Source organism: Chenopodium album, chromosome 6, assembly GCF_948465745.1.
Source record: "Chenopodium album chromosome 6, dcCheAlbu1.1, whole genome shotgun sequence".
NCBI lineage: Eukaryota > Viridiplantae > Streptophyta > Magnoliopsida > Caryophyllales > Amaranthaceae > Chenopodium > Chenopodium album.
Window position 1 is genome coordinate 7670647 of NC_137839.1, and position 127856 is coordinate 7798502.

The window sequence follows — 127856 nt, forward strand, 5'->3', positions numbered from 1 at the left end:
ATGAATTATAAACCTAGGGTTTCAATTTATTGAAAATCATGATTTTAGGTTTTTTATGAACAATTGATTTAGGGCTTTTATATTAATGATGTTTTGAAATTTTGGTGATTATAACTAATGATTAGTTTAACATAATTCCGGATTATTTTGAACACATAGATTCGTGTTTTAATTTTTAGATTTTCGTTCGTTAATATTAATCCCGTTTTAATCCCGATCAGATTCTGAACTCATCCGATTTTGATGAAAAAGTAGTGTTTTCCATGTGGAAACAATGTTTTAAGAAAGACTCACTACTTATTGTAGTGAGCACCACCCTCTCGTGGCCAAATTCAGCCTCTAAATATGATTTTCGGGCAGTTTTTGATTTTAACGAAGTTTTTTTTATACTTAAAATATTATCCTTGAGTTTGATTAATAAAATTAATCATATTTAAAGTTAATTAAGCATAAATATATGTTTTTATTGAAGTTTTAAGTGTTGGAAATAGTTTCTAAGTACTACTTTTGATGTTTTATAAAGAGGGTTTAATCACCCATTAAAAAGGGAGATTATTAGGGGTTTTTATATAATTTTCAGATTTTTATTAGACTTTGAACTTGCTGTAATTTCATGTATAAGAGTGTATTTTAAGGTTTTTATGAAGAAAATTTAAAGAACTATATATAAGCCTTTAATTTTAACTAAAGGGAAGGTTTTAAAGTGTTGTTTGATTTGGATTTTGAAGGTTTTAAAGTAAGTTGGTATTGCTGTAAATTTGATTGATTGGGTATTGATTGAGATGTTATTATTTGGCTTAGGAGTGGAGTTTATTGAAGGTGATTTCTAGTTAGTAAAGTGGCATACCAATTCGTTTGCTCAAGGTATGTACAAGTTACGAAACCTTTCTTTTAGGTGCATGTTTAAGGATGACAGATCGAGAACTTAGTATCATGTATAGGGATGACTGAGTTAAATTGTTTGGTTATACATTGTGAATTTCGTATGACGTGCACTATTTTATATTGCAAGTATTATTTGTGCTCTAATTGTGCTCTAATTGTGCAAGGTGCGTGACAGAGTAAAGTCGTATCCCCTAATCAAAAATAATTCCTAAGTCCTCTAACTAAAGTAGATAGGGAAGTAGGGTCGATCTCCACAGGGAAACAAGTCTTTTCTCCTAATTAATTATTATAATCTAAATTATCTAAGTAACTAATATTTATAATTGAGTATGAAACTAAACTACAAAGAATAGGAATAGGGAGAAAACAATATATAAAAGGATCTAGGGCATAGGTTCACCAATAAATAATACTCCAGGGTAAAACATAGTAATCAATCATTGACATTGCATAAATAACATAATTAACAGGCTCTCGCAATTTATTAATCAACATAGATCTAACAGGCTCTCGCAATTTACTAGATCTAAGCTCTTATTGAAAATAGCCTTTAATATCAAATTAACATCTGCTCGATTCATCAATTTAATATTGCTATACTTTTACAAGCCGCAATTGTAAAACATTAAAACAATCCAATAAGAAATTATCATGCAATACCATCAATCAATAATAGTCAATCATCAATGCATCAATTAACCAGATTGTAAAGGGCTCTCGCTACTTATTACAATCACACAATTAATTTATCGGTATTAAATCTCATCTCTCGAATCTTGACTTAACCATTTATAAATTAACTTGCCTATTGAAACTAGACCTAAACATTAATTCTCATCTCTCGATTCTTGAATCAATATTGTCAAACTCATGCATAAAAGATAGGCCTAATCTAGTCACTGAGCATTAAATTAATCAATAGGAAATTAATCTAGCATTGATAATCAACAACAATAATTTACCCCTTCATATTATTTATTAGATCCCCATAAACCCTAGAAATTAGACTACTCACACATAATTAAATATAAACTAAACAAAGCAAATAAATAAATCATGATCAAAGGAATAAAATAAATAACTAAGATTAAGGGAAGAGAAATCGTTACCGAAATAAATCTGGAATTAATGAAAGAATTAAGAACAAAAGTTTAGAAAGAGATTAAGAGAGAGAAAACTAAGTAGAGAGAGAAAGTCTAAGAGAAAAGGATTAAGAGAAGAAGAAGAAGAAGATCCTCCAAATTCATCGTCCTAAAAACGTACTTAAACTAAAACAAAAACAACTCCTAATTAGAAACTAATTGCTCGACAAAAGTGCTTCTCCAGAAACACGCGCCCGATCGGTGGATCCTTATCCTTGACTTGGAATGGGGAATCTTCAATGCTACGCACTAAAAACCCTTCTTCGATCGAATGTTGCTTCAAATTGTCATTGCGTTCAACACTTGCAACTCGATCTGGCGGAATACTTACCGTAGGCTCGATTCGCACAACTTGCTCGATCGGTTCCACTTGTTCATCCTCGAAACCAAGGCCAACATTGTAGAGTGCTCTTTCTATTGCATCGACTTCCTTCTGCCATTTGTCTATCTCATCTGAAAAGGATGCAACACAAGATACCGCCTCCAAGGGATCTTTTTCAAGAGCTTGGGGCTTGTTAGAATAATTTACAACCACATTGACACTGAAACATTTCTCCTCAGTCATGGAGCTTTTGGGGGCATTATTCAGATTAAAAACAACTTTATCGTCCCCTACTGATAGTGTTAACTTACCACTTCTAACATCTATGACTGCTCCTGCAATGTTAAGGAATGGTCTCCCCAAAATAATTGGGGTGTGCATATCCTCAGCCATATCAAGAACAACAAAATCTACAGGTATATAAAATTTACCTACTCTGACGGGAACATCCTCTAAAACACCTAGGGGGTATTTGAAAGAACGGTCGGCCATTTGCGGAGTTATATTTGTAGCTTTTAATTTACCCATATTCAACTTAGAACACACAGATAATGGCATGACGCTAACACTAGCACCCAAATCACATAATGCATTATCGATCAAGAGATTACCAATATGACAAGGGATAGAAAAACTACCCGGATCTTTTAACTTAGGTGGAGACTTATTTTGAAGTACGGCACTACACTCTGCAGTGAAAGCTACTGTCTCTACCGCACTAATAGACCTTTTCCTCGTCAATATTTCCTTCATAAATTTTGCATATGAGGAGATTTGTGTGATCAATTCAGTAAAAGGAACTGTTACCTTCAAATCTTTTACCACCTCCAGCTTATCCAAGTTTGTCTTCAATTGACGATTGGGGAAAGGAAGTTTGATAATTGGCTTTTGAGCATTCTTATCTTTGTCTGGAGTAGCCACCTTCTCTGGAGTTTTACCCTGCAATGTAGAATTAGATGTGTTAGTATTATCCTCTAGCCCTGCAGGGCTAGCAACTACATTGTTTGGTTTAATGGAATCAAGATTAGCATTATTTAATAAAATAGGTTCATCAACTCTGGGCATAGAGGGCCCTTCATAGTTTGAACCACTCCTTAGAGTAATTGCAAATGCTTGATCCGTAGGCCTAGTCGGCTGTGCCGGCAGGGCTCCCTGTTGGCGTGCTTGTAGAGTAGCGGAGAGTTGCGCAATTTGATTATCTACAATTTTATTATGCGCTAAAATTTGATCAATTGTCGCATCTCTGCTCTCCATGTGCTTTTGCATATTGATCAACATTGCTCTAATTTCCCCCAAAGAAGTGTCGGAAGAAGAGGGGGGTTGTTGTGGTTGATTCTTCTGGCTAGCATTTGGGTGATAATACTTCTGTTGTTGTTGCTGTGGCACCTGTGGTTCTTGTGGTGGTGGATTCTGAACATTAGTGCTCCGGTAGGAAAGGTATGGATGATTCCGATACCCAGGATTGTAAGTGTTGGAGTATGGGTTATTCTGCCTATAAGCTTGGAAGGCATTAACTTGCTCCACGGAACTCCTGCAATCCTGCTCCCAATGACCTACAATACCACAATTTTCACAGAAAGCCTCATTAGAATTATTATTAATTGCAGAAACATTAGCTACATTAGCAGTGCTCAGATTATCTAATTTTTGGCAAATAGAGGTCAGTTGAGCTTGCAAAAAGGATACAGAGTCGACACTATGTTTCCCCTTGTTAGCAAATCCTCTGGGATTCCCATATTGGGAATTGTGTATCGTCATATCTTCAATAACCTGACCTGCATCATCAACATTAAGATTCATAAATCTCCCACTAGCTGCAGAGTCTAAAATTATTCTGGAAGAATTTCCAATGCCGTTATAAAAGGCTTGGATTAACTGCCATTGTGCTAAATCGTGGTGGGGGCATTCTCTTTGTAGGTCCTTGAACCTCTCTCAAGCCTCATATAAAGACTCGTCGGCTTCTTGGGCAAAGTTCTGAATTGCACTTCGTAGTACTGCTGTTCTCTCTGCAGGATAATACTTGTCATAGAAATTCAAAACAAGAGTTTCCCAGTCAGTTATACCAAGTGTAGTTCTATTTAAGCCATTAAACCACAATTTAGCTTTTCCAGTTAAAGAAAAGGGAAAGAGAATCTCCCTGATTTGGTCTTGAGTGACCCCGGCTTGCCTGATGGTGTTGCAATATTGACAATAGTCGGCAATGTGAAGATTCGGGTCTTCACCCTTGGCTCCACTGAATTGCTTCCTCTCTATCATCGTTATAAATTGAGGTTTGATTTCAAATTGAACCCCATCAAGAGCCGGAGTAGGGGTGAGATGTGGAAAGTCCGTAAGCTTTGGTTGTGAATAATCACTAAGCTTCTTTGGAGCCTCCATCTCTGATTCTGTGTCTGATGATGTCTCTGAATTGCTAGAATCAGTCGGAGGATCGCGGTGATTATTGTTAGTATCACCAGAATCCGCCAGAATTTGCTTGTAGAAGTTTTTGTCTATGGAAGGAACGTTCGATCTCAGGATCGAATGGGATATAACCTGATCTGGAACACCTGGGCATAAACAAAAACTAGAAGCAAATATGAGATTTGTCTCAGAGAACTAACGCTCTCTGAGACAAAAGAGAAATAATCTAGACTACAAAAACAATCAGAAATAAAAATAAAACCGTTTCCCCGGCAACGGTGCCAAATTTTGACAGGGTAAAGTCGTATCCCCTAATCAAAAATAATTCCTAAGTCCTCTAACTAAAGTAGATAGGGAAGTAGGGTCGATCTCCACAGGGAAACAAGTCTTTTTACTCCTAATTAATTATTATAATCTAATCAATATTGTCAAACTCATGCATAAAAGATAGGCCTAATCTAGTCACTGAGCATTAAATCAATCAATAGGAAATTAATCTAGCATTGATAATCAACAACAATAATTTACCCCTTCATATTATTTATTAGATCCCCATAAACCCTAGAAATTAGACTACTCACACATAATTAAATATAAACTAAACAAAGCAAATAAATAAATCATGATCAAAGGAATAAAATAAATAACTAAGATTAAGGGAAGAGAAATCGTTACCGAAATAAATCTGGAATTAATGAAAGAATTAAGAACAAAAGTTTAGAAAGAGATTAAGAGAGAGAAAACTAAGTAGAGAGAGAAAGTCTAAGAGAAAAGGATTAAGAGAAGAAGAAGAAGAAGATCCTCCAAATTCATCGTCCTAAAAACGTACTTAAACTAAAACAAAAACAACTCCTAATTAGAAACTAATTGCTCGAAAAAAGTGTTTCTCCAGAAACACGCGCCCGATCGGGCGCGCCTTTTTGCTAACACATTCTCCTTAGCAGCACCGCCCGATCGTGCTAACCCTCTGACAGGGTAAAGTCGTATCCCCTAATCAAAAATAAATACCTAAATCACTAACTAAGGTAGATAGGGAAGTAGGGTCGATCTCCACAGGGAAACAAGTCTTTTTACTTCCAATTAATTATTATAATCTAAATTATTTAAGTAACCAATATTTATAATTAAGTATGAGACTAAACTACAAAGAATAAGAGTAGGGAGAAAACAATATATAAAGGGATCTAGGGTATAGGTTCACCAATAAATAATACTCCAAGGTAAAATAGGGTAATCAATCATTGACATGGCATAGATAACATGATTAACAGGCTCTCGCAATTTATTAATCAACATAGATCTAACAGGCTCTCGCAATTTACTAAATCTAAGCTCTTATTGAAAATAGCCTTTAATATCAAATTAACATCTGCTCGATTCATCAATTTAATATTGCTATACTTTTACAAGCCGCAATTGTAAAACATTAAAACAATCCAATAAGAAATTATCATGCAATACCAATAATCAATAATAGTCAATCATCAATGCATCAATTAACCAGATTGTAAAGGGCTCTCGCTACTTATTACAATCACACAATTAATTTACCGGCATTAAATCTCATCTCTCGAATCTTGACTTAACCATTTATAAATTAACTTGCCTATTGAAACTAGACCTAAACATCAATTCTCATCTCTCGATTCTTGAATCAATATTGTCAAACTCATGCATAAAAGATAGGCCTAATCTAGTCACAGAGCATTTAATCAATCAATAGGAAATTAATCTAGCATTGATAATCAACAACAATAATTTACCCCTTCATATTATTTATTAGATCCCCATAAACCCTAGAAATTAGACTACTCACACATAATAAAAACTAAACTGATCAAAATAATAAAATAAATCATGATGAAAGAAATAAAATAAATAACTAAGATTAAGGGAAGAGAAATCGTCACTGAAATAAATCTGGAATTAATGGAAGAATTAAGAACAAAAGTTTAGAGAGAGATTAAAAGAGAGAAAACTAAGTAGAGAGAGAAAGTCTAAGAGAGAGGAGATAAGAGAAGAAGAAGAAGAAGAAGATTAAGAGAAGAAGAAGAGGTAGAGAATACTAATTAATCCGTACAAAAACGAATTTAAACAAAACTAGAAAACAACTCCTAATTAGAAACTAATTGCTCGTCAAAAACACTTCTCCAGAAACACGCGCCCGATCGGGCTAGAGGCCGCTCGATCGGGCGCGCCTTTTTTTGTCGCACAGGTCTTCTTAGATGCCGCGCCCGATCGAGCTAGCAGCTCACCCGATCGGGTGCGCCTTCCCTTGATGGCACTCCCACGCGCATCCGCCCGATCGGGCGATTACTTGCCCGATCGGGCCCGGTCTTTATCTTCAAGGCTTTGGACTTCGATTGGGCTAGATTTCTCGGCCCAATCCATATTTCCTCTCGGGTCTCGAATACATGGTCCAATTGCCTCGTGATCCAAATAACCGAGCCCTTAATCACCGGCTCGATGGCTCTAACCGGCCTTGGGCTCCAAAAGTGGTCGCGTTCTTCCAATGCTCGTAGTTGCTTCATAAAAAATCCCGGGAAAATGCTCCAAAGGTGCAATTCCCTGCAAAACTCAACCAAAACTACGAAAACACTAAAAAACACATATTAGTAATAAAAGTGGCCCGAAAGAGCCAAAAACACTACTAATTATGACCAAGGGACGGGGGTAAAACACTATATAAAATAGACATATCACCCTCGCACGATCGGGCGCGCCTTGGGCCACTCGACCTTGGCTTGCTGCGCTTCTTGCCCGATCGGGCCCTTGTGGCTCCTCGAGGCTTTGGACTTCCGATTGGGCTCGACTCCTCGGCCCAATCTGGATCTCCTCTTCGGGTCTTGAATACTCGGTCCAAACCTCGGTATTCCAAATACCGAGCCCTTAATCACCGGCTCGATGGCTCTAGCCGGCCTTGGGCTCCAAAAATGGTCGTGTTCCTCCAATGCTCGTAGTCGCTTCATAAAAATCCCGGGAAAATGCTCCAAAGGTGCAATTCCCTGCAAAACTTAACCAAAACTACGAAAACACTATAAAACACATATTAGTAATAAAGGTGGCTCGAAAGAGCCAAAAACACTACTAATAATGACCACGGGACGGGGGTAAAACACTATATAAAATAGACATATCAGTGCGCTTAGAGGCAAAGGTATATAATTGGTGTAATGATTAATTTATTACTCATTCATGATTATGCAAGCAGGATGAGTAAAGGAAGAATTTAAGTTTTCTAAGACGAGGTTAAGGTTTTGGGGTGCCTTATGCACTCAAGGTGTTTATACACCGAGGTAGTAAAGGAATAAATAATAAATGTTGCTTGCCACTAATAAATCAAGAATTGAAATTGAAAAGTTGTTTTACTTGATTGAATTGATATTGGATTGATTGTATTGTTATGCATATGAGTCATCACCAAGTCTAAACCTGTAAATCACGTAAAGTGCAAGATAGATGAGCAATAAAACTCTGGATTGGTGCACTTCTGGAGTAATGACAATTAGGGGTTGGGGTACATGGGGTATTAGCCGTGTACTTTTCTCGAGGCCGTCTGATCTACGAGTCTCTTATTTCAAATATTTTTCAAAACTAGGAGTTAGGTGAGATCTCATACTAACTACGGTCACGGAGTCGCGCCCGTGGTCTGTAATCCCCCATATTTTTTTAGAATAAAATTATTATATTTCTTTATATTTAAATAAATATTTTACTTTGTTTTCATTAAATAAAATTATTATATGCAAAATTTATTTTAACTATATTAGATTATTAAGCACCAATATAATTGAAATCCTTATTATAAGTGGTGTTGTAGCCCAAATTTGAATAAAGAGAGCCTAAACTTTTATTCAAGCCCAAATACAATTCCCACTCCTACTTGATTTTGAAGATCAAGCCCACAAAATATATAAAACCCAAAACCCTTATTTCCCCTCACTTTCTTTCCTCCTCTTCACGTCTTCACAAGAGAAAAAAAAAAAAAAAAAAAAAAACAAAACTTGAAGCTGCTTACTGCTGCACCTCCGGCCACCCTGCTCACCGCCGCCTGCACCTCCGGCCACCCTGCTGACCGCCGCAACACCGCCGCCCAGCCACCTTGCTGCCGTTTGCCCTCTTCTTCCTTTATTTCTTTTTATTGTTTTATTATCTTATTTAATTGTTTAAAAGTTTTAAGCTTTAATTAAAATTCTTGTTCTAAATTATATTATTATGGTTTGATAGTATGTTTAGATTATAAAAGATTATAAATTTATGGATTTTGTATATCTAGATTATTAAATAAAATTTCAGATTATGTATTTTGTATATTTTAGGGCTTAAAACATTGATTTTTCATGTTTTAGGGCTTGAAAACGTGTTAAGCAAGTTAATTAGAAATACTATGATTTCATAATTGTAAAACCCACAATTTTACAATTAAAATTAATTTTCAGATTATATATCTTGTGAAATTGGACTTTTAGGTTGTTTATTTGAAGGATTTTAAGGTTTTAATGTGAAATATACTATTATAGTTATTGATTTATGTATGTAGATCTTTAAAAGCTTGAATCTTGCAATTTAATTTATTTTTCAGATTTTATATAATCTGATTTTTATTAGTTTTGAGTCAAAAATAAAGGTCTAGTATGCTTCCTTATGTTTTAAACAACTATTTATGAAATATGATGAGTATAGATTATTTGAATTGCAAAAACTACTAATAAAGTAAATTTTCAGCATATTCTGGTGAATTGAACTTGCTGGAATTTTATATTATACACTATATTTTCATAATTTTGACATATAAACTTATAGTTGGAATGTTATATTACTACTAATGGCTATTGGGGACAATTTAAAGGCTTTGTTTTGACGATTTAAGAGGTTTTAAAGTAATTTAGTATTGCTGTAAATTTATTTGCTTGGGTATTGATTTATTCCTTATTATTTGGTTTAGGAGAGGACTTTGTAGAAGGTGATTTCTAGTCTTTAAAGTGGCCAATCGAATTGTTTACTCAAGGTACGTACAAGTTACAAAACCTTGCTTTTAGGTGCATGTATAAGGATGGATCGAGAACTTAGTATCATGTCTAGGGATGACTGGGTTAAATTGTTTGGTTATACATTGTGAATTTCCTTTGACGTGCACTATTCCTTATTGTAATTATTGGTTATGTTCTAATTATGCAAAGTGTGCTTAGAGGCAAAGGTATGTGATTGGTGAAATGATTTAATTATTACTCATTCATGATTTAATGAAATAGGATGAGTAAATGAATGGTTCATGTCTTATAAGACAAGGTTAAGAGTTTGGGGTGCCTTATGCACTCAAGGTGTTTATACACCGAGGTAGTAAAGGAATAAATAATAAATGTTGCTTGCCACTAATAAATCAAGAATTGAAATTGAAAAGTTGTTTTACTTGATTGAATTGATATTGGAATGATTGAATTGTTATGCATATGAGTCATCACCAAGTCTAAACCTGTAAATCACGTAAAGTGCAAGATGGATGAGCAATAAAACTCTGGATTGGTGCACTTCTGGAGTAATGACAATCAGGGGTTGGGGTACATGGGGTATTAGCCGTGTACTTTTCTCGAGGCCGTCTGATCTACGAGTCTCTTATTTCAAATACTTTTTCAAAACTAGGAGTTAGGTGAGATCTCATACTAACTACGGTCACGGAGTCGCGCCCGTGGTCGTTGGATGTTTATTGATGTTTCCGAAAGGAGGCATGGGGTTTTTCTTTATTGATGTTCCAAATGGGACATGGGTTGGACAACCTTGTCTATTGCTAAATCCAATGAATAAATTGAAATGAGTTAGCTACTATTAGCTAGTGGAGTCTTAATAAATTAAATAATCGAGTCGTATGTTGAGTTTGTGATTTAATGATGCGTATGATTGATTATTAGTAGCATGTTAAGTACTTCCTTATTTTACTTTGCAGCTTGTATGTACTCAGCTTTGCTGATTGCGTGCTTTTGTGTGTGTGTCCTTCTTTGGTCATGGCCTTCGCCTTCAAATGACCCTGTGACGATCCAATTTTTACACTTGTAATATTGGGGAGCAGAATAACCACAGGTTCTCTCACATGCAGCATTCATCAGGGTTGTGGAATCTTGAGTAGAGAGTTGGTTGCTTATTTTCGCATTTCTTGCAAGTTTGATTTTATTTAACTCGTTTCCACTTGACACCATTTCTTTTGGTTTAAGTTTGTTTTAACACTGAATTTTAATTACTTACTTATGCTTTTGGGTTTTGAATAAGGGCCTTAAAGGTTCCAACTTGTAATACTTTGCTTGAGGTTTATTTAAACTGTTTTGGTTTTCCGCTGCTAACTTCTGTAATAGCCTTAACGTTTGAACACGTGGCGGTAGCACTCCAGTAATTCTCTTGGATTTGTTCAGGTTATTTACAGGTTTCTCACAGGTTTAAAGAGAGAATTATTGGGGTGTTACAAAGTGGTATCTGGGAGCTTAGGTTTAGATTTAATTACCACTAAAGCTAATTAGCTTAACATGTCTTAGGCGCCTAACTAATTAACATTGAGGATTTAAGTTCAAAGGCTAAAGTGATTTTTCGAAACTTGGTATGTTTGAAACGTTTTATCTAAAATGATTTTGAAGTTTATTTCGTCTACTTGGTGAGCTTTGGGTAGACTTAAGAAGGGAATGCATGCATATTCCATACATATCTTTACATTTTATTGTCATTTGGAGTGTCATTTTCCTTATTTATCTAACATTTAGTAATTAATGCCTTAATTGATGTTTTTTTTTGTGATGTGCTTGTGTTATGCTTTTGTATGTTGGTTGCGTTGGGATGACGTAGAAAGGAGATGAGTGATTCAGTAAGCACGTCTGGAAGCACGAATAATGCTACTAGGAACAACCCTATTGTTATGTCTGAGGATGAGAATGATGTGCGAAGTGAAGATACCTTAGAGAGGTACGAAAGGACTATGACGCTAGATAATCCTGATGAGGAAGACTACCAATATTTACATGAGTTTAAAACTGCGAAGAATAAGAAGCATAAGATTAACACTTATGACAGAATGTTCAAGGACTATACCCTTATTGACTTTCCAGATGAGGATGACCTTGAATGGCTACAACCACCACTGGAAGATCCAAATGCGGGAAAAAGAGCTACTAGGAATCCTAATCCGCTTCACAAGTACATAACTATTGAAGATTCAGATGATGAAAAGGATCCCGATTTTGATGTCAATAACTATGATGAAAAGAAAGATAGGAACAGCAATGTGATACCTTGAGATATTTTTTTTTTAGAGTAGAGTTAGCATGAATAAGGCAACTTGCCATTAATAATAGTTATTAGAACTTTATTATAGTATGCTTTAGATGATTAATTTAAATAAGTAGCTAAAGCTATAGAGTTATTGTTCTTTGGGATTCATACTTTTATTTAAGTTATAATAAAGTCATTATTATATTAGAAGTTTCATTTTACTAATATTTGTGAGCCAAAGAAAGTTAAAGTTAGTGAAATAAAGATTTTAAGATATTTCCTTTGGTTATTATCAAGCTAGTAAGAGTGACGTGGTATGGGGATTATTTTTCTTAACTTTACTTGAATTTGGGTGTGAATTGTGTTTATATTTGTATGATTCTACTTGGGACAAAGGGGTGCAAAGCAAGGTGCCCTTTTGAACCAATATACGTGATATTTATTATGATGATTCTGTGAGTATATGCGTATGGTATTTGAACTAGAGTATGATGTCCCTATATTTACAGGCGTAAAACTACAATGGCCAATAACGCCGCCCTTGCTGAAGCCATCCGAATGTTGGCAGAGAATCTGAACCAAAACCGAGGGGATCAACTTGACCCCCAGGCAGAAATGTTCAAGAAGCTAGCACAAGTGAGACCCCCAGTGTTCAAGGGAGGTGCTGACCCCACCTTCTTAGAGAACTGGATACGTGAGTTTGATAAATTGTTTGTGGCACTGAACTGCCCTGATAATTTGAAGGTGGATCAAGCAGCCATGTATCTTAAGGATGAAGCTGACATTTGGTGGAGAGATAACTGTGAGCTAGTGAAAGCCAAACCTAACTTTGGGTGGGAGGTATTCAAAACCGCTTTGAGAGACAAATTCTACCCTCCTTTCCTAAAGAAACAAAAAGCCCAAGAGTTCATAAACCTGGAAATGGGGCAGATGACAATCTCTGAGTATTATAACAAGTTTATAGCACTTGCTAGGTTTGCCCCTGAAGTAGTACCCACTGAGGAGCTGAAGGCTCAGAGATTTGAGCAAGGGTTAACTAACCAACTGCAAAAAGACCTAGCGGGGAAGGTATTTAAAACCCTAGACAAGGTATATGAAAGAGCTGCCCACATGTACCACCTAAATTCTAAGAGTGTGGGAGAGACTGCCAAGGCCGGGGAGAAGAGGAAGGACTTTGGGAGACCAGAGCACCAAAGTAGCTATAAGAGGCCTAGGAATGGGAACTCATTTGATAGAGGTGACCAAACTGCTAGCAACTCTTCTACTGTTAGCAATGGAGAGAGAACCTACCATTGTAAGAGGTGTAGGAGAAACCACCCTGGGAGAGATTGTGATGGGAATTTAGTGACTTGTCGGTTCTGTAACAAGAAGGGGCACAGGGAATATGAGTGTTACACCAAACAGAAACAACAGGGAAATGGTGGGAATGGTGGGAACACTCAACAGAGGCCTAACAACTTCAACAACCAGGGGAACAGGGGAAACGGTCAGAATGGGAAGTTTGGAAATGGTCAGAATGGGAAGTTCGGCAATGGAGGCAACAACAACAACAGATCTGGCAACAACAGCAACAACTCAGGCAACAACAACAATGGTTACCAGACAAGAAACAACACTCCCGGACGCTTGACTGTGATGAGCAAGGGAGAAGCTGAGAGGTCCTCAGATGTAGTTACTGGTACTTTTTCTATTCAATCTGCCTCTGTCAACACTTTGTTTGACTCTGGAGCAGCTTACTCTTTCATTTCTACTTCTGTTGTGCGCAAATTAAACTTAACTGAGTCCAGTCATGTTGATGTGTCGGTTAGTCTGCCTACTGGCAAACTTGTCCATTGTAATAGAGTATTCAAAGGCTTGCCTTTGAAAATAGGAGAAGCTATCTTCCCTTCGAACCTTATTGAGTTTAATCTAGGGGATTTGGATGTAATTCTGGGGATGGATTGGCTGAGCTCGTACAAGGCCAAGATAGACTGTGAGATGCAGAGGGTGCAGTTGAGAGATCCTTTGGGTAAGACGGTGTCATATAGACGTTTAGGGAAGCCTAAGGGTTTTGGGATCATTTCTGCTTTGAAGGTCAAGAAGCTAGTGAGTAAGGGATGTCCATTGTACTTTTGCTGTGTCCAAGATTTGAGTATGAGTGAGAGTAGGCGGATGGAGGATGTACCCATTGTGAATGAGTTTTTAGATGTTTTTCCAGAAGAGATTTCAGGAATGCCACCTAAGAGGGAACTTGAGTTTACCATTGATTTAGTCCCAGGAGCTGCACCTATCTCAAAAGCACCTTATAGGATGGCACCAGCTGAGATGAGTGAGCTAAAGGCTCAATTACAGGAGTTGTTAGACAAGGGGGTTCATTAGGCCTAGTGCATCACCTTGGGGAGCACCTGTGTTATTTGTGAAAAAGAAGGATGGAAGCTTGAGGCTATGTATTGATTACAGAGAGCTGAATAATGTGACTGTGAAAAATAAGTACCCTTTACCTAGGATAGATGACTTGTTTGACCAGCTGAAGGGGGCAAGTGTGTTTTCGAAGATTGATTTGAGGTCGGGGTATCATCAGTTGAAGGTTGCAGATAAAGACATTCCAAAGACAGCCTTTAGAACTCGATATGGGCATTATGAGTTTACTGTCATGCCTTTTGGGTTAACCAATGCACCGGCCATATTCATGGACTTGATGAACCGAGTGTTTCATGAGTATTTGGGTAAGTTTGTGGTTGTATTCATTGATGACATTTTGGTGTATTCGAAGAATGAGGAAGAACATACTGAGCACTTGAGAACTACCCTTGAAACACTTAGAAAGAACAAGTTGTATGCTAAGTTTTCTAAGTGTGATTTTTGGTTGGAGAAAGTTGCATTTTTGGGGCATTACATTTCGAAAGAGGGTGTATCTGTGGATCCTGCGAAGATTAAGGCAGTAAGTGAGTGGCCAACACCTAAGAATGTGACTGATGTTCGTAGTTTCTTGGGATTAGCTGGGTATTACAGAAGGATTGTTAAGGATTTTTCGAAGATAGCTAGACCCATGACTACCCTTATGAAGAAGCAGAGCAAGTTTGAGTGGAATGAGAGTTGTGAGTCAGATTTTCAAACCCTCAAAGAGCGATTGACCACTGCACCAGTGCTAGTATTACCTCATGGGAGAGAAGGATTCGAAGTGTATAGTGATGCTTCGAAGCATGGTTTGGGATGTGTATTACAGCAGAATGGAAAGGTGATCGCATATGCATCGAGGCAACTGAAGAAACATGAGGTAAATTACCCTACCCATGACTTGGAGCTTGCAGCTGTTGTGTTTGCCTTGAAGATTTGGAGGCACTACCTTTATGGTGTTTCTTGTAAGATCTTCACAGACCATAAGAGCCTAAAGTACGTCTTCACCCAAGATCATTTGAATATGCGGCAACGTAGATGGCTAGAGTACCTCACAGACTACCATGTCCACATTCAGTATCATGAGGGAAAGGCAAATGTAGTTGCTGATGCCCTTAGCAGAAAGTCGAGTCATAATGTCAATGCTTTAATTGTGGCCAATGAGTTGTGTGAAGATATGAGGAGATTGAACCTTGAGGTTATCAATCAAGGAGAGTTAGAGGGATTACTGAGTGCTTTAACCATCCAACCTACCATATTTGAGGAGATTAGAGAAAGACAACTGGAGGAAGAGTCGTTTCAAAAGATTAGGGATCGGGTGACTAGTGGTGCGGAGACTGAATTCAAGATTCATGAAGATGGGAGTCTGAGATATAAAGAGAGATGGTGTATACCACAGAAGTGCGAGGAGATTAAAAGAAAAAGCATGGAGGAGTGCCATAATACACCTTATTCAGTTCACCCCGGGGGAGATAAGTTGTATAAGGACTTGAAAGAGTTCTATTGGTGGCCGAATATGAAGAGAGAGGTAGCTGAGTTTGTATCCAAGTGTCTGACGTGCCAGAAGGTGAAGATAGATCACAAGAGACCCATGGGAAAAGTACAACCCTTGGAGATACCGGAATGGAAGTGGGATTCTATATCCATGGACTTTGTGACAGGCCTACCCAAGACTCGTTCTGGGAATGACACGATTTGGGTGATTGTGGACAGACTTACTAAGTCAGCGATGTTCATTCCTATCAAAGAGACCTGGAAAAAGAAGCAGCTAGCAAGTGTCTATGTGAAGAATGTAGTTCGGTTGCATGGAGTTCCTAAGGACATAGTGTCAGATAGAGATTCGAGGTTTCTATCAAAGTTTTGGCAAAAAGTGCAGGAGAACCTTGGGACAACATTGAAGATGAGTACTGCTTTTCACCCTGCAACGGATGGTTAGACTGAGAGAACAAACCAAACTATGGAGGATATGTTACGAGCTTGTGCTTTAGATTTCCAAGGAAATTGGGAGGATCACCTACCTTTGATAGAATTCTCCTACAATAACAGTTACCATGCAAGCATCAAGATGGCACCTTTTGAAGCACTATATGGAAGGAAGTGCAGAAGTCCAGTTTGCTGGAATGACTACAGTGAACGGGTTACTTTGGGTACAGATTTCATTGAGGATATGGTGGGCAAGGTGAGACTAATCCAGTCGCGTATCAAGGCAGCACAAGATAGACAGAAAAGTTATGCTGACTTAAAGAGAAGAGATGATGAGTTTAATGTTGGGGACAAGGTCTTTCTGAAAGTTTCTCCAACAAAAGGTGTGATGCGATTTGGCAAGAAAGGGAAACTTAGTGCTAAGTATGTGGGGCCATATGAAATCCTACAACGTGTGGGAAACGTGGCTTACAGATTGGCTTTGCCAATGGAGTTTGAGAAAATGCATGATGTGTTCCACATTTCCCAGCTAAAGAAGTATGTGCCTAGTGAAACTCATGTTTTACAACCAGAGACTATTCAATTAGATGAGTCTCTAACTTATGAGGAAAGACCAGTAAGGATACTAGATCACAAAGTGCGCAGTACTAGAAACAAAGATGTGAAGATAGTGAAGGTCCTTTGGTCTAATCAGGAATATGAAGAAGCCACTTGGGAGGCCGAGGAAGAAATGAGGAAGAAGTATCCCGAGTTATTTGACGAGGTGAGTTACGAGGGCGTAACTCTTTTCTTTTGAGGGGGGAAGAATGCGATGTAATTTCGCGCTTTTACCTTAATTATACCATTTATTGCTTGATTTTGCACGTTTTTGCATGTTTTTGGTTATCATTATGCATTATTATTGCGTTTACATACAATAAAAAGTATGTACACTTAAGCCAAATATGAGTTCATTGAGTACAAAGTCCGATTTGTTAAGTGTGTTTGTTAAGAAGCAAGCAATTTACAGCAATACAAAACACATAAAGTTTGAACGGTTTTGGAGAAATTATGGTTTTTGGGTTAAGTTTCGAGGGCGAAACTTCTTTTAAGAGGGGTAGATTGTAATCCCCCATATTTTTTTAGAATAAAATTATTATATTTCTTTATATTTAAATAAATATTTTACTTTGTTTTCATTAAATAAAATTATTATATGCAAAATTTATTTTAACTATATTAGATTATTAAGCACCAATATAATTGAAATCCTTATTATAAGTGGTGTTGTAGCCCAAATTTGAATAAAGAGAGCCTAAACTTTTATTCAAGCCCAAATACAATTCCCACTCCTACTTGATTTTGAAGATCAAGCCCACAAAATATATAAAACCCAAAACCCTTATTTCCCCTCACTTTCTTTCCTCCTCTTCACGTCTTCACAAGAGAAAAAAAAAAAAAAAAAAAAAAAAACAAAACTTGAAGCTGCTTACTGCTGCACCTCCGGCCACCCTGCTCACCGCCGCCTGCACCTCCGGCCACCCTGCTGACCGCCGCAACACCGCCGCCCAGCCACCTTGCTGCCGTTTGCCCTCTTCTTCCTTTATTTCTTTTTATTGTTTTATTATCTTATTTAATTGTTTAAAAGTTTTAAGCTTTAATTAAAATTCTTGTTCTAAATTATATTATTATGGTTTGATAGTATGTTTAGATTATAAAAGATTATAAATTTATGGATTTTGTATATCTAGATTATTAAATAAAATTTCAGATTATGTATTTTGTATATTTTAGGGCTTAAAACATTGATTTTTCATGTTTTAGGGCTTGAAAACGTGTTAAGCAAGTTAATTAGAAATACTATGATTTCATAATTGTAAAACCCACAATTTTACAATTAAAATTAATTTTCAGATTATATATCTTGTGAAATTGGACTTTTAGGTTGTTTATTTGAAGGATTTTAAGGTTTTAATGTGAAATATACTATTATAGTTATTGATTTATGTATGTAGATCTTTAAAAGCTTGAATCTTGCAATTTAATTTATTTTTCAGATTTTATATAATCTGATTTTTATTAGTTTTGAGTCAAAAATAAAGGTCTAGTATGCTTCCTTATGTTTTAAACAACTATTTATGAAATATGATGAGTATAGATTATTTGAATTGCAAAAACTACTAATAAAGTAAATTTTCAGCATATTCTGGTGAATTGAACTTGCTGGAATTTTATATTATACACTATATTTTCATAATTTTGACATATAAACTTATAGTTGGAATGTTATATTACTACTAATGGCTATTGGGGACAATTTAAAGGCTTTGTTTTGACGATTTAAGAGGTTTTAAAGTAATTTAGTATTGCTGTAAATTTATTTGCTTGGGTATTGATTTATTCCTTATTATTTGGTTTAGGAGAGGACTTTGTAGAAGGTGATTTCTAGTCTTTAAAGTGGCCAATCGAATTGTTTACTCAAGGTACGTACAAGTTACAAAACCTTGCTTTTAGGTGCATGTATAAGGATGGATCGAGAACTTAGTATCATGTCTAGGGATGACTGGGTTAAATTGTTTGGTTATACATTGTGAATTTCCTTTGACGTGCACTATTCCTTATTGTAATTATTGGTTATGTTCTAATTATGCAAAGTGTGCTTAGAGGCAAAGGTATGTGATTGGTGAAATGATTTAATTATTACTCATTCATGATTTAATGAAATAGGATGAGTAAATGAATGGTTCATGTCTTATAAGACAAGGTTAAGAGTTTGGGGTGCCTTATGCACTCAAGGTGTTTATACACCGAGGTAGTAAAGGAATAAATAATAAATGTTGCTTGCCACTAATAAATCAAGAATTGAAATTGAAAAGTTGTTTTACTTGATTGAATTGATATTGGAATGATTGAATTGTTATGCATATGAGTCATCACCAAGTCTAAACCTGTAAATCACGTAAAGTGCAAGATGGATGAGCAATAAAACTCTGGATTGGTGCACTTCTGGAGTAATGACAATCAGGGGTTGGGGTACATGGGGTATTAGCCGTGTACTTTTCTCGAGGCCGTCTGATCTACGAGTCTCTTATTTCAAATACTTTTTCAAAACTAGGAGTTAGGTGAGATCTCATACTAACTACGGTCACGGAGTCGCGCCCGTGGTCGTTGGATGTTTATTGATGTTTCCGAAAGGAGGCATGGGGTTTTTCTTTATTGATGTTCCAAATGGGACATGGGTTGGACAACCTTGTCTATTGCTAAATCCAATGAATAAATTGAAATGAGTTAGCTACTATTAGCTAGTGGAGTCTTAATAAATTAAATAATCGAGTCGTATGTTGAGTTTGTGATTTAATGATGCGTATGATTGATTATTAGTAGCATGTTAAGTACTTCCTTATTTTACTTTGCAGCTTGTATGTACTCAGCTTTGCTGATTGCGTGCTTTTGTGTGTGTGTCCTTCTTTGGTCATGGCCTTCGCCTTCAAATGACCCTGTGACGATCCAATTTTTACACTTGTAATATTGGGGAGCAGAATAACCACAGGTTCTCTCACATGCAGCATTCATCAGGGTTGTGGAATCTTGAGTAGAGAGTTGGTTGCTTATTTTCGCATTTCTTGCAAGTTTGATTTTATTTAACTCGTTTCCACTTGACACCATTTCTTTTGGTTTAAGTTTGTTTTAACACTGAATTTTAATTACTTACTTATGCTTTTGGGTTTTGAATAAGGGCCTTAAAGGTTCCAACTTGTAATACTTTGCTTGAGGTTTATTTAAACTGTTTTGGTTTTCCGCTGCTAACTTCTGTAATAGCCTTAACGTTTGAACACGTGGCGGTAGCACTCCAGTAATTCTCTTGGATTTGTTCAGGTTATTTACAGGTTTCTCACAGGTTTAAAGAGAGAATTATTGGGGTGTTACATGGTCGTTGGATGTTTATTGATGTTTCTGAAAGGAGGCATGGGGTTTTTCTTTTATTGATGTTCCAAATGGAGCATGGGTTGGACAACCTTGTCTATTGCGTAATCCAATGAATAAAAATAATGATTTACCTATTATTAATTAATGGAGTCTTAGTAATATAAATAGTTGAGTCGTGTGTTGAGTCTATAATTTAATGATGCATGATGATTGATTATTAGTAGCATGTTATGGATTTCTTAATTTATTTTGCAGCTTGTATGTACACAGTTTTGCTGATTGCGTGCTTTGTGTGTCTTTCTTTGGTCATGGTCTTCGCCTTTCAATGACCCTGTGACGATCCAATTTTTACACTTGTAATGTTGGGGAGCAGAATTACCACAGGTTCTTACACATGCAGCATTCATCAGGGTTGTGCAGTGGGATCTTGAGTAGAGAGTTCGTTGTTTGCATTTTATTTCTTTTGCAAGTTTGAATTTATTTTAATTCGATTTTATTCGACACTATTTCTTTTGGGTTTGAATTTATTTGAACACTGAATTTAATCACTTACTACTTTTATTGGGTTTTGAATAAGGGCCTTAATGGTTCCAAGTTGTATGACTTAATTTAGTTTCATTCGTTGGTTTTGAAACTTATTTATAACTGATTTAGTTTTTTCGCTGCTATTTTCTGATAAAGCCTTAACGTTTGAACACGTGGCGGTAGCACGCCAGTAATTCTCTTGAATATTGTTCAGGGTCCTCACAGGTTTAAAGAGAGAATTATTGGGGTGTTACAATATTTACATAAATTAGTTTGACCACTGTTTGTGATTTTATATATAAAATTAATATACATTCTTCTTGTTAGGTAAAAGCTAACGAACGCCCCGGGGGCGTTGGGGCATTGGATAAGCTTTCTAAAAGAAAAAAGATTAAATTAAAATTAAAAATAGGTAAAAGCTAACGAACGCCCCGGGGGCGTTAGGGCGTTGGATAAACTTTCTATATATAAAAAAAGAGATTAAATTAAAATTAACATTAATTATATATACCGATCGACACGTGATTTTGTCTTGCTTTCCCAAATTAATATCATTTTAAGTAATATTTTAAATGCTTATTCAACGCCGCGGGGCGTTCATTAGCAAAATCCTTAAAAATATTATTGGTTAAAGTTTTTGTTAGCAAATGTTTTAGTCAAACTAGGGCATTTATATTGAAATAAAAGTGTATGTAAGTTTTAATACGGTTTAATAAAAAATACAAGGGTTCAATTTACAACTTAAATAACTTGTTTTTATAAGATATATTAAGTTCAATGGTTGTTCACTATAGTCTTGATAAGATATACTTCGTATTAAGTTCAATGGTTGTTTACTATTCCAATTGACTATCGACTATATTTTTTAGAAAATACAAGTTTCTCAACTCGAGAAACATTATATGCTTCACAAAGGGGCAAATTCATAAATTTCAATTAATAAGTTGGATTAATGTTGTAATTTTGTCTAAATTTTCTCTATTTTCAATTAAAAAAAACACAAGTATTCAATGGAGAGCCAAAGAAGGTTAATGAGAAACTAAGAAACTTCTATGGGAAAATCGAACATGGTGAAGGTCTTTAGTAGAGAAGGATCCAACCTTTCCCTTAATCATACCCTTCTTTCCTCCCATAATTGTTAGGGTTTTAGTTATTAAAAAAAGAAAAGAACAGAAAAGAAAAAAAAAATACATTATTAAAAAATTCATACAATTTCTCTCATTTACAAAAATGTCATCTTGTCAAGTTGAGAAATTGGTGTGTTTGGATAGATTAGGGGGGAGGAAAAGAAGGGGTGGTATTGTGGTAAGGGAAGGGGAAAGAAAGGAAGAATGAAAAGTTTTCCTTCCAAATCTCTCAATTGTTGAAGAGATCAATTTCTTGCAATTTGATCCTCCATTTCTTTCCCCTCCAATTTTCTTCCTTCATCGTTTATTATCCAAATGAAAGACTATGTATCCCTCAATCTCGCTTCCCATCCTTTCCCTCTTAAAAAAAAATAAAAAATTGTTACTTGGTTTGATAGATTGCTTTTGCTATTGGTTTGTAAATATTTTTTATTCTTAGTAATATCGATAGTCATACAATATTCTATTTTTTTTATTTTTTTTTAAGTACACCCCACCTGATTTACCAAAGTTTAACTCCAACTAAATCTAGTTCCATCTAAAGTTGCACGCTTAGCTTCTTAAAGTAGAGGAATCTCCCAACAAGATGTCTTACCATCTTAATATTTAACTAAAATATACATTCGTTTCTATTTTAAATTTCCGCACCATTCAATTACTCCGTATTACCTTTGTTTCTATAATACAAGTAATTGACATGATCAAATTTGACAAACATGCCCGTTAAAGACAGACTAAGTAGCAATATACAGAACCAGCTCGTAAATTTGGTCATGAATGGGGATTTGAGATAGTGGAAACTGGAACATCTCGCCCAGAAACTCACTGAAAGAGTAGTTACAGATAATCAAAGAAACATTGGATAGTTAGTTAGTTACGCATCATGTTTCTAAATACCCTAAATCTAAACAATTTAATTACAAAATTCCTTTGGAAAGAAGCTCATTGAAAGCACTGGTAGCAAGTCCACATCTGCAATGTCCAAAAGAAACAAGGGTTAAGGAATGACAAACATTATCATTAGTTTAAAATGAATTATCGATCAAACACAGCTTTTTTTAACAACTTGAAGATATGGAGCAAACATATGCATGATCTTCGGTATTAAATTTTGAAAATCACACATATGACCTGTTTCTAGAATCCCCTCAAGAACAGATTGAATAATGAATAATGATAAGACTCCGTGAATCTAGAAAATCACAGCTTCTTCTCACTTTTAGATTAGCCCTACTATCTGAACTCCCCATAACCTCCATCTTTCTCCCTTTACCCCCTCCCTTCGCCCACTACTTTTCACCTTCACCTCTCTCTTGCTCACGCCCTCACTGCCACCTCCCTATGCTATCCTCAATTTTTGCAGTCTTTCCCCTTCATTTCAACGACTGTCACCACTACAACAAAAATTCAACGACTGTCACCACTACAACAAAAATTCAACGACTGTCACCACTACAACAAAAATTCCTATGCTATCCTCAATGTTTGCTGCCTTTCTCCTTCCTTTCCACGACTGCCACCACAACAAACAATAACAATAACAATAACAATAACAATAACAATAACAATAATAATAATAATAATAGAGAAAACAAAAAACTAATCCAGTTGTTACCCAAATTCTATACTAACATTTATCATACTTCTGAAACCATATAAGTAATTTCATACTTTTATCATTCTCCCTTCTACGAGCTATGTGTATTTTAAAAACTGCAATTCTTATCAGTGTTTATTTGATTGTGAACAGTGAAGCTGCAATTATAAGCATTTACATAAAAACTGAAAGCTGGACAAATACGTACAACTCTTACCAGTGTTGTTAGCACTTAGCAGAATGGTGAAGGGGATGTATTTTGCAAGCAAGTGGACATGAGAAAAAAAGATTAACTAGATGACAAATTGTAGAGCTCACAAAGGAGTCTAATGTAGCATCAACTTCAAATAAGTTGGACAAGGCAGCCAAATATTACACTTTAAATTAAACTCAAAAATCAGCCTGGTGGGGTTGGGTGGGTTATTTGGGGGGGGGGGGGGGGGGGTGTTTATGAAAATAAGGATCAGCAACAAACCTGTTCCTCTACAATCAACAATCCCGAAGACTACCGCCCACAGTTTTTACAGTTATGGTACGTATGGTCAGTGTTAATGTTACCACACCTGTAACAAAAGGCAACTCCACACCTGTGTTCAAATGGAGGGGAAAATGGAGTAAGAGTAATGATGCAGATAGCAAAGAGCCATGACAAGGAATGATATAAAACAATGACGCGGAATTGCAGATAGAAAAGAGCTAAGATGAGAATGACTGACAATGTTGATTCACAAAGCGGTTCTTTTCTACTAATAATAAAACAATATAGCCAGAACCTGAATGAAAGAAAATCATATAATATCCATGTTTAAGTATGGTATGGCAGCTCCTTAATTTAGGATAAAACTCCAAATACTTCAATCAAGTTTTCTTATCCAATATGTGTCAACTATTCAGCATCAAAACTTCTAACAACTAATCAATTATCACGACTCAAGATATGTCTATAGGGAGGAGGTATATACAATACAAACATCAGTTGTCTTGCCACCATGTAGCCAACAAAATATAGCTACAAGGCTGATAGTTTGAAATAGGATTTCATCTCTAAGAGTTTAAAACATTCAATCATTGAGTGATAAGACTAACATAGATTTCTATAGCCTAAAGCTCAATGAACTTGATTTTGATAACAATTGGGCTGGACAGCAAGAAATATAGTTTTGGGTCTTCAGAAAGAATCAACCAGTCAATGTTTACAACCGCAGATTGGTAAAATTCAGCAACTCTATGCACATCCAATATCAAGCCAGAATAAAAGAGTAGCATGGCTCATAAAGATACATCCGAAGAATTTCTTTCTGAAGATTGTTATCACAAATTAATGAAGAGGAAACAATAATAAGGACATCTTTCCTTCGGACCCCATTTGACTAACAAAAGCACAAACAAACAATTCATATGCACTATAGGTGTAGAGGTTAAGTATTATTGGATCAATTGTTCCAAAAGAATTTAGTATTGGTTCTACAATGCCATGGAAATTGGTAATACTCCAATTTCGAACGAGTTGCTGCCTAGAAGAAAATTTATCATCTCTCATGAAACAGCAAGGATAGATCAAAACAATGGGGCAATAAATGGGAGTTTAGAAGGGCAAATTACCTGCATTTCATATAGAGGCAACCCTCTGACTTCTCCACATAGTACTTGCACTTGGGACACCTTTGCCAGTTCTTAATCTTAGCAAGTTTCCTCAACATGATATCCTCCTTCTCCCTCTCATCCTTATTCAGAGATTGATACTCAGCACATTCAATGTCTGCATGCCATCCAACCTTACACTGCGCGCAAAACAATCTAAAGCAACTTGGGCACTCAGACATTGTCACCTTCTCAAACCCGTCATCAACCAACAATGCCGAGCAATCCTTAAACGGGCAATAGAACTTTTGCGTGGCCAGTATCACAGACTCACACAAAAGATTGCCCCACCGAGCAAAAACCTCAAATGGGAGTATATCCCTACAATACTCTGGCTCTAATACTCCAGAGCAACTAGGAACCGGGCAATTAATTATAGAAACACCGTCTTGAAGCTTCGAAGCAACATATGTTTTCATACAATCGGAGCAATACGAATGAGAGCAACCCTTTATCTTAAAAGCCTCCTTTTGGGGCTTAGAGTCAGCACAAATTTCACACAGAAACATAATTTCAATAGGTTCAATTTCAGCCACCATTTCATCATCTACCTCAAATTTCGACCCAGACGATTCACCTACTTCAGTAATCGACGGACCACTAAAGGGTTTTCTCTTCTTCCTCAAAGAAGCTGACGACAACAACGGCCTACTAGAAGGCCTCACATTGATAATCCTAATTTCATCTTCATCATCATCATAATCATCAACACATTGTACTGAATCATAATCATCAACAACAATCGAATTCTTTTTACCCAATTTAGGTTTAATGTCCTTCAATTCCTCAACACAAATTGGGTCTTTCTTATGATTACCTTTAGGCGTCAAATTAATCTCTCTTTTCACAAAAACACAATCATCATCATCATCATTATCATCAACAACAACACCATTATCGCCATAATCGTCATCATTCAACTCAATTACATTATTTCCAGAAACAGAGGTACTAGCTTTGTCCTTAGAATTACCATTCTTACGATCATCAATTTCGAAAATTAAAACATCATTACTTACAATTTTTTGATGATGATGATTTGCCCTTCTGTTGTTGAGTGAAGAAGAGGGATGAAACGATGGATTATCTAAATCAATTGGTGCGAAATTGGGCGGAATTGAGGTTGATTCGGAATTTAGGGTTTTGAAAAATTGGGGAAGATTCTTCTGGACGATACATGGAGTTTGGGTTTCCATCTCACCGCTCAAACTTGAACTGGCTACTCGTTTCAAATTCTGAGAATTAGGTTTTGAATATTTACCCTCAATTTATTATTTACTCCACATGTGATTTAACCACGTTGTAATTCTTGTAAAGCTTCCCTAATAAGATGTGGAGCATCTAGAAGTTTTACTACTTCTTCTACTATTGTCTTTGAGTCGTCTATCCATGGTACAATAAATCTTGTACTCTTGTATCAGGCGGATATACATTAATTTTATTGTACAATTTGAGGGTAACTTTAATAAAAAACTTTTGTATACAACCGGTTTACACTAATATTAGTGTACATCGAGCAGTATAAGGGTAACTTTTAGCTAATTTTAGGGTAACTTTTTGCCTTTTTTGGGTAACTTTAAACATAATACAATTTTTATATAATTAGACAACAAGAAAAGTTTTATAAAGGTAATTTAATTACATTCAATCACTAATAATTGATTATTAGTCATTTAAAATGTGATTCTTTACTAATAAAGCATAAATAATTTTTATTTGAATTAGGTTACTTTTACGCATATTGGGGTAACTTTTATTCATTTCAGGGGTAACTTTTAATCACTTTACGCTATCTTTATAATGGATGTACAATAATTATTGTACACCGGATTGAATTTTATTTTAATAAGTAATTTCTTATGGATTCATGATTACTTACTATTATTAGAAAAATAATAACTTATCTAGTGTAAAGGTAACTTTAAACACTTTTATGATAACTTTAACCCGTCTTACAATTAATTAACGTACACCCGCCTTTTTGGATAAATTGTGGTTCATCGTATATTCGGATGTGTTTAAAAGACGATGATCTTGGGTCTTGAAAGTGAGTTAAATTTTGAGTGATACCTAATGTGCTTGCGTAACAAATTAACAATTGTCGTCTAGGGTAGATGTGTTCAAGTAGTTACAAAGTAAGTAATTCACTCAATTATCTAAATAATCGGTAGAATATGATCAACGAGAACTGATCTAGTATTCGAGTTACAAAATAAAAATGTTCGATCTCCAGACCGGTTCAATCCAAATTCCATTAAAAATCGCTTCTTGGAATGATTCATATTTAGCTTAAAAATCATATACGAAGTATAAAACATTAAAACTATTTGGAACAATTACTTTTCTACTAAATATGTTGAGAAAGTTTTAATGTCACATTAGCCTGTATCACCAACTTGTTTACTAAATATTTAGTTTGGTGTTCACCAATTGTCAAACATGAAACTGCAAAGCAAAAAAATTGTTATTTGTGTTTTGGTTCAACCTTATTTTATTTTAACTCTAATATAAGGTAAATCTAATTTCATTTGAGTTAACCACTAATGCTCATATTCTAAGCTGTTTAGAGAACACATATATAAATAACACACGTGTAATTTGTTCCCGAGTTCTTAGCTACGGAGTAGTTTGTTTATACGACTTAACCAAACATATTAATCAACATCCATAATTAATACTATTAGTACGATCTTACTATAAACACGCTCACTAGTCGCTAACCCACGTCCTAATGTCCTATGACCTGTGTTGGTTTGGTTTAGCGGTTTAGCCTCACCACTTAAGAAGTTAAGACCGTCATAACAATCAGAATCAGTGTTCTTCTTTTCCACCGTAAAATCCTGTTAAATCAAATCAAATTCAAAAAAACCAAAACCCTAATTACAGAAATTCTTCTAAAGGTTAGGATTTTTGCTTTACCAGCTTCCGAATTTGTGTTCTTCCAATAAATTTTCTCCCGCAGTTTCCCAATCAAAATTATAATTCTCTGATTCTCAATTTGTGATTATCGTAGTAATTTGTTGAAGCAAGCTTCAATGGCGGCAGAAGAAGATTCAATTGAACAAGCAGCAGCAGAGAGGAGAGAGAGACTGAGAGCTCTAAGAGCAGCTCAAGAGCTTTTCGAAACCCCAGATGAAGATTCGTCTCAACCCAAAAACAATTCTGAGGATGGAGATGCTGATAACAATGAAGACAGGTTTTGATTCTTATTCTGCTATCAAATATTGCTTTTACATTGATTATAATGCTTTTTTTTGAGCTAATGATATATTTTTGTGATTGTGTAATTTGTGCCCTAATTGTTTAGCTTATTTGATTGATATATAATATTGAATTCGATTTCGAGCTTTAGGGAGAAGTTTGTGGAAGGGTTAGATGATTTTGTTGAGAAGAAGAAAAGCATAGTTAGAGGATTGAAGTGGCATCTAGTTAGATGATTCCGGTGTATATTATTGAAATTGATTTCAAGCTTTAGGGAGAAGTTTGTGAAAGGGTTAGATGATTTTGTTGAGTAGAAGAAAAGTATAGTTAGAGGATTGAAGTGACATATAGTTAGATGATTCCGGTGTATATTATTGAATTTGATTTCGAGCTTTAGGGAAAAGTTTGTGGAAGGGTGAGATGATTTTGTTGAGAAGAAGAAAAGTATAGTTAGAGGATTGAAGTGGAATCTAGGGCAAACAATTACGGTAATTTTAGCAAAATGAACTGGAAGTTTTGTGTCATGGTAGAATGCAAAGCTTTCGAGCAAATTGGTGCTTCAATATTGAGAGAAGTGACATTCGTGGTGAATCTGGTGATGGTTGTGGTGGTATTAAAGATTAATGTGGGGATGGTGGGGGGCTGGGGGCAATAAAGTGAGTTACTATAGAACATGAACTCTGTATGAGAATGATTAGAGTGTTAGCCCGGGTAGGCTATGCTCCATTTCCTTTTCGCATTTTCTATTCCCCGCGCTTAATGCCTATCATAATATGCCTTTCATCTTCAATTTTGCCTTTTACAAAATTGAAGAGTTGCAAGGAAATTTTGGTTAAGAAGTCTCAAGTACTTATGCACTGGTACTATGTTTCCTTTCGTCTCTGCAAACTGTAAAAGGTTACCATTTAATTTGAGTAGCCGATCCCTCTTCTTAAACAAAAAATAGCTTATCAAGATTCTGCCTCTTGTACTTGGCCCTTAAAACAACAAACTTGAACTGGTTGGCCTTTGAGTTAGACAATAGGAGTAGTCATCTGCAGTAACCTTGTATGTGAGCCATAGCCTAACACTCTTTTCTGCTATTGCCATTGTAGTCATCTGTAGGTTAGTCATAGCTTGACATTCTTTCCTGCTATTGCCATTTGCCATGATCTGTTAGTATGGTACAGTCTACAGGCCAGGAACCTGAATGATTGGTTGTTAATTCTAAAATTTTAGTCATTCAACTTTTTTTTTTTTTTTGGTTCCTTTTACGAGAGTTCTTTGTGATGGTTTGAATGAAATGGCTGCTTTAAGGTTGGTAGAATTAGTTTCAGCTTGTAGCTCAGGTTATTAAGTGTTATCACTACTCTCAATAGGTTTTTGCTCTATCACCGTGCTTTTGTTGCAGGCCTTTTGAGGACAAATTGTTAATAATGTGAAATAATCCTGTTCCTTAATCCAGATTTCATGTTTTTCTGTATCCTACGGTCCTACCTGATGTGCTTTTAGAACCTCAATTAGCTAAAAATCTGACAAAGTGGTTAAGGAACCCATTTCCTTGGATTAAGATGACTGGTTACCTGTTATTCGTTGTGTCCTGCTTGATGCTCTCAGAACTTTTAAGATACTGAAGTGTAGAAACTTACTTTTTGCAGTGTTCTTAGCTTGAAATTTCGAAATTACCTTCCTCATGACAAACATCTACAAGAGGGTAAACTTGCTGCACCAGAACTGCCAAAATTTGAGGATCCTGTTGCTGCAGCTCCTCCGCCAGAAGAAAAAGAGGTTAGCTTCTGTGAACATCTGCCATATATCATTCTCATGATTAGGAATAGTTTTTATGGTACATTGACTTTCTTATGGAAGCGTGCTAACATTGCAAGCGCATGCAGGATCCTTTTCTGAACATTGCACCGAAAAAACCCAATTGGGACCTCCGGAGGGATGTGCAGAAGAAGCTAGATAAACTAGAAAAGCGGACACAAAAGGCATTGCATAAGCTGATGTGTAGGTTTCTTATTTGCTTCTAACATGTCATCTTCTAAATATTTTAATGGATTAAAAAATGTCTAGTAGTTGTGCTCAGTTGCTCACACTATAGAGCATTATTATAGAGCAATTTGTTTTAGTGCCTCAACTGTGATTAAACTCGAATGGGTTTTCTATCTCTATACTTCCAAGTTTATACTATGATACGAGGTTAATGACCCCTTTTATGTCTGTAAAATCCTTCATCCTACCTATGAGGAAAAAAAAAGAAAGAAAAGATTATTAGGTATTTTTAGATGTATAATTTAGGAGTTATTTTTGTAGGGTAGTGAGGATTGCTTCCATTACTGGGTCATAGGTATTTGTGCAAGGAGGTCAATCATACATATCTAACCTTTGGGGCTGTAGTTACAGTGAGTCCATTCAAGTGCCTGGTGTGTCTTAGGATCCTCTTGTCATAATCCAATTCATATCCGATTTGTGTACTTTGCCCTTAATTATTTAGCTATTTTACACATGGACATGCTTGTCAATTTGTCATTTAGCTTTTCAATTGATGTTGCAAACTTCCTGAATTTTTTTCTTCAGAATGTGGGTATATGGACTTGTGTCAAGTTCCCTACCGAATATTGCTTTTAATTAGAGTAAATGTGATAATTATTAGTAGCTTATCTGTTTCCCATAAATACAAAATAATTATATGCTAGTTAGGAGTCAGGAATGAGAAATTATTTAGTTCAAACAAGAAGCCTTCATAGCATGAATGCATGATTGCTTAACCATCTGCTCTTTTTTCAGTGGAACATGAGAAGCAGAGGCAATTGGAGGAGGGAAATGTAGCTGCTGAAGAATGAAGTCGCTGATCGACATATGATCTTTTGACCTTTTGGTGAGGAGACTAGCCGAGATGCTATTACTGTTAAAACTGAGTCCAGCTGAAATCCTTTCTATATAAATGGTACATTGCAGATGAGACTTGCTGAGCTGTTGCCATAAATCTTTCTACTCTAGGTCTGTAGTATATCAAAGAAAGGTTGGCATCTTTAGACCCTTCTGAAGCATCAAGTTGTACTGTTGAGGAGATTATGCTTAGTATAATTATATGTTAATCTGATGCTATAAGAATTTTTGTCGTAGGAAACACGCCTCTTTGGCTTTTTTTAAGAGTAAAAATTTTGCTGTAAAGATCATCTTATTCATGTGACAGTGTGACACTTAAAAATGTCGTGATTACGTAGGAACGTCATTTGGGTATAGGGAACCTCAAAGGCAATCAGGCAACTCAAGCCGCCCCCCTGCTCCCTCGTTGATAATGTATAACTGAGACGCAGACAAAATAGCAGTCTCTTAATCATACAACGATCATTGATGAGAGGCAAATGCAATCAATATAACATCGATACCAGTAATTTTAGTTTAAGAATCTGATATTCAAAATGAAGATTGTTTCATATAAGTGTTGGCGAAACAACTAAAATTCTTAGTTACAAGGTTCAATCATTCTGCACCTATCATCCTTGAGACTTCAATCTCTAATATGCTTGTCTTTTAAGTTTCAATGCTTCCCAAATTAGTCGTTTGCTCTTCTTTGAAACTACCAGTAAATAAAAATTCTCTTGCTTGTTTGGTTTGTCTTTAAATCCACCCTTTAATTTAAACACTTTTCTTGATCTCCAAGGCAAGTGTGCAAAGGTATAGATAGACTTTTGTAAGAAGTACAATTTTTGTATGATAATATAATTATTACGAAGTTTATTTACCTTTTTGTTGTTCAAGTCAATGTTTTAATTCTTCAGGTTACCTTTTTCTATTAAAAGTTCAATTTAATTCCCCTTCAAAAAAAAAAAAAAAAAGTTCAATTTAATAATATATACTAATTAATTAATATTATGCTAATAAAAAACAATCCATTCCAAATACTAACAAATCTATAAATCCGTGCATGGTAAACTTATTGTAAACCCGGTCTACATAAAAGATGCAGTTGACAAGCCCAAACCTAATTGATCTTGTGGAGATCATATAAAACTAAAAAAATGATATTTTTGTAAAGTTATTAGATTTAGGAATCAAATAATTAACTTTATTTATCTTTAGTAGTTTTCACTCAACACAAAGTCTTCCAAAGTAGGGTTTATAGTTTTGCTCACCCAATTTTCATAGTATTAAAACTCCAAGACCTTGCATTATTATTAATCATGGCTGGTGATTTATCTTCACGTTGGAAAAACCTTAATATATCCCCTGAAGAAAAAGAGTACGTAGACCTTAGAGTAGAAGGTGCAAAGATGGATGTTCGTTTATCTTTATGTTTACTAGGACAACTTGTAACAAACAAGAAATTTAACAAAGAAGCCATGAAAAGAACACTTAAGAGTGTATGGAATCTTTCGAACGGGGTTGTAATCCGAAATCTAGACTATGATATCTTCATGTTTCAATTCTTTCATTGGAAAGACATGAAGAAGGTACAAGATGGCGCGCCATGGTGCTTTGATAACCAATTGTTGGTGCTTAAAGAAGTCGAAAGTGGCAAGCAACCTTGGCAAGTGGAATTTACACATTGTTTGTTTTGGTTAAGGATTTATGACTTGCCCTTTGATAGTAACACGGTTGAGGATGCTAAGGCTGTTGCAAGTAGGGTAGGGGAGGTTGTAGAGGTGGATGAGATTGATGAGGTAGGGTGGGAGACATCGTTTAGAGTACGAGTTTTGATGGATATTAGGAAGCCTATAAGGAGATGGCAGAAGATAAAGAATAAGGCAGGACAGGATGCTTGGGTTGTGTTTAAGTATGAGAGACTTCCTATGATTTGTTTCGAGTGTGGGTTGATTGGTCATACTGATAAGGATTGTCTGTATGGAGGTATTAGTGCAATTAATGGGGAGGCAACACCGTATGGAATGTGGTTAAAAGCTTCGCCTTTGAAGGATAGGACCAAAGCGAGGGAGGAAGTTTTAGATCTGAAGGCTCGAGGTCCATTGGAGTTCATCCCATTACCGGAGGCTATGATGAAGGACAGAGAGGACATGGATAGCTATATTGAAGGTACAGAGAATATGCTGCAGACCAATATCAGCACGACTGGTGCAGGCACGAAAAATATGCTGCAGATTAATATCCACGCAACTGGTGCAGGTACAGAGAATATGATGCAGACCAATATCAGCACAACTGGTGCAGATGATTTCGAGTTTCAATTGATGAAATGGCAGGGGAACGACTTATACTCTTAGAGAGTGATAGATATCACAGAAGTTACACTAGAAGGAGATAGTTTGAACACAATAAACCTTGTTTGCAGCAAGACAATAATGAATGAATTGAACTGGTTGGCTCATTCATCTATTTTCTTTGTTTGTTCTTTTGGCTAATTTATATCAAGTCTAAATCTTTTACCTAGCTTTTTATGTTTTGCACTTGTGTCATCTTTTATTAGTTCATGTTCATCTTATGTTAAATAAACTAATAGAAGTGGGAACATTTTTTCATTAAACTTTGGTTCTGTTTAAGGTGATGGGTATTGGTCGTTAGATTTAAGTATAAACTCTTTTTAAAATAGCATCGGAATGGTCATATATCGATTGTCCGATCACAAAATCAATGTATCAAATAATTGTCAGGTAATGCAATTTATAAATATGAGCTCGTCATATAGTTTGATGTAGTTTGTGATGTAGTTTGATACAATCTGAAGTTGCATATATGTACAAAGTATTGTTTTTACACAAGTACAAATTACAATACCATTCCAATTTCCAGTATATCAGTATATGCTGAAAGACTACATCAGACAGTAAGATTTTATGCACCAGATAACACAAACCCGGTCCAAAAAAAAATCGTAATGACCCGTATTGATGGTCATACGAGAGTTATGTAATCACATAGCATATTAAGTCAGCAACTTAGCAAGCTCATCTATTTTTAGACTTCCCTGGGGAACTAGATCTAGAAACTCCTGTTCAAAATCTCTTTCCTTGTGAGTTGTAGAGCTCTTCTTTTCCTTGTGAGTAGAGCTCTTCTTTTCCTTTGACTTCTTTTCCTTTGATTTATTTACAGGACCTGCTACTGGTACTGATTCTTCAGCTTCTGAATCCCCAGATTTTTGGTTTTCACTTTCTTTAATGGCTACTTTCCGAGGATAGTATGTAAAAACAGGTCCAGGTGGAGCTTCAAGGGAAAAGGAGACTGATCTTTCATAAACCACGTCTGCATCTAAGGAACTGGTATCAAGTATCAAAGCTCTTCCACTTTCTACAGCTTGTCTTAAAAGAAACTGAACACCTTCAGTGCATGGAGAAGATAACGCGGAATGAGGGTTCGCTGATGAGGTCTCTAACATTCCTTGTGTCCCCCCATTAACTTCCGAATCATCAGAAGAGTTCCCCGACGACACTACCAAGTCAGCAGTACCATCTACATCTAATTCAGAACCAGAAGGACTTAATGAAGTAGGCTCCCTGTCATGAGAAATATTGTCAACTATCCTAGTTTCCTTGTCTAATGAACCAACACCGGAAGCAATGATGTCACCAGAAGAATTATCGGAATTTGATATGACTTTATTTCCTAGGTCACTTATCTGTGATGGATCAACTTCATTGACCTCCAATGATGCATCATCTTTCACAGAGAATTTATCATCCACTTTCGTAACACCCACATCTAGATCATCAGCCAAACCATTGCTTCGATTGGACATTTCAGCATTTAATCCCTGATTTGGAGTATTCGAGGAACATTGGGAACCTTCTTCATCCTCAGAATCCAAAGAGTGGCCATAAGATGCAGCACTGTCAGCTTCAGAACTTTCTTCACCCTTTGCACCATCTTCAGGTAGCAGGAGAGATGACTTCCAGTCTTTTCCTCTCCACATAAGTATGTGTTCGTTTTCAAATGAAATCAATACACATGGGACAATATCCTAAAGGCACAGAAGAAGGAAACGATTCCATAAACACATAGAAGAATAGCATATGTCAATACTACTCAAAGTGAATAAAACGAGATAAAAGTAGACCTTGAGTTTTGCACCAATTTTACGGCAGTCGCTGGGGTTCAATCCTTGACAATTAACTCTAACCAACTCACATGCTTCAAATGCTTCCTTAACGTTTTTCGCTAAGCCGGCATATACACCATTTTTCCCTGTTATGCAAGATAGCAAACAAATATTATTTCCATCAGTAATGTAGATAATGAACCTTATCCATCACGCACACACAACCCCCCCCCCCCCCCCCTCCCCGGCTCTCGAAAAAAAAAAAAAAAAAAAACAGTGCAGAAGCACGCGCATACCAAGCTTGCATATTGGTGTTAATTCGCGTCCCCTTTTCCGCATATCAGTTGCCTCTTCCAACGTTAACCCTTCTGGAACACGTGCGACTAATCTGGGGTACACAGGTGTAACAGGTTTCCACAGCATAAGAGGAAAGCGAGGTCGAGTTTTGTAATTGTAGTTTCTACCACGGAAAAGGAATATAACACCTCCATGACGGTGTATAATTTTGCCTCCAGTCCTTTCCTGCAACATATAAAAACTTAAGTTGACAACGTCCTTTAGGTAAAAATCATGCAGTATAAATGTATAATGAATAATTTTGTAATTACTTTTTGCAATGATTTATCTTCAGTATATTGGAGAAAAGTTTCTGAGTGATGACTATTGACTACTTGTACTATACAAGCACCCACCCAGAAGCACATAATTATTTACATTAACAGGAAACATACGTTAATAATCAAACAAAAACCTTTGGATTTAGAGAAAGATAATCAATTTTTAAACACAGTATGCAGATTTCATGAAGCAAGCTCACATGAGTCAAATGTGTCTATTTCACTCAGGTCAGTTTGCTGCTACCAAATCTAATAAACTTGCCAACCATTGTCGTAATTTGTAAATTCTCGCTAAGAGGTCTAAACACTGTGCTTTGTAGTTACAAGCTTTTATAAAATTTTGCTTATTAAGACTTTTAAGAACTCCGAACAGGGCAAACATCAGGCCAAAACAACTAGGAAAGTAGGCAGTTTGAAAACAAAAACATCCCAGAAACTTGGGAGGAAAAAGAAATAAATAATATAAACTTAGCGTGATCATCAGCACACCAACCTCTAGTTGTTGGCACACATTATCCATGTCCACAGTACAAACCCCTTTGCATTTTATCTTACAAACCCTCCGCCGTTTCCAATGAGCATGGATGTTATCCAACATGTTGTGTGTCAAACCATCTCTACCTACAAAAAACAGGCTGAATTTAATTCAGAAAGGAAAAGCCAAACATTACTTATTTCAATGTCAATTGTCAAATGCAATAATAATTCTAATTCTAAACCACTAATTCACTCCAAATCCTTACTGGAGGATATTACCTAGTTTTACAAAAGAGGTTCTGCATTCAATCAATTAATTATAGTTAGACTCCTAATCAGAGAGTAGTATTTGATTCAATTAAACCCCACCAATACACTACATTGAAGTCACAATCTTAATAGCATAAAAGCAGTCACACAAGAGCACAATGCTAGACATTTACATTTCCGAATAAATTTCCCATTTTTTGATCCCTTCAAAACACCACCACCCATATTCAGAGGGAATCAGGATAGTCACTAGTGGAATTGTAAAATACAAATTATACAACCCTGATTCATTCCAAGCTTAATATAATAGAGGTTTCCTACAAGTGGAAAATTGAAATGACCGATCCTAATGATAACAGCTAAAGTCTCCTTACTTGGTTCGTTCAATCACCACTTGCTTACCAAAACCACCAAATAAACACCAATCATAAAATGAAGATTAAAATTTCCATTTCCCAACCCCCCCCCCCCCCCCCCCCCCCAGGCTCACACAAAAACATCATCACATTTATAATCTGTACAAGCTTCACAGCATTTACACTTCTTATGCTAAGAATCAGCCTCAGAGTCAATCTTAACATAGTAACAAACATTTAATTTGCTCAATCATCAGTTTGAAATTTACCACAGACGACTAATTCACTTCATAACTAACAACCAACAATCCAATTCAACCCAGCTATTGGCAAACTTGGCATCGTGGCTAAAAGTTCCTTCTTTTTTTCCTATCCCTTCCCTTTTTCAGTTTGATTTTGCCCTAGCCTAATATAACACTGTCACAAAAAACCTAAAATACAGTCAACCTAGAACCTCAACACCTCTTGGCACAAATCGAACCAATCAACCTTTCCACTTCTCTTGATTCTCAATACATTCATACTTATAAGATATTTATGCAATAAAAACACAAATCAAGCTAATAGTTTCTCCAACATCAAAACAAAATAAACAAATAATAACAAACTCAATCCTTACCCATATTAAGCTGCCTTTTAGTCTTCCTACACCCTTCAACCAGCTCCTTAACCTCTTCCGGCGTCAACGGCTCCCCAATCACCTCCTCTCTAGACACCACATACTTCGGACCCGAACCCGGAAGATAAGGCCCCGGCTTCTGTACAGGCTTCACCCCTTTCTTCCCCGGCTCCGGTACACGAAACGAATCAAACTCCGGCAACTCCTTCTTACTTCCAGGCAACGGCTTCCGACCAGTCCATGGACGGCCCATTGTCCCCGGCCCAAACGGCGTAACCGCGGGCTCCCTTAGCCCAATGGGCTTCACATTCTTAGGCGTCTCAGTATAACTATACATATACTCAAACGGAGCACCTGGCACCACATACGTCACCCCATTTTCCCCAACCCTTATATCCGTTTCACCCCCAACACCCGTTTCGGGCAATTTCACCCGTTTCACAACCCTCCGAAACGCCGGGTGAGTAAAATTACCATTTTCAGAATTAGGGTTTTTCTGGGGTTTTGAGTATTTCGATTTTTTCCCAGGAATTGACGAAATTGAAGGCTTCGAAGGGGTCCCAATTGATTTGAAATTAGGGTTTCTTGGTGTTGCGACGCCGGAATCAGCGTCGTAACTAGCTGAAATGTTGAGTGCAGATTCAAAGCGCCGGAAACGACGGATATCATCTTCAATTTGCTGCTGGGTACGCCGATTTCGCTCGAATTTCTCGGCGTTGGCGTTGTTCCAACGAGCAAATCGAACTTCGGTAGTTGAAGTGGTGGTTGTTGAGGTGGTAGTTGGAATTGGCGCGAAAATTGGGAATGGGATAACGGTTTTTAGCGCCATTTTCTGGGATTGGAGTTTCCCGACGAAGTTGCCGGCGAATTGTACGACGTCGTATTGAGGAGAGAGATTGAGGGAGAAAGATTGGATTTTTATGGTGGAGGGAAGAAGATAAAGAAATGTTTTTTAAAAAAAAAAAAGGAAAATGAAATAAGGATAATCTTTGGTCCTCACTCCTCTTGCAAACAGGTCTAAGGCCCTGTTCTTTTGAGCTTCTGGGCAGAGCAGAGCAGATTTCAGCCGAGCCGAGCAGAGCAGAGCAGATTTTATTATTATTATTATTATTATTATATCATCATCATCATCACTACTACTACTACTACTACTACTATTATTACTACTACTATTATTATTATTATTAAATATTAATTATTATTATTATTAAATATTAATAATAATAATTATTATTATTATTATTATTATTATTATTACTACTACTACTAATATTATCGCATTATTATTATAATCATTAAATTTTTAAAGTTAAATATTAATTATTATTATATTAATTATAATTATTATTAAATATTATTTAATTATTATTATTAAAAATTAATAATTAGTATTATCTTTAAATATTAGTCATTATCTTAATATTAATTGCTATTATAAAAATCAATTATTGTTATTATAATTAATATTATTAGTTACAAATATTATTATTACTGTTAGTATAATTACTATTATTATTACTATTATTATTATTATTAAATATTAATTATTATTGTTATTATTATTATTATTATTATTTTTAGTAATAATTATTAATAATTTATTATTATTATTATTAAATATTAATAATTATTTTTTATTATTATTTTTTATTAAATATCAATAACTAATTATTGTTATTATTATTATTAAGTATTAATTATTATTATAATTAAATATTATTTATTTATTATTTATTATTATTAAATATTATTTATTTATTATTATTATTATTATTATAAAATATTAATTATTATTATTATTAAATATTAATTATTATTATAATAATTTAATATTAAGTATTAATTTTAAGTAGAGCAGAGCAGGGCAGAGCAGAGTAGAGCAGTGTTATTATTATTATTATTATTATTATTATTATTTTTAGTAATAATTATTAATAATTTATTATTATTATTATTAAATATTAATAATTATTTATTATTATTTTTTTTTATTAAATATCAATAACTAATTATTGTTATTATTATTATTAAGTATTAATTATTATTATAATTAAATATTAATTATTTATTATTATTAAATATTATTTATTTATTATTATTATTATTATTATAAAATATTAATTATTATTATTATTAAATATTAAATATTAATTATTTATTATTATTAAATATTAATTATTATTATAATAATTTAATATTAAGTATTAATTTTAAGTAGAGCAGAGCAGGGCAGAGCAGAGCAGAGCAGAGCAGAGCAGATTTCAGCAGAGCAGAGCAAAGCAGATTTCAGCAGAGCAAAGCAGCTCTAAAGAACGGGGCCTAACTAAAGCTGGATGAGAAATAATGTAAGCAATATTACGGCATGTTGTGATTTACTGAGCTGAACTAAAGTGAAATTAACGGTATAGAACGGGCCTTTAAAGTTTAGTGAAATTTGATAAAGTTTTTTTTTTTTTTGATAAGAGAAATTTGATAAAGTTGTAAATAACTGTTATGCATAATAACATTACATAAAAAAAAAATTAAAAAAAAATAATAAAATAAAAAAAAAAACTTTTTCACCTGTCCCTAATTCTACTAACAGGTGTTCAGTATTATTGAGAACGTGAAAAGTGCTACTCAAAAATTATTTAGTAGTACTATTTTACATTTTAGTAGTACTTTTAATTTGTTATTATTTACGAAATTGCCACTGATATGTATTTGGTTGAGCATTTATGCCTTTAAACTCCCTCGTGAAATTTTGTTATTTTAAAAACGAACATTACTGTGTGATCGGGCTATCGAGTTGCTAATTTTTACTTGTTTAATTTGATAATTATGTTTGATTGTATATTTTTTTATTGTTTTGATAATCATCTTGAAAATTGAGCAATTTTCATGAAAATTGCTACAGAATAAGAGAAATCAGAATTCCTCGAATTTTTTTTATCTAAAATACTTACATACCGTCCATGTCATATGCTCTTCGAAGATGATTTTTTTTTTTTTTTTTTTTTTGGACTTTAAAACAAAACCGCTAATGAAGTAAAGTAGCGGTTTTATATAAGGTAAATTAACGGTTTGCCGGTTTATCTAAAGTAACAAAATTACAACATCACTTTATAAAAAATTATGGATTTATATAATAATCAAAAAAAAAATTTAAGGATGACGTTAGCGATAAGTTGGTTTTTATATGTAAAGTAGCTTAATTGTAGAATTTTGAATTTCAGTAATTTTCATAGAAATCACTCTTGAAGATTTTATGTTTTGCTCTTTTACTCTTACAATCTTAAATAGTTAGTAATCCCATAATTGCCTAATTGGATCCTTTGTTTACTTTTTTTTACCACCACCTCCAACACCATTAAGATCACCCATGGTTGTATTTGGTGGTGGAGGGAAGACGAGGGTATGTTGGTTTTCGTTACTAGTGGAGGGGAGTAAAAATTAGCAAAAAAAATCATGACATGGCCTCCTCTTTTTTTTTTCTTTTTTTTTTTCCTTTTTTTTAAAAAATAAGAAGAGAGTTAAAGAAGTAATGGTCTATTGATTTACTTACATAACAACTGAATTTAAAAATATTTAGACATTTTCTAATGAATTTGATTTAGATTGTTTTCAAAGTCAATACGTTCAACCTCATGATTATTTCCATTTTACAATCTAGAAATCTATACTTTATATATTAGTTTTATTATCTCATATAACATGTGTTGTCACCATTGCCAAATAAACTTGAGATTTCTCTTTCTTCACTGTCAAATTTCTCTCTTATATGCTTCTATTGTGAGTGTGACACTGTGACTAAAGATGTTAGTTAGACAGGTAAGGTTGTACATCGGTCCAAAACTGGATCAGACCTAACCCGGACCTGAATGGACCAGGACCTAATAATCAACAGGTCCGGTTCTGGTCGAGACTTGAAAAATCAGGTCTGGTCTGGGTTTGGACCTGAATAGACCTAATTATTGATTTTTTTTTCGTTTTTTTTAAATAATATAAAATTGTTGACCTGTTTAGACCTGTTTGGACCTATTTAGACCTGTTCATGGACCTGTTTAGACATATCAAATAAAAAAAGTAGCTTTACCGGTTTCAGGTCCGGACCTAAAAATTCCGGATTTTACTCGGACCGGACCTGAAACCCGGAATCCTTGAATTTCAAGGACCGGTACCGGACCTGAATCTACAGGTCTGGATCAGGTCCGGTCCCAACAGTTCCAGTTTAGGCCGGTTTTCGGGTCCAGACCAAATTTTGTACACCCCTATAGATAGGTATCGAGAAAGGTTTGACAAGTGATAGGGCGGGGATGGGGATAAATATTGTACCTACCATAAGTGATGGGCTGTAGACACCCATTTGTGTCTCCCCAAAACCAAACCCAGTGATGAGTACCTTTCACGTCGAATCATAATCGAATGAAACGAAAGTGTGGAAAGTCTAGTGTTGCGGAAAGTTTTAATTTCTTTTCTATTCTCTCTGTTTTTGAAAACTTTATTTTAAGAAAACAGCCAATCCAGTTTGGTTGGTCCATGATATGGGTCCAATAGTAGTGTAGTTGGATGGGGCTTGCAAATACCTTTCCAACGATATATTATAAGCCCAATTCCGATGAATATTGAGGAAATTATGACCAATTTACCAAACTGGGCTCGGTTTGAGCTTTATGTACGGCCCAATGATCTAGGGGAGGGCCTAATATGATTAATCATTCCTAATGCAATTAGGAATGATTTTAGTCTTCTAGATTCTTCTAGAAGGTTCTTTTCATTCCTAATTCAATTAGCATTGATAAGTTGACTTTGTTGACTTTTCAGAGTTTTAATCAAAATCAAATAGCATTTTCGAAGAAATTATATTATTTTATCCTCCGGTACGGTAAACTTATCGGATTTTCGAAAACGCGTTAAAATCAAGCTTGGCGTCCAACCCCAGGCCTTGGCGCCTGGCGCTAAGGCTGGTGCCTGGCGCCAGCTAGCCAGGGTTGGCGCCAGCTCTGTTTCCTGAGCGTCAGACTCTGTTTTGTTAATTTATCTTTTTTGGCTGATTTTCTCTATAAATATCGTATTGAAAACTCCGTTTTCATTCACCAATTTTCACCATTCATTCACCAATTCTCCTCATTCGCAAGTTATTCACCTTCAATCAGTTTTCATTCATCTCCCTCATTCATCTTTCCTAAACTTGGTTTTCTCATACAAAATTCCGCATTCACAAGATTTAGATACACCTAGCCATATTCGAAGTTGCCTTCGCCCTAGACGTGAAAGGTTTTAATTTCTGAGGGTTTGGTTCCAAATCTCTCTTTCAATTATTTAATTTAATTGTTTGTTTATTATTTTCCTTGAAGTTACTAACGTGTGTATTTTGTTATTAGAAAGAGGTACGAAGCATCAAAGCAAGTACTTTATTGATTAATTGATATTATAATGTAGATATCATGTTTATATTGTTATTATGATATTCCTAGTATCATGTCTAGGGTAATTTTAATATTTAATATGATTGCTATGATGTTTCCTATTTTCTTTCTAATATTTATGATTGTTAGTATTATGTTAGGATTAAAGATTTGATTTTTATTGCCTAGTGACATGCTAGGGTTTGTTATTAATCTTGTTAGTATCATGCCATTTTTATTATGCTTTAATATTAACATGAGCATGATTATGATTATAATTGTTATGATTTATGATGATTATGAATATTATTATTATTTTGATCATGATTATTTTATTTATATTATTATTATTTTGATTATTTTATTATGATGATTATGATTATTAATTATTATTCATGATATTGATTATTTATTATGTTGCTTGATATTATTGTTATTGCTTGATCACACCTTTTATTGCATGTTTAAAGGGAGTTTGTACTTGTAATCATGCTTAATAAGATAATTAATAATCTTGTTTAGGATTAATGTGATTATAATTCAAGTGATCGCCAGTAATAGTTTATTTGTGCATTAATATCCAACCAACATAGATAAACAGGTTTAGGGTTAATCCTATTGATTGCATGTTAATCAGAAAGCGCACATGAATACGATCAGAATAAAGTAGAGGCCTATTATTAGGGCAGGTTCAATCTCTTTTAGGTTGGATTTGTACCATCATCCCCGAACTCTTATTTGGTTCTAGACCTTATGGAGTTGACGATCTCTTGGATCATTAAGGGGTGTAACCTTCACCTCGTGAACGGTTTACAAGTTCCTAAAAAAACTTGTTGGCGACTCTTTTGCTCTATCTTCTTCCCTTTTGGACGCCACCGTACTTTAGTGTATGATTACAGTGGGGTTCAAGCTAGTGGGATTTTAAAGGCTTGAAATTATTCCCTACATGGGCCGAGTATGGATTTTAGACTAGACCTCCCTACCCACTCGCCCCACTGCATTCTTGCACACCCCACTTTTCTTCCACCCAAAATAATTTATGTAAATCTAAATTAATCATCATATTTAAGGAAATTACGCTCGTATTTATGAATGTATGGTAGTGGCACATATGTTCATATATTGATGTTAGGCACGTTAGTAGTATGTGGTATTATATATATATATATATATATATATATATATATATATATTTGGTTGAAAAGTGTAGAAATTAGTAGATTTAGAGGGAATATGGATTGCAAAGTCAATGGATTTTAGCTTGCTCGTTGAGGCGAGGATGGATGAAAGTATTGTACCTACCATGGGTGGTGGGGTAAGGATGGGTATGAGATTTTTAGGTGATGATGGGTGTGAAGGTATCATCTATGCCTTCAACCCGCCACCTCATCGCATTGCTGTGTGATGGCTTTACTTCACTTTTTTTGTATTTTTGTTTTCACTTATCTTAAAAGGCTGACCTTATTTCTTTATTTAATGATCACATAAAAATAAGTAGGATTAATTGCAATCCCATTAATTAAAGACCAAAGGCAAAAATAAAATTATCTTCTATTATCATTCTTTATAATTGACACAAAGTAAACAAACAAATACTACTTATAAAAAGACCTAACATGTGGACTAGTTAGAAGATGACATGTGGTAGCCAATTCATCGTTAAGGGTCAATTAGAGTTTGACACGTGTTCCCCTAAAAAAAAAGAGTTTAACACGTGTTATTCCCTTAGCCGGTCTAAGAAAAATGTTCAATAATCCCGAATAGCAAACTAACTTAAAAATATCGATCTTTAATTAAACATGTGTCACTTGTGTATTGGCCAACCAATCAATTAAATCACTGAAACTTATGTGGCAAAACCTAAAAGCACACTCCCTAGTCCCTAGAGCAATATGAGTATATAACTACCTCCAACATATATTAATCAGGTTCAATATTACATATACTAAGGTGTTGCCCAAATATTTTGCCCAAAACTAAGCAAACAATGGTTGTACTAGGGGCCACCGTGACGCTTTGATTATTAGTTCAATCAACCCAACCGCCATCAACAAGGAAATAAACATCACTATTGCTCTATGCAAATCAAGTGACAAAACTTGTAATTAAATTTTAAAAATTAGGATATTTTGACTTCAACCACCACAAAAAACACAAAATTGTTTTTTACCACCAAAACTTCTAAAAAGTTTTATTTTATCACAAAAAAATTTCTAAATTTTGTTTTCACCACCTGCCGGCTGCTGTCAACTCGTCAAGAGAATTGTTAAATCTAATGGTTTTTAAAAGATTTCTTTGATTATCACAAATGCCTCATTTAGCATGTGTCACGCAAACCGAGGTTTTTAAGTAGGTAAAATGAGACATTTGCGATAATTTTTTTGTCAATTCTGACCTAAAATCGGAACGAAAGGAACAAGATAACCCCAATACCATTTAAGAGCATGTTTTTGGGACGAAAATTGAAAAATTTATTAGTTAGAATTTGATCACATTGGGTAAAAGACAATTTTTATATTTTTATTTGGTGGTAAAATAAAATTTTAGAAGAAAAAAATAAATAAATAAACTTATAGAAATTTTGGTAGTAAAAATCAATTTTGTGTGTGTGTGTGTGTTTTTTTTTTGGGTATTGGTAAAAGTCAAAATTTCATAAAACTTATTTTGTCAAATTGACAATTTTGTAATAAATTTTATCAACATATATGAAATCCACATCTAATTTAAAATAAAAAATTAGTGATTTTGTTACTATTCCCTCACGAAGTTAATTAAGTGAACAAAAATGTTATACTACCTCCGTTACACATTATGTGCAACGATTAAACATTTTTACTCTCTACTTTATGTCAAATCGTTGCAAATAATATATAACGGAGGTAGTAATTTGACCAAGAATCACATTAATCGTATAAAATAAATAATAAAAAAAAAAAAAGAAAAAGAAAAGTATCACATTAATCGCGCAGCAATGTGATGTACTTTTGATGGTGGCTTGAAGTAAAAAGCATTGTCGTCAACTTGTCACAAATACTCCATAACTTCATTTACACGTGGTATTATAAATGCAACAGAATATGATTTTTTTTTAAAAATTTTATTTTATACATCGACCGTCATCATACCTTGATTTTTTTTTTTTTTTTTTTAATAATTATTTAAAAATAAAATTCAACTCCTAGCTTTGCCAATAATTGCACCCAACCAAACAGAAAGAGTTCACAGCTCACAAGAAACCTGCCTTCTGTTGAATTTCCCTTTTTATTTTAATTTTTGGTAAAAAAATTATACTAGTATGATTATACTTCAGATGATTTATATCATCCCGTCAAAAAATATTTTAATGTCTTTATTAAATGCAATTTTAATTGTATACAAGTAGTTTTGAAATCGAATTTTTTAAAATAAGTATGTCAACCGGTCTTGCTATAAAATAATGTTATTGATTTAGATGGCTTAGACTATCATTTTAACTCATTTCATAAATATGATATGTTGGTATTTGACTTCTTAAAAATTACCGCTCAATGTAATTTAGTCTAATTCATCTCGATACATATCTTAGTCTTTATATTTAGCGCAAATAACAGATAAGATTATTCGAATGAAGTTGAAATACTTTATTTGTAGTGGTTAAACATGTGTATTAGAGGCCGTAAAAACACGAGTAATCCATATGAACGTTTTTAATGAAATGGAGGTAGAATCTTATATTGCCATATAAAAATAACAATAATAGAACAAAGTTAATATTTTAACCCAAGAAAAAAAAAAAAAAAAAAAGGAAAATTCGGTGGGGATTTTGGCATATGCTAATTTGCCAAGTTGTGGTCTTGGTTTTGCCTCTTCCGATCTCAACTTCCTCTCCTTTCTTTCTCTCTCATAATCTCTCAAAAAATTTCAACCAATTTCCCGAAAATTAGATTACCAATTTTAATTTTTTAATTTCATAGTTTTATTGTTAATTAGATTAACAAGATTACCAGGATATATCTGAATTTGATCCGTCAATTTCTTGTAAATTGAGGTTTAATTTGAGGTGGGTACGAATAATTCAGCTGAATTAGGAGGAGAATTGTATGATTTTGGGTGAAAAAAGGTGAAATTTTTTGTGGGTGTGACAAAAATTTGTGGGGTATTGGTAAATGAATGTGGGTAATTGAAAAAAAATCGAACTTGGGAAAAATTTGTGAAGGAAATGCTGTATTTGAAGCAGCCAATGGTTCAAGAATTGGGTGATGGTGAATTTGTTAATTTGAAGTGAGGAATTTGAATGCGAGTCTGAGAAATTCCCGAGCCCGGAGGCTCGGGGATCTACAAGAGAGCGCGAAAAATAAGGAAAATGGGTTCTCAAGAAGAGGAACCTCAACCTTTTCACCCTAGTCTCTCTCCTCCTGAGACGTGTATGCACAAGTTCAGGCTCTATGAGACTCGATCGGTATCGCTCCCTTTTGATTGTTCTTGTTGTGATTGTTGTTTGTTGTTTTGAATTTTTTATTGCTTGTTTGTGTTTATGTTTATTGTATGTAATAGACGGGATTTGATTTCAGGTCTTGGGTATTACCCGCGGGACTTTACTAACTAAGATTGCTGACATCCACTTTGGGATTTCAATTGTGGATGTTGGTTGACTGGTTTACATTTTTGTGGTTTTGAGATCTCTATGGAATGTTTTATAGTTTAATGTTAGTTGTAGATTTAAGTGTGGTAAGTTGATTAGGATTCTTGATACTTGTGAATTTTTTTTATTCAAGTTGAGTTTTAAGTTTAATTATGTCAATATTTTGCTATGTTTCATTTGGGTAGTTTTGTGATTTCCTAAAGCAAATTTGAGCACAAATAAGGAGAATTAAAAACACTGCAAAATGTGGTTTTAGTGGAGGGTAGTTCAGTGTGTAAGCTGTACTAGAGCACCTTGTAGGAAATGTAATTAAGTATAGTTAAATGGTTACCGCTTAGTGCTGATGAATTCCCAGCTTCACATTATGAGTATGTGTTAACTAGAATAGAGAATTTGTAGTCTGTACACCTTGTAGGAAATGTGACATGGTATAGTTAAAATGGTTATCGGTTAGTGCTGATGTGTTCCAAATATGATTATGTGTAAACTAGACAATGGAATCTGTAGTCTGTATACCATGTTAGAAATGTGATTAGGTATAGTTTCACGGTTACTGCTTAGTGCTTATGTGTTCCCATGATGATTGACTTTATTCATATTGAATAACAGACTTATGTTTTTCCCAAATCGCTGTTCAATGGCACATTACATTGCTCATCGTAGAGAAGTTTGTTATGCTTCAAATAAAATTATAAATATGACTTTGGGTATGTTCTGCTTGAGGATATGGCAATCTGATCAGTTTATATAACTGTGGAGAGCATTTAAGTAATTCACATATACATTTTTTTAAGGTGTATAGAATCAATAAACTATGAGAGCAGCACCTTCTGCAATTTAAATAGTTCCTCTCTCAAGTTGTAGGAAACTGATTTAAAAGACAGTCTCCAGTATCAGAGATGGTAAAAACCGCTGTTGCTTGAATTGAATTGGAAAAAAATTTGTATTGAAGAGAGGATTAAAGAGGTGAAAATTATTGGTGAAAGAAAGGGGAAGAGGGAGTATCCAAAATCCGTAGGTTAATTTATTAGAATTAGACATTGCATTTATTGTTTATGAGAATAGCATTAGAGAAGAAAATAGCAATTTGATTATCCATAAGCTCCATAAGATGGCTGTAGTTTTATTGGAGATCTGATTTTTATTGTGATTATTGGACTGAAGAGGAACTAGAGAAAGCATATTTCTTACTTGTAAATGTATTGATGAATTATGCCAAGGATGTATCTAAAGTGAATAAATTAGATATCATTGGTAATTTTTGCCGTAAAGTTTTGGACGTGATTATTAGTGGCTAATAGGTATAGGATTTTGGGTTTCATTTCTTTGGTCTAAGTTTCAAGGTTCTTGGATTTTGAGGAGACTATTGTGACTGGTTTGAGGCTTTGAAATTTTTTTAGATCAATGGTGTACTATGCTACAATGGTTGCTCCGTTGCTGTTTAAGTATTATGGGGTGTTTGGGGCATTCTTTTTACCTTTAAAAATTAAGTTTCACGGCTGGTCTAATCAGGTGTAAACAATCTAAACATAAGGTAAAACCGGGGCTGATTAGGACCAACTAGGTCTAATGAGCAATATAGATAATTTTGGCTGAGAAGACTGCACCCTTAGTTGTTTTTGATTTCTATTGCCAAAGAAAAAATAAAAAGAAAAAATAAAAATAAAAAGAGTTGTATTAGTTATCGTTGATACAGCCCAATGGCATGGTATGGAACTTGAAAGTCCCAGGTTGTTTATACGAGGAGGGAGGTTTACTGGGGCTCGCCCTCCCTTTTGACAGCTTTTTGGGTGGGTTCTCAAATCTATATTAGTTGGAAAGGTCTTTCTTTTATTAAAGTTTTAAAGGTGGAAATGAGGCTTAATGTTAGTAGAGGCTGTATGGACTGTATATATGTGTGGATTTTAAATCTATTTGAAGTAATGAGGATGGTATGCATGATGCGTGTACTCATATAGTCATATGATACCAAGTGCATATCATCTGTGGGCAAAAGGATGATTGAAGCAAAACCATCATGCTCTAGGCGCGCCTCGCTCCCACGCTCAGGGAAATGGGCTTTAGCTAGGCGAGGCTCAGTCACCTACGGAAGGCGCGCGCCTCAAAGCGCCTTTGTGTCTCACGGAAAATAACTACAATTTAAGTTATGAATTGTTATAAATTGAAGAATGATGGACATTTTTTCAAATTCAGACTACCTTAGCTTTACATATATCATTATTTAATTTATTACGAATCTTTTTAATGGTATTAAATACAATTAAAGTAACAAAAATAATTTGAAATAAATATGTAAATACATGCGCCTTGGATACGAAAGACGCGCGCCTTAGCCTTGCGCCTAGGCTGCAAGGACCATTTGCGCCTTGGTGCGCCTTGCGCCTTTTAAAACTAAGCTCAAGCATATGCGCGTGTGTGTAATTTTCCTTAATATATCTTTGCTCAAGAATTTAAGATAGGGAAATTGCTGGTTAAAAAGAGCACAAAGAAATTGACTTTTGATTAAAAATTCCGTGATTATCTTGTAAAATGAATTTGCTGATGTTTGGGAGTTGGGACAGTTTGTTAAAAGCTTTTTACTTATTAACGCAGCATGTTAGTTGTAAGAATACCAATGATTAGTTTGTCGTCCTTGTGTATTCAAGAACCATAAAATAATTTAAGATGGTTGACAGTTTCTCCTTAAAGTCCTTACACTGAGGAGGCATTGATTTTAAAATTGTTTGTTAGGACCTTGTATAAATATTTATCTCATGAAGATATTGTCCTGATTGGAACAATCTATTTCACATGCATGTCTAGTCTAGCAAGCATTTAACATCATGGAAAATTTTTAAGTTTTTAATATGAAGGTATGTATATATTTTGCCTAATTGCTTTGGAATTATCTTCTGGGTTGATCAAACGTGAGAAATTTTGTATCTTCTTTTGACTTGTTGGCTAGAAATAGCTTGTGGCTTGATATAAATGCCTTCTATCTGAAATGTTTATGCTGTTATTCTGATTGGCTGTTTTTTTTATAATTCAGAAATTTTACATGATAGGAAGGGACAAGAGTAGAACATATTGGCGTGTGTTAACCATAGATAGGTCAGAACCATGTGAACTTAACATTCACGAAGATCCTACTACATATACTGAAAGTGAATGCAACGAAATTTTGAAACGGATACATGAAGGAAATAAGTCCATTGGTGGACTTAAATTTGTCACTACTTGCTATGGAATTGTTGGTATGTTATTTTATATGATCCTATAACTTAGTCTCTATTGTTAAATGGTTAGTAAGTTGACCTTAACTTCTCTTCTCATTTTTTAGGATTTGTTAAATTTCTGGGGCCTTATTATATGCTGCTAATCACTCAAAGGAGGAAAATTGGCTCAATATGTGGCCACATGATATATGCTATCTCAAAGAGTGAGATAATTGCTCTTCCAGATTCTGCAGAGCAAAGCCATATGACGAACTCAAGGAATGAATACAGGTATACTAATCACGGACTTCTGGATACTTTTCCTTGAATATATACAGGAATTTATACTGATGCGGTTCTCTCTTATCTTCTCTAGCACCACAGTAGACCTAAATAATTTGGTACAATAAATTATCACTTGACCCAGTGACTTGACTGACTTCTCTAAGTACTGTTGTTTTCTTCCATTGATCAATATAATGGCTAAAAAATTATCTTCTTGCATCGCGTACACTACTACGCTCTGGAACTTTTATCTCTTGACTTTATGGAAATGAACTCTTTCTAGCTACCAACATGAATAAGTTGAGTCGGGTCTGTGTAAACATCTTCTTTGTCATTCTCTCTCTTGCCTTTATTTATATATGTATATTTTTTAATTTTTTTATTAAAATTTTTTTGTTAGATTGTGGCTTGAACGAAGTGAATAGGATTGAATTCATCTCTACTCTACCTACTGTCTTTGACGGGACACGATGTTTCTCTCTAACTATTTTCTCTTCTACTGTCTCTGCGTATAGTTTGTTGTAAATCTTAGCTTACTTCTCTTCCCTGTCTGTCATAGGAGTAGGAGAAATTCAGATGCATATTTAACAAATACATCATAAAAAAAATTTAGTGTGCAGTATAAACTTGCATGGTTATCCAAAATGGAGCCTTAGACTTTTAGGGGTGACTTAAAGGAGAGCCCCCTGGGGACAAGGGAATGGGAAGATTTCTTCTCTCAGCTTCCTTCCCTAATCTGCATGCATCTGTCATTATTGAGAGTGATCAGTTATGTAAACCAGTGCGTAGTTTTATTGAAGTGTGGTATCTTTTTTTCTCTGTCAAAAGCACAGATCCCCACTTTGCTGGAACTTGGGAGGATATGGTTCCATCCTTCTGTTTGTTTGTTTGTTGACGGTAACATACTTCTGTATTGCAATGTTGATTGGAAAACTGTTGATATTGAGCTAGATGGAGAGCAACTGATCAACCTTCAGTTACTGCTAAAACTGCTGTTATTCTTCATGATGGATCATAGTCCCTTCTAAAATATCACCTGCCCACTCTGAGTTAGTATAAGACAATGAGCAAGTAGTGGCCATATCTTTAGGCATTAACAGTATTCTCAATAGGTTAAAGAGGAGAACAATGGGTGGAAACATAATCTAAGAAACAGACAGTGGAGTCAAAAGCTTATGACGTAAGGCTAATGCTGAGCTAAGCTTGCTGACATTAGAGACCAATTGATTGTAGCAAGGAAGCAACAATAGAAGCTTACGTCACTGTTGCTATTGTTGTACCTGCTGTTGTAACAACTATTGTGATAGGAAAGGAGTGTGAGGGTGTTAGATGCCTCTCATTATTTCAAGGAGGGGACAATAGAAATTAAGTGACTTGTGATAAATTTGTTTATTTTTCACCCTTTTTAGAGGTGTGGAATGATGTGGAATGCAAGAAAAGGCAGTAATTTGAAGTTCAAGATTAGGGAACACATCCTTGTTCTAGGAAATTTAAAAATTAAAATGTTGTTGTAAACTCAATTTTCTTATATTTTAAAAATATCTTTTAGGGGTATTTTTGTTAGATCGGTAAATCTTATAATATCAGTTTATCATGATTAGAAAATTGATATATGAGTTGCATTTAGATATTAGTTCTTTTATTAATCTGGAAAGTAGTGTTTCCCGGGTATAGATTCCCTAATTATGCATTGTTACTTGTCAGGAAATTGGATGTTGTCTGTAGAATTTTGATTGGAAACAATGACCATCATGTAGTATCTAGCCAGTTTCAGGTGTTTCCTTCTTTCTTTTGTTGTTTTTTTTTTTCCCTTTTAGGTTGAATTTATATCTTGCTTTTGGCTTACTATATCGTCTAATAGGATCAATCCATGAAATCAGATGTATTAAGAAGTTTATGTGTGTGTGGGTGGGTCGATGGATGTGGGTGTCTGGAGTCTGATGTCTTGGAGTTGGCCATCTGAACCAAACCAAAGGACTATAGTTTATCTTACTAAGGGTCGTTTGGTTGGAGCTTTTGGAATGGAGTTAAATTCCATTCCATCCATTTTATTGTTTGGTAAGGATTTAACCTTTTAGGTATGGAATCTCATACCAAGGGGGTTCTACTTCCACCACATCCCCCTAGACCCATACCCACCTTCCCCCTAAGATGCACAATCCATTTCTTTAATGACATGTAAAAACCATTGCAAAGAATAAACCAAACAAGTTTAGACAAGTATGAGGCCCATACCTCACTAGTATGATATCCGAGATCAATTTATTTCAATTTAACGAACCAAATGACCCCTAAGTAGGGTTTACTAAGCTGGTTGGGTACTTGAACTTGCTGCAATCTTAGTAATCTGGATGGTGGTGTATGCTCAACTTAGGAAAGTTAAGATAGCTGGATTTCTCTTGTTATTAGTTGGCATTTTGTATGCCTTTCCGCTCTTTCTCCTTTTTAAATAGAAAAGGGTCAACCACACTCCCAAAAGATGTTTCTATGTTGAGCTGCTGTACTTTTGTCTTTATTGCACCTATTGTGTATTCATTTTCTTAAGTGGCGTATGAGTTTATATAGCTTTATCTTTGGAACATAATTCATTTGGTGAAAGTTAAGACCTGCACAAATTGATTTAAAAAGTTAATTGGTGGTTTTCCTTGTCTCAATTTCATGTGTTGCCAAATTCCAATAATTCTTAGTGCAGAATTGCTTTCATTTTTGTTAAATCTTTATTGTGCTGATTGTGCAGGTATAAGAAGCTTCTGTGCATGGTTGATCTTACGAAGGACTTCTTCTTCAGCTATTCATATCATGTCATGCGTACTCTACAGAGGAACCTGTGTGATAGACAGACAGGGCATGTCCTCTATGAAACTATGTTTGTCTGGAATGAATTTTTGACCCGTGGAATTCGAAGTCATCTCCAAAACACACTATGGACTGTTGCATTGGTTTATGGTTTTTTTAAGCAAGTGAGTGTTGAACTTGTCTCCTAGTTTGTTGTTAATGCTGCGGTCTGGAACACAAAGTTAATTGTCAGAATATGAGATGCACATGATGACCAATAGCTTTTTAATTTAATTAATTAATATATATTTTTTTTTAAAATTTCTGAATTTTCATTTACATTGTCTACTGCTGTCCACCTGTGTTCTATCGACCTTATCCTTTTTTTTTAATGGTATAATTGTAGTTTTCTTCTTATTTTTGTATACTTCAGGGGACACTCTCTATAGCTGGGAGCGACTTTAAGCTAACCCTTATAGCTAGGCGTTCACGTCATTATGCCGGTACAAGGTTGGCTCACAGTTCTGAATACATCTCCTGTCAATTATGAAATCTTATTGAGTCATTTTTCCTGTCCTAAAATTTGTTTATATAAACAATTCTTGTTATCTGTATATTATTTTAAAAATTAGAAAAATGACTTCGGTTTATATGGTTAGTGAATTATGTTCAAATAATTCTTAATAGTCGATACTATGTTACACCACTTATTTGACATGTAGATTGAAATTTTTTCTTCTGACCTAAGTTGGCAATTCCCGTCTATGGTCTAATTGCTTTTGACTAGGTATCTTAAACGAGGAGTTAATGAAAAAGGGCGAGTGGCAAATGATGTTGAAACGGAACAGATTGTATTCGAGGATGTTGCTGAAGGATTACCTGTGCGAATTAGTTCTGTCGTCCAGAATCGTGGCTCTATTCCTCTTTTTTGGTCACAGGAAACTTCTCGCTTAAATATTAAGCCTGATATTATATGTACGTTTTTCTTAATTATCGCAGCCCTCAGCTTGTTATTGTTGTTATCGTTAATGTTATTAGTGTTACTAAATATTGGCACCAAAAACAATCTCTTTGATTTTAGTATGGTGATTGGTAAGGCTACATACATGCTATTCTTCTCAAATAAGGATGAATACATACATTTTAAATTGGGGTGTAAAATAAATAAATAAATACGAAGTATACTGTACACAAACACCCCCAGCCCATCTTCTCTTAGTGGTGGTGGTGGTGGGTTGTGGTTGGGGTCAGAAGTAAATATGTTCGTTATCTTCTAAGTACAAGCTTAGCCAAAATAAGCACAATTGCAATCCTGATTAATCAACTACAATCCCGAGATCGTTAATGTAACTTTTTACTTGTTTGGGAGTAGGAAATGTGAAGAATGCATGGAATTATTCTCTTTCAGTCTATGCTTTTGCTTAGCATGGTGTAACATAATTAGGAACATAACCAGTATGCATACTTGTATAACTAAAGCCCTAAAGGCAATTGTCTATTTAAAGATCTTCATGTGGCACATTGACATGCTTGGTTCATAAGATTTACTATTAATGTATATATGTTGGGATAATAATAGATTAAAATTAAGGAAAAGTTGAACATGCTAATGTTGCACCCTTGATCTCACCTTTTATAAGTTTATAATTTAAAAATATCATAACAAATAAGATGTAACAACATATTAATAATATTACTAAAATAAGTGCATTTTAAGGTGTCAAAAGAGAAGATCCATGAGAGTAAATCAGGGTAGTATTAATTCTACTTCCTATTTCATGATTGCCATTCATAGAAATGCACCAATAACTAACTTGTTGGATGTCTCAATTTCTTCTAATTGATAGTCATTAATGGTGCTTTTTATGTGTATTGAATGAAAGGATGATTACATATTCATTTATTTTAAGTCCGCCTTGATCCTTAAATTTTGGGAAACATTGAAATAAACCTCAAGAGCTGACTCTCCGTTTTGCAAAATTCGTAAAAATGAATTAAAAAAAAAAAAAAAAGTCCCTGCTTGTTTATATAGGAGGGAGCCTGGTTTTGTCTCCCTTTATAATTTGAATGAGTTCGGTGGGTCCTGGTGGTGTTTCATTTTATAAAATAATCTGCAGTTCAGTAACTTAAGTTTTGATAAGAAAAGCCCTCATCAATAGCATTTATTGCCTTAATGTTATAGTTACTCTTTCTAGATTAGTCAGTCCGTCAATTGATATTGTTGTTTTGGGAATAGTGTTTGCAAATAAAGATTAGTATTGACAAAGCTATTACCTTTGCCAAAATAATAATTCTTTGTGATTGAAATTTCTTAAGATATTCAGCTGAATTTCAGTCATGGGGAGATGATGGAATGGTACAGCTATTATATAAGGTTATTTTGATGAAAATTTATCTTGTTGAATCAAACATAGTGAATAAACCAATATATTAAGATTTTTTTGTGAAACACCCGGAGCCAAGAACTAGTCATATCTATAATGAGGTGGCAATCTCTGCATCGCTTTATCCTTTCTTATATTGAGAAAGTAAATAATTTATGTAATATTGGAGCATTACTTGATTATTTTCTAAAAAACACCTGGCCTGATTTTGTTGCTCTCTGTAGTAGATTTAATATCATTTCCTTTTCAGTAAAGCAAGATATAGCGATAATTTTTTTATTTTTGATGCTGTTTCTCTTTTCAGTATCTAAGAAAGACCAGAATTATGAAGCTACAAGGCTCCATTTTGAAAATCTTACCAAGCGATATGGCAATCCAATAATCATTTTAAATCTGATCAAGGTATGTTACCAGAATTTTTACGCTGTAGTGATTTTCTTTTTATGATTGATCTGATTGCTAGGCAGCCAGTCATAAAACATGTAAAAGAAGCCTGAAAGACCGTAAACTGAACCTTAGGGATGTCTCTGGTGATCTGATGCATTTTCCTCTTTGAAGTCATTATTGTGATAAAAAATCAACATTTACAGATCCTATGCATTACTTCTGCAGAACAGGATTCAGTTATCCCATATATTTGTAGCTGAATTCAACAAGTAAACAGATGTGTCCTCTCCTTGGTTACTTAGACTTGTCATTAGTGTGAATTGACCATATCCATATCAAATAGTTTAGTATCCAGCATGGGCATTTGAGGCAAAATGATATTTTGAGTAACAAATTGAGTAGGATTTTAAGAATCTCTAGTGTTCGAAGCAGAATAAGTTCTGATTGCGTATGCTATCATCTTTCTTGAACAGACGGCTGAAAAGAGGCCACGAGAGTCTATTCTGCGTCAAGAGTTTGCAAATGCAATTGAATTTATTAATAAAGATTTGCCTGAAGAAAAACGCTTGAAGTTCCTGCACTGGGATTTGAATAAACATTCACGAAGGTAATTTATGTCTGTCATTCTTATACTCCCAAAATCTCTAATTTAAGCTTTTCAATAATTAACATTAGGCCTGAGTATTCTGTTTTCCTCTTCCAGCAAATCTACAAATGTGTTGCTTCTCCTAGGAAAAGTTGCTGCATATGCATTGACACTAACAGGATTCTTTTACTGTCAACTACTACCAGCTGCCGGGTCTGGTGATCCTCTAGAATGTCCATCTTCTGGGTAAGTTATCTCATAAGGAATTCTTGATGGTGTTATGTAGGAATTCATTTCTTGTTCTGTCTATATCCTTACAAAAGTAAGAGAATCAAGTCAGAAAGTTATTTTTTTGTGATCCTATTGGAATTTATGTTTTAATTTGAGCACGCATGTATGTAGCTTACATAATGGGAACTCTTTTTTCTTCGGGAAGCTGTTATATTGCTATACACATGGTTTATAATTCATGATAATCTTTCCAAGTTATATGATATGCACGTTTTATTATCTACCGGGTCTGTATATGGTGTCAGGCATGAGAATAATGAATAAGGAAGGCAGAAAAGTTTCAAAAGCCAATTACATCAATAACATATTATTATCGTTTGCGACAAATGTTTGTTTGATAAATTCATGTTGAAGGACTCAACATTGATTTAAGAGGGCAATGTGTCTTTCAATTTCCGTAATTCTCATGCCCACTGGGTTAACTTTTTCATTTTTATATTTCATGAGTTTAGTGCCCACTCAAGATGTGGTAATACTTGTGTTTTGGAAGTATAGATGTCTAAGTTCTTATGCTGCGAACTTTATACTTTGTCTGTCTACCTTCTGGTATCAGGGAATAATTCTGACAGGTTTATTCTTATGAGGTCTCTAATCTAGACTGTGATATCTGTCTGTCTATATTTCCTTCTTTGTCATATCTATGCTGATATTCCAGGTTGATCTTAAGTTTTTTGTAACAAATGTGGCTGCCAGAACAGTTTAAGTGATAGCTGTATGTTAGTGACAACTGAAAATCTGGCTATTCTAGTTTGTGGTGATATGACTCCTGGGAATAAAGTTAACTTTAAAAAAATAATGCAGGGACTTCGAGACAATAGACTCTTCTGAACAGAATGATTCTCTTTTTGGCTGTGAGGATGTGGATAATGTTGAAGGAGATGCTGGTGAAAATAAAACCAATGGAGATTTTGCTGACAGGAAGCCAATGTTCCAAAATGGCGTTTTAAGGACCAATTGCATAGATTGCCTAGATCGCACAAATGTTGCACAGTTTGCCTATGGATTAGCTGCCCTTGGACACCAGCTTCACTCTCTAGATATGATAGATGTTCCGAAGGTAGACCTTAACTCACAGCTAGCTGATAGTTTGATGGGGTTCTATGAGAAAATGGGGGACACTCTTGCACATCAGTATGGAGGCTCTGCTGCTCACAACAAGGTATGTATACTGCTGAGCATTTTTGACAAGTTATTTCTTTCTATATGAATTTCTTTAATACTTTGGCTGGTAGTATGACTTGTAATCCTCTACTAAAAAGATAGAAATTAAGAAAGTTGAATCATATGACTTGCAGCATCTGTATAATGTTTCATCATTCGGATTATGTATGTTCATGCATTCACAGAGATTGGGTAGTTTTAAAAAGATTTAGATTATTTCTAGCTGGTGTACCAACTCGTTAGAAACGAATAAAAAAGATATTATTTTGCAATGAGCCAAGGTGCATGGCCACGTGGACTGATCACATATGAAAGAAGGGGCGAGAGGAACCATCAGGAGGGGTGGTAGTGGAGCAGCAATATTAGAGAAAAGAAGACAAATGATTGCAGGGGGTAGGTGGGATCTTTTTGACAGCTTTTGGCTTTGAGAATGTGTACATTTAAAAAGGGGAAGAAGGGTAACACATAGACAGCTTTTGTATGATGAATTAAATTGTGAGAGTGGTGACCTAAAGTCACCTAGTGGAGATTGGTGGCCTCAAACCACTTTTGTAAGCAACCCTTCTTAGTTCATCAATCAAAAAACCTCTTTTATTTTGTCAGTCAGATTTTCTTGTTTAATTTTTCTAGCATATTGTTGTTATTGGTTGTAGATTGTTACATATTTTTAGTGAGTATTCCTTCCTTATGATCCAACCTGCTGTCTAAGGGGATGGAATTTCCTTTTGAATTCTAAGATTCTCTTGGAAAGTATCATTGCTTTAATGGCCAAGTAAGAGGAATGGCTATTATCATTATCGGTTTTGAGTTGGTAAGGTAGTGGGATTAGAGAAGGAAGACAAGCAATGTGATAAATTGACTGTAATTTCTGCTAAAACTAGGGTGAAAACCTTAAATATTAGGCATCATCTTTAGCTAGTGTTTAGTCAGGAGAACCATCATTTGTAAAAGACCCCATTAGTCTTTCCCCGTTGTATTACGTGGGAGGTGTTGGGGGTGAGGCCATCTTGGGCATGGGAAAGAAGCTGAACAGAAACGTTGCTGATGCTTGTTTAGTCACTGAGGATATGTCCACAGGTCAACACCCCCCTGCTCCTCACTACCAAGGCAGGGACAGTCATTTGATATGCAAAGGCATTTTCAATCTTTGGTTGCCTGAGTATGTTTTTACTATAATATTTCCACCCTTCCGATGCACACACGCATACCAACAAATAATAAGAAAGAACAGGGAAAAGCAGACCACTTGAAATATGTATCTTTTGCACTTGTAGATATTCTCTCAAAGAAGGGGTCAGTGGAAAGCAGCGACCCAATCCCAGGAATTCTTCAGAACTCTGCAAAGATATTATAGCAATGCATATATGGATGCAGAGAAGCAAAATGCTATAAATGTGTAAGTTCACTTTGACTTCCTTTAAACAAATTTTTTTGTTGCTTATGCTGTCTGCAAAGCGGTCTTAATAGATTCTTACACAAACAGGTTATTTCCATCATTGTATTCCCATTGGACATTAGAAAATAATTAATGTGGCTTTTTGACAAGCATGGTAGCTTCTTACTGCATAAATATGTTACCTTGTTGGGTTCAGCCATCAAATTAACAGAAATATTGCTTATGCTCTTCGACATTGTCGCTAAATCAATATTGTGCAGATTCCTGGGACATTTCCAACCGCAGCAGGGGAAGCCAGCTCTGTGGGATTTGGGCTCCGATTACAACTGCACTGCGGGGAGAAATGGGCAAATGGATGTTGATGAAAATGGAAGGTAATTGTAGTTCGGGAGTTGAACATTTGGATTAGGCACTGTTTAATTTTGAATACTTGCTTAAATTTTTGATGATTTGTAGTTTTGAGGTAACTAAATATGTTCCATTTCGGGGAAGACACCATAGTATTTCTACGCATGATTTGCTGGAACACTATATTTTTGAGGCTGAACATACTTGATGCAGAGACTCAGAGAGTATATTTTCTACAAGGTTTATTCATGTAATTGGGTGGTGTGGCTTGTGGAATTCCACATGCTATTAGCTGACCTCATAGTTTTCTTCCTTTGCAATATTAATATTTGATGTTCCTAATAAAATCTGGAAATAAACGATTATGATCATTGCTTAACCTTCTGCTGTTAGGTCTTTATTCAAAAGATGCTGGTCAGATGGAAACATGCTGCATGGAAGAGACACTCCCATTTCATCCAGACATGTACTACAGGAGAATTTTACAAACTTGGTATTCCCTGATACATCTGAAGGTTCTAACCGGATTATGGTTGAATCATCTCCTGATATGTCACATAAGGAAAATGATACGTCATATTACAGGTTTGATTCACTGTGATGTTATGTTTCATATCTCATACTACTGTTTGCTTCGAAATAGGTGTAGGGTGATATTTGTTGATGCACTTGTCATTATACTATACTAGTATACTTTATAAGAATGAGACCTGAAATTTATTTGATGATGTTTGCTGCAAGTTTATGTACAAATGTGTGATTGTTTCCATAGATAATTCTGTGTCATGATTTTTTTTGGGAATGTTGGCCTGTTGGGTAGCTTGGGACAGCAGATTTGCATTCATTTGAAGCTGTCTGTTTTTTTGTTGAATGAAAATTGCCTTCCAGACTTCCAGTTGATGAGAGTACAATAAAGGAAGGTTCAAATTTATTTTCATGTTATAGTCTCTATGATACTTTCCTTATTCCATTGTCCATTTACTTTTGTCTATTTTACACATGCATGATTAATGTAATAACTGTTGCATGGGTTAGTAGATGCTAAATAATGGACTCAGACTCACTGAAATTGGCCACAGCTTAGTAACTTTTATATATATATATATATATATATATATATATATATATATATATATATATATATATTTGACTATAATCTCTCTCTTAAATATATATATATTTGACTATAATCTCTCTCTTAAATAACTAAGTAGGTTATGAATCAAGAAATGGAGCTATATTTTTTTTTTCCCTTTCATATCTCCACTTTGAGACTCCAAGTGCTAGGGTTCAGTTCCTCCGATTAGAAGATTGCGAGACATTTTTATACAAAATGGAATACTATGGGATAGAAAGGAATTTGTTTTGGGGCAGGTAAAGGAGGATGATAGGGTTTATTAAGACCCTTTGAGAGGGCGTTTAATGTTGTTGCATTGGCATCATTAAAACAAAAAATATAAGGGCCTCAGCCAATGAAAGAAAAGTATTTAAGGGAAGGAAGACGAGAAAATTAGGAATTTACAAAGGAGCTTAAATGTTACCAAGAAGCCATCTCTTCTTAGAGCAGATTTGAGGACAGCTCAGCATGTGACTTATCTGATGGTATTACGTTCTAATGCGTCCCTTCAAATTAGCATTATAGTATACTGCTCTTCCATCAATAATGTGCTACATCCACATTTAATCTGAGATTTTAATTAAGAAATTGAATCAAAGTACCATAATTGGGTAGTATCTTATCTCTTCCATGAAACTAAGTCACCTTCACTTGGAATTAGTAGTTTAACACTTCCTCTATATTCTTTTACTTGCAACACAGGTTTAAAGCACCCAATTTTAGGAAGTGGTTAGAGGAAGGTAAATGTACGACTATTAAAATATTTTTTACACCGGGAGTATTGAAGGGTTAGGTATTATGTGTATAAATAATTCTGATTAATTTGTTCGATTAGATTGTTAGATATCTTCCTTAAAGTGCGTGGCATGAGGCTTTGTTGCAAGTAAAGAAATGGTGGAAGTTATACTAGCTAGGGTAATATAGGAAAGACCAATGATTAGATTTCTAAAGTTAGGAAGTGGTATCAAAATTTGGGAGGGCTCAAGATAGGTACATGGTTCTTCTGGATTAGTGTAGTTGTTACTGAATATGCATTCCCTTAATTCCTATTTGAGAGCATAAAAAGATTTGAGATCCCACTGTTAGCTTGTCAGACTGAAAATTCATTCTTACGTGCTCTTTTGTTGTAGCCTGCTTAATATAAAATCAGTTGGAAATCTTAGGGTGTCTTACAGATCTTGCAATATAACTTCAACCCTTGCTTTAAGTAATTCGAAGAAATCAGTTCTTTCGAAGATTTGGATAAGGTTAGATGGGTGGTAGATGATTTACTTTTTCCTCGGTGGCAGAATTACTCTTTATCAAACTTGCCTGTATTAGCTGTCTTTGTTTAAGGTTACGGTGGCTAATGCACATAAGAATGAGATGCTGATAAGGGAGTTTTTATGGTTTGATTGTTTGAAGCAGAGGAGAGGTCTGAAATGATCGCCTAGTTTGTTTGGGTGGAGTATGTTGGCTGAATACGGAGGGATATTAGGGTTTGTCCTATAAAGAATTGGTTTTAAAACTGTTTTGTGAGGTTCAGAAGAGGCAAGGAGAAGTTAAGCAAAATATCATGATGGCATCTTGTGGACCATATTGCTAGAACAGAAATGGAGCTACTTCATCTCTTGCTTGTTTTGTATAAAAGATACAAATGGAATAATTTGTAAATATTTAGCTGTGTTTCTCACTTTCTCCTAGAGGAACACTTTGTCCTCTTGATGTATTCCTCTTTTCGAGCTCTAATAAAATGCTTATAAAAAAATTCTACGGGGAAAAAAAATGTTTTATCAACATGCAACTCAATGAATCAATCAATCAAAATCTTAATCCCATAAGTGGGGACGGCTACATCAACATGCAAGTATGCAACTCTTGAAGAAATACTAGTATAGTCTTGACTAGAAGTACTTTCTTATCAACGTGTGTCTTCTTCTGCTGAGACATTGGTGAACATTGTTTAAAACTGACTTAACCAATCTGGAGTATCAGTGGAATTAAAGTCAGCAATGTAATTAGTTCTTTTTTACCATTCTTGCATGTGGATATTATCTCTCTACAGAGTTTGTGGGTCACACTGTTAATTTATTCTGTTCGTTTGTATTTTTAATTCAGTGGCTTATGCTTCAATGTTAGAGCTTCATGTCTTGCAGCTCTTTAGTCAGTTCATTTCTAATGCATAGTGCGTTTGTTTCCTTAACTGTCTTTGTGACAGATATTCCCAAACTATGCCTCGCAAGCAGCTTTTTGGAGATGTGCAAAGAGAATATTATGCTGAGAATGATAATGCCAACGTCCATGAACGCGTAGATACAGTAGATAGCTCAAATTTTGTAGACTTGGATTGGCTTTCGTCTTCTGGATATTCATGTGGGGAAGAGTCTTGTGAGAGGTAAATTTTTGAGTTTTGCTTATAAGTTTAGTGCATGTATTCCAGTAGTGGCGGTTAATCTGAAGCTTGATGGTTTTATCAGTACTAGATTACAGTAGCATGGAAAGAAATTCCATGGATCTTATTGGTTCTTTGGATTCTGCAGATGTAGAAATAGAGAGCATAGAAAAAAGGAGTAATGACCTAAAAGTTTTGTTCTGTTTTAGCTGTGTAGTTAAAGAAATTATAACTCAATGAGTACAAAGAGATGAGTTGAAAATATTATAAATCTAATAACAAAATAGTAATCAATAGGCAACCTTATTTCATTTCACTAGCACTTTTACATGAACTCACAGTCTTTGCATTTCACTCAATTTCCTAATGTACCTGGCAGTCACATTCTTGAACGTTGTTTAGCCTGATTTTTTTAGTTGGGAATTGGGATATGTACTTCCACTGGAAATAGTTTGAGTAGTAGTAGTGTTTTTTTTTTTTTTTTTTTGGTATAAATGTATATGTTCCTTTATTAACTGAATATAATTGATCTTCATAACTCATGGAAGAGTTGGAATGGGTTAAAGACAAAATTTGAATGTGCATTTGTTGTATGTATATTATTACAACTTAATATAGGTAGGAGGAGGTACATGCAACTAATGTTGGATTTAGGAGGAGGTAACACGTGAGGGGAGATTCTACAATTCATCTTCCAATAATTGGAATTACTGTTCTTGTGCTGATAAGGAAACAAAAGATTACTTTCTCTAAACCTTTTTGCACTATATAATCAAATACGATTAACCATGGCTATATTTTTATTGTAAAACAACCATATCATTGACGTAGATACATGTTCATGAAGGAAGGATTAACCTTCCTTCTTCTAGAATGCAGTAATGTTCTTTCTTGTTGAGAGTCTGGTGGATATCCCTTCACATTATATACAAAATACAATTAAATAACGAGGCAGAGCTGCAGAGTAAAATATTTCCTGAGCAAATGGAGACAATTTGTCATGTTATCTCTTATTAAATGCTTTTGACATGTAATAGTCATGTGGAGGTAATAGCTGTTGTATGCTTTTAGGTAAATTGTAACTGCCAGTATTTGGGTACCTACAGTTAGGATTGCCAGTATTTAGGATTGTATAATGTTATTTTGTTATCTTTGCTTTTAGACAAACTATCTTGTGATAAACATTTTCTTAGATAATTACTGTTGAAAATAAAAAGGTTTATGCCTGAGAATCATTGGAACATACTTCCTCTGTTCCAAAGGTAGTTGATATATATATAGGATCCGGTGAGAATAGGTCCATATGTAAGAATTCATACTTATATGAAAACTGATCTATAATTTAGAACATGTGAGTAAAAATTAAAAAAAAAAAAATCTGCTTTAGAAAACTAGAACATGAGTAAAATTTTGAACATGTGAATAAAAAATTTAGAACACCTGGTATAAAATATAGAAAATGGGACTAAAAATGTAGAACATATGAGTAAAAATTTAGAACATGCGAGTAAAAATCGGAACATATGCTTTCAAATTCTGCCTTGCTTACAAGAAGCTGGGTAGCCTTTCACCTTGCCCCATATAGAATTAGAACATATAACTAAAAATCTTAGAACACACGCACGTTTTAAAATTTTGGAACATATAAGTTAAATTTCTGGAATAAGTCATTCAAAATTTATAACATCTAACTTAACTAATTTATGGTTTAGAATATATGAGTACTAATTTAGAACATCTGATGTAATTTAGAACATCTGATGTAATTTAGAACACCTGGGGAAAAGTTTTAAACAACAGATTTAAAATATAGAACATACGAGTAAAAAATTAGAACATACGAGTAAAAATTTAGAACATAAAAAGTGTTCTCACATAAGAAGAATTCTCTCATAAAGGAGGGGTTCTCACGAGAGCCTTCCCATATATATATATATATATATATATATATATATATACCAACTACTTTAATTATACTATTGTGAAAAATAATAAAAATTTTATTTTAATTAAGTAAGCATTTAAAACGGATCTGACAAGATCGACTATATTTTTTCAGATCTATAATTCACACATGTTAGGCAAAGTAAAGTTTATGAATATTGTCAACATTCACAATGTTTCAATTAATTTGGAACGGAGGAAGTGTATCATTTGGTGAAGCATAAGATAACCCTCTCCCTCAATTGTCCCCCTTTCTTGCCTATCGTTGTAAATAATATAAAAGTGATATGTGTTTGACTTAGGTCATTAGTTCCCCTCGGAAGTTAGTATGTGATGAGCTGTCAGTTGTCAATCTATTTGCCAACCACTTATATTCTATAACATCAGCACATTAAGGTTCTACCCTCAGCTGGTCTATATATATATATATATATATATATATATATAAGCTCAAGGAGACTGGAAATGAGAGAGGATTCTTACAAGTGTTACCACTAATGTTTTTATTGTTATTTTTGGCAGGTCGATGTCTATGAATTCTCCACTTACTGGTGTATCATTGGATAATGTCATGAATGGAGTGACAGGAGAAACAACTCCATCCAGCAGTCAGTATGGATCAGGCATGAGGGTGAGTCCCTCACACAGTAAATTAGCAATAGTAATCTATAGTTTTTTCTCAAAGTCCTTCCAAATTAGCTATTATGCACAATCTAATTATTTTGTATGTTTGGCAATCCATATAATGTTAGGTTTGTCAAACAGGGATTGATCACTTGAGCATTGATAAAATAAAACATATTGTCACATTCTTTCATTGTCAGCTAAAGTATCTTTATGGAGTGATTAACACTTAACTACCTTAAATATTTAAGACTTTGACTTTATTTCTCTAATCACAAGTACTACGTATATGAGGTTTTAAGTTACAAACATGTTTAATGATGTTCCTGAGATGCAGTACATTTGAGAAGTCAGAACAGTCTAGGGAAGGGATTTGTTTGGGTGTCTTTATATATAGGGTATAGTTAAGTGAGCTATTTTTACATCATTTTGAGTCGTATTGTGCAGTATTATTTGGCTTGGATTAATACGGATGTCTAAATGGCTCATGAAATTGTCTACACTTTAGTAAATAATTGTTGCATTTTCATACGAGGAGTCAATTATATATAGCTGTGCTGTTATTGTAGGATTATGTTTACATTAATCCAACATGGTCAAAGACCTTTTGGTGGTGTTAGGAAAAGGGTTGTTAGTTAAAACTATAAAATTTCCAACGTTGCTCTGGGGTACACTAAGGTAGATGGAATACTTATATTTGCGATCAAATTGTCTTGTGTAAAAATTAATGATACACCAAGGTGCTGTCTTTTTTTTTTTAACTAGGATTTTGAAATTTTTTTTAAAAAAAAAATATAGTTCAATACCTGTGTAAACCTTTGTCTGCAATGTAAGAGGAGATATTTTACATGGAAAAAAGGACCACAAATTTTGTCTGAAATAGTTCTCAATCTCTTCCCCCATTCAAAGTTTTGATTATGTATTTAGGCACTTTCCTCAACATTCTTGTATGCTTATACTAGTCTATCTGGACAATTTGTTACAGACAAGGGAACAGACAGGAGAACTATCATCATGTGGCCAGGTTAATGATTCTGTGCTAGAAGAATTCTCCGAAAGCTTTGTGCGTTGGGTTGTATCAGGAGAGTCGCTTTGCTTTTGAAAATTTTGAACTTTCTTGCTGTGGTTTCCTGTCTTCCTCCTGTCTGAAATTTTGAGATTGTGTGCGGAGCTCTTCCTTTGTTCTCCCTGTGAATGAATTCCATGCCCCTTCGTTTATCGTAAGAGTTGCGAAGTTAATATGGAGCTTTTAAGAGAGTGAGCTGGTACCGTGTGAGCTGACAATGCTTAGTGGAGTGCTTGAGCAATTGCCTCACCTGTCATTTGAAAATCAGAAGCTGATGGTAAATAGCCAATAGTTTACAGATTCTTTTAGGAGTTTTTTTTTCTTCCTTTTCTTTGCTTTCTTTCTTGTTTTCTCCTTGAACTATTTTCTTGTAAATATGTATCCTTTGCTCTTGTGAGCTCCTCTTGCAAATGTAGGCAGTTGATTCTTTTCATCTGTTTTAACAATAGATCGAATTGAAGGAATTTCATACTGAAAATGATAGAAGAAAGAGGACATTAAGGAATAGTTGGTTTTGTACAATTGTTGTACTGCTTTCTCAATGTCATTTTCAACTCCTTATTTCCTGAATTTCACCAATTATTCTTTAATTAAAATTTCATTTTACTTTTCTTCTTTTCCTTTTTCTCTTTTTTTTTTCCTTTTTTTTTTTTTTTTTTTTTAAATGAGAACTTGATGTGTAAAAATTTAGAAATGTGTATTTTATTGTAATAATATGAATTGTCTTCAAAGATTCTTTCGTAGGCATCTTCTTTTAACATTAGAGTTTAAGTATAACCATGTACTCTTTTGTATTTTGTACTTACCATTGCATATGCTTTGATATACATATCGAAGATTCTCATTGGTAACATTGTATTTTTGCTTTCTTTGGTCGATTGCAAAGAAATAGAATATCGCAAAAACCTGTTACCATAACATGAATTATGATTTGTGTTGGTATTGTTATTAAATAATCAGCCATTGTTAATTTTGAAGGTTAAGATTTGCCATTACTCTAAAATGAAGGAGTATAAAGCTTGTCCAAGTGGTTTAATTACCTAGCCACGTGTTGGATTTTCCTTGGTGGAGTGATGATACCAGTATACATCGTAACTGGTATTGCTTGTATGGCTGCTACCAGTCTATCACTGCCGTACCTACCTATTAAAAGGCCAATTTAGGTCATCAATGGGGTTTAGTTGGATTGTGTTATTTGAAACTCGAGTTATGCTAAATTATTCTATCCTTGCATCAGGTCACTTTGATTAGTTTAGGTTGGTCGAGTACATTTTAACACTTATAAACCCACTTACACAACATTTACACTTTTGCAATTTGTTGTATATTGAATGCCATGCGAAAAAAAAGACCATAAATCTGATGTTTTAGTTTAAAGATCTTGTTCTGACCGACAATTTTCCAAAAAAAAAAAAAAAAAAAATACAGAAAGTTGTGTTGGCTAATAAAACCACACAACTATGGAGCCAAACTCTGAGACTGAGGCCTCCACGAATATGAGATTGACAAATTTTTAAAAACAAATTTGGATTTTAAACACATTGGAGCATAATTATTTCATGGATTCATAGATATAAATAATAAAGCAATTGGCATTAATTTCGACTCTTGCCTAGAAAGCGGGGTTTCAGGTTTCAAATAGGTTCAATTTCTAATCTTAGAAAACATAATTACACAAAAAGCTGAAAGAAAGCATATGGTGAAACTTGGGAGAAGGGATTAACTCAAAATTTGAGGCCATTTCTCAGTACATTAAGCATTCAAAAACTTTTGATGGTAAAAAGAAAACTGTATTCAGAGCATCTCAGGTAACAAAAATGGTCATCCATTCTCAAATACTCTTAACCAAAAGGAGTACAACGCTTAGAGGTCAACCAAGAATAGGGAAGATCCTAGTGATGTGCTCCAGCTGTATGCTATCTGCTGTATTTTTCTTCAACTCTGGGTGGTTGAATTCGTTGCGAGGGAGGATAATGATTTGGCCCTTTCCGGAACTCTTTTCAAGAAGCCACCCACATTCTGTAACTTGTTGCTCCAGGAATTTGTCAAGGGCGAGACCTTCAATGTTAATAGCCTGTATAATTACAAAGAGAAAACCAAGATTAATGGCATCAACTATAACTCGCCTACAAAAACTTGAAAGCAGTGCGTTAACTAAAGTTCTTAGCCTCTTAATGTGATGGCTGTATCATTCATGTATGGTTGCACATTTACATTCATATAAATTCCGGGGCAAAACACATAATGATAAGTAATTCATTTTACATTGATGGTGCAAGAAAATCAAATGCATACCTCAGCAAGCACAGTTCTTGGCACCCGTTGACAAGTTAGTGAGAGAATATGAACTGCATAGGACTGAACTGCTTCCTCAAAACCTGCAATAACATGATTGTCAGCAACCTTTTCAGGAAAAGGGAAGGCCAAATATGATAGTAGCGTCCAAAAAAGTAACCAAAATCTCATATAGCCCACCGGCTAAGCTAGAAAATTTAGAGTTTTTTGCTTTTCAATCCCAACCAACTGATATGATGCCCTTAGTGCAGGACTCTATGAGCATAAAATAATTATAAAGAAAAATGTATTGGATAGATAATGGATTAATATTCAAAGAAGATTAAAAAGGAGGCTGGAAATGGAGAAAATAAGTGCATAAGCAATTTATGAGGAAACTGGGAACAAGGTAATTTGAATTGAAAAGCAACAAATGAAAGCAACTAGTATTCGAGAGGCTAGTCTCTCCCAATCACAAAGATGCTAATACATAATTTCTGGATGAAGCTACTAGTCTTTCCTTTTCGTCTATGTATTACATATATGTGATAATATGAATGGGCAAAGAAATCCAATCTTTTGATCGGCTCAGGGTTATCTAATAACCTAATACGTAGTACGCTCCAATACGCGGAACGAATACAAATTCGCAATACGCTAGTTGGGAGTATTGGAATACATTTGAGATTTTTTTGTACCACGTTTTTATGGAGTAATTATATGATATGAATAATACACACTAAAAAAATCTAAAGGTTTTTTGTTTGAAAATTGGGAAAACTGGTATGAAATACTTAAATCAGGAGTTCATGAAGGGGAGTATTAGGTAACCTTGCAAAAGAAACAAACAGGAAAGCAAAGGAATCCCTTCCCCTCTTAAATCCTATTTCCCTGCATTGAGCTATTACAATACAGTAAATATGCTAATTTGGGAATATCACTATGCAAAAGTATTGAGTATTGGTATGAAAGTATTAATACGGAATACGCGAGGTGGGGAGTATTAGGTAAACCTGATTCAGCAAATTTGATCCAAAATTTAGGAAATCTGATCCTGTTTTACATGTTTAGGATATTTCGGATCAGATTTGTATCGCATTTGAAAAGTTTCAAATATCCGAGAAAATACCAAAAGTAAAATCCTAGCATAGGAAGTAGTAAGCCCCCCTAACAACCTCGCACATCATTTACCCAGATTCATTGAAGTTTATTAAAATACGATGTTAATGCCTTTTGTACACCTTCAAATATTAATGAATTATTATACTTATTTCTTTCAACTTTTTTTTTTTTTTTTTTTTTTTTTTTTTTTTTTTTTTATAATAAAAATTTATGTAAAGTTTTTCTTTCTAATTGGTATATTCATTGAAGTTGAAAAACATAAGCAATAAAGCAAACTCTATAAAATTAGAAAATTAAAAGTAACATCCAAATAATAAGAAATCATTGAGTTTTTCCAAGCGGATATTTGGTTATCTGATCTGAAATTTCAGATAACTGAATTTTTTTTGATCTAATATCTGGTTTGGCCAAACCCATTATCTCAGTGGCATACAAACAAAATTCTAATCCACAAAAAGATGCTAGAAATAGCAATGTCATAACTGCCTTCCTCATCATCCTTATACAGATGAAAGGTAACCATTCACACCAAGCGCATCTAGGTAGTACTAGGTAGGCTGAGTGACACAAAATTTTCAAAAGCACCTAAAAGATAATCCAAGGAATCCACTCTTAAGCTAAGTCTCTATGACATCCTAAACCCAGAGCCAAAGATCAGTACATACAGTCATACAGATAATTAAGGTGTAGCTTGTTCACTTCCTTCCAATAAGTCGGTTCCCTTTCACATCAAGCAGTCTGAGGTAATTACAACCTCTCTCTTCTCAATAATCCAAAATTATTTGTCAGTGTATGACAACTATCTTTTCTGTGCAAGTTTGGGTTTGGCCTTGCTTCTTTGAAAGAAAAATGACCTGATTTACTAGGCAGTTCGTCATGAATAAAGCCACAAAAAAAATTATATATTCAGCAACACCACAACTGTTAATCACCCTCATCCATCACCCATTTAAGACAATGCACCTTCCACATCACTAATTATATCCATGCCTTCCCAATTGTACATCAGCTAAATGTTTGAAAGTTTGAAACTGTCAAAAAAAACCCCACCAGAAAATCCACTATTAGCCAAGGTCAACGAAGCTCAGAGCCTCAGAGTACCACACTTCTCGTAGACATGAGCTAGATGTACAAAAGCCATACAAATCACTTCATAAGCAAATCCCTTCAATAAATCCTCTACATTCCCCAAAAAATATAGACCTACAAACTTAGAGGCAGAGACTATTTACCTGGAACTGCTTCAAGAATGTGGCGATTCTTGGATGCTTCTTCCCAAAATTGACGAAACCTAGCAGTCTGCAAGTAAAGAATCAATCAGGTATTATTTCATGCATTCTATCCATGTTTCCTAGTGTAAATGCATCAACTATACCTCTAGATAGTGAGAGAGAACAATCAACGTCTTGAACTGCTCTTCCATTTGCTGATAAATATTCCACAAGAAACATAAAAAATTTAATCAACAGCAATAAAACAAAAGGAATAAATATCACTCTTCAGCAGTTGTTTGGTACAAAATATAAAAGTTAGTCTACAGTCTGGACAGGAGTTGCAGTAGAATAGCTTGGACCTCCCAAAAGCTCGGCATGACACAGTATTTAGGATCCAGTATGTGTCCAGTTGAACCCATAGTGGATCGGGAAAGTTTTGATCAGATTTCTGTTATATAAACATTAGTTAAAAGGTCACACGTTTGATTGTTCCCAGCATTGATTTTGTTGCTTCATAATTTTTTCTAACATGTGCACACCCAAATTATTAGTTGCATTTTGTATTTTGGATTATGCTATTTGGTTTCGTTATTATATGTGTTTAGTAAATCCGAACCCATAAAAATAATTTTCTTGTTCCGCCATATCTTTACTAGTGTCGGTATTACAATTTTTACAAAAAAAATAAAGTTCTGATCCACAATGAAACAAACCCCACCCCTTATTCTGACAATTGAGACTCCAATATATCAAGATGGTAACAGCCCTAAACATTTCAAGAGCCAAAATCTTCTATGCCACTCTAGGTTTGTACTTGGCAATATGGAAAGATCTACTCAATAACTCAGATTGTATCATATAAGAGCTGCGTTGTTTGTTGATTTACAATATCAACATTAAAACAAGTTAAAAGTTGTTTGATTCATAATGTATCAAGCAACTAATAGTATTGATATGACTTTAATTTGCTTATTCAGTTCCTATTATTCTAAGCAGCACACGCTTCCAGTCATCAATTATATTTCATAAACTCATAACTCAGAAGCCCATGATCCTTCATTTCTAGTGTACCAAAATATATACTCCGTATTTTTTATCAACAAATCAACAACACACACAGAGCCACAAGAAAGCATTTTCATTAAGTAGGGCATAGGTGTAACAAAATATATATGCATTACAATCACATTAGAAAGAGAAGGAATGAGAAATTCATACCACACGTTCAGGAATCAAAAAGAGGCAAAGGCTAAAATCAGAAGCCGGCATTGCCATGAGTGCCTGTGTAGAACAAACAAGCAAAGGATGATTCATCAACAAAAAACAAGCCATATAATATCACAGAAAGCCTCATCTTGAAAAGCATTGCAAATGAAAGAAGGCAATGTAGCAAGTAAGACCTTGATCAAAATGCGGGCAATAATCTGGATGCTCATCCTCTCTGGTTCAAACTACATGGAGAACATTAAATCAGGCACTAAAAGAAGAAAACAAATGATTGCAATCTTTTGCATCCATCTCAATGATCTAGTCATCAAATCGACATCATTCCTTTCACTGACTAAATTACGATGCAATTGAATTCGAAAACCTATACCTGGTAGAGCCGAAGAAGACAAAGATTCGCATCAAGACTGTATGATCCAGTCATAACCTGATAAATGCAGGGAAACAGAATTCAAACAATACACAATGTAAATGTTTAAGTAATTTTAAGACTTAGTCAGCATCTTTAGATGAATTCTCATTAAAGGTGTAAGCTTTTCACTTAGTATCTAGTTGTGAAACAGATTACAAGCAACATTTCAGCATCTACTCAAATTCGATGAAAACCCTTCAAACCATCCCAATAAGATAAATTGAACCAAGGTACAATATACATACTTCAATTCTAAATTCACTAAATTAGTCATCTTCAAACCAACCCAATCAGACAAATTGTGCCAAGGTACAAAAATACATACTTCAATTCTAAATTCATAAAAATTAGTTAACAACCATAAATTTAAGTCTTTGTTTCCATTAATCATTCTATTTACTACAGAACAGAAACCTAAATTGTAAATAATTTGAACCAAATTACCTCCACATAATTAACCCTCTGATTAACAAACACAATTAAACAATACCCTCCTAAAATTTCCAAAATCAACAAATTTAAACAAATAAAAAACTACAGTATCAATAAATTAAAATTCGCTACTAATTAACATTAAAACTGTAAAATTACAAATTAAAATCAACAAAAATAAGAAAACCTGCTCATTGACGTAATTTTCGAGATCAGGAAGAATGTCAGGATTATAAGGATTGAGAGCAACAAGCTGTTCAACAGTGTACGATGTCGCAGGCTGTTGTTGTTGCTGAGGTTGAGGTTGCTTCTGAATCTCTTTCCCCATTTTCTGTCACTCAAATTGAAAAACCCTAACCCTAATTTCTCGAAGAAAATAAGCAGCGAAAGAGGGAGAAAGATCGGAGGGTTGTGGGTTTTGGGTATCTGGGGAGGTGAGGAAGAGGAGCTAAAGGAGGAAGACGATTATGCTGTTTTAGGGTATACTTCTCTCTATGATAGAAATTTCCGAATTGACCAAAGTAACCTCCAATCTTTTTCTTTTTTTTTTTTAAAAAAAAAAAAGAAATTTGTTTTTAACAAGATTTGATCTTTGATTTTGAGTAAAATAATGTTTTTTTTTTTTTGTTAAATATCGCCCTCGAATATCTAATAAACGCTCGTAAAATAAAATAAAATTACGTATTTATCCTTATAATAACGATCATAAAAATAATTAACTTTACCTCAAATTTCACAATTTTAGTGTACACAAAACTTTTTACCGTTTTCTCTAGTGGTCAACGGCCACTAACGCTCATCGAACAACCACCCCAACCACCGTGAGTTTCAAAATCAAATAAATTTTTTTAAATTTTGCAAAATCAAATTCGTTAGATCTTATGGACAACGACAAAATACCAGAAACACGACCTTAGACGCTCGCCAAAGGCTCGTCGAACCGTACGAAATCGGTACATCGCGATAATTTTTTTTTAAAAAAATTCGAAACCCAAGAAACGCCTAGAATTTTCGAATACCCTAGGCTGAAACGCCTAGTTTTTTTCGAAACATCCTAGGCTATTTGAAAAAACTAGGCGTTTCAGCCTAAGTTATTCTAAAAAACTAGGCATTTCACCTCAAGCGCCCAGATTTTTCATACAATCACACGGTTGTTCACATGAACTCGGCGTTTAAGCCTAGGACGTGCGAAAAATATAGGCATTTGCCGCGAATTCAGAAAATAAAAAATTAAAAAAAAAAAACATTTTCTTCGCCGACGACCAACTTCCCTTTGTCCTTACTCGTCATTACCGCGACTGTGTAGATTGTGAAACCGGAGGTAAGGAGTTGGTGGTTAAAAGAGGAGGAGGAGGTGGTAATGGTGGTTATGAAGAGGTGGTAGTGGTGGGTAGTATGAAGAGGGGGGTAAATTGAGGGAGTATATTTTTTTTTTTATTAAAAAGGGTAAATTTGTAATATTAGTTTATTTTGCGTGCGTTAGTTAGATATTCGCGGGGCGACGTTTAGCTTTCCAATTTTTTTTTTTTTTTTTTGAAACCAAATAATGTTATGTTTAGTTTATCTAATTTTGTCTTTTTTTTGACATCATTTATCTAATTTTGTCATAAGAAACATTATGTAAACTTATCCTCCGTATAATTTTTCAATAAATCTGTATAAGGTGATGTACGTTAATTTTATTGTAACACGGTTGGCTTAAAGATAACTTTAACTATTTTCATAGTCTTTAATTTCTTAACGGATGGCTTTTATTTCGTCATTTCTTCAAATTTTATTTTTAATGTGTAATTTCTTATTGATTCATGATTATTATTATGAAAATTAATATGATTAGTCTAATACATTATAAGTTTTTTGTAAGATAAAATTTATTATTAGAAAAATAATAACTTTTGTAGTATAAAAGGTAACTTTAAATACTTTTAAGATAATTTTAATCAATCTTATAACCCCTGACTGACTTAGTAACCCTTGACCAAGTAACCCCTAACTAACCTAGTAACCCCAAGTAACCCTTAACCGACCTAGTAACCCCTAACCGACCTAGTAACCACCGACCAAGTAACCCCTAGTAACCCCTGATCGACCGTTGACCTAGTAACCCCAAGTAACCTCTGACCGCCGACCTAGTAACCCCTGATCGACCGTTGACCTAGTAACCCCAAGTAACCCCTGACCGCCGACCTAGTAACCCCTAACCGGACCTAGTAACCCCTGACCGCCGACCTAGTAACCCCTGACCAGACCACCTAGTAACCCCTAACCGGATCTAGTAACCCCTTACCCACCACCAACAAAAAACCACCACCAACAACCACCACCAACGAACCACTACGGCACTACCAACCTAAACCACCAACGAAACCATATCTAAAACCCAGAACCACGAAACCACCACTACCCATCCACGAAACCACCACTACCCACGAAAACAATTTGTTCTTCGTTCTTCATTCAATTAAACAAAAAATTAAGTAATAAAATTTAACAACTTACAAGTTATATAATCAAAATCTTCAGCAAATAAGCTTGAATTCAACATAAAATTCGTAGAACATAAATTTCTAATAGTATACCATTAATGAAGTTTGAAGAAATTTGGGCTAAAAAGATGACACCATTAATGAAGTTTGAAGAAAAAGGAGGAGATGAGAGAAATAAAGTTGGGGAAAAAAGGAAAATGTCGTAGAAGATGGAAGAAGAAAAGAGGAGAGAGAATTAAAAAAATATATATGGCTGGCCGCACCGTACAGTCAGCCGTATATGAAACTTTGGTTTTTTTTTTATTTTTTTTTATTTTTTTTTTATTTATAATAAAATTTATTGTTAAAAAAAAATAAGTATAAAAGGTAACTTTTAATACTTTTAAGATAACTTTAACCAATCTTATAATAAATTGTCATACACAGTCTTTTTCAAGAATTCGTGATAAATTTTTTCATGATTTATGGGGCTTTAGACAAACAGACCCTACAATAATTTTTGGACTCGGAAGGAAATATGCAAAAATAATACGAGCGAGTAGAAATTAATAAGCCTAACTAAAATTTCCATAAATAAAGGGAAAAAAAACCCTAGCCTCCTTTCAGATTTCACCGGTAGAAAGTCCTAATGTTTTTGTTTCTTAGGTTACAAATGTCTTCCTCGAACGAAAGGGTTTATTTCCTTGAAAGACAAGATTTTTTCGATGGACAAGGTTTTAATTATTTGTGTTTAATTTGGTCTTCGGTTGAACGAGATTACAATTGATTATGGGTTGGATTCGAGTTACGAAATCAACAAGAGTTGTTTTCTCACAAAATTACGAAACGACGACATATCCACCCAAAAAGTTGTATGAGACAACAAATTGAGAATGTGCCGAATTGTTATATTTAAACATTTGAATTCTTAGCCCTTCGCCGATTAATTTTTTGTTTGATTTTGTTAAATGTGTTTTCATTATCATTAATTGTCAATTATAGATGCCGTATGACTTTAATTGATGAAATTTAGTGTAACTACTTAACAAAAAAAATCCGTAAATAAACTTAATTAATGATATCAAAATTACAAAAATAATAGTGGCCGAATACTACTGCATGCTAATGAATGCTACTTCATTCTTGCGATCAATGCCAGCAGACAATAATGGAGTTATGGAGGAATAATAGTGGCAATGACCTCTTCCGTCTGAGGAACATGCGGCGGTGGTGAGGCGGCTTACGATGAGGGTGCGGGTGATGGAGAAGGTGTAGGAACATAACGCCTCCGGTTGTAACCTCTTGGGCAAAGGTAAAGGGTACCGGGTACGATGTATGAAGGTTGACTTGTGTAATTTTAAAGTTGAGGTATTAGGCTAATAAAAGGGGTTTAATGTTTATATAGTTTTTGGAGGTATTAGGCTAAATTTTAAGTTTGGTGATTGGTATTTGATTCAATATCTAACTTCTGATATTACATGTGTTTACAAAATAATAATCCAAATTTCAATATTAAAAACGTAGGACACTTCGATTTAAGTACAAAACCAGAATTTTATCCCTTAAAATACAAAGTATTATAAAAAATAAAAAAATTGCTTGAAAGATTATAGAGTTTTAACTGTTTAAGAAATAAAATTGTTATCTAGTATAAAAAAAGAAAATTATAATATACTCATAACATTAATCTTTTGAAATATCATTCTCTTCAATTCTGTATATCCTAGCAGGTCAAAGACAATTAGAATTCTAGAAAAAGGCAACATCTAGGAAAATTAGGAAACTAAATCTGACCATATCAGAGTATATGAAAAATATATCCTATTATGAAGATTTATTGCTTCCACAAAAATGTGCTGTTTGATCATCAGAATTTGAATTAAACCTGAAATGGTGTTTGCAACATCAAAATGTGCAGTAAGAAGGTTTTTTCAGAAGGCACTTTAATACACGAGCTCTGCAGGGTGTTCCAAAAGGTGCACCCATTGTTTTCCAAGATTAGTAGACAGCATAAATCTTGTTATTACATTCTAAGGTTAGTTAGACAGCACAAACTTATACACAAGTATTTACAGAAGATTGATTCAGATCAAGTATTTACAGATGCAACAGGTTCGATATCAAGTTCCAGCCCATCCATGTTTTCTTATCACAAGGTGACTTGAAATTAAGTTCAAACATCTCCCTTTTAAGTTGCTCACCGGATTCGCAAAACCCAACTAGCTTTGCTACAATGTCTGCACTTTCTTGCACGTGCTGCAAGCTGTGAGGGTCGGTCCATAATTTGTTGACTAACTGCAGCCTCCGTCTTTGTTTCCCTTCTGGTGGAATATCCCACTTTCTGTAGAGAGCTTCCCTTTCTTCTGGTGTTAATCTAGAACTAACCCTCTTTGCCAGGTTTTCCCTCTCTTGTTTAAGGGCCTTAATGCTGCAAGTTCACACACACATTATGGGTTATCATGGAAAACGTTTAAGCAGCTTATATATACAATAGTAAATAACTGACAAATTGAGACAGTACCTGGACGAAACATAGGAGGCTGGTTCATCACTTAAGAGAGCAGGGCTAGCATTTCCAAGATCTGACAAATGCTGTTCTAACCATGTTAATCTTCGCAGCTCAACTTCCATGTATATCTGATCAGCAGGATCACCTCTAAATAACAGGAAAAACTGGGTGCGGTGCACCAGCGAGACATGGCACAGATGCCATAACATTACTATCTGCTTTCTTTGTTCCTCAAACATTGACAGCCAAGAAAAAGGAGATTGGTCAGCTTCACCATGTGAACTGGTTGTTGCTTCACCAGCCTCCAGATCCAGCACCTAGTTATCAACAAACGGATAACAAAAGATATGTGAGAATTTAAGGACAAATATTACAAGAGATTTAACATATTCATAAGCCTAGAAGCTGCATATTAAACATTCTTTGGATAGAGCGGTGTAAGATCACTGTAAATGAGTGTCCTTTAAAAGGTATGAATTACTCAGACAATAAAAAAAACCTCTGACTTCCTATCTAGGACCATAAAACAACAAATACGTAGCCAATATACTCTAATATCATGGACCTCCAATGGTGATGTAGTTTTATTTGTATAGTATCAACTAAGCTAAAGGGCATACATGATATGAAGTGGATAGCGGCCCACAGCAAGCAAGCAGAACACTATCATTCTTGAGATCACATAATAAGTATCCATCCATACAACAAGGGTCAATAAAAGAATTAAAATCCATGAAGCAGTTGAATAGATCAATCAGAATTCTTACCTGACAAACCAGAAGCTGCTTTTGATACTGAAGCTTAGCAACTCTTTCCTTTAACTCAGTAACATATGACCTGATGTTACGCGCAGTCTCTTCAAGTGTATTATTGAACATTTTCTTCATTTTCTTCACATTAACCGAGTTTGATTTCTGCCTTGCAGGAGTATTCTCCCTAGAGGAATGAGAATAACCAACTTGGTCACCTTTAAGAGGGGTGCTTTTGCAGGAATTCGGCAGACTATCATTAGTTGGCAAAGCACTTTGGCTATCTGACATAGTGTTACCTATCTCATCCATTACTCTCCGAGAAGAAGAAAGAGGAGAACATGGAGCCCTTATAAAGTTTGACATGTTTGGACTGTTGGTTAGGTTAAATGGGATACCCTTTTTCCTTTTAGATTGTGCCTTTGTATCTGGGGTATCCTCATTATTTCCCAAAGTAAATACCAACCTGTCCACAGAGTTCTGGACATTCTCAAGCTTCTTTTCTAAAGATTCAATTGTCTGCCCCTGCGAGTTCAACCGGATGATTTCCTCTTTCAGGTCAGCTTTGTCCTTTACCATGATGTCTTCGGATATGGAATTTATAATTTGCATGTTTTTTATCTCAGAAAGTAGCTTTGCAACATTTTCAGCAGCATCTTGTGTCCCCAGTCTGTTACACGCAACTTCTTTTTGAAGTATATCAAGAGCTTTATTTGCTTCATCACCTAGTCGTCTTTGCAGAACTTCAAGCTTCCGGATTTCTTGCACTAAGAGAGAAGGATCAGTGGAAGTAACTGATTGCCTAAGCATTGACTGCCTTCCAGCCTTATATCTTTCCTGGGTTTCAGATGCAAATTTGCTCGCAATCGTGTCTGATGGATAAGCGAGACACTTTCTCACTTGATTTGATGGGCTGGAGTTACTTGATTCCTAAAATAGGAAAGAGGGGTGAGCAAAGAGAAGAATATTGCAACTGAAAAACACTGGAAATGGAGTGTCAAAATTCTTGGTTTACCTTCTTTTCCTTGCGTGTTCTTTCCAGTTCAAGTTGAGACTGTGCAAGATCTCTTTGTCGCTTAAGCTCTCCCATTTCCCTCTCCAACTATACATGATAACAAGGCTTTAGTTAGTCATTATATAATTAAAGAGCAATCTCATTCTCTCTTACTCTTGCATTTTTTAGAGGTAGGGATCAGATAAGGTTGGGTTTATGTTTCAAACTTCTGCTTAAAAAAGCAGCAGAGCAAACCTTTAATTTCAAAATTTTCAACACAGAAAAAAGGCTGAAATGGTTCTGTTTGAGCAAACATAATCCCAGTGTGTAAAGATGTTCATGAGCTAAGAAACATACCTTCTGGATTTTTACGTTTTTCTCAATCAGAAGTGCCTTTAAAGCTGCTGATGAAGATGAAGGTTCTGGACTTTTGAGCTCAGCTTCCAATCTAGAAACTTCCTGTTGTAAATGCTTAACCAACTGGTGGTCCGTAACAACCTGATCGGAGAATATTGCTTGTTTATCAGATAAAGACATTCAGATCATAAAGCATAGAGTACCATGAAATCTATGCATAATATCAATTGCATAATAGACATGATATTATACTGTCAAAAGATTGTCTGTAAAGACTATCTTACCACATTCACCCTAGTAGTGTTTGTAACCTCCTTTGCACTTGTTGCAAATAACAGTGTATTGCGTGATTGTTCTACATGACTCAATGCAGGACTTAAGGTGCATATTATTGCAGTTCGTGCGTTTCCTCCAAGTGAAGACTGTAATATTCGGGTAAGCTTTGATTCTCTGTATGGTATATGACCTGTCCTTTTTCCACTGCTGAAATGGATGCAAGAGAGCAAAAAAAAATTAGCATACTAAAAATCAATTCTTCAATAAAAATTATAAGATGCATTTGTTAAATGTGATAGACTACAGTCTGATTGCCAGCTACTACAAATACTGACCCCAATTTTCGGATAACTTGGGTGAGTGTCAACAAGCTGCGGTTTATATGACTTCCTTCCCTCAACCTTAAACCAGCACTTTTAGTTTGAGAGGCACGTTCACTACCAGCGAGGTCGACAAGATTCTGAAAATTTTAATTTTTGTATAAGGTTTTAATTAATATTCTTGGTCCAAGGGAGTGACCGGAGCGGAGCCACGGAAGGCATTAATGTAGACGAGAGTTAATACTAGTACATTATAAAGTTTTGGACGTTATTATTCATTCAAGAATTTGCTTTAGTTTATCATTAACAGGTATTTATTCGTAATTTTTTTTTTTTTTTTGAAATTTGAATCAGAATCCGACCGTTACATAAGTTTGTGTAAAAAGAAAATTTCATGTAAATAAGTGAAAATGACAACAAAATTTAGAAGTTAATACTTCAATTAGATTTCAAGTTGACTAAATTTTTTAAAATTTAGAGTGTGTTGCAGTGTATCTATCAAAATTCACCACTTGCAATCTTCATTACCATGCATGTCTAAATTTCAATATAATTAAACACTCCTAAACTAAACTAATGACATTATCTATTTTTTACTAATTGTTTTAAATGTCCTTGTATCATTCTTGACAAAGCTCCATTGATATATAATCACGAAAGTTTTGATTGTTCATTAAGATAAAAAAAATCTATCAAATCTACAACTAATGCTACACTAACAAACACTTAGCTCCACAAATTTAAGGTTGGTTACATGAAAAAAAAAAAAAAAATCACCTCATGTGGTTATATAATTACAAATACTTGAATTTAATTATCTCCATTTACCAGCAGAGGAAATGTTTTTTGTTTTGTTTTATTTTTTTTAAAGGTAAGATTTTATGAAAGACCCTACTGAACCGGTTGCATCTCTCACACTCTTATAAGTTAAGTCAGTCTAGCTTCTCGGGTCAACGTGTAAGAGTAAAGAGAAGGGAGGTAAAGGAATCCCTCTACTTACAAGCCAATTATATATATTTTTTAACAAAGCCAATTAATTAAGGACTCTGTACAAGGGAGACAATTGTCCCCACCTTTTTTTTTAATAAAAAATTCAATTTTATACAATATTAACCAAAAAAAAAAAAGTCACTTTTATTGAGAAAAATGTGTTCCTACAAGGTTTATTTTATATTTTATTTATTTATTTATTTTATGAAGTAATGATTATTGTACACTTAAATATATATATATATATATATATATATATATATATATATATATATATATATATATATATATATATATATATATATATATATATATATATATATGAAGTGTAACACCCCGACCCTGAACAAATTAGGGATGGGCCTATTGTCACAAAATGCGCATCAAGGACCAACAACTGGCCCTACAGACCAACACTAGTCCTTCCGTCGCATTTTGTCTTCACTCATGCGCAACCCGAGAAAACTTCCTAAGAGGTCACCCATTCCAAGACTACTCCTAGCCAAGCACACTTAGGGTGCGTTCTATTTACCTGATTTTTACTTATATGAACTTATCTGATCTTATCTGAACTTATCTAAACATATTAACCTTATTAGAACTTATTTTAGCTATAAATTAAACTTTACAAATTCTTAAATGGACCTGGTTCACACTAATTTATTGTGCACCACTAACATTAGAGACAATATGGTTGTTTTATTAATAAAAAAAAGTCACTATATTAAAATAAAGGTTATTATGTTGAAATAAAAGTTAGTGTGACATTATAAAAGCTATAACAACTTAACTTTTTTTAATGAAATTTTTAATATAATGGTCAATATGAATAATAAAGATCATAATGTTAAAATTAGGTTATTATTCAACATAATTTCGTACTTTAAATTCATAATAATATTAAAGGTCACACATGTTTTAAAAAAGGTTACTATGTTAAAAATAAGGTTACTATAATATAATAAGGGGTCACTATGTTGAATATAATGTCAGTTACGTGTGTATAAACCTTAGGTCCACAATAATATTATTGTGGACCAGGTTCACGCAAGATTTGTTGATTAAACTTGGGTAGTCCTGGTTAACCCTTATTACAACTTATCTAAACTTATCAGAACTTATTTTTCCTGTGGAGTATCTTAGCATGCATATTAGCTCTCCCTAAAAAGAAGATGTATCGTGTTGATATGAGAAGTATATCAAATCCTTTTAAAGCAATAATGAGAAGTATTACATGAAAACTCAAAGATATAATTGTGATTTTAAGTTGTACTCCAAAAAATAATGAGTTGATGGTGAGCTATATCAATAGAGTTGAAATTTTTTATATACACTTTAGTGCACATTGAACTATCTAAAGATAATTTTGCTCATTTGATACTTTTTTTTTTTTCTTTTTTCTTTTTGCTCGTTTAAAATATTTAGATGAGAAAAAATATATCAAATGAGTAAAAACAAATCACCCTTAAATCCACTTACCTCTCTGTATACATCCGAGAGTATATAATAAGTAATGATGGTGAGCTATATCAAATATTCAAATGAATATCTTTATTTATTAATATTCTTAATTCCCTGTCATTTTGGGCATATTTTAAAGTAATAGATAAGTCTTTTCTTTTCTCTAATATTGTATATTTGTATCATACGTTTACAATTATTTTCTTCTTTTATTTAAAAATTATAGTGACACTAATGCATTTCACATTAAAAATAATGGCATTGGCGTGCAACACGTGGACTACGCCTACCTAATGAATAAACTAAAAACCCACTAATAGACTTTATTAATAGATGGTGATATCCGACTCAAAGAACAACATTTTATTTTATAAATGTTGCTTAGTCATTATCAATGCGTGGCTAAAGTGTATTACCAAGGATGGCAAAGTGACCAAATTCATTTATCATGATAAACGTGTTATTAATTTTAATTACAATTGCACCATTCATTAGATTTTTTCCTCAACGAACTAGTAGTATGAACTGTTATATTGAGTTACTATTGACTACGTTACAAGCAAATAGCTCATGGACGAATATCTTATAGAAGTTTAATTGATGGAACTCAACCTAATCGAAGGACTAGACATGGATGAATATCTTAGCTCTTGAAGTGTATTCGAAGGATAGGTGTACATGCATTATTGTTAGAGATATCGGAAAATATATGTGTGATATATTTTCCGTATATATCATTTAAGAGAATAATATATTTAGGATATTTATGTTAAGATATTATTTTGAGAATATATCATTAGGATATATAGTATATCTTTTAGGAATATTGTTTCCTATCTTATGAGCGTAGGTTTTGTATAAATACTCAACCTATTGATGAATAATAATCAAGCAATACAAAAGCTATTCATTCTCTCTTCTCCCTAATTTGTCAATTATCGATCTATCGTTGTAGGCTGCTTTCAATTTGACAAATATTAAACAATAAGTTTTGTATAAGGTGGATTTTTGTAAATTTCATAAAAAGATGGTCATGAGGGTAACTTTAACAATTTTTACTATAACTTTAAGTCTTTTTTTGACCCATTAAAGGGTAACTTTTAATTTGTAATTAATAATGAGTTGATCATTGTATTCTAATGTGTATTATACATGTTATTAATTATAAAGGCTAATATGATTAATGTAATACATTATTGATGTATTTTAAGAATAAAATGCATGTTAAAATATTGTAACTTTTATAGTATATAAAGATAATAAGTTTAACTCGTATTACAATAGTTAATAAAAGTCTATTTTACTTAAAAAAATTGTGCAAAAATAAAAAAGGTTTAAATGGTTCCAAAATATTTTTTAAAAAATAAATAAATAAAAAAATCACTTGGTAAGATTTAACAAGTATAAAATCAGAGGTGTAGGCCAGGTTTAGATCTTACCTCAATTATTTGATCAATTAATTCATACATATATAAAAACAAGAACAAGCATCTACCAATTATTCAATCATGCAATTAAATAAATTATCTTTTTAGATTTTACATGAAACTATTCACGCATAAACTCAACTTTTTTAAGGTAGGGCTACTTTTAACGTTATGTTATTACATACGAAGTACATTATTGCATTGATGTGTTACCAGTTGAAGTTTGAAAATTGATTGACCATTATTTTTATTATTAATAAAATATCTGTTTAAAATATTTGCAATGGTTAATATTTTTTATTCAGATTCTATATCTAATCATTGCAAATATTTTAAAACGGAGGTAATAGAACTGTTATAAATAAGTGTGTAATAAGATACCATAATATGTATCCCATGAACATTTATAATTAAGCAATGGAAACTCTACTACAATACCCTCTCTTCATAATTTGTATTTCTACCTTATTTTTCACCTACGTCATAAAATCCATGCAAAAACCAACATCAAAATTACCTCCATGCCCTCCAAAACTACCCTTTATAGGCAACCTCCACTTACTCTCTTCCAAAAATACCCTCCCCCACCGCCGCCTCGCGGAGTTGTCTAAGAAGTACGGCCGAGTCATGATGCTACAACTCGGCCAAGTACCGACGATTATAGTGACATCCGCCGACATGGCTAGGGAGGTTATGAAGACTCATGACGCGGTGTTTTGTAACCGGCCAGAGCTCATGGTAGGTAAGGAAGTGTTCTATGATTGTAAAGACATAGGGTTGGCACCCTACGGCGAGTATTGGCGCCAAGTGAGGAAGATTTCGACACTCGAGTTGTTCACCGTGAAACGAGTCGAGTCGTTTAGGTTCATAAGGGAGGAGGAGACCTTGAATATGTTGAAGGCAATTCGGAAGGAGGTTGGTGGTTGTGCTGTTAATCTTAGCAACAAGTTCTTTGTCCTTGCTTGCGATGTTATGTGTAGGTATGTGAATTATTTAATTTCGCACTTTTATTTAATTTAGCACTTGCTTGCGAGGAGGAGACCCTTTTTTTTTTTTTTTTTTTTTTAGAAATGATAATTAACCTCACCTTGTTCCTTTAAATTGGTTACGTTTTTATTTTTATCTGTTCCTTTGAGTTGGTTATATTTCTGTCTCCTTTATTTTAATTTCACAGTGTTACTCTTCTCTATGGTGAAAATTTTACAATAGTTATTTGAACAATAGTTATTTGATTACCACAATTTTTAAAATTGAACCGATATGATTTAATGATTCTTGAATTATTTTAAAATGCTGTAATCAATTAAAAATCTACTACTTTTGTTTTTTTTTTTTTCTTTCTATTATGTGCAATAAAGGGGTATTATTTGTGACACATAAAATATTCTTTACATAATAAGAAACAAAGGCTTATTTTTAGAAATTCAGTTGAATTATTTTAAATTTTAAAAATTAATTATTCTAATTTTCAATTTTTTTCAAATTAATTTATGAAATTTAGTTTTAGTTATTAATGCAATTAAAAATAATTAAATTGAATTAAAAAATTTTCAGGAAATAATTAATATTATGGAGTAACATTTAAAAATAGTTCAAAAATCATTAAATCTAAACCGTTCTTTGTTAAAAATTATGTAGAATCATCCTCCCTATTGACCTACAATCATACTTACATATATCAATTTACACACGATACACTTGTTACACTTGCAAATTTGCAGTACTACTTAAATTGATTATATGAAAATAATACACTACCTCCGTTAATTATTATATGCAACAAATGAGTATTATTTATTAGACATAAAATATTCCTTTGTTGCACATAATAATCATACTTCGTATCTGCAAAGGTAATGGCAAATATAACCAACAGATCTTAATCTATGTTACGACGATTTTGGATTTCAGAGCAACTTTTGGTACTAAAGGTAACGAGCAAGCAGCATTAAGAGCATATACAGCAGGAGTAACAGAAACTTGCACAGGATTTTGCCCAGCAGATGTCTACCCTTCGATTAATTTTCTTAAAACAATTAGCAGGGGTAAATTTCAGAAGTTTACTAAGGAATCTGATAGAATTTTAGATCCCATAATTTCTGATCATCAAATTAAGAAGAAACAGGGCAAACATGAAGAAGATTTGGTTGATGTTCTTTTGAAATATCACACGGACAACGTTGATGATCCCGACGATTTTTCCATGTCAACTGATAACATTAAGGGAGTTATCGTGGTAAGTCCATCGTTTATTTTTTAAATCTAAATTAATTAACTAGCTTTAGTGTTGCTTGTTTGTCATCGTTTTTTATTCTAAAAAAAAAAACAAAAAAAAAAAAAAAACCATAAGTGTTACTTTTTATGTCAATTTTCAAAATTGACGTGATTTAAATAAGTTTGACTAACTTTATTTATTGTCATTCGAATATAAAAATGAAATTAACTCTTTGGTATACAGAGATTAAAAAGGCGTATATGTGTGTGTTTATAGGAGCTTTTAGGAGGTGGAAGTGAGAATTCATCTGCAACACTAGAATGGACAATGTCCGAGTTGCTAAAAAACCCGAAAGTAATGGAGAAGGCACAAGCTGAGGTACGACGAGTGTATGAAGAGAGCGGAGTAGTTGATGAGACGAAGCTCCATGAGCTCAAGTACTTGAAACATGTGGTAAGGGAAGCTTTAAGGCTTCATCCTCCCGTACCTCTTTTGGTACCTAGAGAATCCATGGAGAGATGTCAAATTTATTCCTATGATATACCTGCCAAAACTCGTGTTGTGATCAATGCATGGGCTATTGGAAGGGATCCTGAATATTGGACCGATCCTGAAAAATTTAGTCCTGAAAGATTTGAAGATTGTTTGGTTGATTATAAAGGAAACAATTTCGAGTTAATTCCTTTTGGTGCCGGAAGGAGAAGGTGTCCCGGTATGACACTAGGGGTAGCTAACGTCGAGCTAGCATTAGCCGCGTTGCTCTACCATTTTGATTGGAAGTTACCTAATGGAGCTCAACCTGAAGACCTAGAGATGGATGAATCTTATGGCTTGACAATGAGAAGAAAAAACAATTTGTTTGCAATTCCTATCCCTTTTCATTAGTTGGTTTATTGTTACGTACAAGATGATGTTGGACTGTTTTTTTTAGTAATTACATTTTATATTTTGTGTATCATTATGTCGTTTAAGACATAAAGCTTAATCTAGCATTATATATATTAGGACATTTTGTGAGAAACTACCTTTTAAAGCAATTTTTTTGCGAGAAACTACCTTATAAAAAAAATGTTGTAATAAACTACCTTATAAAAGCTAAATGTTGTAAGATACTACCCCTTGGTTGGAAAGTGAGAGTTGACTAAATTTTTCCGGCGTTGACCAAGTCATGTGCCGGTCACATGACATTTAATTCATCTTGGGTATTATACTATTATATGAATAGGATCGGGGAAAATTAGGGGAACATGGGGAAAGATGAATTAAACGTCACGTGACCGGCACATGACTAGGTCAACGCTGGAAAAATTAAGTCAACTCTCACTTTCCGACCAAGGGTAGTATCTTACAATATTTAGCTTTTATAAGGTAGTTTTTTACAACATTATTTTTATAAGGTAGTTTCTCGCAAAAAAATACTTTAAAAGGTAGTTTCTCACAAAATGTCCAATATATTATCATACTTTGTATGAAAAATGTAAAATATTCTAGATTAAGCTTTTTTTTCCAACTCCTTTGGGTTAAACATGTGATATATATAGTATCATGTTTTGTAGTGTAGAGTCATACATGTATATGCTTAAGCTCATGTCTTTACAAAAAAAAAAGTCATTCGTGTACTTCCCACCATATCCATAAGCAAGAGCTGAGTACAATTTCTTATGGAATCTTATAATTGCATATTACATACGTAGGGCCTGTTCTCATAGACTGAACTCAGCTGAACCGAACTGAACTGAAATGAATATTTTATAAGAGAAGAAAATTAGGAGCTGAACTGAACTGATCGAACTAAAAATAAACGAATGAGAACAGACCCGTAGTATGTATATATATCTTCCACAAGTTTGTAACAAAAGTATCATCCATCATATTTCATAAAACTAGAACCATTAAACTTTCGCATGTTCGCCCAAATTTTATCAAATCATATATTGACGGACTAGTAAACAAAATAAAAATTAAAAAAGCTCGTCCAAGTAGTAGATTTAGAGAAGCCTAGAATCAAACTCGTCTTTCCTCAAAAAATAAAAAAAAAATTAAAAAAAAAAATAAAATAAATGAATAAAATAAATAAATAAATAAAAATAACAAAAAAACTTGTCCATGTACATCACTACTGGATTAAAGAGAGTAAAACCTTTTATGGTTTGCTCCATAAATAGGTTGTAGCCTATAACGTTTGCTCGCATGTGAGTTGTGGAGTAGAATTTTCATGTCTATTCTAGACTTTTAGAAAAAATAAATTTACTTCACAAGTGGGTTGTGGCCAACAACGATTGTCCACAAATGAGCTGTGGAGTAGACTTTTTCATATCTACATTCATTCTTTGGCATTCTTCCTCTATCTCTTGGGTTCTCTTATAACCCCCATTAAAGTGGATGATTATGGTGATTTAATCAACTTCATTATTATGATTTACTCACCCTTATGATGTCTAGATTATTTATCCTCTTGAACACTACTAGAAATAGGCAAAATAGCGACGGTTTACTTCCGATGGACGGTTTTTCCGTTGCAAAATTCAAAAATTACGACGGATTTTTTCCTTCGCAACTTTACGACGGATTTAAATATCTACGACGAATATTCCGTAGTAATTTTGCGACGGAAATATTTTCCGTCGTAATTTTCTATTTACGACGGAATATTTCGTCGAAAATAAATTTGCGACGGAATATTCCGTCGTAAATAGAAAATTACGAGGGAAAAATATTCCGTCGCAATATTATACGTTTTTAAAAAAAAACCCAAATTGGGGACTAAACGGCTAAACCTAAAAAATCGAATTAGGAACAGAAGAAAGAGAAGGAGAGAGAAAGAGAGAGGGAAAGAGAAAAAGGGGCATCCTCCGTCGTCGACCATCCCGATTTCGGCGCCGGTCGTCACCAAACTGCCGCCGACGAAGACCAAAACGAAAGGAGGACGAAAAGGAGAAAGAGGACGAAAAAGAGAAAGAGAAAGAGGACGAAAAGGAGAAAGAGAAAGAGGTCGAGCCTCCGTTTTCCGGCGACCCTCCGTTGACGCTCCTGGTTGTTGCCGGCGCCGCGTCTAGGTAAGTTGTTTTTGTTTTTTATTTTTTTTATTCGGTTTTTTTTAAAACACATTCAATTGTGCAGCCTTCCTTGACACCACAACCGCAGCCTCCCTTGACCACCGCAGCCTCCGACCTCCTCCCTTCCCTCGCCGTGGCTGAAGCAGTTGGTAAGTTGTCCTTTCCCCAATTTTTTTTTATTTTTTTTTAATAATAAACCCTTATTTATTTAATTTAATTATTTTTTTTTAAATATTTTGTATGTAGGATTTGTACAATTTGTCAAAAAGAAATGCAGATCTAAAGGTTAGTCACATTACAAACCCTAATATAATGTGTTTTAGTTTAGTTTAGTTACTTTTTTTTGTGTAAGTATGTTAGTTTAGTTTAGTTTAGTTTTCATTTTAATGTGGTTTAATTTAGTTTAGTTTTACTAAAGTATATTAGATTAGTTTAATATTATGAAACTTTAGTTTAGTTTATTTTAATATAATGTGGTTTAATTTAGTTTAGTTTTACTAAAGTATATTAGATTAGTTTAATATTATGAAACTTTAGTTTAGTTTATTTTAATATAATGTGGTTTAATTTAGTTTAGTTTTACTAAAGTATATTAGATTAGTTTAATATTATGAAACTTTAGGTACGTTTTGTTTGTTTTGTTTAATATGATGTATGTTAGATTACTTTAGTTCATTATAATCTAGTTTAGTTTTGTTTAGTTTAATATAATGTTTCTTACTTAAGTTTAATTTTTTATAATGCATGTTACTATATTTAATATTATGATATGTTAGTTTAGTTTGGTTTTGTTTGGTTTGATTTGTTTATATTAATGTTAAGGTTTTATGATATGTTTGTTTATGTTAAGTTTAATTATGATATATTTGTATAATTTTTTGTATGTTAGTTTAGTTTTAATATCTTTAAAAAAATCATTTGCATAATCATATGCCTAGATACCCGTTCAAGGCATACACATTAGGAGTATGTCTTGAATAGTCTCCGGTTGGGATTGTCCTTGTACGTTTATTCTCACTTAGGTGGTGAATGTATTCCTTTGTTTTAATTCTAAGGAAGATCCTTGCTTGTCATTTCTCTACAATGTTCTCTAGGTACATATATAGGTGTTTCTAATCGCCTATATTGTGTACTCGGGGAACTGTAGGGAGATGCTGCCGGATTTTCCATAGAATTGAAATTCTGGCATACATTCACTAGTGAGATTGAACGTACAAGGATGGGTTAGGTTGGAGTGATAAGGACCCTTGGAAATCATTTCTCTTCTCATTTGCATTTCCATAACAGTTTGATCTATAATGAATATAAATTGTGCTTTATGACTAATGTGATTAATGGCATATGTGTTAGTTGTGTAGAACTTGTAATCATGAAACGAAAAGAACGTAGCTGGATGTACGAAAGGAAGGTTGGGAATTCTATTAATCCTGAGTTCTTGAAGGGGGTAGATGAATTCCTTAAATATGTGGAAGATCATCCCGAGAGTAGCAACCCGGATGAAGTTAGGTGTCCATGTTTTAAATGAAAAAAAAAACGTCTCTGGGATCCAGATACGGTCAAACTTCATTTGTATCGCAGCGGTTTTTTACCTAATTACTACGAGTGGATGTGTCATGGGGAAGGGTTTCCAGGAACTCGTAGAAGGGAGTCAAATGAATATCGTGAAATGGTTTTGGATGCCTTTGGTCAGTGTCAAGATCAAGGCCATTCCGAAGAGCCACCTGTTTCATTAGAGGAGGAGCCTAATGCACAAGCCAAGCCATTTTTTGATTTGTTAAGGGCTTCTGAACAACCGTTGTACGAAGGGAGTTCATTGTCTGTGTTAGAGATGGCTTCTAGAATCACTAGCCTAAAGTGTGAGTATAATTTGCCGCATAGATGTGTTGATGGATTTGCTTCTTTGGTTAATGAAGCGATTCCTAACAACAACCACATGGCCGAGACATTCTATGAGGTCAAGAAAATTGTTAAGGGGTTAGAGCTGCCCCATGAAAAGATTCATGCATGCCCGAAAGGATGTATGTTGTTTTGGAAAGATGATGCTCAATTATCTACATGTAGGGTCTGTGGCAGCGACCGATACAAGAAGACTTCTAAAGGTAGCTTAGTGCCTTTGAATGTTCTATTTTATTTCCCTATCACACCTAGGTTGCAAAGGCTTTTTGCAACTAAAAACATTTCTGAGGAAATGACATTGCATGCTAAAAATCCTCGAGTTCAAGGCACAATGGCACACCCTAGCGATAGTGAAGCGTGGAAACACCTAGATAGTTGCTTTCTTGAGTTTGCCTCTGAACCTCGTAATGTTCGACTTGGCCTATGTACGGATGGATTTGCTCCACATGGTCAGTTTGGGGGACAGTATTCATGTTGGCCTGTCATTTTGACCCCTTATAACTTGCCTCCGTCAATGTGTATGAAAAGACAGTTCATGTTTCTTTCGTTACTCGTTCCTGGTCCTAAAAACCCTAAGGGCAACTTGGATGTTTACATGCAGCCGCTCATACACGAGTTGAAACAGTTGTGGGAAGTTGGGGCAAATACTTACGATATTTCGAGAAAACAAAATTTCAATCTTCGAGCAGCCATCCTATGGACCGTTAGTGACTTCCCGGCTTATGGTATGTTATCTGGTTGGACCACAGCCGATAAGAAGGCTTGTCCATATTGCATGGAGAAAAGCAAAGCATTTTGGCTCGAAAATGGTGGTAAGGTTTCTTGGTTTGACTGCCATCGTCAATTCCTTCCGACAAATCATCCTTTCCGAAATAGTAAAAATGCATTTTGTAAAAACAAAGTCGAAAAAGGTTCACCACCTCACATCATGTCAGGAGAGGAACTTTGGGAATGTGTGAAAAACCTCCCGAAAGCAACAGATGGCCCCGAGGCACTGAAACGTGTCAAGAATGCAAAAAAAGGATGGTTCAAGCAAAGAACTCTATGGGACCTTCCATATTGGAAACATCTGCTTGTTCGTCACAACTTAGATGTCATGCACGTTGAAAAAAACTTTTTTGATCAGTTGATTCACACTATAATGGACGTGAAAAAGCAATCTTGTGACACCCCATCAGCTCGGAATGACATTGCTAAATACTGTAAACGGCCCCAGCTACATCTTCAAGAGGATGATAGAGGAAAAGAATTCATGCCAAAGGCTCCATTTTCTCTTGACAAGGCTCAAAGAAAGGTTTTGTGTGAGTGGGTCAAACAGCTGCGGTTTCCTGATGGTTACGCTTCCAATTTGAGCCGATGCGTTGATTTGTAATCAGGTAAGTTACATGGAATGAAAAGTCATGATTGTCACGTGTTCATGGAGAGGTTGTTGCCCACTGCTTTGAGAGAATTGCTCCCTACCCATATATGGAATGCAATTACAGAGATAAGCCAATTCTTTCGCGATTTATGTTGCTACACAATTACAGTTAGCGACATGGAGCGATTGGAAAAAAACATAGCTGAGATCCTGTGCAAGCTTGAGAAGGTTTTCCCCCCATCTTTCTTCAACTCCATGGAGCATTTACCAATTCATTTGCCATATGAGGGCAAGTTATGTGGACCTGTTCAATATCGGTGGATGTATCCTTTCGAAAGGTAAATCAAAGGTCATTTCTCAACTCTTACTTTCATCTCTTTCATTGATTTCCGTTACTTATACTTCTACGGCTACATAAACATAATTACAGGTTCCTCAATCACCTGAAACGAAAAATTGGTAATAAGGCTCGTGTTGAAGGTTCCATATGCAACGCTTATCTCACTGAAGAGATATCAAACTTCTGCTCCAATTACTTTCAGCCCTCAATTGACACAAAAACACGAGATCTAGGTCGAAATGTGAATGCTGATGTGGAATCCCCGGCTGACAACGATGAAATCCCAGAGCTGTTCACGGTGGATAAGGGTCGTGTGTCAAATTTGGGTAAAACTCGGTATTTAGATGACAAGGAACTCGAACGTGCTCATTTGTTCGTTTTAAGAAATACCGGCATTCTTGGTGAATACGAAAGGTATATATGTTTACGATAAACTTTTGAAAATCCCTTAAATTTAATATAATTGCTGCAATGATTAACCATGTGTCATTAATCTATTAGGCAGTTTGAGGACTACATTCTTAGTACTCGAACTTATTTGCGTCGAGAAGATGTCATGGAGAAATGCGAAAGTGAATTCCCTGATTGGTTTCATCACAAGGTGATAATACTTTTCGAACATTGCATCTCGATTAATTTGTGATAATATAATATAATATATTTCATTTCAATTAGTGTGACGCTTGTATTCGTAACGGTTATAGGTGAGAGAACAAAAACCAAGTTCCGATGTGTTGCGAGCATTGTCTATGAGGCCTTTCAAGCGTGTTTGAACTTGGAACCAGATATTTGTCGGTGGCTTTAATTTCCACACATAGTCCTATGGTAAACACAAATCTACGATGAATTACGGGGTGTGTGTCTCAAGTGAGGACGGTGGAGAGTACTTTGGCATTTTAAACGACATAATTGAACTTGTCTACACCGGTCCCGAAAAAGAGTACAAGACTATTTTGTTTAGTTGTAGTTGGATGGATTGTGGTAAAGGAATGAACATTCATGAACAATACAAGCTTGTCGAAGTAAATCATACTAAGAAGTATCCCAAGTATGATCCATTTGTCTTATCTTACCAAGTGTCTCAAGTGTATTATGCATCTTACCCTAGCCTTAAACGTGATCGGGTTCAATGGTGGGCTGTATTTAGAACTCAAGCAAGGTCGGTGATTGATGCTCCGGTGGATTTAGAGTTTTTGCAGGGTCCTTCCCCACAAGTACATGCAACGCTTTGTCCACCAAATGACATTCCAGACTATGAACTTGATAGTGATAATGATGATGACGATGGCTTTATTATCTCAAGCGATGAAGAAGAAGAAGAAAGCATTGGCTCCAGTGACAATGACGAAGAAGAGGACATCGATGTATTTTTAGATGACACTAGTGATAGTAATAATGATAGTGATAATGATTGTGGTAGTAGTGATAAGAGTAATGAAGAGGAGAATATGTAGTTACTCCTTTTACTATTGTCTTCGAATGTTTAGTTTTTAATGACTACTCGGATTTGTAATATTGCATTACATTTTTGGTCTCATTTTATTATTTTAATATCTTATGGATCTAATTTATGAATTTACAATGTGCGATTATGGTACTAATAACTTTTTCAGGTGGTCATCATGGGAGGAGGAAATAAAGGAGAAACGTCCAAGAGGAGAAAGTCTAAGGGGAAATCTCCGGTTGTACGTGTTGACGAGGATGAGTCAATGGAGGAAGCGGAGGCACATGATTTGGGGGCCTCTCAAGAAATCGTCAGAAATGTACAAGGGCAACAGGAGCAACAGCAGCTTCAGGAACAGGAGCTACAGGACCCGCATCCTAATGACTTGCTAGAGTTGGACCCTTCCACACTTTGGTGCGTATGTATTTGTATAATGAAATATCCTTAAATTCGTATTTACTTTGATAAAGTGAATTTGTATTACTTTAACCATGTTTTGTTCACTTTTTGTTGATTATCTACTTACATGAATGTCTATCCTTTATTATAGGTTTGATGATAGGCCGGTGAAGAATGTGCTCTCCGACTCGCTAACCGGCTACTATGTTCAGCCTTGGAGGAATTATGGAGAGGTTGATGAAGATTCGAGAGAGCACTTTTGGAACTTGTTCAACGTATGATAACTTTAACCTAACATAATACATTTTTTATAAATTATATTGATGGAGTTGAATTTTGTAATAAAGACATTTTCTTGATTTGCAGAAAAAATTCAAGTGGGCACCTGAGTTAAACAACCAAGTGAAGGACACTTTCGAAGAAAAGTTTGCAAATCGCCTACGTGACACGTTCTACAACATTACACACAGGCTGAATGGTCGCAAACCAAGATGGCTTAATAAGGATGTCCACGAAGGCATGATGAAAATTGTTGCCACCGATCCAAAATATCAGAAGCGGTCGGAACAAAACAAGAAGAACCGAAGAGGCGGATCCATGGAAAATGTCGTTGAACTGACCCACTTTCAAGGTTCAATGTCATCTGTACAACATGCTAAAAAGATGGTAAGGTTAGAAGAAATTGATATTGGATTGTTAGAAGAAAGAAACCTTACATTTGCTTGAAAACTTAGAAAATAGGCATGGTTTTAGCCATATAGGCCAAATTTGGATGATTTTGGATGAGTGAGGGTTGAAAATTGACTTATGTGCTTATTTCTCTTAATTTCTATCCTTAGGCACTTAAAAGCAATTGATATTGGAATGTTAGAAGAAAGAACGAGTCCATTTGCTTGAAAACTTAGAAAATAGGCATGGTTTTAGCGATGTAGCCCAAATTTGGATGATTTTGGATCAGTGAGGGTTGAAAATTGACTAATGTGCTTAATTTTCTTAATTTCTATCCTTAGGCACCTAAAAGTATGCGATATAACTCCATATTGTTGGTTGTTTTTTTAACAATATTTTTTTTTATCTTCAATATTTTGTAGGACACCTACCAGAAGAAGCTCGAAGAAACAAGGAGTTAGGGGATTCAGAAGAGTCCCAATGAGTTGTACTGGGAGTCGGTGGGTGGGCGCAATAAGAAGGGGCGTGTGAAGGGACTTGGCCAAAGTGCACAGCTCTACTATGGCAAACAGGGTAGAGGTTCCCGTTCTTCACAGCAATACACGCCGTCTGTCATTTCTCAAATGCAAGACCAGATGGAACACAGGGTGCAAACTCTCCAAACTCAAATGGAAGCCCGAATGGCTGAAATGGAGAGGAGATACAAGGAGAGTTTCGATGAGATGATGAGTCGTCTCAACAACAACGACTCATGTTCCACCATTCATCCTCAGCATCGAGACCCTAGGAACGACCCGGGTGGTGGTGGAGCAGGCCAGGGTTTCCAGGCGATTGCGTAGCTTAGCTTTAGTCTAGCATAGAATCACTCTAACCTAGCTTTTGTTTGGTATAGATACCAAAATGTGGACTATCTTTTGTACTAGGACATAATTATTATATATATATGTACATAACCCTAATTTCGTAGGTCGGTAATTAATTTTTTTAAAACAACAACTTTAGGACTCAATATTTAGTTTTTTTTTTTTGTCGATTAATCATTAAAAAAATTCAGGTTTGAAAATGCAGAAAATTACAAAAATTTGTTTTGGGCTGGAAATACAATTTGCGACGGAATATTTCGTCGTAATTTATATATTTGCGACGGAATTTCCCCTCGCAAAATATATTTGCGACGGAATTTTCCCTCGCAAAATATGATTTACGACGGAATTTTCCATCGTACAAATATACATTGCGACGGAATTTTCCATCGTAAATTATCACTTGCGACGGAAAATTCCGTCGTACATTATATTTTGCGAGGGAATTTTCCGTCGTAAATTATATTTTGCGAGGGAAAATTCCGTCGTAATGTAGCTTTGCGACGGAACTTTTTCCGTCGGACGTTTGCGACGGAACTTCATCAAAGGCCAATTCCAAGTCCGACGACATTATTTCCGTCGTAAATTCCGACGTAAAGTTGGTTTACGACGGAATTTCCGTCGTAAAATGGCCATTTTCCTACAAAGGGTTTTCCGACAACCATTTAAGACGGAATTCCGTCGTAAACCAACTTTACGACGGAATTTACATAGTTTACGACGAACTTTTTCCATCGCAATTTTGCTGTTTTCTTGTAGTGGAAACTCCATCATTGCTTATAAAATTGGCTTGATTATTCTTCATCTTTTATGGACATCATACTACACATGCAAAATACAAAGAGCTAAACACATTTCTTATTTTGGACATAAGTTTATATGACTCTACCTTTCACCCACAAATATTTTTGAGTAAGAGTGGTATGTAATTTTGGGAACGTGCTACAATGTGCACCCCGATTGCACCGAAGTTCGTTTTCAACCATCTTCCTTTGATCAAACAAACACATTAATACATTTTATTTTATTTGTAGTCTTTAAAACACTTATTTTACAACAATCACTACCTTTTGTAGTTCTATACATGCTAATGTAAAAGATACCAAGGTTTGAAGATTAAGTTTTGATTAATATGTTTATTATATAAAAGAGAGTATACTTTATAATAATGATAATAAAATAATCTTAAATGGAAAACTAATGTTATATTCGGAAAAAAGTTTAAAGGACATTTTGTCAGAAACTACCTTTTAAAACAATTTTTTTTTTGCGAGAAACTACCTTTTACAAAAAATGTTGTTAAAAACTACCTTATAAAAGGTTTTTTGTTGTAATACACTACCCTTGGTCGGAATCTGGGAGTTGACCATATTTTCCCGGCGTTGACCAAGTCACGTGACCATTAATCTTCCTTTTCCCCCTTTTCCCCCCTAATTTTCCCTCTTCTCTTTCGATTAAATACCCAGATCCCTAATTTTCCCCCCTTTTCTTCGTGCTTCCTCTCAGTTCAATCAATTCCCTCTCTCGTGAACTGAAACTACAACAAAGTTGGTAAATTTATGCTGCCATTGTTGTTTTCGACCAAACCCCTCTTTCAATTGTTGGTTTATATGTCAGAATTTATGTGTTACTCAGATTAGGGTCTACAGTGAGTTTAATCGAAAGAGAAGAGGGAAAATTAGGGGAAAAAAAGGGAGGGGTGGAAGGAAGATTAATAGTCACGTGACTTGGTCAACGCCGGAAAAATATGGTCAACTCCCAGATTCCGACCAAGGGTAGTGTATTACAACAAAATACCTTTTATAAGGTAGTTTTTAATAACAACATTTTTTGTAAAAGGTAGTTTCTCGCAAAAAAATTGCTTTAAAAGGTAGTTTTTGACAAAATGTCTTTTTTAAATAATCTCAACTTTAAGTCATTCACTTTTAATTAATATTTCCAATTGAATTATTATAATAATATGAACGTTATGAGATATTTGCTTTTACTAATCCCAAGTGATCAGTAACCTGTTATGGACATATTTCACTACGTGAAAACAACCCACCCACGCCACTACCTTCCCTGCCCCAACCACCAACCTTATCCCCCCTCCACAACCCCCCACCACCGGAACCCGGCCCCCTCGCACCCATCGAAACTGCCCCCTCCTCGAAACCACCCTGATTCCCACCCCCACACCCAAAAACCACCCCCTCTCAATTCTTCCCACCCCGAAAACTACGCTCTCGATCCCCTTCCCTAGTGTCTAACAGCCTTAAAATTTTATAACTTATAGTTGTTCAATTATTCCAAATAAACATCTCAGTACACTCAAACTAACATATCAGTATATCGATCACTCTCTACGTTACAGTTAAGTTAGTCAATTAAAGTTCACATGCATTAATTGTTTTTGCATACAAGTAAAACTACTAGTGGCTTATTACTAGTACTTAGTGAGACTAGTCTATGTCCCTAGAGTCTACGTATGTCCTTACTCCTTAGCCTAACCATTCGAAATAACGACTTTTTCTTTTTTTTTCAATCTTATCTAGAAAAATGGTATAAGCGTAAGAATAATTATGAGGCCAATACTTCACCGTTTCTATTAAAACTTTCTCGTTACATGTTAACGGGCGCGATGCACTTGTTATAGCTAATTATGTTTGAGGAGGTTTTTCAATTTAGCCTTATATCATACGAGTCATTTTTAATTTTTTATTATTGGTAAGATTTATGTGGGAAATATAAATTATACAAACAAATATTTTTAAGAATATAAAAAATAAATGCCTGCACATTAATTATAATAGTTAAAAAAAAACTTTTATAAGGACAAATAAGTTAATACAGTAAATAATGTAGAACAGTACATATAATTATCCAAACACTATTTATAAGAGTTAATTCAAACTTTTTAAAAGGTAAGGATACAATCATACAAAGTACTACATCTTAAAGGGGTTTTTGGGTGATAAATTTCACTTTCCCAAACCCCTCTCATGTTTTTGTTTTTTTTTTCAAAAGAAAGCTACCATCCTTTAAAAAAAACTATTCTCTTCGTCCCTAAATTACATTACTACTTCTCTCTATTATGTGAGTACCATATTTTATTTATAAATTTTTTTTGAGGTAAGTCAAATTTTACGGAGTATCATTTAGCCTACATGACATCATCAACATATTTTTCTTAATCATCTATTTTTTTTTATATATATATTATCAATAATTTTTAAACCTACTAAGGTGTTGTTTGGTTGATATGAGATTTTATTTCCCATAGGCAATTGCATTTCATTGGAATTAAATTTCTACATTCAATTTTCTAGGAATTGCATAAATTTGTTTGGTTGCTATAAAGGAAATTGTAATTCATGGGAATTTTGAGTTACCAAGGGAGGCCTTGGTAATTTATTTCCCACATTTTGTAGGAATTGGAAATTCCCATAAATTTGCAATTTCTACATATTTCACTTTTTATAGCCAACCAAACAAACCCCCAATTTCTAAATTCCCATAATTTTTTAATTCCCCTATTTTTTTTTGTTCAACCAAACAAGACCTAATAGTTTTTGAATAGAATTAAGGAGATAACATCGTGGAGAAAAAAAAAATCGAATTTGATAGATTACCTATATTAATGCGTGCGTCTCTTAGCTTTTTGAATAAAGTAAGAATCATACAATACTTTTTAAGAAATTGAAGTAGAAAGACCCCAATTGAATAGTATTAAGTTGCGTCAAAAAAGAATAGTATTAACTATAAGTATAGAACACGTGAAATTGACTTGGAGAGCAAATGACAAGAAAATTATGCAACTAAAAGTCGAAAACAACCAAATCTAGCTAATACTTTGGTTTTTATTTAGGAAAAATGGAATCTAAAAATCCAACCTTTGGCCGGTTTGACAATAAAAATCCAACCTTTTATTAATCTCAAAAAAATCCAACCTTTGCACCCCACCTTCTTTTACAGATCCATTTGACCTTTAACTTGTTAAACCGGTTAAAAAGTTTTTTTTTAATTTCCTTCTCACTCCTCTTCTTTCTCTCTCCTCTCTACACCACCACCACTTCTGCCACCACCTTAGCACCACGAAACCACCCAACACCACCACCACCTATCACCACCAGCCTATCATCACCACCACCACCTATCACCACCTTAGCACCACAAAACCACCCAACACCACCACATATAGTACCACGACCCCAAAAACGGGTCAGGGGTATTAGAAAACCGGGGTCGGGTTTAGGGTGGGGAGGGGTGGAAACGGGTTAGGGGTTGTCGGATTGTGGTCGGCGGGCGGTGGGAAGGTTCGGGGAGGGGTCAGGCTGGTTTGGGAGGGTCGAATAGGGTGTTTGGTGTGGTGGTTAGGGTTTAGATCGTAGGGGGTTTTGGTGGTTGGGGAGGTTGCAGCAAGGGGTTGGGGGGAGATCGCCGGAATCCGACGACCCCAATGGCGGGGCTGGTTGGGGTGGGGGGAAGTTGTCGGGGAGTGGGGGAGGTGGTTGGGGTGGTGCGGGGGCTGGGGGAGGTGGCTTGTGGTGTTTTTCTTTTCTTTTTTTTTTCTTTTAATTTTTTTTTGTTTTTTAATGATTAAAAAAATAATTGACCAATTAAAAACTGACACGTGGCACATAACTTACAAAAAACGGTCATCAACAGGTAATGGATATGTCAAAGAAGGTAGGGTGCAAAGATTGGATTTTTTTGAGATTAATGGAAGGTTGGATTTTTATTGTCAGACCGGCCAAATGTTGGATTTTTAGATTCCATTTTTCCTTTTATTTATTATTATTTTTTACAACCTTTAAATTTTTTGAAAAATACACTTTAATAATTCCAACTATAGGAGAATTATTTTTAATAATCCCAACTAAAGTTTATTATCTAATAATCTTAACTATTGGGGTGCTTACCACCAATAGTCCCAATGACCGATAACCTGTTGAAAGAATTATTTTTTTTAATAAATAAAATAAAAACATAAAGAAAAATAAAAAAATCCAAAATTTCCCAGCCACCCTAACCCCACTGTCAAACCCTAAACCCCACCCCTAACCTTATCAGTCTACCTTGTCTAACCACCCCTCCCAACCAACCTCGACCCTATAAACTCGAATTGGTAAAGCTTTGTATTCGAGCCAGCCCGTCGTCACACCACCTTTGTCGACCAAAAATCGCTGCAAAGGTGTGACCGCAGGTGGTGGCGATGACTTCATGTGGTTTTAGGGGGTCGAGGTTTGTTGGGCCGGTGGTTTTGGGGGTCGAGGTTCGTTGGGCTGGTGGTTTTGGGGGTCGAGGTTGGGTGGGATGGTGGTTTTGGGGGTCGGGATTCGCCGATTGGTTGGTTTTGGTGGCCAAAAGGCTGTGGCCGACTGGTTCGATGAGCGAGGTTAGGGGGTGGAGGTTAGGGTTTCACGGTGGTAAGGGGCGGCTAGGATTTTTTTTTGTTTTATTATTTTAAACAAAAATTTAGACCAATCACGTGTTGATACGTGTCATGATAACCTGTTATAACAGATCATTGAGTAGTGTTTATCGGTTGGGACTATTGGTGGCAAACACATAGCTTAGTTAGGATTATTAAATAATAAACCTTAGTTGGGATTATTAAAAGTAAATCGCCCATAGGTGGGATTATTAAAGTGTATTTTTCCTAAATTTTTATGTCTATCTAGCATATTTTATGTTTGGAAAAATTGGTAAAAATGATCTCAACTTTTACGTACTCGCTTTAAATAATCCTAAATTTGGATTATTTTTAAATAATCCGAACTTTGAGGGTCATTGTTTTTCACATACCACTGGAATCAAGAACAATATGTGAAAGGAGGGCACTTCCATAATTCTGTGAGTGTTGTGAAACGGCCTCTGCCAATATATACTTAGGTTAAACTAGCTATAGTTAGTTAGGTTACTAAGCTAAACAACAACTTAAGATATATACACTACTAGAAAACAGGTAAATAGCGACGGAATGGTTCCGACGGACACTAAAATCCGTCGGAAAACACATATATTCCGACGGATTTTAGTTTCGTCGAAATTTTCCGACGGATTTCACAATTCCGTCGAAAATCCGTCTGAAATTTCCGACGGAAATTAAATCCGTCGGAATATATGTGTTTTCTGACGGAAGTTTCCGTTGTAATTTTCCATTTCCGACGGATTTAAAGTCCGTCGGAAATTTTCGACGGATTTTTCCGTCGGAATATATTTAAAAAAAAAACATTTTTTTAAACCCTAGTTGTCTCCGCCTCCTTTTTATTCATTCTCCTTCTCTCTCCTCTTCTCCTTCTTCTCCAGCCGCTCTTCTCTCTTCTTCTCCTTCTCTCAGCCGCTCTTCTCTCTTCTCTCTCCTCTTCTCCTTCTCTTTCTCTCTCTTTTATTTCTGCTCCTCTTCTCTTTCTTTATATCTCTCTTTCCTCTTCTTTCCCCCTTTTCGACAATCACCAACAACACCACCACAATCACCAACAACACCACCACAATCACACCAAAATCGGTCAAGGGTTTCGCCCTTTCTCTCTCTTCTCATGGTGAATAAAGCAAATTAATGGTTTTGAGGCCAAATTCGTCCATTTAAAGCCTAGATCTAGACTTTAAATGGCCGAATTTGGCCTTGTTAAACCGTTTTCATGGTGAAATTCAAAGCATATTTCAATTTAAGGTATGTTTTATATTTTAAATTTTCGATTTTGTTTCTTTTTTTTTTTTTGGGATTTCGATGGTGGTGGTGGGTGTGGCTTATGTGCATGCGTGTGGTGGCTGGAGATGGTTTTTTGGATTTCGTTGGGGCTATTTAGGTGGGCGGTGGTGGATGGTTTAGGTGGGCGGTGGTGGGTGGTTTAGGTGGACTGTGGTGGGTGGGTCGGGTTTAGGTAGACCATGGTTGGTGGGTTTAGATCTAGGTTTAGGTAGGGCGTAGTTCGGGTTTAGATCTGGGTTTGGTGGGTTGATGGTGTGTGGCGCTGGCCGCTGGGTTAGGTTTGTGGGGGGGGTGGTTTGGGCATAGGTGGGTTTAGCCGTTTAGGTGTGTTTAGGGTTTAGGGTGGGTGTGTGGTGGCCGCTAGGTTAGGTGTGTGGTGGGTGAAATGCGATTGGAGGTGGTGATACGCCGTGCCGGTGGTGGCGCGGCGTATTTTTTTTTAATTTCATAAATGAATTTTCCGGCGGAATTTCCCTCAAAAATCTCCGACGGAATTGCGTCCGTCGTAGATTTCCGACGGATTTGCCGGTGCCGGAACCCTTCCGACGAAAGAATTCCGTCGGAAATTCCGTCGGAACAGTGTTTCCGACGGAATTTTCGTCGGAAAAGACCTTATTTACTACGAACCCTTTTCCGACAACCACTTCCGACGGAAAGGTGTTTTACGACGGAATTTGAGGTGTTTCCGACGGAATTTTTCCGTCGGTATTTAGCAGTTTTCTAGTAGTGATACAACTCATGCAAAAAGGCAAAGAATGTTGACTATAGGCGTGTTCGACAAAAGTAATTGTCTTGGAAAACTATTAACTGTCGTAGTTGTTGTTAGAAATGAATGCTTAAATTATTAGTTGGAGTATCTTGTAGAGAAGGTATTGGCCTGGGTACGGACTGGCGCACGAAAATTTGCGTGCGGCAGGCTTGACTGATATATTTTACTTGTTTGCTAATATGTTTTATGTGTTGGCTGATATGTTTCAGTTGTTGGCTGATATGGTTTTTTGTGTTCGCTAATATATTCCTTTTAATTTGTTGGCTAATATGTTTTGTTTTGTTTTTTTTTTGTTTTTGTTTTTGTTTTTTTTTATTTTGTTTTTTTTTTTTTATGTTTCTTTTGTTGGCTGTTGTTAGACATCAGTTGATTGATAAATATGTTTCTTTAGTTGGGTGATATTTATTTTAATTATTGGCTTATATATTTCATTTTATTGGCTGATAAGTTTATTTTGTGGTCTATCTATTGCTTTTGTTTGCTGATTTCATCCTTTTGTTGGCTGACATGTTCCTTGTGTTAGCTGATAAGTTACCTTTTGTTGGATGATATATTCCTCTTATTAATTGATTAATATGTATCTTTTGTTGGCTAATATATTTCTTTTGTTGGATGATACATTTTTATTTATGCTTGATATGTCCCTAATGTTGACTGATATCATACATCAATTGGATGATATGTTTATTTTAATGGCTAATATTTGTCATTTGTTGACTAATATGATTAACAACATAAAATATACTTTCATTTCCTTCGTTCTCTCCTCTCTCCTCCCATCTTTTTTCTCTTGTTTCAAATGAGAATGGGGTTCACTTCATTTCCTTCTCTCTCCTCTTTCTCCTTCTTCCTCTATTTCTTTCTCAAATCAGCCACACATCCCCACGCGCCACCCCGTCGAACCCACCGGGGCACCCACCAACCACCGAATTTACCCACCACCACCTATACCTTAAGCTAAACCCACCGAATCCACCACCAATTCTTCCTTAAGCTGAACCCACCGCAAATCACCAACCACCGGATCACTGCCGTTCAAGCTTCCGCAAATCGAAATCCTTGTCTTTCGTTTTTTTTGGATTTATCTATTTTAATTTGTGATTTGTTTTGGATCAATGCTAGGAGCGTTGAAATCGAGCGTCACAATTCAAGTCGAATTAATAAAAGACAAGACGGTAAAATCAAACTAATTAATCGACAATTACCAAAATACCTCTAGTATCGAAATGCCCCGAGCAAACCGAGTGCTAGGGGTAAAATGTGCTAAGAGCACATGGCTAGCATGCACTAAACCACGCACATAGCAGCAGCAGCCGCCCGCATATGCATGCGTGGCTTGCTGTGCATATGTGCGGGGCAAGTGTGCTAGGCCATTGCTGCTGGCGCGCCAAGCACAACGCATCCAGCAACAGCCAGCTAGCCACACTACTAAAATTCGGCTAAATTGCGGCCGTTTTTCTACGACCATCTGAAAAACGGTCGCAAAATATGAAATTTGGGACCGTTTTTTATGCGGTCGCAATATTACGACTGCTTTGACAACGGTCGCAAATTTGCGACCATTTTCAGCTTTTAAGACGGTTGCTAGGATGTTTTAACAATTAAAAATATTTCTAAATTATAATAAATCGTTTGCGACCGTCAAAGACGGTCGTAAATGTCATAATCTATGACCGTCCAAGAGACGGTCGTAAATGTCCTAATCTGCGATCGTCAAAGACGATCATAAATGGCATAATCTGCGACCGTCCAAGAGACGGTCGTAAATGTCATAATCTACGACCGTTTAAGAGACGGTCGTAAATGTCATAATCTGCGACCGTCAAAGAGACGGTCGTAAATGTCCTAATATGCGACCGTCAAAAACGGTCGCAAAATTCATAATCTGCGACCGTCAAAGAGACGGTCGTAAATGTCATAATTTGCGACCGTCAAGACGGTCGTAAAAAGTTTTTTTTTTAATAAAAAAATATTCGGGTATAAATACTCACCCATCTCACCTCAACCCTAATTTACTAACCCTAACAGCCGCCCCTCATTTTCACGCCTCTCTCCTCTCATTTTCTCTCTCATCTCATTTTCACGCCTCTCTCCTCTTTTCTCTTCTTCTTTCCCTGTCCTTTCCCCTTCTCTTTCCTCTTTTCCCTGATCTATTTCCTCTTATTCTTCTGCTCCTCCCTCCGTCTAGGCAATAAAGAATCCTTATTCAACGAGAAACAAACGAATTATGGTGTTAATGGTAAAATTCGACCATAAAAATTCCAGATCTGGAGTTTTTGTGGTCGAATTCGACCATATGAAACATTAGAGGAAAAAATATTGACAAAGGTGGGTTTAATTTATGTTTGTTTTCGATTTATGAGGGTTTTATTTCATTTTTGTTGGAATTTTTGTTCGAATTTGTTTGTTTAATTGTTGTGGGTTTATTTTTTTTGGGTATAATTATTGGGTTTAATTTTTGGGCGATTTTTTTGTTTGATTTTTGTTAATATTACAAAGTATGTTTGATTTTCGTTTCGAATTTTGGGTTGATTATTGTTAATTTCATTTCGGGTTTGATTTTTTTATTGATTTTGGTTTGATAATTGTTTTATTTTCGATTTTGTGGTTTATTACTTTTATTAATTCGAATTTCCATGTGTTATTCATTCGAATTTTGCTGTTTTTTTTTATTTTCCGTTGAATTTTTGTTTGGATTTTTTTTTTCTGGGTTTGATTTTATTCGTGTTTGGGTTAATTTTTGTTGGTTTGTTTGGTTTTTGTTATTTTTGGGTTCCATTTTCGTTCATTTCAATTTGGTTAATTTTGTTTGATTTTTATGTTTGAATATTTCGTTCTATTTGGGTTTATGTTTGATTTTGTTTAATTTCAATTTGGTTTTTTTTTGGTTTGATTTTATCTATGTTTTGGGTTGATTTTTGCTGGTTGAATTCGACCATATTTGATTTTTGCTGGGTTTTTTTTGGGTTTCATTTTCGTGGTGGCTAGTTGGGATTGTCGAGGTGATTGGGTGGTGTTTTCGAGGTGTTGGGTTGGTGGGTAAAGGTGGTTGGTGGGTAAAGGCAGTGGTGGAGTTGGCTTGGGTGGTGGTGGGGGGCGTCGTTGTGAAGAGCAGGGATGGGGGTGAATTTTCTTTTTTTTTTCTTTTTTTTTTTTTAATTTTAGCGACGGCTAAATGCGGGCGCTAATTTCCAAAATTGCGATCGCTGCTTTTACCGGTCGCAATTGTTTATATTTACGACCGTTTTCCTTGCGGTCGTTGAAATTAATAAAAACGGTTGCAATAAATGTGCGACCATCAAACAGTCGTAATAATTTTTTTTTGCGACCAAGTAAATAACGACCACCCCTTTACGACCGTTGACGGTCGCAATTATAAATTGCGACCGTTTTTGCTATTTTCTGCGACCGTTAGAGGCGGTCTCAAAAACCTTAATTTTTAGTAGTGCCAGTGTAGGGTGTTGGGATGCGTGTGCTAGCACAGGCACAACAATAGGCCTTGAACAACAGCCCGCATTTGTGTGCGTGGCTTGTTGGGTCGAGGCAGCGCACACCCCAAGCAGCCACGGCAGGCTAACCAAGGCTAGGGTGCCACGTGGTAGCAGCCAATTAGGGGTGATGGGAGCATGTGGCTGGTTATGGGGAGGACTTGGGGATCAAGTTTGGTCCCCCCCTTTCCCTTGTGGTCCTTACCTAACCTCTCCTCTAAGTGTGCCACTTGTTGATTAATTAGTTGTTGGCTATTTTCTTTTGTTTTTTATTTAAAATAAAATAAAAGGAGAAAAAATTGATTTAACCAAATCTCCCACATTGATGGGAGAGCGGATTCTCACTTGAGTTTCCCTATAAATACCCAACTTGGGATATGGGAAAACTCACTTGAGTAAGAACTCAATTAGGCATCTCCACTTGAGAGAAATCCTATAAGCTCATAAATTAATCGGGTAGTCTTTTTGGTCGGACTTGACTAACCTCCAAGTATTGGACCGATCGGGTCGAGTTGTGGGTGGAATTTCGTTTGAGGTCCTTGCCATTTGTGAGGCTTGGCTTTTCTCAAGTAAGAGCTCTGTCCGAGTAAGCAAAGCACGCTTCAAGGGTAAATTAGTCTTTTCTCTATTCTTGTTAATTATGCATTTTGTTATATTAATTGTGAGTTTGTTCTTGGGCTCGGGTTTTATTTCCGCGGTGAGTCGGACTCATCGAAAACCAACATCAATAAGAAAGGCAAAGAGAAGTGATGAAAATATAGATTTTAACAAGCTATAGGGCCTCATCAATTTTCACTACTTGTAAAAAGTCTTTCTTTCTCTAAAGAACAAAACATCTCCATTCTCTCTACAAACAACCCCTTCCTCCTCTATTTTCCCATGTCGCCAGCGGCCAAAGCAACGCTGCTCATCTAAGTTCGCCGGCAAGCATCCTTAAAGGTCGCAATTCGCAAGTGTGAAGGTTTGATCAAGGGTCTAGTTTCCCAAACCTATCTCAAACGCTTTGGTTACAGAGTAAATTTTTTGTTAGGGTTTCAATTTTAGGGATGATTTTCTATTTCTTCTAATCGAGGATTTTCAATTCATTGCTTTGAAAAACCTTTATCTTAGCCTTGCTCTTATGGTAATGGTCTTTTTCTTTGAGAATAGGCCAAAGGTTCCTATAGTTAAGAGTACCGAGTCACTTTTCAAAGTGACTCTGAGTGTGTTGTCAAGCCTTGGTCGTCTGTTGTTCCTACCCTTGTTGACTAATGTTAAGGACTATTGGTGTCCTTTTGAGCTTGTGTTATTGTTAGCAACCAACAGCTATGTGTGCCATACTCTTCCATCCATTCTTCAAGATCAACGGTATATGGGATACAAAGATAACAATGGTAATATTGGGTATCTTCTGAAGCATGTTCGAAGGCAAACACTATGTTTTTCAAGCCGACTGTTTCTTGCAAGGATGATGTTTCGTAGTTTTATTTGTAATAGTTGCACCATTGGAGCTAGTGGTAGTTTATCGAACTTACTCCATAGTTTGTAATTTTTATTATGAGTTTATTAGGCTATTGTCAAAAAAAAAAAAAAAAAAAAAAAAGCAAGAAGAATTTCAAGTTCTAGCTGCAACAGTTATAAAGATTGCCTCAAGTTTCTCCATAGTAGACCTCTACCCGTCGATCGATTTTCTCCATAGCTGAAACTCAAGGAGCTTGTTCAAGAATTAAATAGAATACTTGATCCTATAATTGATGAACACAAGTCTAAGAAGAGAGAGCAGGGTAAAGTAGAGGAAGACTTGTTTAATGCTTTGCTCAACTTTCACAAGGATAATGTCACAAATTCTCATAACTTCTGCTTGAGTACAGATACCATTAAGGCGGTTGTACCGGTAAGTTGCCGAAACTCTGTGTTGATTTTTTACACTATTCACATAATGTTTGTGACTTATGCATAAAAGAAATAAAAAAAAACATAGTCAAGTCATTGGATACTTGTTGAAATCATCAAATATTACAGTAAATGGTATTAGTATTAGGAAATATTGACATTTGCTATATCAGGAAAACACATCGCTTCACATTTGCTACCAGTTAATTTTTTTTTTAACTTTATTTGTTACCACCTAAATACACTTTGTTAAAAATAACTACCTCTTAACAGAATATGTTAAGGTTCCGTTAAGTGGGACCCAATATTTCATTAAATAGTAATTTAATTTATTGATAAAAAAAACAAAAACTTTTTTAAAAAAATTCCCAGCCACCACACCTTCCCCTCCCCGTCGGCCACCTTCCCCCCTCCCCTTGTCGGCGCCCAAACGTTTCCCTTGACGCCGGCGAACCCCACCACCTCCATTTTCCCCCTGCCAATCACCTCTAAACCTGGCGACACCCCAAGAACTCTTTAGCGCGACACCACTCTTCTCCCCTAGCTTCTAAACCACGATTCACCACTGCGAAACCCCTTTCCCTCCTACAAAACCCTAGAAAAACCTCTCCCCTACCCTTGAAACCTCCTAATCTCTCCTTGCCCAGCCCCAAAACCCTAGCGGTCAGGGTTTTGAGGGTGGAGGAGGAATGATTTGGGGGTTTTAGGGGACTAGGGGTAGATGACGGATTTTTCTAGGGTTTCGTGCGAAGGAAAGGGGCTTCGAGTAGGGGTGGAGGAGTTGGTCGCCAGCAAGGGGAATGGGATGGCCGAAAAGGGGAGGGGTGGCAATGATGTGTTTCACCCTTCGAGGCAGCGTTCGTTCATGGGGGAAAAGGGAGGTGGCTAAGGAAGGAGTGGTGGCTGGACGGTGGTTGGGCCCCACTAATGGAAATAGTAACGGTGTAAGACATTAGATAGTTATTTTTAACAAACTCTGATTTTGGTGACAGCAAAGTAAAAAAAAAAAAATTAAAAAAATAAATAAATAACTAGTAGCAAATATGAAGCGAGGTGTTTTCCTCAGTAGCAAATGTCAAAATTTCGTTAGTATTATTGTACATTTGTAGTTGTGAGTATTATTTATTTATTGATCAAGGTCATTATATACATTTTATCTCACCTTGTGTTCCTTCTTCTACAACAATGATACGATAACATATCACATATTCACATGTGTCATTTGTTACTCTTCTCTCACACTAAGGGAGTAAGGGCTTTATTAACCTGTAACGACATAAACTTTTATTACCAACTAATTAATGTATATAGTTTTTATTTGTTTTTCTTATTTGGACATTTTCTTTAGGGTACAGAGCATATTGGATAATGAACACCACCTAAGGTTGGAAATTTGTAACCACATTACGTATTTGACATTAATTTCTTAACATACATTGTGAATAATGACAAAATTTTCAATTTTCTTGTGCATATAGTATAGGAGCTTTTTGGTGCCGGAAGTGAGACATCATCAACAGAAATGGAATGGGCAATGTCTGAATTGCTTAAAAACCCAAAAGCAATGAAGAAGGCACAAGATGAGGTACAATGAGTATATCAAGGGGAAGTTGTAGTAAATGAGACGAAGCTACAGTACACAAGCTCACGTACTTGAAACAAGTGATCAAAGAACCTTACGCCTCCATCCCCCGCTTCCTCTCTTGGTTCCTAGAGAGTCCGTCAAAAAGATTTCAATGCAAATCCAATCTTATGACATACCTATTAAATCTCGCGTAATTATTAATGCATGGGCTATAAGAAGAGATCCTAAATCTTGGTCGGAGCCTGAAAGATTTAATCTCGAAAGATTTGACAATTGTTCATCAGATTACAAAGTAGATTATTTCAAGTTACTTCTATTTGGTGCAGGCTGAAGAGAGTGCCCGAGCATGGCACTTGGTATAGCTAATGTTGAGCTACCATTATCATTGTTACTCTATCGTTTTGATGGGAAAATACCTATATCTGATTATCTTCTAGTGTTCAAAATCATGAAAATCTAGATATGGATGAATATTCTGGACTCACAATGCGGAGAAAAAGTGAATTGCATGTAATTACTAGGATCTTTTACCAAAATGACTAATTCAATAAAAGAGTTTACAAAAAAACGGCTATTTATAATTTTTAATTCCAAAACTAGCAAACTATTAACTTTTGGTTCATTTTTTTTATTCACATCAATTATTTATTTATTTTTTCCTTTGAAGTGATTTGGTTCATTTTTTTTAAAAAAAAATTGGGGTTAGAAGCCATTACTTTTTTTTTTTTTGGTGTTTAGAGAGCCACAAGGGCGGGGGTGAGAATCGATCCCAGGATCTCCTGGAATCGGGAGGGAAGCTCTAACCACTTGAGCTATCCATCACTCTCAGTTAGAAGCCATTACTGACATATGTAAACGGTCGCTCATAAAAATTTCTAATTTCGAGATCACAATCGTTTCACAAAAAATTGGAAATTCAAGTAGTATTTAATTTCTCCATTCACACAACTGCAAATTCATATGATGATAAGAGAATTTAAGATGTTGTTCATCTTTTTTTTTTTTGTCTTTTAATTGTATGCTATCTCTTAATCTCGGGTAATTTTGAATATTGTTGAGTTTAATGTGTATAATAAAAAAAAAAAAACTTGCATATATTTATGTGAGATAACAAATACAAAGAAATATACTACCTCCAGTCCAAATTACTTGCAACTTTGGAATATTTTATACCTCACAAATAATATCCTAAAGTTGCGTGTAATTTGGACCGGATGTATTATTTTGTTGTAAGTGCACAAGATAATTTGTTCCAACCCAATAATAATAATAATAATAATAATAATAATAATAAAATTAAAAAAAAAAAAAAAAAAAAAACCAAACAACTAAACCTAACAGGTTCAAAGGAAAACATAGAAAATTAATAATTTCCTTCCAAGTCACCAACTTAGCTAGTTTCGGGATTAAAACTTATAATTAGCTGTTTTGGTACATATTTTTGCTAAATTAGCCATTTTGTTAAAAGATCCTAATTCCTATCCCTTGCCCTTATTAAACTTGTGTAAGCATGATTGTTATTAATTTTTTTTTTAATTATTGAAATTTGATTTTTCATGTGTTGATGAACAAGAACTTGTTATTATAGTTTTTCAAAAAAAAAAAAAAAAAAAAAAAAAAAAAAAAAAAAAAAAAACTTGTTATTATCATTAAGAGACAATGTGCTTTAATTTTGTTAAGAAAGCAAACTAGTGTGTATTTTGAGCAATGTCTATTTTTCGTGATTAAAGTTTTGATGTAATAATTATTAAAATGACAATTTAAGTCCGTAAAAAAATTAGAGTAAAAATTATCATTAGCATGAGTAATTGCGGTTTAAAAAAAAAAAGAAAAAAAGGAAGTTATCACTAATAGCATAAGTAATTACAATTGTTTTGAACTCTCAGGGTTTGTTATATTTACCTTATTTTCACTTTTTACATGTATAATATTATAATAAATTTAGATAAGTTCAATCTGAAAATACAAGTTCTAATAAGGAATACCCAAGTACAAATACAACTAAAATAAGTTTTAATAAAGTGTAATAAGTTCATATTAGGAATGAAAATAATATTGTTTAAAAACGAACCAAACCGCAGACCAAACCGAATTAGAAATGTGTTGCGGTTTTTTTTTCTTCTAATATGGTTCGGTGCGGTTTGAGAGAAATAAAAATTGTCGTTTGCAGTTTGGATTTGGTTTTAGGATTTGAAAAAACTGAAAAACCAAAATCCAAATCGAATTATGGCCCATTGATTTCTACCCTATATCATATCACTAATAAATAAAGTCGGTTTCAACAGTCAGACCACAAGACAATGACACTTATTTACGATAGCTTCCTTGGTGGACTAGTAGTGTAGTAGTACGAAAACTATAAAGTCTAGGTTCAGGATCAATTATTGGTACCACCCTCTCTTTCACTATATCACTATCTACACTAAAGTTAGTCAATTAAAGCTCACATTAGTTATTTTTGGAGCTAATCAAAACTACTAGTGACTTGGTGAGAGTGTGAGACTAGTCTACGTCCCTAGCCTAGCCAATCTTAGTATAAGCGTAAGAATAATCATGAGGTTTATATACTTCATTGTTAATTTCTATATTAAAACTTTCTAGTCATACTATTTGACAACAAAAATGTCATAGCATAAGAATAATTGAATCATACAATACTTCGTAAGTTCGTAATAAAGTTTATGAAGGAAAGGAGGACCGCAATTGAAGAGTGTAGAGAACAGGTGAAATTGACTTAGAGAACAAACGAAAAGAAAACTATGCAACGAAAAGTAAACTTTTTAATGCTTTAACCTTTTAATGCAGTTCCTATTTTACCAAAAAAAAAAAAACACGAAAAGAAAACTATGCAACGAAAAGTCACACACATCTAATACTTCCTTCTTTGTTGTTTAATTGCAATTTTTAAACTTTTATGGAGCGATTTTTCACAATTATGTTAAATTAGTTTAAGTCCCGTGCAATGCACGGTTTTTACTTAGCATATTTATAAATTATAATGTTAACTTAACAATAATTAATAATTAATTAAAAATAAAAATCAATATTTTTAATTGAAACAAATACTTGATTTTCTTTTCCATAAAATACCTATTATAAAATATCATATGTCAAAATATTTTTATTGAATGCATATAGAATATACTTTATATATAGTTGTCAAATTGAAAGTTAAATATTACAGGATATTATAAAATAATGTTCATAAATATTTGTTAAAAAAAGGAAAGTAAAAGTGACGGGAATTTTTTTTAATCAAAACCTGACAAGTGTCATATCAGATTCGCCTTTAGTATAATGTAATTGATAAAAATAAATTCCCTTATGTATCGGTTTAAAAATAAAATTTTCAAATATCGTCCACGTGGGGTCGGTGTTTGGAGTAATTTTTTTCCTTTTCATTAAGTTTAAAATGGCTAACAGTAATAACGGTTGTAATTTTAACACCACTGGTAAATTGGCGATTTTATCAAAGAGATTGCATATTACTAATAGCCAATGTCATTTCCTTCTCGGCTAATTCAAAGATTCCTTAGCCAAAAGCAGGGAAGAGAGCAACAGAGCGACAATTTTTACATTGACAAGTTCAAATTAAAGAAATTGCATTTCAACAAGGACAAGTCTCTTTTGCCTTTATCTATAAAAAAAACTACAAAATCACTAATATTGATAGCGGTACAGTTTTAATTTAAAAACGTTGATGAAATTTCTCTGTGGATGGTACTTTAGGAATTTGTTTTTTAATCGGTGTATAATGAAAATTTATTTTAGTTTTAAAAATATTAAGGGAAATCTAATCGCTTTGTCAACAAATATCCCTTTAGCTATGATTGATTGTATTAACTAGTTTGACTAGCTAAATATTTTAGGTGATTTGTTTAGCTAGTTGTAATTAGCTGATTGTGTAAAATCGTTTGGTAGAGACAGCTGTTTATTAATAGATAACTAGTGCGTGACCCGGGCTTTGTTGTGGGCGATACTTTGAATGATTTCATTTTTATATTAGACGTTTCAAAAGACTTAAAATTTTTTTAACGTGGGTAAATTATAATATAACGACAACAATAATTTATTCTTCTTATACATGTATGTATTTATATATAAACTAGTGTGTGGCCCAGGCAATGCCCCGAGTTGCTAGTTTGTACTTGTTGGTTTCGAGTTTAAGTCTTGATAGAAATAATTTTTAGCTGCCAAACTCAATCATTACATAATGGAAACAAATAGTATAATATAACACCAATTAACTTATCTAAGGGCTTGTTTGGCATCAGTTTTGGTTTTCAGTTTCCTGTTTTTTAGAAAACCAAAAACCAAAAACAGGAAACAAGAAAAAGGTGTTTCCACTTTTCTATTGTCAGTTTTCAAAATTATCATAATTTTAATAGTTTATATAATTTTTGATTCATTATTGGACTCATATCATATACTTTTAGAAAACAAAAAACCAAAAAACAGAAAACCATAGCAATGCCAAAAATTGATAGCTATAATTTTGTTGGATAAAAAAATACAATTAATAAATGGCTAAGATGATAAGACTTGTAACTTAAGACTTGTTGGTCTTGAGTTCAAATCTTGTTATAAGCATTTTTTAAATGCAAACCTAATAGATGTTGTGAAGGTGACATGTCATGTTTATAGTGACATGTGATACATATTGCTGACATTTCAAACTTAAAAGGTGACACATGGAACATATTCTGTTTTAGGAACGTGTTTTCCATTCAATGAGTTTTGGGGTTTATATCTTTTTGCATGCATTTTTAATTATGCTCATTGGATGATGATGTGGCATGAACCTAAAGGTTGTTGAATGATGATTTGGTGCTATTCCGATGTAAGAAAAGATACATGTGGCACATACACAATTTTATAAATGCCTTTTAATCGATAGTATAGATGTGGCGCTATATCGATGTAAGAAAGGATGGGTACACTTGACACATACACAATTTTATGAACGCCTTTTAATGTACTCCCTCCGTTTTTAAATACTTGCTCCATTTCTCCATGCGCTGAGTTTTAGGAGAAATTGGAGAAAGTAATAAAATATGGAGGTAGTGTGGTAAGTGGAAGGATATATAAAAATATAAAAAGCAAAAGTAGTGGAGAGAATTGGAGGAGAGATATATGAAATTAATAAAATATTATTCATGTTTGGTCCACTAGTGAGAGAAATAAATTAAATACTATAAAAGCTTTCCAAATAAGGAAATGAAGCAAGTATTTAAAAACGGGCGACAAAGGAAAGTGGAGCAATTATTTAAAAACGGAGGGAATATAGTATAGATTTAATGTATTTAGTACTAAAAAAAGCCAATAATTGTTCAATAAGCTAATTTCAAACTAAGAAAAAAAAGATTTTTGAGCCCAAAAGCTATTTTAATAAGTTATTTACCCTAATTAGCTTTTAATAATGGTTAACCCTCTAATAGTACTCAATGAGCTTAAAGCTTTTCAAAAATCTCTTTTACCAAACAAGACGATATTGTTCACATTATTATTCTAGAAAAAATGGTATAATATTAATACTACCTTCGTTTAATATTATCTGCAACTTTGAAATATTTTAATTTATGTCTCTGATAGAGAATATCCATAGAATATTCTCATCCTAGGTTTAGGATATATTTGTATAAGATTATCTTTGATATCTGTACATATCTTATAGTTACCTAATATGATTAGGTTTCTCATTGTAACCCTATAAATATTGATCAATGGAAATCACTCTAATCGAGGAGTTTATATTATCTGACATGCATGGTATCACAGCTTAGGTTAGATCTTGGGATCATATACAAAAATTATCACCCTGCCGATGGGTTAAAAAATTAAACCCACCGGCGGGATATACAAAGTTTTTTATGCTTCCGCAAACACACATATAGATTTTTTTTTCTTTTCTCAAAGTTTTTTTTTAGAATCTTTATGTAACCTTGCGCCTCCTACCAACAGTAGCAATCGCGAAAGCCTCCTCCATCGTTGTTGGCAATCGCATACACTACCGCCTCCCCCTACTGGCAATAACCACATCTGCCAACCTACTCCATGTGCCGCACTCTATTTCCACCTCCCCATGACCAACAATGATTCTTACATTGCCTCACTGGTTTTTTTTTTCCTTACACATAATCACATAGATTTTGTTTTGGTGGTGGTATATCACAATAAGGTCAACTTTTGCACATCTCTTTTGCTATCAAGTTAGCTCCTTTTATTGTTGCAGCACTTGGAATCTTTGTGGAGTATTAATTCTTGCTACCTGGTTTCTCTTTTGAGAATTGATTAATTTCAAGCGGTGGGATTTAATCTTTTCTTGTGCAATTTTATTTGTTTTTCTTCAACTGTGATTTCACGTAGTAGTGTAGTGTCTTCTCCCCAATGATGGTTTGATCCCTTAACTTATTCTTCTCTGGATCTGCAACTTGGCCCAAGTATATGCGTGACTCTTCTCCTTCGGCCTAAAAGCGCATATCTCTACTATACGTAGGTCGTGGTTGTTGCTTCTCATCGTCATCACCAGCACATGCCTATTACTTCTCTTTTGATCATGGGTTACTATACTATCCTTACCGTTCGATGCGTGATTCAGATCCAGTCTGAGCATCCGATTTTCTCCCGCTCTGACTGCGGGGGTGTGATAGAGAATATCCATAGAATATTCTCATCCTAGGTTTAGGATATATTTTGTATAAGATTATCTTTGATATCTGTACATATCTTATAGTTACCTAATATGATTAGGTTTCTCATTGTAACCCTATAAATATTGATCAATGGAAATCACTCTAATCGAGGAGTTTATATTATCTGACAGTCTCATTAATAATACCCAAAGTTGCAAATAATAATATGAATCATGTGAGAACCAAGGTGAATAATAGGAACTAGGTTTAAGCTGAGAAGAACATACATATTTGATCTGATCGAGTAGAGCAGAGTAGAGCAGCTCTAAAGAACAGAGTCTTAATCAGCTAATTTGTACTTGAAAAGTGAATCATTGGTGGTTGAGGGACCATTTTGCTTCATTTGAAAGTTAAGGGACTAAAATGCTACAAATACAAAAGTTCAATAACCGTATTTTACCCTGGTATTTAATATGAAGGTTCCATTATGTTCAATAAAATAATAATAAAAAAAACAATAAAAAATTATATAGTATCAATCAATTTTAGTCAATTGGTCATAGGGTAGACGGCAAATCCGGGAGTAATAGAAAGATAAAAAAGGTCATTTGGGTCTTATCAAATTTACCACTAATCTTCGTAATTTTTATACTACCTCCGTTAAATGTTAAGTGCAACTTTGGAATAACATTTAACGGAATTAGTATTTATACTAGGTTAGGTCGTATTAGATAGGGTAATTTTACAATGTTAAATTAGAAAAATTATTCTTTTTATCAAAATATAACATGAACAAAATAAAATTACGTGGTATAACATTTTTATTTTTTCAGTTCATCATACACCAATCAAAATTCGTACTTAGTGTCGAATCGGAATTTGATCCACTGTCCACCTTAGGCTGACATCTTTGTCATCGTTTCCCCTAAGAATCCAAACCAATGCTAGATCAATTATTTCGAATATTATTGTGGAGAATCTAAGCTAAAATGGGTTGGCAATTATCAACTAGCGTTCAATGAATCGACGTTGTAGATGGATGATCAAGTAGAACAAGTCATGAATTGGGTTCGCAATGATCAACTTACGTTCAAGGAAATAGGAGCGTCAATTTTCTACTACTAAGTAATAAAGCAAGGCAATCGCAGCTATAAACGTAGAGCTAGCAATTCACGCTATTCAAATCATGCATAACTCTAATTAATTTCCAAATTAACACATCACTATCTAAATTTAGTCAATTAAAGTTCATATTATGTTTGCATATAATATTAATTATTGGTCCGGCTATGTCCGAGTCATTATAAATATATTACTTTAAACAAATTATACTTTGCCCTTGTTTGTCACTAAGAGCTTAAATATAATGGTGTTTTTTCTTTTAAAAGATTTGTATGAACTAATTTGACTAAAAATGATTTTTTGCATTAATATATAAGATAAATGATTGAGCAAATTTTATAATTTTGATGTCAATATATACTACTAAATTTTTTTTGAAAGAAATATATACTACTAAATATAACTGTATTACTACAATTTTATGAATAGATTAATGCACAAAAAAATAGAATAATGATCATTTTCTTACTAATTATATTATTGTGCAATTACTAAGGATGGAATTACGGAGTAATATTTTAAGGAAATTTGAATAGGGTGATTATACATATAAGGGGGCGTTTGGTTCGCGGATTATAGGTATGAGGTATGAGTTTAGAATGACCAAAACCATACCATATGTTTGGTTGTGAAAAATATGAATTTTAAACCCATACTTCAAACCCATGAGGTATGGGGTTTAGAAACCTTGGGGGGAAGGTGGGCTTGGCTCATTCCATTCCATTAGGTTCAAATGCATAAAATTAAGGGGATGATATTCCATTCCAGAATTGAACCAAACACATGGTATTAAGTATCAAGTTCCAACCCGATACCACCTTAACCCTATTCCTGATTCTAAACCTATACCACTCTGCGAACCAAATGCCCCCTAAAGAGTTTTTCAATTAGGTTAAAAATTAATATTTCCTCCGTTCTTTTTTTATTGCACCATAAGAGGTTTTACGCTTGTCAATGCATTACTTTGGCTATTAATATCTTTAATTATACTTTTGTAAAAATTTTAAAAAATTGATATTTGAAAAGCAAATTTCAAGACGAATGTAACTAGATCCCTTATGACTATGTTTTTTTTAATGGATAAATCACAAAAGATAGTCAAAGAAGATTAAGTGAATAGTGTAAAAGTTTTTATGATGCAATAAAAAAAAAACAGAGGAATTACATAGAAGTTAGACCAATGAAAATTTTTTCAGGAACATTATTAAGAGCATCAGCAATGTTGAAACACTACTATAACCCTCCCACTGACACTCTCTGTCCACTTTTGGGGGCTTCCTACCATTGTGGATTTGTGGGTAGGTTGCCCAAAAGTCAAAAAAAAATTGGCTTGGAGCATCCTCCCAATCAAATTGCAAAACCATGTACACGCGTCGTGTGGGTGTATGATTCCACCAACTATTACTTGTGTATATGCCCGTGCAATATCCGATCCGAGTTGTTTATTAATTTTAAGATAAATTTTTTATCTATATGTCAAATTTTAAAATATATTCATGATACAAAATTAGTTAACAGTTGGTGTGCTTTTTGACTATTTTCTATCCAGTAGATATGTAATAACATAAAAAAAATAATAAAAAAATAAATTAGCAAAAAATAAATTAAATAAAAAAAATGTTTAAAGCCTGTTGGGTTGACCCGAACCCAAAACTTTGGGCAAGGGTTAAACATTTCTTGACCTGTAACCTGAAGTGACCCGATCCGAAATGACTCGTGACCCGACCCTAATTGATAGGTCTACATAGTAATAAAATTATATTAGATTATGAAGTATATTATTTTAACCTATTAGTATATAAATAAGAAATTGATGTTTTATGTTTTGAATTACTTCTTTAACTCCAAAATATATTATGATATTAAAAATAAATTTATATAATAATTTTTGAGATTTATAATCTAAAATATGTTTTGAATAAATTTATAATTGAATGAAATATTGGTATTTAATTGAAAATAAAACTCTAAATTAACAATTTTATCCTAAAAATTTATCCAAATTTGATTGAAAATAGAATTCTAAACTAATATATATATATATATTTTTTTTTATCCTATGAAGCCTATCTAAATCTATCCAACATGGCGCGACACTTGGCGAAAAGTTAGAACACCAAGTGTCAATGTCTCGTGGTCTGGCCATATATATATATAATAGTTTTGTGCCCCGTGTGATGCCCGAGTTGTTTACTGAATTTTAAAATAAATTTTTAATTTATATGTTAAATTTTAAAATATATATTAATATAAAATTAGTTAGAAATTGATGTGTTTTTGTTACGATTTGTTATCTAGTAGGCATGTAATGACTGGTAATAATGTTGGTGGGAATGTTTGATTTAATTTAATACATTAAATAAATAAATAAATAAATAAAATAAATATTCAAATCCCGTTAAGTTGCCCTGAACCCAAAACTTTGGGCATGGGTTGAGCATTTCTTGACTCGTAACCTAAAGTGACTCAATTCGAGATGACTCATGACTTGACCTTAATTGACAGGTCTACATAGTAATATATAAAATTCTATAAGATTTTCCTATAAAATAAAAAAAAATCTATTAGATTGTGAAGTATATCATTTAAACCGAGTAATATGTATTATAAATGGATCGCTTTAAACTACTTCTCTCGCTCAAAAAAAATATTATGATATAAAAAATAAATTTATATGATATTTTTTTAGAATTATGTTCTAATAGTTTTTTTGAATAAAATTATAATTCAATTTGTACACATGAAATATTGATATTTTATCGAAAATTAAAATCTAAACTAACGATTATTTTATCCTAAAATTCTATCTGATCCAAATATAATTCTAAACTAACTTTTTAATCTTATGAAATCTATTTAAATCAAACCAATGTGGAGCGACACTTGGCGATAAGTTAAAACGCCAAGTATCGCTGCTTCGTGACCTAGCTAAAAGTTTAATAAATAGTTGACACGTGTCATGATTTAACATTATGGTGGGATATAAAAACAAAGTAGAAGAAAGAAAGTTTGGGCAAGCTTAACATTGTAGCAACCATTATAAGGCATCGATTTTGAACCGTTGAGCATTTATTTGAGGGATACCAAAAAACTAAAACATTGGCACCGGTTTGGAACCGGTGGGAATACTTGTTATTGACATCGGATAACCGGTGCCAATAATAGGCACCCACATTAAAAAAATACATATAATTCATTAAATGCTCAATAAAATTAAAAAAAATACAATTTTTTTCACTTAAAAATTGAATTGGCAGACAACGAAGTACAATCATAATATATATATACATCAAATGAATTGTTATTTACAATTTAAAAAAAAAAATTGAACATCGAATTAAAACACCAAAATCTAAATTCCAATCCTTTATCTATGTGGATTGTAATCAACAGCCTGTATCAATTAAAACACCAACAATAATAAAACCCCACAATAAACTAACATTCTGAAACACAAAAACATTATTGAACAAAAAAAAAATTGTGATCTGAAATTATAATTCTCAACCAGAATTTTTTTTCGAGATATGAAAAATTATAATTTTCAACAAAAAAAAAAAATCGAGATGTAGTAAAGTAGTATCAAATAAGTAAGAAAATACTGAGATTGATTCAACAAATAAAACTTCAAAAACACAAATTTTACCTAAAACAAAAAAATTTAGAAAAAATAAACCAAAAAATACCCAGAAAAAACTCATATTCAGCTAAAAATACCCCAAAAAACCCACTAAACAATCAAAAACACCCAGAAAAAGGCCATAAAAAACCCCCCAATAAATTATCAAGATCTGAAATTATAATTCTCAACCGAAACAAAGGCAATTTAACATGAATAATTGAACCAAAACGCAAAGCTAAAGAACCCGGAAAAACTAACCTCAAATTTCCAATTATCGACGAAGGGCAGTGTGGTTCGTTGATGCTTGCATGGTTCGAATAATTGACCGATGACGCTTGTGAGGGAGGACGACTGACGACGCTTGATTAATGAACCCTGGCTTTAATGGAGAGAGAATGGATCTACGCTTCAATGGAGAGAGAAGGGAGTTCGAGGTAGAAGAAGGGAATGGCGAGGGAGAAGAAAGGGGCTTAGGGTTTGGGTTGAGGAGAGAGAAAGGAACGGCGAGGGAGGAGAAAGGGGCTTAGGGTTTGGTTTGAACCGGTGCCCTTTAAGAAATTTGGCACCGGTTTGGTTTGAATCGGTGTCTTTTCTATTAAACTAAATCCCGCCCATTTTTTCCCCACCAGTTTTTAAAAACCGATGGTCATTACTCGGTGCCAATTTGTTATTTTCTACTAGTGTAATAATGTTTGTGAAAAGTGACGAAAAGAAAAGAGAAGATGAGGTGGATAAAAAAGGGAAGAAAAGATAAAAATTTGGACAATCTAACATTATTGACGTTCTAGTCATTACTACTACAATTTGATTATACTTCCTCCGTTTCTTTTTAGTTGACACGTTTCTTTAGTCACGTTTGTCAATGCACAAATTCAATCATTAATATCTTTAATTACCGATAAGAAAAAATTATAAAAAGTTGATATTTTGAAAATGTACATTGTGACGAATCTAACAAGATCTCACTTGACTATATTTTTCTTTATATATAAATCACAAAACATGGTCAAAGGGAAGTGTGTGAATAGTGCTAAAGTCAAAACGTGTCAACTAATAAAAAATGGAGGTAGTATATGACAAGTTTGAAATATGATATATATGGTAGAATAGCTCGGGAAACTACTAAGCACCTATACGTATTTTCATGCATAGGCTATGAAAATTAAGTATCATTTTATAGATAAATAGTACCATTAAATGTTGTATGTAGTGGTATAAATATTTTACTAATAGTACAAATAAATATGTAACTAGTACCACCGTGAGATATGATAGTATTACTAAGACAATTTATAATCTTATGATACAATATATATGCATAATAGTACACAAAAAGTGTCACTGTACCATAAAAAGTATCATTCTAAATGTCAAATGACTTATTTACCTTCCTATTTGTAAACAAAAAAATATGTTATGCGCTAGTATTACTCGAATAACACAAGTAATGACACATGGAAAATTATTGGTGATATATATGACACTCCTTAGCCTTAGAGTTTTAATAATAATAATAATAATAATAATAATAATAATAATAATATTATTATTATTATTATTATTATTATTATTATTATTATTATTATTATTATTATTATTATTATTATTATTATTATTATTATTTATTTTTTTGAGACAATATGAAATGGATCAGGGTAACCCGAATAAGGAGGAGGAAGAGTTTGGTCCACAAACAAGACTTCAGAGCTTACATACTAAAATCAATTGGCAATAGTAAGAGGTACTTCTCTACCTTATAAAGTGGATCCATCTCTCCCATTTCTCCAATGTGGGACACTCACAAGTGGGTTGGGTTGTGGTTGATGCGGCTCATCGGAAACGAGTCAAGGACGAAACCAGTTGTCAGGCAATTGGATATGAATTCTTTCCTTTATCTTTCTATTCACTAAGGGCATTAGAGAAAGAGGTGGTTGCATTGTTGAAACGGATCTAGAAATTATCGGTGACTCAAGAAATTGGGGTTCGTGCTGCTGCTCTTATTTTTACAAGAATAATATTTTCTATAGCTAGAGGAGTAGGGGTCTAGATTGTATCTCGGCTTCCCACTAATATTCTATAGGTTCTATATCTTTATCGGGTTTTGAGATTTAATAATAATAATAATAATAATAATAATAATAATAATAATAATAATAATAATAATAATAATAATAATAATAATAATAATAACTCATGAAAAAATTGGCAAATATATATTTCACGAAAATTACTGCTTCTGCAACATCCACTTTCTCTTTATCTTTGCATCAGGTTGCCTTATGGAAATCCCAGTAGGGGGATTACTTTCTTGTCTAGTTGCGGGCAGTCCCAATATCGGGGTTGAGTCGTAAGGCTTACCGTTATGTTCTTTGCTACAGATTGGGTGTTCCATTGTTCTCGGTTTCGGCTTCGTGTTCTACCTGTTCAAGGGTTTTCGATGGGGATATATTTGGAGATCATGCAGTGTCCTGTGCTAGGATGATAGATATTAAACATCGGCATAATGTTGTTCATGACACTCTTGTTGATATTTGTTTTCGGTCTGGGATTTCTACGAGAAAGGAGGTTAACTTTGGGCTGACCGGAGGCAACGATGGGGCTCTTCGACCTGCCGATGTGTTGCTTTATTCTTGGGATAGGGGCCTTGATGTGTGTGTTTAATTGACGGGATCTTCTCCTTTGACACAATCAGGGTTGTCTGACTTTGTTTCTGGTCGTGTTGTGTCGGTTGCTGCACAGCGGAAACGGGACAAGTATAAAGCGCGTTGTAGGGCTTTTGGTTACGATTTTTTTCCTTTCTCCTTTTCTTATTTGGGGGAGTTAGAAAAGGATGTTGTTTCGTTAATGAAGCGAGTTCAGGCGTTCGCAAGGACTCATGATATAGGTGCTCGTGCAACTGCTCACATCTTTAGCAGGATCGGCTTCGTTATAGGTAGAGGAGTGGAGCCCAGATTGTATCTCGACCCCCCTACTAATTTCTTGTATATATATTAACTTTGTAGGTTTTTGTTAATAATAATAATAAAGCAAAACTACTAGTGAGACTAGTCTATGACTCTATGTCCCTATATATAACGAAAAGTCAAGACTTACTTCCATATATCCATAATTCCATATACTCCGTATATATATGTTTTTTATAATAGCAAAAATGTTAAAAGTCATACGACATCTACTATATAGATTCGATGTCAACAAATACATAAGATATTGAATCAAATAAAATTTTCTTTCATAAAAACTACGATCGTCGAGTAGATCTTGCACTGTGGAACATCTCCCGCCTATATCACTGGAAAATACAGCCTTGTTGGAGAGACAATGTAACGATCCTTTGTAGCCGTGAGGATGTTTTTTCTTCTGATTCATCTATTTGCATCCGAAAACTTGATAACTTTTTCACCAACAAATAATTTCACGACAATCCATTAGATCTAATATCATGGATTCAAAACTAAGAAATTTCTCCCTTAAAAAGAGGAGATAAACCTTGTCTTTCGAAGGAGGTCGGAAATCCTTTATTTCGAGGGAGAAAAGTTCCTCCCAAAAGAAGGAAGCATTATTATAAAACCTAAAAATCTTTAAAGAAACTAGGATTATATTGGGGCTTTGCACAGGTTAAAACCGATGGAAGCCCCTTTAAAATTCAACAATATAGGCTAGGGTTTTGGAGAGAGGAAGGAGAAGAGAGGAGAGGTTTTTTTATTTAACGAACGTATGAATGACGTGTGCTTTTATAATATACTCCCCATATTATATAATATATATACTAATATTCTAACTCGTAAAAATCATACAACACCAAGGTCGGCCCTTAGGGTGTGCGGCCTGCGCAACCGCACAGGGCCCAACATTGTTTGGGGCCTCAAATTCTTACAGTATATACAAAATGGTTGTAACAAATGTATAGTGAAACTGTTGTGGCTTAGTTGTAATACTGGTAAATTTCATTTTGGTCTTTTTTTTTTTAATTCCATTCCTATATTTTGGAAGATTGTAACAATATTTTATACTTTTATCCCCACTAATGATCCCTTGACTCAGATCAATTTC

General features: G+C 34.5%; 8 protein-coding genes across 8 annotated transcripts; 4 read left to right on the top strand and 4 right to left on the bottom strand.

Annotated features, from left to right (window-relative positions):
• Nucleotides 1-22589: 22589 nt before the first annotated feature.
• On the bottom strand, nt 22590-26312 carry LOC145634476 (uncharacterized). The gene is made up of 3 exons (XM_081685899.1): nt 25054-26312; nt 23927-24038; nt 22590-22826 (listed from the first exon to the last, which is right to left on the bottom strand). Exons 1-2 carry the CDS (start codon nt 26286-26288, stop codon nt 23957-23959), a joined length of 1317 nt encoding a protein of 438 aa, XP_081542025.1. The 5' UTR covers nt 26289-26312; the 3' UTR covers nt 22590-22826; nt 23927-23956.
• Nucleotides 26313-27837: 1525 nt separating this feature from the next.
• Nucleotides 27838-31449, top strand: LOC145634477 (uncharacterized). Its single transcript, XM_081685900.1, has 5 exons — nt 27838-27992; nt 28106-28288; nt 29931-30060; nt 30168-30282; nt 31063-31449. The coding sequence occupies exons 2-5, from the start codon at nt 28128-28130 to the stop codon at nt 31116-31118; spliced, it is 462 nt and encodes a 153-aa protein (XP_081542026.1). The 5' UTR covers nt 27838-27992; nt 28106-28127; the 3' UTR covers nt 31119-31449.
• A 1013-nt stretch (nt 31450-32462) lies between these two features.
• LOC145636604 (uncharacterized) lies at nt 32463-33500 on the top strand. Its single transcript, XM_081688178.1, has one exon. It carries the CDS (start codon nt 32463-32465, stop codon nt 33498-33500), a length of 1038 nt encoding a protein of 345 aa, XP_081544304.1.
• A 380-nt stretch (nt 33501-33880) lies between these two features.
• On the bottom strand, nt 33881-38559 carry LOC145635798 (CRS2-associated factor 1, chloroplastic-like). Its single transcript, XM_081687157.1, has 5 exons — nt 37609-38559; nt 36380-36507; nt 35566-35791; nt 35288-35415; nt 33881-35191 (listed from the first exon to the last, which is right to left on the bottom strand). The coding sequence occupies exons 1-5, from the start codon at nt 38435-38437 to the stop codon at nt 34160-34162; spliced, it is 2343 nt and encodes a 780-aa protein (XP_081543283.1). The 5' UTR covers nt 38438-38559; the 3' UTR covers nt 33881-34159.
• Nucleotides 38560-46758: 8199 nt separating this feature from the next.
• LOC145635799 (phosphoinositide phosphatase SAC3-like) lies at nt 46759-68067 on the top strand. Its single transcript, XM_081687158.1, has 16 exons — nt 46759-47433; nt 50645-50849; nt 50936-51101; nt 53833-54055; nt 54304-54380; nt 54658-54845; nt 56559-56656; nt 57115-57248; nt 57345-57473; nt 58320-58677; nt 59954-60075; nt 60336-60449; nt 60817-61008; nt 63738-63914; nt 66378-66486; nt 67465-68067. The coding sequence occupies exons 1-16, from the start codon at nt 47338-47340 to the stop codon at nt 67579-67581; spliced, it is 2505 nt and encodes an 834-aa protein (XP_081543284.1). The 5' UTR covers nt 46759-47337; the 3' UTR covers nt 67582-68067.
• Nucleotides 68068-69228: 1161 nt separating this feature from the next.
• On the bottom strand, nt 69229-74705 carry LOC145635800 (eukaryotic translation initiation factor 3 subunit K-like). The gene is made up of 8 exons (XM_081687159.1): nt 74414-74705; nt 73753-73809; nt 73556-73606; nt 73374-73436; nt 72317-72367; nt 72174-72240; nt 69841-69923; nt 69229-69619 (listed from the first exon to the last, which is right to left on the bottom strand). The coding sequence occupies exons 1-8, from the start codon at nt 74552-74554 to the stop codon at nt 69416-69418; spliced, it is 717 nt and encodes a 238-aa protein (XP_081543285.1). The 5' UTR covers nt 74555-74705; the 3' UTR covers nt 69229-69415.
• A 3881-nt stretch (nt 74706-78586) lies between these two features.
• Nucleotides 78587-82431, bottom strand: LOC145636605 (kinesin-like protein KIN-7B). Its single transcript, XM_081688179.1, has 7 exons — nt 82406-82431; nt 81585-81783; nt 81301-81441; nt 80965-81051; nt 79968-80879; nt 79213-79517; nt 78587-79119 (listed from the first exon to the last, which is right to left on the bottom strand). The coding sequence occupies exons 1-7, from the start codon at nt 82429-82431 to the stop codon at nt 78789-78791; spliced, it is 2001 nt and encodes a 666-aa protein (XP_081544305.1). The 3' UTR covers nt 78587-78788.
• Nucleotides 82432-86152: 3721 nt separating this feature from the next.
• On the top strand, nt 86153-88985 carry LOC145634478 (desmethyl-deoxy-podophyllotoxin synthase-like). The gene is made up of 3 exons (XM_081685901.1): nt 86153-86754; nt 87686-88010; nt 88266-88985. Exons 1-3 carry the CDS (start codon nt 86192-86194, stop codon nt 88872-88874), a joined length of 1497 nt encoding a protein of 498 aa, XP_081542027.1. The 5' UTR covers nt 86153-86191; the 3' UTR covers nt 88875-88985.
• The last annotated feature ends 38871 nt before the right edge of the window (nt 88986-127856 follow it).

Coding starts and splice junctions, on each gene's coding strand:
- LOC145636604 (XM_081688178.1), top strand. CDS start 32,463: ATGGCTGGTGATTTATCTTCACGTTGGAAAAACCTTAATATATCCCCT.
- LOC145634477 (XM_081685900.1), top strand. CDS start 28,128: ATGGCGGCAGAAGAAGATTCAATTGAACAAGCAGCAGCAGAGAGGAGA. Junction 28,289..29,930: donor GCTGATAACAATGAAGACAG/GTTTTGATTCTT, acceptor TACTTTTTGCAG/TGTTCTTAGCTTGAAATTTC. Junction 30,283..31,062: donor GGCATTGCATAAGCTGATGT/GTAGGTTTCTTA, acceptor CTCTTTTTTCAG/TGGAACATGAGAAGCAGAGG.
- LOC145634476 (XM_081685899.1), bottom strand. CDS start 26,288: ATGGAAACCCAAACTCCATGTATCGTCCAGAAGAATCTTCCCCAATTT. Junction 24,039..25,053: donor TGCCTCTATATGAAATGCAG/GTAATTTGCCCT, acceptor ATTTGAACACAG/GTGTGGAGTTGCCTTTTGTT.
- LOC145635799 (XM_081687158.1), top strand. CDS start 47,338: ATGGGTTCTCAAGAAGAGGAACCTCAACCTTTTCACCCTAGTCTCTCT. Junction 51,102..53,832: donor AACTCAAGGAATGAATACAG/GTATACTAATCA, acceptor CTGATTGTGCAG/GTATAAGAAGCTTCTGTGCA. Junction 66,487..67,464: donor AGTATGGATCAGGCATGAGG/GTGAGTCCCTCA, acceptor AATTTGTTACAG/ACAAGGGAACAGACAGGAGA.
- LOC145634478 (XM_081685901.1), top strand. CDS start 86,192: ATGGAAACTCTACTACAATACCCTCTCTTCATAATTTGTATTTCTACC. Junction 86,755..87,685: donor GCTTGCGATGTTATGTGTAG/GTATGTGAATTA, acceptor TTTGGATTTCAG/AGCAACTTTTGGTACTAAAG. Junction 88,011..88,265: donor ACATTAAGGGAGTTATCGTG/GTAAGTCCATCG, acceptor GTGTGTTTATAG/GAGCTTTTAGGAGGTGGAAG.
- LOC145636605 (XM_081688179.1), bottom strand. CDS start 82,431: ATGCATGGTAATGAAGATTGCAAGTG. Junction 81,784..82,405: donor GGTAATGAAGATTGCAAGTG/GTGAATTTTGAT, acceptor CATCCATTTCAG/CAGTGGAAAAAGGACAGGTC. Junction 79,518..79,967: donor AGCAGCTTCTGGTTTGTCAG/GTAAGAATTCTG, acceptor GTTGATAACTAG/GTGCTGGATCTGGAGGCTGG.
- LOC145635800 (XM_081687159.1), bottom strand. CDS start 74,554: ATGGGGAAAGAGATTCAGAAGCAACCTCAACCTCAGCAACAACAACAG. Junction 73,437..73,555: donor TTGCCCGCATTTTGATCAAG/GTCTTACTTGCT, acceptor TGTTCTACACAG/GCACTCATGGCAATGCCGGC. Junction 69,620..69,840: donor CAAGAACTGTGCTTGCTGAG/GTATGCATTTGA, acceptor GTAATTATACAG/GCTATTAACATTGAAGGTCT.
- LOC145635798 (XM_081687157.1), bottom strand. CDS start 38,437: ATGGCGCTAAAAACCGTTATCCCATTCCCAATTTTCGCGCCAATTCCA. Junction 36,508..37,608: donor TAAAAGGCAGCTTAATATGG/GTAAGGATTGAG, acceptor TGTTTTTTGTAG/GTAGAGATGGTTTGACACAC. Junction 35,416..35,565: donor AACACCAATATGCAAGCTTG/GTATGCGCGTGC, acceptor CTTGCATAACAG/GGAAAAATGGTGTATATGCC.